The 144,179-nt window shown below is 38.6% G+C and overlaps 1 protein-coding gene, 2 long non-coding RNA genes and 1 pseudogene across 5 annotated transcripts; 1 reads left to right on the forward strand and 3 right to left on the reverse strand.

The window, feature by feature from the left end:
* Window positions 1–26,040: 26,040 nt before the first annotated feature.
* On the forward strand, window positions 26,041–28,328 carry LOC110007913 (uncharacterized). Its single transcript, XR_002282247.2, has 2 exons — window positions 26,041–28,031; window positions 28,107–28,328. It is a non-coding gene; the product is annotated as an uncharacterized LOC110007913 (long non-coding RNA).
* Window positions 27,040–31,531, reverse strand: LOC18422727 (alpha-L-fucosidase 1). 3 transcript variants are annotated; one of them, XM_006827339.4, is made up of 3 exons: window positions 30,922–31,531; window positions 30,033–30,269; window positions 27,040–28,001 (listed from the first exon to the last, which is right to left on the reverse strand). In XM_006827339.4, the coding sequence occupies exons 1-3, from the start codon at window positions 31,470–31,472 to the stop codon at window positions 27,239–27,241; spliced, it is 1,551 nt and encodes a 516-aa protein (XP_006827402.1). In that variant the 5' UTR covers window positions 31,473–31,531; the 3' UTR covers window positions 27,040–27,238. The 3 variants fall into 3 exon arrangements, with proteins under 3 accessions (XP_006827402.1, XP_088728951.1, XP_088728952.1); XM_088872825.1 differs by having other exon boundaries at window positions 30,033–30,333; XM_088872826.1 differs by lacking the exon at window positions 27,040–28,001 and adding an exon at window positions 28,278–28,586.
* A 2,408-nt stretch (window positions 31,532–33,939) lies between these two features.
* Window positions 33,940–35,122, reverse strand: LOC148781376 (uncharacterized). The gene is made up of 3 exons (XR_016059940.1): window positions 34,991–35,122; window positions 34,444–34,568; window positions 33,940–33,988 (listed from the first exon to the last, which is right to left on the reverse strand). It is a non-coding gene; the product is annotated as an uncharacterized LOC148781376 (long non-coding RNA).
* Window positions 35,123–50,653: 15,531 nt separating this feature from the next.
* LOC105421134 (bifunctional dihydroflavonol 4-reductase/flavanone 4-reductase-like) lies at window positions 50,654–87,143 on the reverse strand (annotated as a pseudogene).
* Window positions 87,144–144,179: the final 57,036 nt, after the last annotated feature.

Genomic DNA, 144,179 nt, shown 5'->3' on the forward strand with positions numbered 1-144,179 from the left:
GGGAAGGATGTGCATGCATAACAAACAAATGCCTCGGTCAAAGATGCATATTTTGAGGATTACAGATTTGGGCGGCATGGGTCGTGTCACTTGGGCAGCACGTCCCTTATCGAACACACCAATTTTCGTCCAAATTGAGATTTTTTACTTCTGGTGTTTTCCTTGACCTCTTGTGAAGCTCTCAAAGAAAATTTGGGTCAAAAATTTTTTTTTTTACTATTTTAAATGATTGTTTTGGTAAAACAAGGCAATTGCAGAATGACTTAGGTGACATGCCATGTGTCGCTTGGGTGGCACACCTTGAGTCGCACAAATTAAATTTATCCAAATTGTTGTTTTTTAATTTGAGTGTCTTCGTTAGCTCTTGTGAAGCTCTCAGAGAAAATTTGGGTCAAAACGGATTTGTTTACTATCTTTAATGATTGTTTTGGTAAAATAGGGCAATTGCAGAATGACTTTGGCGGCACGCCCTGTGTCGCTTGGGTGGCACGCCCCATGTTGTGCAAACCAAAACTTGTCCAAATTGATGTTTTTCAATTTGGGTGTCTTCCTCAACCTCTTGTGAAGCCCTCAGAGAAAATTTGGGTCAAAACAGATTTGTTTTACTATTTTTAATATTTTTTTGGTAAAACAAGTCGTTTACAGAAATCTGGATCAAAACAGGGTTTCTACAGGGTTTCGGGCAGGCAAACTTATTCTGAATCACAAGGTAGGTTGTGTGAACTATGGATTTGGGATTACTAGATTAAGTGTAATCCTAAAGGTTCAGAAAACCATAGAATGTACCAAATTTAAAATGGGGTGTTTGCAAGAATCAGTCAATCGGATCGGAGAATTGGCAATTTTTGTCTCAAAGTTTTTTTAAAAGAACACAATAAATCTCTCAAAATAGTGCCTTTTTAGTTTCTAAAAGAATTTAGGACTGGGGCATTATGTACTTTCATTGCTTTATAAAAATAGGTGAATACTGAAACATTATTTTATTGCCCGGATGTCTATATAATTAATCATAGTATAGTATTATAATATTGCATCAATATAATTTAAGATATTAGAAAACATTTTCTTATTATAAGATTAAAAAATAATTTCTTATATAAAATGAAATTAGTATCACATCAAAGTAAAAAATATTTATTAATTCGCTTTAATAATCTAAAATTATTACAACCCAACCAACTATAATATTATTTACTAAAATTGAAATTATTGATTTATATTTTATAATTATTTTATTATATAAATAATAATAAATCTAAAATATATTATAATATCATTTAATTTGAAAATATTATTGATAACTATAAAAAAAAATAGTGTGGGATTAATCCCACGCCATAGGTTCTGAGAAATGAAAATTGGTATAAAAATAGTGGAGCAATCATTTGTGACACGGGCCTCCGTGTGAAAGGCACAAAGCTCCTGATAGGCTTATTGTTCGTGGGGTGCAATTGGCATACGGATGCATCCGTAGCTGTAGAGGTAAGGTGCACCTTCAAATTTTATCATGGTATATAATGTTGATGTAAAATGTTTATATGATTATCTCAAATTCTATTTTTATATCTAATTATAAAATTTTAAATTTTCAAAATGGTTAAAATCAAGTAGCTTTATAAATATACGAAAATCTTGAAAATGGACAGTGTAGATAATATGTTGTAAAATGCACTATTTTTTAGATTTAAAATCTTTTTATTTTTCATGGTCATACATCTGAGATGATCAATCAAAGGGTTTTTCAACATTAAAACTATCTTTTTTGGTGGATTTTTTAGGCGCATCCGTAGTTCTACATTATAAGGTTTCATCCTTATATGAGCTTTTTCCTCGTTCGTGTGATGTCATGTGATGAGGGGTAAGAGAGTGCGCCAAGTCAAAAATTGTGGAATTGAGTGGGAAGAGGGGTAAGCCAAAAATTGTGGAAATGAGTGGGAGGAGGGGGCGCCACTTGGAGCGCCAAACCAGCATTTGTAGAAATGACAGATGATAACCATGGGCATCCTAAAAAATTTGCAGCCACGTGTACGCTATAGTTGACTGCAAAAAATGTTGAGAATCAGTAAAAATATCCAGTTTATTTATCGTATTGGTTTATATGTTTAAAATATCCGGTTTATTTATCATATTGGTTCCCATGTCGTTGAGAATCGGTTAAAATATGCGGTTTATTTAATATTGGTTCCTATGTTTAAAATATCCAGTTTATGTATCATATTGGTTCCTATGTGAAAATGGCCGAGTCCTGTTTATGATGTCTTATATAAAAACGGCCGGATCTTGTTTTTTATCGAAATCGAGATAAATTGGACAATACTCGATCCAGATCGCCTGTTTGTTTAAAAGGTATACAATGAGTATTAACTTTGTTTTAAGGTAGTCACAATTAATCTTGACTATTAAATGTGAATGGGTAGCTGCATTTAATCTATTGACCAAGCTTACATTTAAAATAATTTTTTCGAACTTTTTGACACACCCAAGCTATCAGATTTGACCTCCTTGTACTAGAGGTAAATATTACAATCCCATATCGATATTTGATAAGAAAAAAGGCTTATCCATTTCTTAAAAGTTCGGCCATTTCTTTTCTCCGAAGAGGAAGTTTTGTATCTTTAGGTATGTGACCTATGTTAGATCCATAAGATACCACAATTTTTGGTTTTGTTTTGTATAAGGTTGAGGCCCTAAACCATCAAATTAAGGCACACAAGAGATTGATGCCAAAAATCCTCAAATTGATCATTTCGACTTCAAGATGTATGGGCGTAAGAAAAAATAGATTTCAAGTCTCAAAAATAGTGCACGAGAAAAAATAGATTTCAAGTCATAAAAACAGTGCATCTGTAATGCACTTTTTGGACCATCAATTTTCAAGATTTTCAAGTGTTCATAGATCTATTCAATGTATACTTATTTTAAAGTTTTAAAATTTATAATTAGAAATAAAAATAAAATTTGAAGTCATCACAAAAAATTTCGGTACTCAAAACATATTTCGATGCTATTTAAATGTGCGCTTTACTTTGATTGTTTAGGGCTTGAGCCTTATACAAACCAACACTCATTTGATAATGCAAACATTTCTATTATATCTCTCTTTTCTTTTCTCTCTCTATCTATCTCATAAAGAAAAGAAAAAAATAATAATATAAAGAATAATCTTAGCAGACCTTTTGTCTTGCAACATTCATGTGCCTAACGGATTCCATGTACAATAACTCAAAAAAGGAAAGGGACAAATTTTTTTCTTCTAAATTCAAAACTAGAAAGAGGGTGATCGAGAGAGAGGGCAGCAGGGGAGAGAGGGGTAGGTCATGGGTTTGAGCAAATAATACTTAGGAAAAATATAAGATCTCCACCATCCATTCTTAATACTTGAATGGGCGGTGATCCGCTGATGAGCGCACTTAGGCCGCCGAACATTGTAGGTTACGGTAGCCTGTGTATATACTCTATAAGTGTGTGTGGGCTCACTCCACACGCACATTCGATAGAGGTAAGAGTTTTTACTTATGTTCCAAGTTTTTATACATAAATCTCCATTTTTTTTGTTTATTTTTTTCTCCTCTCTCTATAGGATTGTGATATGGTTAGTTTTTTAAGAAAATGAGATATTTATGACAATAATTCAATTCAATTTGTTCTTTTTATTATTCCAAATCTTACTTTGTACCCCCTCTAATTGTGAATTCAATTATTGATTTGATCAAGAAAAATTCATCTTCTTTTCTTTTGATGAGGTTGTAGCTTCTTTTGATCTTTCAATTGGTCTAGAAAGAAATGAAATGGCTATTTAGACTTCTCACGGAGCAAGTTTCCCTTTCGGTAATGGGCAAAATAATATTTCCATTGTACATTTGTTATAATGCATGTACAGCTGTTATAAGTGAGAAGGCATTGGAGCCATTTTACATTACGTAAAAGTTTATATAAGGGTGAGGCCGTAAATTTACTAGATGAGGTTGTTTCGATACCCAAAAATTCTCAGATCGATCATCTTGACCTAAAGATTTCAAGTCTTGAAAATAGTGCATTTGGTAATGTATTTTTTGGATCCTCAATTTTCACGATTTTTAATTATTAATAGATCTAATCGATCTACACTATTTTTGGGGCTTTAAATTTTATAATTACCGATGAAAATAAATTTTCAGGCTATCACAATTATTTCTAGTACTGAAATAATATCTTTCGAGACTATTTAAAGGTGTGCCTTACTTTGATTGTTTAGAACCTCGGCCTTATAAAAGTATTGAATAATATTAAATAAATGGAGCCATTGCAGACGTTACAAAAAGAAACATGAGCGAGGTTGCAGCATTAAAACAAAGTATGGGAAACCACTAGCGAATGAAATGCCCCCTTCTTTGCAAGGTCGTCTGCCAAACAATTAGCCTCTTTATATACATGCTTGAATAAATGTTGCTCCATGAAGATAACTTCGTAATGCGCAACCAAATATATCTCACACGCTATGGTGGAGGGGATACACAATTGTACCAGTCCATCACATTCTTTGAATCCCCTTCTACAAACAGAAAATCCCCTAAATTCATCTGCTTCCATAGCTTAATACCTGTATGATTGCTGCTATTTCGACAACTCTATACGGTACCACAAAACAGAAAGTTATATTCCCACAAGAATCTTTGCAAACTCCACCCACCATAGCTCTAGCTGGATTTCCCATAGAAGAGCCGTCAACATTTAGCTTAAAGAAGCCATTCAATGGAGGATGTCATACACTTCTAGGTCTCACATTAATAAATATTAAAATAATTAAGTGATCTAGATTGTCTTCTACATCTGCTTTGGAAATCCCCCCCCTTCTTTAGTAATTCTAAACTAGTTCCACGTATTAAATAAGATCTTATTCTTTAGAGCTGCCAAATCCAATGCCATACCATCAAAGATCCTCCTATTTCTCTCTCACCACAATGCCCATAACAAAGAACCACGCAAAATATTCCAAAGTATTCCACCAATCTTTGGGATTCCATCAATTTTCAAATGATTCACCATAGGCCATACCGAAGAAGGAAGATTCATAGATAACACCAAGTTTTGCATTGCCCAATACCAAAGCAAAGAGGTGAAATGACAATACAAAAATAAATGATCATGTGTCTCCTCATCATTTTTACAAAAAGGGCCGCATTAACAATGATCTTACATCGTTTTCTCATATTATCCACTCTAAGGTATTTACTTTGAGCCAAAATTGAAATAAAAACCTACAATTTATAAAGGATTTTCCATTTCCATATTTCCTTTAAAAAAGGTTGATTACAACTTATTCGATCATGGAAAGAGATATTATATGTTGACCTTACTGAGAAAACACCATCAGGTTCCAAATCCCAAATTACAACATCCTCTTTTGAGCATGAGATAAATAACTCCCCCAAGATATTTTGCAACTCCATATGTTGATCGATGGCCACTGCCTACTTCATGCACAATAGCCATTTGTTGTGAGCTTCTATGATATATGTCAGGAAATTGTGATTTAAATGGGAATTCAGGTGCCCACCTTGAGTGTAAAAACAAGGCCATATCACCTTTACCCACCAACCATCTCAAATGATGCCGAAAAAAAGAAGGCATTGACACAATGGCCCTCCAAGTGAGAGAACATCCACTAACAAATCCTACCGCAACCATATTATGGCAACAATCAAATATATATTTGGCTTTCAAAACTTCAATCCAAAGATGTCCTTCCCTACTTAACAAACGGCACCACCATTTCGCAAGTAAAGTTTGATTGACTAATTTTAACTTGTGAATTCTCAAACTACCTTCACACTTAGGTGTACAAATTCTATTCCAATTAACAGGATGATATCTCTTGGTTTCAGCATCAGAGCCCCACAAAAAATCCCTCATCAACTTCTCCAATTTCTTAATGATTTCTGCAGGCATTAAAAGAAGAGGCATTTGATATATAGGGGTATTAGAAATTGAAAATTTAATCAAAGCAACTCTCCTACCTAAAAATTGATGTTTTTCTTTTCAAATTTCAAGTTTAGAATTAGCCTGCTTAACCACTGGGTTCCAAATCTCCTTTTACAGCCTAGAAACTAAAAGATGTATTACCAAATATTTTATTGGAAAGGACTCTACTTTACAATTTAACACAACTACCAATGACTCCACCAGAACTTGATTACAACAAACTTCAATAATAGATGTTTTGGTGAAATTAACTTTAAGACACAATAGCAACTCACAACATCTCAAAAATCTCTAAATATTCAACATTTATTGGGAACTTACCTCACAGAAAAGCAGAGTGTCATATGTGTATTGAAGATGAGAAATCGACTGACCATTGGGGCTAACTTTAAAGCTGGAAACAATATCACTATCCACCACATTATTAATCATCAGATTGAAAGCTTCACCCACCAACGTAAAAAAGAAAAGGGATAAAGGATCCCCTTGGGAAATACCCCTAGAAGGTTAAAATAAACCTTTCGGGCATCCATTAACCAGAACTGAAAAGTGGGCCGTAGACCAGCATCCTGAAATTCACTTTCACAATTTCTCACCAAAACCCATACGAAAAAGGATTTCATCTGACACAGCCCACTCTATACGATCATATGCTTTCTCCATTTCTAGTTTAATAGTAACCCCTAGAGACTCATTTACTGCTCTCGCATGAATGCACTCTAGGGCAATCAAAACCCCATCCATAAGCATTCTACCTTTGATAAAAGTAGATTGTGTACCTGAAAGATTACTAGGAAGAACCCCTTTAATTTTTTCAACCAACACTTTGGATATGATCTTATATAGACAAGTCAAAAAACTAATAGGTTGAATATCACTGATACCAGCAATTGAAGACTTCTTAGGAATCAAAGTAATAAAAGTTAAATTTATACCTTTATTCAAAGACCCCTAAGTAAAAATTCATTAACCATCAACACTAGTTCGTCCTTAAGAAAATCCCAAAACTTATGAAAGAATAAAAGAGGAAAACCATCTGGCCCTGAGGCCTTATCCCCGGGCAAAGCAAAAACCGCATGTCGCAATTCATCCATTCCAACCCCTATTTCTAAGAAAGATACATCCTCAGTTGAAAGCATCTTAAAAGGAACTCCCTCATTATGCGCTTTTATTACTTTGTAGAAATAGGTCACAATTGAGACGTTGTTTTTCTGTCTGGATGTCTACATAATTATTAGTTATAATATAATATTATAATATTTCATCAAAAAATTAGTATCACATCAAAGTATCAAATATTTATTATTTCGCTTTACTAATCCAAAATTCTAACAACCTAACTAATTATAATATCAGGCATTGAAATTAAAACTGTTGGTTTATATTTTATAATTATTTAATACACAAATAAGAACAAATCTAAAATATATTCTGATATCATCTAATTGAAAAAATCTTATTTACAATTATAAAAAAATAATACATTACATAATTTGTAATACAAATAAGTTAATAAATAAAATATAAGATTTAGTTATCAATGTATAATTATTAGTTATAAACTTATAATACTATAATAAACATGGTTTAAAAATTGTTAGAATACTATTGAATGCATATAAAAAAGGTTTTAAAATACCATTGAATATACACCAATAATAAGGTTATAAAAATGGGGCGTATAAAAGCATGGTGCCTTAAATAGTAATCCTAAACCTTCCTTATAGTTGGAAACATGTGTATAATTGCATGGTCATATAAAGAAGGTTTTAAATAAAAACTTTTAATGAATGCATCGTTAAATGCATAGTCATATAAATGCATCATGCTCCAGACGTGGCGCTCCTAACAATGTAAAGTCATTTAAAAATGGTGTCCAAACATTATCCCACATCGAAAAATTGTGGGAGTGCAAAGCCCTATAAAAGTTATTCAATCTTTTATAGGGGTTCCAACTTGTGATAGAGTGGCAAAGTCATGTGGTTGGGTTGGGAACACGAGGTGAAATTGTGTGATGGGTCAATAATTTTTAAAGAATATATATTCCATTTTAACGGTGACGATGTCCGATTTTTACCATGGAAGTAGTGATGTGTCAGAGTCGCGATTGCACTTTGATCTTGTAAAGTAAAAACATTGAATCTCTGGCTAGATCCGAAACAGTCAGGACGATTTTTGGATTAGCCCGATTTCTGATTGGGTCATCGATTTTGTAAACAATGGATGAAAGTGATTATGCACTGTCTATTTAATAGATAATTAGATCCATTGTGTCGATGAGTCTTATTTTTATCTTTTCGAAATATTTTTATATATTATGATACCGTTTACCATTGTTACAAAGAAGTCACAATCACTTTTAGTTATTTAATATCAAATTGAATGGCTTGGGGTGCGCCACAAAATTTGAGAATTGTTTTTTAAATTTTGAGATCAATGACACACTTACAACCACCCAATTTAAAAATATGACAAACAAGAGTCATGATGATGTCTTTATACTAAAAGTAAATAGCCACTTCGTATTTTTTTTCTTTTTTTTTGAAAATTGATGACAAGGTGGATAAAAAAGTGCTTGAAAAATCAAATGCTATAAATCCTCGTAAGATAATTTCTCGGTGTTACTAACACAACACAATATTACCTGATTGGTACAATGGAGGGTTTTTCTTCTATTAAAATCATGATAGTGAGGGATAGAGGGTTGACAAATGTTTGAGAGCTTGGGTTTCAAGATGCAAGTGCTTGGCCCTTGGAGTTGATGGTGTGATGACCATAAAAGTTGAATCACACAAAATGACTGGCTGTTGAATATTAGAAAAAAATAAAAATTAAAGGGAAAGTTATAAAGACTTCCCAATTTGTACTTTCTAAGCATCCTCCTTGTCAACACTTTGATACACACTATTAACTTTATTAACATTTTTCTTTACAACTCCCTCTATAAGTTAAAAAATATATAAATTTTTTAGACTAAAATACCCTCAATTTTAACCCATGATTCCAAAACATGATACCCAACATATGTCCATCCTACAAAACAATGTATTGGACTTGCTTGTGCCGGCTGGGCATAAAAAATGTGTCAGATGAGCACGTATAAAATGTTTTGTGGGTTCGGAGAGTAAGTTATTTAGTATTGAGGGATGGCATGCCTATAAAATTGGGTAGTGGTGGGTTCTATAACTTCAGGAAAAAATAAAAAAAATAAAAAAATAATGACAGGTTGTTCGTAATTTAAAATTGAACTTTTTGAGCCTGCATACTCCTAACAATGACTTTTGATGATGTACCTACCAAGCACTACTCTTGAGAGCCACTCAAACTCGTATTTAAGGAAGTATAGAGAATCCCCCTGTAGTTTTCAATTGGTGGATCCATATCGTCCACATAGGTAATAAACGGTTGATGCCCCTCTTTTTTATTATATAGCGTAAACAAGATGCGTTGTACTTTCACTCAAATTACGACTATCATGCACCTAATGTTCATGGAAAATGACTAAGAAACTTACCCGGCCCATCCATTTGTACTTGCTCATAAAATGAGACAAGGTCTCCTATCCACATCATGTGTACATCCACATGTTTAAATTAAACTAACAAAATGTATCTGCGATGCACGTTACATTGAATAATAATCACAAAAATATATTTCTATTGAAAATATTTCAATAAAACATAGTCCTAGAGAGAGATCAATGAATTCATCTCCACATTAGAATATTCTACAAAATGGTTGTAATCTTTATTAAAAAAATTTAACGTAAAATTAAATAGCACATGTCCATTAAAATTTGTAAAATATAATTTAAAATACATAATTCTTTACGACATTTTGAAAACCGAAACAGGTATACTATTTAACATTAAATATCTAGTCATACTCTATAGTAAAAAGTTTTAAGTTTTCTTTTCTCTCTAGTATCGAGCATCCAAATTCTAATATTTTAAAATAGAAAATAATAAGAGAATCTAAGTGAGACAAAAAAAAAAAAAAGTTATAATTTTTTGTATGTTAAAATTCGAAATTGTCATACATGAATACATGTGTGGTTATACATGCAAAATTGTATGTGTGTGTGGGGGGGGGGGGGGGGGGGGGTGTCATACATGAATACATGTGTGGTTATATTTATGTATACTGCATTATTAAACCAGAGTTTAAGGGTTTGACATGTATAATGAGAACAAGAAAGGACCCAATGCTATAGAGACTGAGAATGCATTTCCTATCTTTAAGGGAATGAAAGAGAGAGAATACACAACAATTTTAAAAGGTGTGTAGAAAGAGAACAAATTAATAAATTTATTTTGAGACTTAGAGATTTAAGACATAAGATTTTAATGGAAGCTTTTGAAGGGTTGAGAGAGGTAGAGAGAGACACCCCTATAATGGATAAAGAGAGATTTTATGCAAGCTTATGCATAGAAGAAGAGAGAGATAGGGAGACAGCAAGAGAGTGAATGCATAGAGACAAAACAGTGGAGAGAGACAAAGATATAATAAAAGATAGAAATGGAAATAGAAAATTCATGTGATTTATAGAAGCTATAGAAGCTTTCGAAGGGTAGATATAGTTAAACTCCTAAAAAACTAATTTTTTTTTTTTGACATAGAGATATTTCCTAAAAAATAAGATAGGAGTTCTTGATAATGAGAGATTTCATGAGAGATGAGATAATTTTATGGAAATTGTAGGAGTTCTTGATAATGAGAGATTTGATGAGAGAATTTTATGGAAATTGTGTCCGTTGGGTGGGGGGGGTGGGGTCATGTATGCATACATGTATGGTTATACTTATGTATACTGCATTATTAAACCAGAGTTTAAAGGGTGGACACGTATCACTAGAATAAGAAACGACCTAATGCTATAGAGATTGTAGAACACATTTCCTATCTTTAGGGGGAAGAAAGAGAGAATACACAATAATTTTAAAGAGATGTGCAGAAAGAGATAAAAAATTAATTTCTTTTTGTTGAGATTGAGAGATTTTAGGACATAAGATTTTAATGGAAACTTTTGAAGGGTTGAGAGGGCTAGAAAGAGAAATCCCTATAATGGATAAAGAGAGATTTTATGCAAGCTTATGCATATGGGAAAAGAGAGATAGGGAGATGGAGAGAGTGAATGCTTAGAGAGACAAAAAAGTGGAGAGAGAGAGAGAGATCGAAATGGAAATAGAAAATTCATGAGATTAAGATATTTTAGTAGAGATGATATATTTTTATAGAACCTTTTGAAGGGTAGATAGAGATAAACTCCAAAAAATAATATTTTATTTTTTGGTGTGTTCGACACAAGACGTGCCACCCAGGTGACACGACCTGTGCCGCCCAAATCCGTAATCCACAAAATATGCATCTTTGACCGAGGGATTTGTTTGTTATGCATGCATATCCTTCCCAACAAGCTTTGACCCCTATAATGTGTCTTTTCGTAGTCATTGGAAAGGGACAAAGAATACGATTGGGGGGAGAGAGAGAAAACCGGGGATAGAGAGTGAACACAGTGGAGATAGAGATAGTAAGCCTCCTGGAACTTTAACCCTTAAACCTGATAGAGCCTAGACCTAGGACACCTAGAACCATCTATAGGGCACAACCACCCTATAGTGAAAAGACTTGCTGGCTAATATTTGGATCAGAGAGACAAAAAAGGACAAGGTTTGATACGGGCGAGTCCTAGAAGGCTCGGGAATCCCGAACCATCCGGCCCCGGTTCGGTATCATTTTCTTCCATTTTATCTCTTTTGATTTTATTGTTTTCATTTTATTTTGATCTGATTGTTTACTTAAAATTCATATTTTGTAATGTCTTGGATCATGATGGCCCTGCCACAGATCTAAGAGTTAATCTGCTTGTTTCCTGGGAGATCTGGCCTCATATCTGAATTCAATTTCTCCCACCTTCTCTACCACATTATTTTTATCAGTTTAAAGTGTCAAGATCTGAGAGATCTTTCGACAGAGATTTGTTTGATTTTGCACTATAAACAGTTTGGAACCCATGGTGGGGCATTTCGAGCTTGATCCAAGCACCAAATTATGTTTTTTGTTCACTAGTTTCACTGTTTTCAGTCAAAAAAGGGTCCAAAACCTCGTTGTGATAAGGACCCAGGTTCAGGGCGACACGCCCTCTGGTGCCCCCCGTTGCCCAAGTCAATGTTTTTTGAAATTTTGCAGGCTTGGTCTTGGGACTCTCTTGTGGCTGTCCACAAAATTTTATAGGAAAATAAAATTTTTAAAAATATTAAAAAAATAGTTTACTATTCTGTCTACACTGTTCTACTTTACTCTGTTTTAATTTATTTCATCATAAATATTTTTTTTTTCCATACTTCTTCCAAGTTTAAAGTAGTCTTATTTCATCAAGATTAACAAGATAAAAATATAAAAAAAAATAATTTTTTTAGGCGACACTCGCAGGGTCGTTCTGCAAGGACGGCTTTAGTAGTGTCGACACCACCCGTGTCGCCCAACTGCAAGTGTAATAGAAAAATTCTGGGACCCCATTCCAGGGACTTTTGGCTCCCTGTTGACAACTTTTTGACTTAAAATAAATTTTTTAAGATATAAAAAAAATATTTTGCTTCAGATAGGTTTGTACTGTTTCTCACTCTTTTATTTTATTTTAGTTTTTTAATTTTGACTGACACCATGTTTTCCTTGCTTTCACCATACTTAGTTTAACTGTATTTCATCAAGGTTAAAAAATATAAAAGCAATTTAAAAATAAAGAAATAAATATACATCGAGGACTTCTTGCACCCTCTTTAAACAGTTTCCCGTTTGAGTCATCCTCGACTCGGACAGCGCTCGACTTAGCATGGACCGTGCCTGGTCTCATAGTTCTGACTTTACCTTCTTAGGGGTTGCTTACGCCTCCATCTATACTGTGCTTCGAGCAAGTTTTGCCTCAAAGTGCGCATCGCTAACCATAATTAGTGTTAATCGCTTACTTATTTCTTTTATTGTTTTGTGTGCATTGTGTGCTTCTATACACACTCCAGCACACCCCGGAACAAGATTGCCCAATAAACCAGCAAACAAATATTTCAAAAACCCCCAAAATCCACGTTAACAGCATGAGGGGAACCTAGTTTTGAGAGTTAAGACAATTGGGATTTGTGTAACTTTAACTGTGACCACCCCTCCGTAATATTTTGCCTCAAAGCAACTCCGCGTTTTGTAGGACCTGGTGAACATCCTATAACAGGAGGCCAGGACCTATGTGGGGACCTATATCAGCCTAGTCGCATTTCAATAGTTAGGAACACACTCTCAAGTCAAGCCTACTTAAAATACTAGGTCAAAAGTTTTTGTGTGCTTGCTTGATTATTTCTGTTGGTTAATCTTAGATCACAGTCTGGACCCGCTTTTAGTTCGAGCTGAACTCTCTGGGTCCAAGTCCAAGCTTGTACCCAGCTTAACTCAGGTCCGAACCAGGTTTCACCTTGGTCCGAACGTAGGCCCCCTTTGGGTCTGAGCCAAAGGCTCGTTCTTGGCTCATCTTTGATCCAATTCCGGCCCATATCGGGTCTGATCGTCAAAATTCTCTGGGTCTGAGTCCAGGCTTGTACCCAGTCTAGCCCAGTTCTGAACCAGGTTCACAGCCACGTCCAAACCTAGGCCCCCTCTTGGTCCGAGCGGAAGGCTCGCTCCCAGTTCATCCTTGATCCAGTCCGGGTCCACACCTAAGCTGATCATCAAAACTCTCTGGGTCCAAGTTCAGGCTCAGCTTAGCCCAGGTCCGAACCAGGATCACACCCAGGTCTAAACCTAGGCCCCCCTTTTGGTCAGAGCCAAGGGCTCATACCTAAGCCAACTTTGATCCAGTTCGGGTCCACACCTGGTCTGATTATTGGTCCAAGGCTTGGCTTGCACCTAGGTTAGTCCAGGTCCAAACCAAGCTCACACCCAAGTCCAAACCCAGACCCACTATTGGTCCAAGTCGAGACTTATACCCATCTAGTCTAGGTCCAGGTTCTAACATAGGTCTAAGCTTAGAGTTGCCACTAGCGCTAGACTAGGCTTACCCTAGTTCAAAGTTCAAACAAAAACCCCATTGAGTCTAACAAGTTTCATCCAGTCTAGTCCTAACATAGATCTTAGTTAGGGTTTTGCCCTTAGAGACATAGTAGGTCTACCATGAAGCGTTGAGTCTAGATCTCACCAAGTCTAAGAATTATGACCCATGGCAGAGTAAAGTCCAACCTTATGGCCCCTACTCAGTTTAGATTCAGGGAACCTAGTCAGTTTGAGAGGTACCATCACAGTGCTCCCTCACAAATCATCCATAGCACTTGTGTCAGTGAGCCGACTCTCAACCCACATAGAACCAACCCTAGTGCCCAAGCCGCGTTCAAGGCCACCCTTTAGAAGTCACGAGCCAATAGGTTAATGAGGTTTGGAATACCCTGAATAGTCAAGGGGCCAGGCCGGGGGCAATCCTCCAAGACATAGGGGTTAACCTCAAATCCAGTCGGCACAAAAAGAATAAGGCCCTAGCTCAAATCTCTGAGTCCGACGATCTCAGTCGTATGAATCCCGATGGTCATATAACAGCCCAACATTCCAGTCTTGGCAATTAGCCAGTTAGTGGGTGAGTGAGTTCACATACAACTAGGGAAAGTCTACCCGAGCAACCCATCAACAGTAAAGATCAGGGTTTTGATCTAACTCGATATAAAGACAATACTAAAGTGCATGCTTACTTTCAAGACCTCGTCAATAGAGGATACACCATTCAGCGCACTCGGTCCTAGAAAGTCAGGATAGAAACTCAAGTCGTAGGCCAAATTCAAAATTTTGGCTTAAATCAGGGTAATCCTAGAGCTGTTAGTCTGCCAATCCAATCCACTACGGGCTAGGGGTCTAGTTTTAATCATCACTCGAGCCCAAGACTACCTAGAGGGTAGACTCCTTATGAAAGTAGTTATGACATCCCTTCACTCTTTCAAAGTGCTGGGGCAAGAGGATACCCTAACCTAAGGGATAGATCATCCAACCAAGGTCAGGGTCAGTTAGACCTAACTGCCCAAGGTCAGAGTTCTAGTCATCATAGCAGCTTGAGTGGTTCACCCAAGTTAAGCGGTGATCCTATCCTGCAGACCTCCTTATATGGGCAAGTTGTGAAACCTTCGAGTATTAGGTATGCTCTGACTCAATTCAACTCGGTTGAGCCTACAAGTCGACAACAGGCACATCAAGTTCAACACATTCTCCAGGCTCAGTCCTTGGGGTAACCTGCTACATGGGCCGAACAGCCGGTTCATACGAACTACATACCACAAAATTAGATTCAACAGACCATACAACCGAGCCAACTCACAGCTACAATGATGACTCAATTCGTTCGTATGAAATACCTCTAAGACTTTTTAGAGATAATGGGAATATGATATTTCTCAAATTTTAAGGCTTATGTTCAAGACATTCTAGGAAACCTAGAAAATCTATCAGTGGGGTTTGTGATACCACTGTTCAGAAACAGATTTTCAGGGAAAGAGGATCCTGAGGCAGACATCAACGCCTACTTGTTGATGGTCTACACACTTTGCGAGACCGACCCAACCAACTTAAGGTCATGTTCTCGCATAGCTTATCAGAAGAACCCTTGATGCGGTACCGAAGATTCATGAAGGATAACCCTCAAGCAACTCCTGACGAAATGTTCAGGCAATTTTCCTCGTGCTATAGCGGAGGAAGGCCAAGACCCGTCACCCTTGGTGAGTTAATTTCCACAAAAAAGAAGTCGGCCGAGTCTCCTTCCCTGTTTATAACTAGATTCAGCGAGGCCGCTATGGGAGTCATTGAAACTCCACTACCTGAAGCCGTGAAGATAAGCATAGTAATAGAGAACTTGACTCTAGAATATGCCACGTTCTTCAGTGTGGGGGCAGTCCCTTACTCATTTGATGATATGCTTGAAAGAGTATCACGATATAAGCAAGCTAAAGAAGATAAAGCTGCAGCCAAAAAACCCTATCAAGAAGGGAAGGTGAATATGATCAAGAAAAACCATTCATAGAAAAAGACCTAAAATTCATTCTATCACATGGAGAACGCAAACTTCCGCACCAAGGGAATTCACTCCCATTAATGACTCTATGACCGATGTCATGAAGAAGTTCCTTAAGGTAAGGCTCATAGAATTACCGACAGGAGCCAAGATTCTTCCTTTCCATGGAGGCGATACATTTCAATTGTGCAACTGGCATCAAAACTATGTCCATAGCACTAAGGAATGTCGAGCTTTTAGACATAGAGTTCAGGACCTCATTGATAATGGCACGATAAGTGTCAAAAAGAAAGAGGCTGATGACATAGAAAAACCAGAAGCTCTAGATGCTTCGACAAACAATTATGATGTCAACCTGATTAACTCAAAAGAATCACAAGCTGTTGCTCAAACTTGAAGAGCATCCACAAAGGACTTGGAGTACAAGAAGAAATCAACTGGAAAGTCTAGTAGATGAAGAACAAAACGAGCATAACCTTACCCAGGAGTTAATGACTAAGAATACTCAAGATCAAAGCAGTGAAGATGACCTTAACTCCAAGCCCATAACAAAGAAGGGGGAGAAGAAAGGGGTATTGCATATGGGATTCCACTCCAAGATACACTTCCAAACATGACACAAGAAATCCTCATCATCAAGAGTTACACTAGGGCATATGAACCCTTCAACCCTTACTTTCAAGTTAATACAATAAATGGTTTATACGTGTGTGGCAACGAATCAAACTCACAAGAGCAATATGAACTCGGGCTAAGCTCAACCAAGGTTTTGAAGCTATCGATTCCCAAGCCTATGATGACAAGAAAAACCTTAATCTAGGCACAATAACTCGTGAGGGGACAAATGAGCAAGTGCTAAAAGGAAGCCTTTCACCTCAAAACCTTGACACCTAAGTGGGATCAATATGATGAGGACGACATTTCAGAAATTGATGTGATCCAGATCAATGATAAGGGATCATTTTCCAAACAAAGGGTTAACACCCCAAAGTCTCCTATTACGCTTCCAAATAAGGGACCAACACCTCAAATATCAAAAGAGGTCGAACCTTTGGAAATTCTAATGGCCCACCTGGGCCACCTTCATCAGACTTCCTCGCCAACCCACCTACATGGGATGAGGAGCCAAGCTTAAAAGATTTAATCGAGTCACCTCACGAGGTGAACCCAATTATAGATGACGGTGAAGCAAAGCGCCCAAATTTGACTATTCCTAAATATTTGACATCTTCATTAGAGTTGATAGAGCTCGAATCTTTAGAAATTCTAAGCGACCCATCTGGGCCATCTTCACAGGAGTTCTTGGATGATCCATCAATCTGAGATCGAGAATTAGATATTGAAAATCTGACCATATTACCTACTCAAGAGGCAGGCTCTCTAAAAGTCATTAACGACATGAGCACAACTCCAATAACCGGAGCACCACCATATCAAGAGAATTCATCCTGTGAAGAACAAGTTCCCAATAGAGTAGAAAGTCCTATAGGGGTAACCCCATCAAAATATTCAATAGGGGCAAACTCCTCTCATGAAGAGGATACAATAGGGGCAACTAATGAGACTGAACATGTTGTAAGTCCATCTGCGGAGTCTCACCTAAGCTCGAGCACTGAGCAAGAGCCTACTACGGAGGTAACATCTGAAAAACAATTCAAAATTTGCAATGAAAAGGATTACCAAAAAGGAGTTGGGTGATCACTCACCCCATGCAAATAACCAAATGAGGCATTCACACCTCACATTTCAAAAGGCATTAACTACTAATGTGTAACATGAAGTACTCAATTAACGGGAAAACCTAGATGAGTCTATTCGTCCATACATAAGGCTAAGAGATTTGGAAACTAATAATGATTTCCCAAAATCAAGGTGCAAGTTGAGCAGTTTAAAGGAAAAGTTCAACATAAATTCAACAACCATTATCAAAGAGATTTTGGATGCCAACCTGGGTCAAGGGAAATCAGAGGAAGACCGATACTAGAACCTCCCTGCCACTTGGAGGAGGAAAAGATGATCGAATTCTTACATAATCTTAAGGCTAAATGCTAAAAAAAAAAGGGGCACCTTTAACTCTTCTTCCTTCTCCTCCTCTTCCTTTGTCAATGTTTTCTTCTTCAAAAATTAAAAAAATCCACTGGGCTAGAAATCCAAAAGGAACCCCATGTGTTAGAAAAAAGGCAACCAGGTTGAACACCGAAAAGGGACCCCAGAGCGGAAAAAAAAAAAAAACAATCCGATGGGCTAAATATCTAAAAGGAACCTCAAGCGTTGAAAAAAAGGCCACCAGGTTGAACACCCGAAAGGGACCCCGGGGCGCTGAAAGAGAAGAAGTTCTCTCCTTTCTTCTAATCTCCAGAGTCTTTTCTCTTTAACATCTACTTTTCCTCCCCTGAGTCAAAGTGGTGTTAAAAGAAAATCAATAAGCATTAGCCTGACGGAACGTTGTTAAGGACCTAGATCATCTGAAACTTCGAAAGGTGGGTGGTGGAGGAACAAAATCGGAAAGAGATTCTGAACGTCCAAGGGTAGTATCTTGTATTTTCAAGACTCTATTTTGCCGAAACTCCATAGAACTCTCTTTGAATTACAACATAAGAGCTTAGGTTGGAAGATAAAGAAATACTTGATGGTTCTTCGTCCCGAAGATTCAAGCAAAGACCCGATACACTCACATAGGGTCCACCAAAGGGGTCACAAGTGGTTAAACTTTATGACCTACATTAAAAGAAACCCCCCCCCCCCCCCCAACAGGGTCAACAAAGAAAAAAAAAACATATAGTAACAATAAAAACTCCACAGTCGTATGAGTATAACTGCCGACTACACTATCCATCGCTGCATGACATTAAATGGATTAGAGGGCTCTATAGTTGCAGGAGCTAAAACTGCTAACCAACCTTCTTCTTCGAAATTATCTTACTCTTTTCAAAATTTTCAGTATATGTTTGTGTTTTCATTCAAATACTTTAATTTGTTTGTTAAAATCATAGCCTGTCCCTGCTCTGGGTTCTATTTCAAATCTCCCCCTACTTTTAAAATTTCTAAAATGACATTTAAAAAAATGAAGGAGCTTGGACACCCATATATGATGATCACCGCGTTGCCACGATTACTATGTTGCTGTCTCGTCTCTCTCTTCGAATTCGGCTAGACAAGTCTCTTCCTATAGAAATCGTTTTCCTATACAAAGTCTTAGGAAATTATGAGAAAATTTAGGAAAATGCAGGTTTGTAGATTGGAAACTGAAGTTAAGTGGCATGACCAGAAAATCCAATTCGAGTTTTTAGCTTGTGTAACTCACCAACATCTCACGCCGAAAACCTCAGGAAGAAAAATGCCCAAGGTGGGTGAGCGCAATGACTTGGAAGGATAGTTGGTGTGCCCTCTGACCATGGGACATCAGGAACAAATTTTCGATGTCTGCATTATCCTCTCTTTTCTTAAACCTATAGACAACCTTAGGAAACTCCAAGGAGATCAAAGAAGATGCCAGGAGTAAAAATTTTCGAACTGCAAAACCCATGAAGTTAAGTGGCGTGGTCAGAAAATCCAACTCAAGTTTCAAGCTTGTGTAAGTCATTGACATTTCACGTCGAAAACCCTAGGAGGAAAAATGCCCTAGGTGGAAGAGCTCAATGAGCGCATTGACTTGGAGGGACAATTGGTGTGCCCTCTGAATACGTGACCTCAAGAAGAGATTATCTTTGACGTTCACCTGCCCTTCGAAGGACAAGGAACACCAAAGTATCTACTTCTTTGTCATTCACCTGTCCCTCGATAGGGAGTGCCAAACAGGGGCAACTGTAGACACCCCATTTTAAATCTGGTAAATTCTATGGTTTTTTGAACTTTAGGATCACACTTAATCAAGTAATCCCAAATCCATAGTTCACACTACCAACCTTGTGATTTAGAATTAGTTTGTCTGCTCAAAACCCTATAGAAACCCTGTTTTGACCCTGATTTCTGTAAACGTCTTGTTTTACCAAACAAATCATTATAAATAGTGAAAAAATCCATTTTGACCCAAATTTTCTCTGAGGGATTCACAAGAGGCTGAGGAAGAAACTCAAATTGAAAAACATCAATTCGGACAAGTTTTGGTTAAGGCGACATTAGGGCGTTCCTTCCAGGTGACAAAGGGCGTATCGTCTGAGTCATTCTGCAATTGCCTTGTTTTACCAAAACAATCATTAAAAATAGTAAAAAAATATGTTTTGACCAAACTTTTCTCTGAGAGCTTCACAAGAGGCTAAGGAAGAACCAAAATTGAAAAACGTCAATTTGGACAAGCTTTGGTTTGGGCGACACGGGGCATGCCGCCCTGGCGATACAGGGCGTGTACCCCAAGTCATCCGGCAATTGCTTTGTTTTACCAAAAAAATCATTAGAAATATTTAAAAAATCAGTTTTGACCCAAATTTACTCTAAGAGCTTCACAAGAGGCTGAAAAACACAACATAAGTAAAACAAATCTCAATTTGGACCAAAATTTGTGTGTGCGATACGTGGCGTGCCACCCAGGCTACATGACTCGTGCCGCCCAAATCTGTGACCCTCAAAATGTGCATCTTTGACCGAGGGATTTGTTTGTTATGCATGCATATCCTTCCCAACAAGCTTTGGCCTCTTTTTGTTATCATTTGGAGGGGGACGGAGAATATGATTAGGGAGAGAGAGGAAAAACCTGGGATAGAGAGAGAACAAACTGGAGATAGAGATAGAAACCTCAGAGAGATTATAAACCCTAACGATTGCTTCAGGAAACCCTTAGCCTTTAAGCCTGAGAGAGCCTAGACCTAGGACACCTGGAACCATATATAGGGCACAACCACCCTACACTGAAAAGACTTGCTGGCTAATATCTGGATAAGAGAGACAAAAGACGATCGATTCTGATACGGGCGAGCCCTAGAAGGCTCGGGAGTCCTTGATCATCTGGCCTGGTTCGGTATCATTTTATTTCGTTTTATTTCTTTTGATTTTTTTATTTTCATTTTATTTTAATTTGTTTGTTTACTTATAAATTGTATTTTATAATGCCCTGGATCATGCTGGCCCTGCCACAGATCTAAGAGTAGATTTGCTAGTTTCCGGGCAGATCTGGCTTCATATTTGAATTCGATTTGTCCTACCTTCTCTACCACATTATTTTTATCAGTTTAAGGTGTCAAGATCCGAGAGATCTTCCGACAAAGATCTATTTTATTTTGCGCTATAAACAATTCTCCTATCTGACCCGGATATAGGTGTGACCGAATCGAATCACCGATCTGTTTTTTTTTACTTTACCATTGACTAAGCCGTGTGCCACTCCCATGTGCTCTCAAAACCATGTGCTCTTTTATTTCTTTTGTGAACTGAACAAACGATTCGCTTTTTAGACCGGTTTGAACCTAATTGGACTCCTTGATGTTTTAACATAGTTATCAAGATTAAAATGGATTGGCTAGTTAAACTGTAAATCGGTGTCTTAGCTTATTTCGATCAAAAATCAAGTTTGGTTAAAACTGACCTAGACCAATGTTTAACTATTCAACTTTTTGTATAATGAGGGTGGGCTAGGGCTTAGCGGTAGTAGCATTGATGCTTTAATTAAGGTCTCGAACTCCACTCTCAACTTACCAAAAGATTATCCACCAAAAAGAAAACTTATTCTATAATACATTAGATATTTTTAAATTATTATTCCTGAAATTTTAGTAAATTTAATCAATTTTTTTTTACCAACAGACCTCTTTAGACCAAGTCAAACTCCACACAAGTTCAATCTTGGGTTCAACCTTAGGTCCGGTTCTTATAAGTGTGCATTTGTTTCCACAATGAACGCGCGATAAATAATTCGAATCACTCATGTTCTGGTGGGCATTTTCGTAATTATTGAAGACCCAAGAAGGGGGGAAAATAGTTTGATGGGGCTGCAGCCTGATCAAAATAAGTAAGACCTCATCTCATAACTCATCAAAAAATTGCAATCAAGTATTGGAAAACCTTTATTTCGAATCACTTGGGATTCAACATTATGGTTATGAAGAAACATTAGGATTTTAAGATTTTAAATAACATATATTATAACAAATTATTTAGACAGTCCATACATTTTATAACATTAGGACTTGTTTTCATAAAATGTAGGCTCTATAGAAACTTCATCCTTTAAAGATTATATGTTGACGTCATTTAGACTTGTCCCTCTTGGTATCCAATATTTATAGGGACTAATGTCATTTAGACTTGTCCCTCTTGGCATTGAATATTTAGGGAAAGGTTTCTATACTTCCCTTACAGCATAGAAGATCTATGTTTCTTCTACCATCCAGCCGACCAATTTGATCAAGAGAGCCACTAACCATTTGATCTTAGATTCGACATCTCAAAGTATTTTATTTTTAGTTTTTTTATATAAATTGTATAAATATGAAATTTGGCACATATCATCTTCTCATTGTGGGGCACCTATAAAAAAATATTAAGAATAATTTTTGATAAAATATAATGACCAAAATACCTTTTGAATCTTTTAAGGGTATTTTGGCCATTTTTTATCGGAAATATTGTAAAAAAAAAAAATTTCGCTAGTGTGAGTTTAATAGAGGATTGGAAGTCCAAATTTTGGTGTCAAAATAGTTTATAGAAAGAAAAATTAAAAATAAAATAGTGTAGAGACGTGATATTGTGATTGGGGCAATCTTACCCCTCCATTCAGAATGGGAAGTATATAAGTTTTATGTTGTAGGGAAAGTATAGAAAGCTTGCCCGTGCATGAAAGCAACATTTGTATAATAATATTATTCCACCATACTTCTAAAAAATCATGTTTGAAGCAGTGGCTTAAAAAACGAATCAGTGCCACAGATCGGGCACCCTAAAAACCCATCTGGATTAGTGAATCAACGTTTCGGATTGAGAATCGGTCGGATTCGACTAAAAAAATAATTCAAAAAAAAATAATTAAAATCTTTATAGATATTTTTTTTAGAAATCCAATAAGAAATGAAGGTACTACATTAATAACTTTTATTTTTTTGCATCAATAAGCGAATATTGAGATGTTCTTTCCCTGTATGAAGACTCTCATCAAACATTTATTAAAACCTAACTAAATACAATAGTATACATCGAAATTAGAATTATTGGTTTGTATTTGATTATCATCATTTTACTATACACATAAAGTGATCAAAGTATCAAACATTTATTAGTTCATTTTATTCATCCAAAATTATTACAACCTAACTAAGTATAATAGTATATATTGAAATTGAAGTTGTTGGTTTATAACTTTCTATTTTATAATTATTTTATTATACAAATAAAAAAATCTAAAATATCGCATAATATCATCTAATTTAAAAAATCTTATTTACAATTATAAAAAATATATATATATTACAAAATTTATAATATAAATAAATTAATAAATAAAATACAAGATTTGGTTATCAATGTATACTGTTAATTATAATATAATGATAAACATGATTAAAAATTATTAGACAATGCTTCCATATCATATGATTAAAAACAAAATAACATCCCCTATAAATTTTAATATAATTATATTCATATGATTATACGGACATAAGTTTAACAAGTTAGTAAGATAAATAAACAATACGACTTTCAATATAATTACACTAATGTTTGTAAATGAATAAAATAGAATTTATTTACATAATTATATGCAATTAAAACTTAACTACATGTACTTTTATTTTTTGTGCATTATAAAATTATTTTTTTTTATTATTTCATATAGACAAATCTAAGTAAGAAAGATAGCTTCATAAGGTGCCACCCTTCGAATGTTTTCACATCCAAGATTTGAGAGAGAGAACGAATGGTGCAACCATAAAAGGTAACCTCAACGTCATCATTAAGGCAAAGGTGACTCTAAGCCTTGAGGTGAGCCCGATGTGTGAGTACGTCTTTTGATCGATGGTGAGGTAAGTGTGATTGAGGTGGGTGGTAGGGTAGGGCCCACCACTATAATTTCATAAGAAAGCTACTTTAAAATCGTTATAGCGATTCGAAATCCCGTTTTTTCACTGAAACCGAAATGTGTTGGGCCATACCCCAATTGTCAATTTCCAAACCTTGGTTTAAAGTATTTGTAAGATCCAAAATTTGATACACATGTTTTCTTCACCTCATTAATCGATCTAAATAAAAAAATAACCAATATATATTTTATATATGGTCAAAATGAGTCCCTTCCAACAATGAATCTAAACCGTCTATTTGATGAATTTCAAGATTTATGCCTTTATGAATTCAAAATCATTTTTTTTCTTTTTCTTTTTTAAAATTGTTAATCTAATGATAATAAAATTATTTAAAAAATTTGAAAAGAAAATAACATTTCTATAGCTTAGATTTAAGCATTTCACCAAAATGGACGGCCAATATATTGGGCTAAAAAAATATAGGAAAAATTTTGTATAGAACCTTAATTCCTCATATTATTTCATGGTAGACCCTCCTTCCGATTTTCTTTCAAGTGGTATAAAAAAACTGCAAAAGATTTCATTGTAGCTCTGTATCTCTTATCTCACTCTTTTATTGATTTTTATCATAAAAATTAATCATAACAAATCTTTTTATACCATTTCAACCCAAAAACTTTTTTAATAAGTAGAAAGGAAAAAAAAAAGGTTAAAAAATTTTTTGGATTGAAATAGTATAAAAAGTTTTTTTGGAACTAATTTTTATGGTCAAAAGTCAATAAAAGAGAAAAAAAAGAGATGAAGGGGTATGGTGAAATATTTGGAATTTCTTTATGCGGCTTGAAAGAAGAACGAAAGGAGGGTCTACCATAAAATGATATGAGGAATTAGAGCCTCACCTCAAATCCTCATCTCGAAAGCACTTTTGGCATTGAAAATTTCATGATGGCTAGAGGTGGCAACAGGTAGGGTCCAGTTGGACACATACCTGGACCTGAAATAACTTATATGTACGTGGACCTGGACCCGGACCTGACAGGTCCAATTAAATTGTACCCGTACCCAGACCCAAACCCAAACCCGACGTGCCCAATTTAACCATACCCGTACTCGATGGGTAATGTTAGACCCGGGACCCGAATCCAACATTTTCACTCTCAAATAAAACAAAAAAAATCATACATTGTTTTTCTCTCCATATTTATTATATCTATGAGGGAACCAGTACCAGATCTATTTTCTGAATTTACAAAAAAACATGAATGGAGTTCAAGCACAATTTCAAAAAGAAACAGTTAAATTAATCAAGAGGAGGAAAGCACATTTTTCCAGGGTTTATATTCAATTGAATGGACCAGAAAAAAAAACATAAAATTCAATGCAAATGTTGATAAAGGAAAAGGGAAGAAATATTTATCCTTTGTTTTCTATTAGTATTGTTTTGCGTGGTTCTTGTTTTTGTTAGTTCAGTTTATTATCTGCTGCGGCAAAAAACTTATAAATTTCTCTTTATCCAACCGTCCATTTTAAATGAAAATTTTTTCAATCACAATGTCCCGTCTCTATATTATTTTATTTTTAATTTTTTTTTATAAATTATTTTAACACCAAAATTTGGACGTCCAATCTTCTATTAAACTTACACTAACGAAAAATACAAAAATAAATTTCTAATAAAATAAAATGATCAAAATACTTTTTAAAGTTTCTAAAGGTATTTTGATCATTATATTTTATCAAAAAATTATTTTTAATATTTTTTATAGATGCACCCCAATGAAAAGATGAACGTATTCATATTCATATAATTTGTATAAAAAAATTAAAAATAAAATACTTTGAGACGTCGAATCTAAGATCAAACAGTGACACTTTTAATCAAAATTGGATGGCGGGATGGTAGGGAAGGATATTTCTATGCTGTTGGCAAAGTATAGAAACCCTTCCCTAAATATTATACAAATTCTCATTAAAGTGACAACAGAAAATGACCCATAAGGGTAACAAAATAAAAAGAAATACTATTTCCAATTAACAGAGGCATTAAACATAATATTCAGGGAAAAAATCAGTAATATTCTCTCTTTTCTTTCTCTTTCTTTCTCTGCTGCTCAAGACAAGGAACTTCGTTCATCTCCCACAGAGTACCAGTGAGCTTCCTCGCCCAGATAATACCACTATAGCCATTTCCACTCTGTTTAGCCTTCGCCCCACTTTATGAGAGAGAATGATAAATGGGGGATTCGGCCATCGAAGAAGGTGAGCTCAGGGAGAGAGAGAGGAAGAGTTGCAGAGAGGGAGGCCGTTTGGGGAAGATCCGAAGATGGGGTTTGGGTACAGGGGTTGCAGAGCAGCAGAGACCAGAGAGAGAGAGATTTTAGGGTTACGGACTTAGGGTTCTAATTTATAAACTATTTAAGTTACAAGTTAAAACTTATATTATATATAATAAAAACAGGTCGGGTACCTGTACGTTCAGATATAGTTGGACACATACCCAGACTGTCCGGGTATCACTTAGACCTGGATTTTACCCGTGAATCCAAAACTTAGACTTATACTCGGACCCGTATCGGGTATACCCAACTGATCCCAAACGGGTCTGGTCCCTTGCCAGCCCATGGCTCTAAAATTAATTTTCAATACCAAAATGAAATTTGAAACTCATCAAATGGTATAGATCCATATGTAAACACCTATTTTTAGAACGAAATGGATAGTCTAAATGATTTGTTGTAATATATGCTACTTACGGAATTCGAAATCCTAATTTTTTTGCACAGCCGTAATGTTATGAGATGATGAATTTAAAGGTTTTTAAACACTTGAATTGCAATTTTTGATGAGTTATGGGTGAGCCTTTACTTATTTTGATTGGGTTGCAGCCCTATCAATTCATTTTCGTTTCTAAAGAGCGTATAATCTGTAAAGATATTGAGCACTTTGAGTTCTTTAGAGCTGCGTGACGCAGAAGATGTGTTCTTCCATGGATTTCTTCATTTTTAAGTATCAAAGAGCAAGCAGGTATGAAGGCCCCTTCTCTATCCCTCTGCAATTCAGAGCATTGAAAATGGAGTAAGAAAAATTGGCACTTGCTTTGTGTTTCTTTCAGATAAGGACGACTTTTATTGGTAAATAATCGTGGATATCATACGGAACAAATACTCCTCTCTCTCACACACACATTACAGTTATCATCATTCTAAAAGAAAATGTACCAAAACACAAGATGAGAAATTCACTGCATCTAACAATGGTGTACAACAAATAGAAAGCACATCTAGAAAGCACATCCGAACTGCTAAAAAGAGGCTTTACTAGCATTCCAAAACCAGTCACGTAATCTGACATGTCTGGCTTGATGATTACTATTAAAGTTCAACAATTCTAACCCAATAGCAGGAGGTGGTTCCAAGTAAATGCCAAGAAATGAAATCAATGGGTCTGCTCGGGACTTCTTTATGCTGAGTCTCAATACCTGAGACTCCACTGCTTGGAAACGTTGCAGCCTTTTATACCCCACAGTCGTTCCATTGACAATTGTTTCCCATTCTCCATCCTTCTGCACATCAAGATGGTATTTGATAACCCTTTGCCCCATATGTATTGCCTCTTGAAGTTGCAGCACATTGAATGATAATGGCCTTCCAAAATCAAAGTATAAGGCCCACCCATCCTTAGCCCCTTCCTCAGGTGCCCAATAACTGTAAATTCCCTCTTTGATTACCTGAGAAGGGCCAAATTTAGGGTCATTAAGTCCTCCACGTGTGCTACTAGCCGTTATAGTGGCAGTCTCGGCTAAATTTAGTGAGAATGTTTCATGCCTTAACTTCATGAAGTCGTGGAGAACTTGAACATCTTCATCAGATATGAGACCTGACGAATTTGGCGGAACATTGAGTAATAAAAGACAGTTCCGGCCCACGGATTTATAGTATATATCAAGTAGCTCTAGGGCTGATTTGGGGTGCTCAGAGCTGTGCCAGAACCAACCAGGCCTGATTGATACATCACACTCAGGGGGAACCCAGTCATGCCCATGTGGGTCACCTCCACTAGAATACCTGATTGCATGCTATGGATGAGTAAAGAAGGTATTTCCTAGTCACTATTCAGTGTTTAGCTCCAAGAAATACTAACAAATGAATTTTTTTGACAACAATGTGCAGGATAATGCCAGAGAATGCAAGCTTCTGTTATCAAGAGCACGTAAAAAGGAAGAGAGAGAATTGAGTTTGCTTTTTTTATGAAATCAGCAAGAGCGATACCAGGTTTAGTGTTATCTATAGTTATTAGATTTCTTATAGGAATGTATTTTTTTCCTTCATTGAATATTTGTATTTTGGATTGTTTCTCTCTTTGCATTTTGAAGCAACTGGCATGCCTTTAACTAGTATGTGCATACATGTATGTGTATTTGTTCATGTGGGTGGCTATTACATTCCAAATATCAATAAAAAAGGAAAAGTGATAAGAATAATCGCCAATGTATCCTTATCATATACTGGACATGACTTTGAAGGTCAGAAACTTTCCTTTTAGGGCTTAACCAAGTATCCGGCAGCCATTGCTTGTGACATTAGACAAGTGCATTCAATCTTTCTGAGCTTACTGCGAATATAAGCATGCATAAGGAGACCACTGATTTCCTGTACAAAATGTTCATGAGGAAAAGGTCTACACAGTGGCAAATTCCAATAGTCATAAGGAGAGCTTCTTAGATGACCTTCTAAACCATTATCTGTGTAATGACCTTCCACAATTTTATCAAGTTCCTAACAATGTTTTCGAAAACATTCCTTTATTTATCTTGCCTTCAGTTGTCATAATTTGCAATTAAGTCTTCACAAGAATTTTGAGTTCGTGAGTTTAAAACCATGCTATATGGTAGTTTTATAAGATCCTGATAACCCCTAAATTCACAGTCTTTTTGTGACATGTTCTATCTATATGTTATAATTTTTGCATACTGATGAATTAAGTATGAGAACCATTAAATCAGACTGAATTAGGACATTTGTATGATGTAAATTCGTATCATGTATATTATGCAAGAAACAATAGCAAAGAAATCAAAATAAAAAACTCAAAATATACTTGCTATCCCAAAGAGAAAGTCAACCACATTAGTTTAAAAAGGTCAACCAAATCTGAACGCAGAATTCGAATTCACAGAAGACAGAATAAAGAAATAACAGAATGGTGAAGTTCTGCACATGTGTGGGAGGTTTCATATTTTGTATGACTTCTTTATGAGATTAGGCACCTGATTTCTTTGAAATTTATCAAGTTAATTCACAAAGAGTTCGATTTACAGTACCAATTTATAACAAATAATAGCTCATGAAAGGAGGTAGTTTCAACAAATACTACCTTAATCTAGCAGAAAGTTCTTCTAAGCAAGATTAATGATGGAGCAAGGGCAGGCAGATGGTGCACCAAATATTTATCTAAGAAATGGCAACTATTGGTATCAGGAGGGGATCCCTGTTAAGAGAATTCAGTATCGACAGGAGATCTTCAGCATAGGGTGCCAAACATGAGCATTTTTTCTAAATACACGCTATGACTGAGACACAATCATCACCTATAGACTGTACAAAAATAATAACAATTCCTATGGAGTGAAAAGTGATTTCAATAAACTCAATTTTGTAAGAAAATTTGAAAATTAACTTAACTCTAAAAGATGCAAAAAAATGAAATTACAATGCAAGTGCAATTCATATGAACACCATATGAAATTATGTGGTGTAAACGCAGGCAGACATAAATTTTCGTGTGCAGGATGCCGTTTCTTATGGGTATATACATCGGCTTACACATACATATGCAAATAAGATGTTGGTCTATGTATTAATAAATGTATACATGCATCTGCAAATGGGTGGCTATTTCTTTTCCACATGAAACTGAATTTGAAAGCAACAATTTTCTTTCGGTAAATGACATGATCAAGAGCTAATCATAATTAATGTACATATAAAGATACAAAGCAAAGCATAGAGCGAAAAAGAATAAAGAAAGGCACATTGAAATGGAATAGAAGACCATAAGAATAAGAATGAGGAGACGTAAATGAGAGCCTGGCTTACTCGTAATCTGTATGACCAATAGTGTCAGAGGAGGCATTGAACAGGGACCAACAGGTAGAACCTGCAACTCCACCCTCATCACCAACCCACCTGCAATCTGGACCAGCATCAGAGAAGATGACAGCCCCAGGCTGAAGCTGGTGAATCACATGAAACCATTCTTCAAATTTATACTCCATATCCTTCTCTCCCTCACCCTTGGCACCATCCAACCATACCTCCTTAATCTCCCCATAACTTCAACAGCCACAAAGGCACAAACCAAACACCGTCAAAAAATAGAAACTGATCCAACAAAAGGCTGCACAAAAACAAAAGGCTTCAAAAGCCTCGTTTTTGGGTAAAAACATAAGAAAGCTTGAGCAACAAATCTTTACATCACCTACCATCAATAGACTAAAAGAATACAACAACCCACCAACTGAGCATCAGAAAACTAATCATCTTTTAGGTTTGAGGGCATTAAAGGCCATCGATGAATTCACAGTAAAGCTTTGGAAAGCCATTGGTTTATACAATCGCCATCAAGGGTTTGAGATAAAACTTTTTCTCTCCTACCAATGAAGGCGCTTTGCAGAGAAGAATTCAAAACAACTGTAAAAAACCCATCAAAACAGGTGTTGAAAACCAACTCCTTTCATTAAATGAAACCAATACAAACAGAGACCAAAGAGTTCTACAATCAAACAAGAACGGAAGAAAAAACAGAAGAAAAGAAGAAAATGGAAAAAAAATAGAAAAAAAGAGAGGAAAACAAGTAATTCCCTCACACCAAAAAAGATAAGAACCAAAACCAACAAAAGCTCATCACAAACTCCATGTTTTCTCTATCTCACTCTCTAGACTGAGGGAAAAAAAACCCGAAAATCCCATCCTTTCTGGAACTTACTTAGAAAGCAACTCAGTCATCTGCCCCAAAAAGAACTCATTATACTCCAACGTCCGGCCATAACTGGACTCATGGCGATCCCACGGAGAGAGATAAAGCCCGAGCCCAAGACCCATCTCTTTAGCAGCCTCTGCGACCTCACTGACTACATCCCCGGTACCATTACGCCACTTACTTGACCTCACCGAATAATCAGTGAGAGAAGAAGGCCAAAGGCAAAACCCGTCGTGATGTTTAGCGGTGATAATGAGCCTGGAGAAACCAGCGTCCTTAGCGACTCGAGCCCATTGCTTTGGATCCAAGGCAACAGGGTTGAAGATAGATGGGTCGCAGTGGCCAGTGCCCCATTCGGAATCGGTGAAAGTGTTGGGTCCGAAGTGAAGGAACATGGTGGATTCTCCGAGCTGCCATGAGAGCTGGGAAGCAGAGGGAATTGGCAGCAATGGGAGTGGGGGAGGGATTGCAGAGCAGGAAGCAAAGAGATGGAGAAGGAGATTAAGAGAGAGAAAGAGGAGAGAGAGGGAGGAATTGGGGGTGGAAATGCGCATCATGAGGTGGTCACGTTCGGGAGTGGTCGCTCCGAGAGGGCACGTATCACCGCACCACCAATGTCCACCCAGTTTAACGGGTTTGATCCCATCAAAACTGAGTCATGATTATTTATGATGTACTAGATTTACATGAGGACGAAGTTTTTTTTATTTTTCAAGACAAACCACACCCTTTACACTATTCACTAACAAAATCCACCTAACACATGGAAAATTCAAAATTGGTGACCAAGGAAATGGAAGAGTGAATTCAAACAAGGTTTAAGGCCAATGATGTTTGGAACTGATTTCGACGATGAATTGATATTCTGAAAGTAATCAGTAGCTCAAAGCAAGCGGAAGGCCGAAGATTGCATGAACCAGGAACAAACCCATGATACCTGTTCCCAGCACACCATGTACACTTCGTAGTCGAGGGTTCCCCTGCATACAAAAGGCTCAATTCCACTGCCATAGAGTCGATGGTAGGTTTCGTCACCAAAAGTTTGTAAATGAATCAAAGAAGACAATTTGGAAACAAAGAGTACCAAGGTTCCTACACACCTTTCCTTCCATACAATCAGCAAAAGCTCTCCCACGTACCATACTTTTCAACTTTTTATTTTCCAGTTAATAAGAATTTATATTCACAATCTCAGTCGAAGGTGGTGGTGGCTCCTTTTGAATTGGATGGGTTTGGTGGATATCATATTATTTGCTCGCGTTCTCACATTAGACTCATTTTAAATAAATTTATGAAATTATCATATCCAATTCTTAATGAAATTGGAATTAGCATATCCAATAAACTGGAATTAGCATATCCAATACAATTGGAATTGGAATTAGCATATCCAATAAAATTCAGTCACTTTTTTGGAATTAGCATATCCAATAAAATTGGAATTAGCATATTCAGTCACTTTATTGAAATTAGCATATTCAATAAAATTGGAATTAACATATTCAATTGGAATTAGCATATCCAATAAATATGCTAATTTAGCATATTTATTGGATATGCTAAATTGCATATCCAATAAATATTGAAATTAGCTTATTCAATTGGAATTAGCATATAAATATGCTAATTTAGCATATCCAATAAATATGCTAAATATTTATGCTAATTTATTTATGCTAAATATGCTAATTTAGCATATTTATTGGATATGCTAAATTGAAATTAGCATATCCAATAAATTGGAATTAGCGTATTCAATAAATTGGAATTAGCATATCAACAAATTGGAATTAGCATATTCAATAAACTAGAATTAGCATATTCAATAAAATTGGAATTAGCATATTCAATAAATTGGAATTAGCATATTCAATAAATTGGAATTAGCATATTCAATAAAATTGGAATTAGCTTATCCAATAAAATTGGAATTAGCATATCCAATAAATTGGAATTTATTAGCATATCCAATAAATAATTTATTAGCATATCCAATAAACTCTTTATGCTAATTCAGACATAAATTGGAATTAGCATATTCAGACATAAATTGGAATTAGCATATCCAATAAATTCTTTATTGGATATTCCAATTCTTTATTGGAATTAGCATATCCAATTCAGACATAAATTGGAATTAGCATATCCAATTCTTTATGAAAATTATCTAAAAGAAGAGCAAGATTGATGACTCTTAAGACATTAAATTCAGTCACTTTGTATGAGTTGAAATTCATCTTCATTAGACGTACGCATGGTGGTGTATGGTAGAGCTGATCTACCAGGGTATCCAATGGAGTTAGTACAAGGTGGTGTGTAGGAGAGCATAACCCGACATAGAAGATAAGTTCAAAGATCAATAGAAAGCACTCTGTAAAACTTGCAACTAGAAAACAAAACAAGCAAATAAATATAACAGGATTCGGAAGAGATGGGATATGAAATTTTCATGTAATGCCTTCAATTCTCAATGCAACGCATGATAAGCAAAACTTCTGAGAGGAATTTGAATAGTTAAAGCAGGTTCGCAATTACTACCTCGAATAATGTGGCCAAGATTGTCTGAACTGTGAGGAGGGCGAGGCCAAGTAAACCAGTAAAAGCATGAGGACTGCAACCGAAGTATCAAAAACTCAGTAATAAACACAAAAGAAAGGAGGTATGTGGGTAAAACAACCCTAAGAATACAAAAATTTTCATCTATTACAATAACAATATCATGATGGATGACCCCATAGAACTGCTGACTCTATAGTTTTCATTATACAAATAAACAACAAGAATGATATAATGTGACTTATGAACTTCCATCTAAACAAAACTCTTTATCTATTTTTAAAGCGTCAGGTCATTAATAGCATTCTTCAAAAGAGCTATGAATCTGGAATGAAGTCTGAATTCCCATTTGGAACACTGAGGGATGAACATGCTTCTTGTATCTCTCAAATTCGTTTTAAGCCCTAGATTTAGAATCCATAAATTTAGCAAATCTTAAAATTGAAGAATGGAACTTGAAATGCTTACACTTTCACTAGGAATGGGGAGATGGGGTAACTTCCTTATATTTTCAAATCTGAAATATCAGAGTTAAAGTGAGTTTGGAAGTAGTATATTTACATTGACTATGGCTCAAATAAATAAAGGACTTTATCAAAAGGTATCCCAAGAGATGAAATATTTAGCATCTCATCCATTTCTATTGATTTAATTTCAAACATTCCATCAAAGGACATGTAATGATGAGTAAGAATAGTTGATATTTTGAGTGCGGTTTGAAAAATGGGTGAAACATTAAACAGTTGATATTTTAGGTGTGATTTGATTAATTTCCCAAAAAAATGGTAACATCCAGCATCATCAAATTACCTCATAGAAAGAGCTAAAACTACAATATACATTTTAATCTCAAAAAGTGGGACCGGAGTGTAAAATATGAAATATATAAAACTATTTTTAAATTCTGAAAATAAAACATAATTTTGCTATAAATTTCTACACAATTAATTTGCTGAATGACATATTTATTACCTTTCAAAGATGGGCATATCCGAAGTGAGAAGGGACGTAATTCCCCCAGTTGTGCCCACCACGAAAAAGAAGAACATGCCTCCTAACAATTTAGGGTCCAAGTCCTTTGCATTGGCCTTCTCTTCCTAGCCAAAGAATAAATGTTATTTTTGTGAATTCCTTTCTTCACGAGGGACCGCACGGCAATAGGTCAATCGGCTGACTCATCAAAACCGTGTTCTTGAGATAATGAAAACAAATGAATGAAAATACTTAAGAAGTCATCAAAGCATTTAATTCTAAAACCGAAGTATGATCCCAAAGCAAAGAGGTGAAATGACAATACAAAAATAAATGATCTTGTGTCTCCACATCATTTTTACAAAAAGGGCACATATTAATAATGATCTTACATCGTTTTCTCATATTATCCACTCTAAGGTATTTACTTTGAGCCAAAATTGAAATAAAAACCTACAATTTATAAAGGATTTTCCATTTCCATATTTCCTTTAAAAAAGGCTGATTATACCTTATTCGATCATGGAACAAGATATTATATGCTGACCTTATTGAGAAAACACCATCAAGTTCCAAATCCCAAATTGCAATATCCTCTTCTGAGCATGAGATAAATAACTCCTCCAAAATATTTTGCAACTCCATAGATTGATCGATGGCTACTGCCTACTTCATGCACAATAGCCATTTGTTGTGAGCTTCTATGATATATGTCAAGAAATTATAATTTAAATGGGAATTCAGATGCCCACCTTGAGAGTCAGAACAAGGCCATATCACCTTTACCCACCAACCATCTCAAATGATGCTGAAAAAAGAAGGCATTGACACAATGGCCCTCCAAGTGAGAGAACGTCCACCAACAAATCCTACCGCAACCATATTATGACACCAGTCAAATATATATTTGGCTTTCAAAACTTCAATCCAAAGATGTCCTTCCCTACTTAACAAATGGCACCACCATTTTGCAAGTAAAGTTTGATTGACTAATTTTAACTTGTGAATGCTCAAACTACCTTCACACTTGGGTGTACAAATTCTATTCCAACTAACAAGATGATATCTCTTTGTTTTAGCATCAGAGCCCCACAAAAAATCCCTCATCAACTTCTCCAATTTCTTAATGATTTCTGCAGGCATTAAAAGAAGAGGCATTTGATATATAGGGAGATTAGAAAATGAAAATTTAATCAAAGTAACTCTCCTACCTAAAAATTGATATTTTTCTTTCCAAATATCAAGTTTAGAATTAGCATGCTTAACCACTGGGTCCCAAATCTCCTTTGACAACCTAGAGTCTAAAAGAGGTATTCCCAAATATTTTATTGGAAATGACTCTACTTTACAATTTAACACAACTACCAATGACTCCACCAGAACTTGATTACAACAAACTTCAATAATAGATGTTTCGTTGAAATTAACTTTAAGACACAATGGCAACACACAACATCTCAAAAATCTCTGAATATTCAACATTTATTGAGAACTTGCCTCGCAGAAAAGCAGAGTGTCATCTGTGTATTGAAGATGAGAAATAGTCTGACCATTGGGGCTAACCTTAAAGCTGGAAGAAATATCACTATCCACCACATTATTAATCATCAGATTGAAAGCTTCACCCACCAAAGTAAAAAAGAAAAGGGATAAAGGATCCCCTTGTGGAATACCCCTAGAAGCTTAAAAGAAACCTTTCAGACATCCATTAACTAGAACTAAAAAGTGGGCCATAGACCAGCATCCTGAAATTCACTTTCATAATTTCTCACCAAAACCCATACGAAGAAGGATTTCATCTAACACAGCCCACTCTATACGATCATATGCTTTCTCCACTTCAAGTTTAATAATAACCCCTAGTGACTCATTTACTGCTCTCGCATGAATGCACTTTAGGGCAATCAAAACCTCATCCATAAGCATTCTACCTTTTATAAAAGCATATTGTGTACCTAAAACAATAATAGGAAGAACCACTTTTAATTCTTTCAGCCAACACTTTGGATATGATCTTATATAGACTAGTCAAAAGACTAATAGGTCAAATATCATTGATACCCGCAATTGAAGACTTCTTAGGAATCAAAGCAATAAAAGTTAAATTTATAGCTTTATTCAAATACCCCTAAGTAAAAATTTATTAACCATCAACACTAGTTCATCCTTAAGAAAATCCCAAAACTTATGAAAGAATAAAAGAGGAAAACCATTTGGCCCTAGGGCCTTATCCCTGGGCAAACCAAAAACCGCATGTCACAATTCATCCATTCCAACCCCTATTTCTAAGAAAGATACATCCTCAGTTGAAAGCATTTTAAAAGGAACTCCATCATTATGCGCTTTTATTACTTTGTAGAAATCGGTGACTACTGAGACGTTGTTTTTCTGTTTGGATGTCTGTATAATTATTAGTTATAATATAATATTATAATATTGCATCAAAAAATTAGTATCACATCAAAGTATAAAACATTTATTATTTCGCTTTACTAATCCAAAATTCTAACAACCTAACTAATTATAATATCAGATATTGAAATTAAAATTGTTGGTTTATATTTTATAATTATTTAATACACAAATAAGAACAAATCTAAAATATATTATAATACCATCTAATTGAAAAAATCTTATTTACAATTATAAAAAAATAATACATTACATAATTTGTAATACAAATAAGTTAATAAAAAAAATACAAGATTTAGTTATCAATGCATAATTATTAGTTATAAACTTATAATACTATAATAAACATAGTTTAAAAATTGTTAGAATACTATTGAATGCATATAAAGAAGGTTTTAAAATACCATTGAATATACACCAATAATAAGGTTATAAAAATGGGTCGTATAAAAGCATGGTGTCTTAAATAGTATTCCTAAGCCTTCCTTATAGTTGGAAACAAGTGTATAATTGCATGGTCATACAAGGAAGGTTTTAAATAAAAACTTTTAATGAATGCATCGTTAAATACATAGTCATATAAGGCGCTCGATGCAAAGCCATAATTATCCCACATTGAAAAATCGTGGGAGTGCCAAGGCATATAAAAATTATTCAATATTACACGGGGGACCACAACTTGTGATAGAGTGGCAAAGTCATGTGGTTGCGTTGGGGACACGTGATAAAATTGTGTGATGGGTCAGTAATTTTTAAAGAAAAAATATTCTATTTTAACAGTGACGATGTCCGATTTTCACCTTGGAAGTAGTGATGTGTCAGACTCACGAGTGCACTCTGATCTTGTATAGTAACATCGCTGAATCCCTGGCTAGATCCGGAACAGTCAGGCCGATTTTTTATTGGGTCATCGATTTTTTAAATAAAGGATGAAAGTGATTATGCACTGTCTATTTAATAGATAATTAGATCTATTGTGTCAATGAATTTTATTTTTATTTTTTTGAAATAATTATATATATATATATATATGATATTATTTACCATTGTTACAAAAAGGTCAAAATCACGTCTAGTCATTTAATATCAAATTGAATGGGTTGGGTACGTCACAAAGTTTGAGATTTGTTTTTTAAATTTTGAGATTCCCCCAATTTAAAAATATGACAAACAAGAGTCGTGATGATATCCTTGTACCACTTCATATCTTTTTTTTTTTTTTTGACAATTAATGACAAGGTGGATAAAAAAGTATTTGAAAAATCAAATACTATAAATCCTCATAAGAAAATTTCTCAGTGTCACTAACACAACACAATATTATTTGATTGGTGCAATGGAAGGTTTTTCTTCTATTAAAATCATGATAGTAGGGATAGCGGGTTGACAAATGTGTAAGATTCAAGATGCAAGTGCTTGGCCCTTGGAGTTGACGGCGTGATGACTATAAAAGTTGAATCACACAAAATGACTGGCTGTTGAATATTAGAAAAAATAAAAATTAAAGGAAAAATTATAAAGACTTCTCAATTTGTAATTTTTAAGCATCCTCCTCCTCAACACTTTGATACACACTATTAACTTTATTAATACTTTTCTTTGCAACCCCCTCTATAAGTTAAAATATATATAAATTTTTTAAACTAAAATACCCCCAATTTTAACCCATGATTCCAAAACATGTTACCCAACATATGTCCATCCTACAAAAAAAATGCATTGGACTTGCTTGTGCCGGCCGGGCATAAAAAATGTGTCAGACAACACGTATAAAATGTTTTGTGGGTTAGGAGAGTAAGTCATTTAGTATTGAGGGATGGCATGCTTATAAAATTGGGTAGGGTGGGTTTTTATAACTTTAGGGAAAAATAAAAAATAAAATAAAATAATGATAGGTTGTTGGTAAATTTAAAAATTGAACTTTTCGAGCCAGCATACTCCTAGCAATGACTTTTGATGATGTACCTACCAAGCACTCCTCTTGACAGCCACTTAAACTCGTATTTAAGGAAGTATGGAGAATCCCCCTGTAGTTTTCAATTGGTGGATCCATATCGTCCCCATAGATAATCAACGGTTGATGCCCCTCTTTTTTGTTATATAGCGTAAACAAGATGCGTTGTACTTTCCCCCAAGGTACTACTATCATACTAAATTGTTCATGGAAAATGACTAAGAAACCTACCCAGCCCAGCCATTTGTACTTGCTCATAAAATGAGACAAGGTCTCCGATCCACATCAAGTGTACATCCACATTTTTAAATTAAACTAATAAAATGTATCTGCGATGCACGTTACATTAAATATTAATCACAAAAATATATTTCTATTGAAAATATTTTCAATAAAACATAGTCTTAGAGAGAGATAAATGAATTCATCTCCACATTAGAATATTCTACAAAATGTTTGTAATCTTAATTAAAAAAATTTAACGTAAAATTAATTAGCACATGTCCATTAAAATTTGTAAAATATAATTTAAACTACATAATTCTTTATGAAATTTTGAAAACCTAAATAGGTATACTATTTAACATTAAATATCTAGTCATACTCTAAAATAAAAAGTTTTAAGTTTTTCGTTCTCTCTAGTATCGAGAATTCAACTTCTAATATTTTAAAATAGAAAATAATAAGAGAATCTAGGTGAGACAAAAAAAAAAAAAATTTATTGTAATTTTTTGTATGTTAAAATTCAAAATTGTTATTTTTACGGCCACACATACATGCAGGGTAATGGATGTTACCAAAAAAGAGGAGAAAAGCTGCAAAATTGCGTGTGTGGGGGGCGAGGGCGGGGGTGCGGCGGGGGTGTTATACATGAATAGTATCATACATGAATAAATGTGTGGTTATACATGCAAAATTGCATGTGTGTATGGGGATGGGGGGGGGGAGGGGTGTCATACATGAATACATGTGTGGTTATACTTATGTATACTGCATTATTAAATCAGAGTTTGTGGGGGGAGGGCGAGGGGGAGGGGGGGTGTCATACATGCATACATGTGTGGTTATACATGTAAAATTGTGTGTGTGTGGGGGGAGGTGTCATATATGAATACATGTGTGGTTATACTTATGTATACTGCATTATTAAACCAGAGTTTAAAGGATGGACATGTATAATGAGAACAAGAAAGGACCCAATGCTATAGAGACTGAGAATGCATTTCCTATCTATAAGGGGATGAAAGAGAGAGAATACACTACAATTTTGAAAGATGTGTAGAAAGAGAAAAAATTAATAAATGTATTTTGAGATTGAGAGATTTAAGACAAGATTTTAATGGAAGCTTTTGAAGGGTTGAGAGAGGTAGAGAAAAACACCCCTATAATGGATAAAGAGAGATTTTATGCAAGCTTATGCATAGAAGAAGAGAGAGATAGGCAGACATAGAAAGAGTGAATGCATAGAGACAAAACAGTGGAGAGAGACAAAGATATAATAAAAGATAGAAATGGAAATAAAAAATTCATGCGATTTATAGAAGGTTTTGAAGGGTAGATCTAGGTAAACTCCTAAAAAATAATATTTTATTTTTTGACATATATTTCATAAAAAATAAGATAAGTGTTCTTGATAATGAGAGATTTCATGAGAGATGAGAGAATTTTATGGAAATTGTAGGAGTTCTTGAAAATGAGAGATTTGATGAGAGAATTTTATGGAAATTGTATCTTTAGGGGGGGGGGGAGGAGGGGGGTCATGTATGCATGCATTTGTGGTTATACTTATGTATACTGCATTATTAAATCAGAGTTTAAGGTGGACAGGTATCACGAGAATAAAAAAGGACCTAATGCTATAGAGATTGTAAAACACATTTCCTATCTTTAGGGGGAAGAAAGAGAGAATACACAACAATTTTAAAGAGATGTGTAGAATGAGATAAAATATTAAATTTTTTTTTTTGAGATTGAGAGATTTTAGGACATAAGATTTTAATGGAAACTTTTGAAGGGTTGAGAGGGGTTGAGAGAGGTAGAGAGAGAAATCCCTATAATGGATAAAGAGAGATTTTATGCAAGCTTATGCATAGGGGAAGAGAGAGATAGGGAGATGGAGAGAGTGAATGCTTAGAGAGAGACAAAAGAGTGGAGAGAGAGAGAGAGAGAGAGAGAGAGAGAGAGAGAGAGAGAGAGAGAGAGAGAGAGAGAAATGGAAATAGAAAATTCATGAGATTGAGAGATTTTAGTAGAGATGATATATTTTTATAGAAGCTTTTGAAGGGTAGATACAGCTAAACTCCAAAAAATAATATTTTATTTTTTGAGATAGAGAGATTTTCTAAAAAATAAGAGAGGAGTTCTTGATAATGAGAGATTTAATGAGAGATGAGAAACTTTTATAGAAACTATAGGAGAGAGATATAAGAAGAGAGAATGAGTGTGGATAGATAGATATGTATAGAGAGATGCCATTGAGAGATATTTTAAGATTTTGGTAGGATTTACTTTATATAGAATGATAAAGGAAAAATAGAGGATGTTGATATTCTTCCAAATAGTGAATAGCTCATACAAGGAGAAAATAGAAACATTTAGTTGCTAACATAATCTTTCTCATTAAACCCACAAAAACAGATTTCTATGAAAGATTAACATATTTCAACCTCCTCACTCTTTCCCAAGACACATAAAAATTCCAACAAGTTCTTAGTTCCTCTTATCTCGCTTTCATTTTTCAGGTACCATTCTCTCTTAGTTTACTTTCTCTGTTTGCTATTTTTCAAGTACATTTTCTTTTGATTGATTTTCATGGGCTTTTGTTTATTTTTATAGGTTTTGGTTTAGTTACAAGTTTCATGGTTTTTTGGGTTTTGAGTCTTGGTTTGGCTTATTTTCATGGTTGGTTTGATTTACTTTTATGGTATCATACATCTCATTTTGATTGATGATTTAGTTTCATGGTACTCTATGATCGTAGGATTCTCTCTTCCTCCCTCTAAGTTCATCTTTAAGTACAAGTAATAACAATTTGATATCTTTTCCGACATATTTTTCTTTCGTGACTCTCAATTGTTGGAAACCAAGGCTACCTCGATTACCTCTTATTGAGGCCTCCAACTACAACAAATGTAATACCTTGAAACCAACTTGCTAATCATCAACAAATTGATTCCAAGAAATCCAACACCCAAGAATTGAATATATGGCGTAGAAAATTTGGTAAATATATGAGAAATCAAGATAACATAAAATAGGAAATTTAATGGTACAACAACAAATTGCAAACTATAATCAAAGCACCATCAACACACAATATACATGGTTTACCCAAAATTGGGCTCTATCTACAGGCAACCGTCAAGGAAATGATTTACTATCAATAGAAGAAATTTATAGTTTGTGGGTTTTATAGATATTACCTTGTACAAAGGTAAAGAAAGCTCAAATTGATTTTCCTACCACAATAAAATCATCGATCAGCTCATTCCTTTGTGTATATCCACTAACCCTGTCGTAACAAGAAAATCCCGATGAAATCAAGCCCAAAGCAAGGTTACAATGGTGCTAAGATTTGTGCAAAACTCCAAATCCCTATGTCCCAAAACTTTTCTACACTTTTCTTATGTTTTCTCTCTAATTCACTTTTGTAGGCCTAATAAAAGGCTATTCTTCTATGATAAAAATATCCTTATAAAAGAGGGAATACCATATGAGAGTGATTTTGGCATCATATTCAACAATCTCATCCTTGATGCAAAATCACACCCTTGCCTTGCTAATTATATCCGGTTATTCCCTTTTGAAGAACCTAGATAACTAAGCCAATGTTATAATCTCTCTATCCTAATAACCGTTGTGAGCATGCCTTTCACATCTTCCTTTGTGTTTATTCTTCTTATGCGAAGTCCACCTTCTTCAATACTCTCCTCCTTGAGTTCTTGAGGCCATCTTGCCTTCAAACATGTACTAGGTTAATCATTTTCGACACACCTACAAGTGCAACAGGTGCTTGATCTCATATGACCAAGATCTTTTCCATAAGTCTCTCCCACGAAGCCTTGTTTATGTTCATAGCCTTAACAATGCTTGTTCATACGTCTCAAATTTTAAAATACCCATTTCACTCCATTCCAATTTTTTCTTCCTACGCTACACACAAGCCAATCAAGAAAACTACAAACAAGTGAAATAACAAATCTTATACAAAATATGATAATAATCAAAATCAACATTACAGTAATATACAATACTCTAGTCAATCGGCTCTTCCTTCATCAAACCTTGCACATTGGCCCAAATAAAATTTATGAGGTCCTTTCCAGTTCACATCCTCTTGTGAAAGTCTCAAATCTTTAATTTCTCCACCTTGTCGTGAATTTGTTTATGCTACTAAGATCTCCCATTGCCAAATCACATACCCCTTGATCTTCTTCTTCTTCTATAACCAAATTTACCTTTTCATTCACAATACTTCACCCCCAATAATTTATACAAGTATTTGTGCTAGACTCCCTTCATCGTAACCAAAACCTCATTTGAAAGTTTGAGCACTCCACCTTCCTTTGTAAATTTGTAACCTTCCTAGAGAAGAAAGTGAAATCAAACTTTTCTTTAAACCCGACACATGTCTCACATTTTAAAGTATTTGAATCATCTCATCATACATCCTTATGCAAACTGAGCCCATTTTGATTGTTTTACTCACTGAATTATTTCTTATTGATGTCGAACTGCTTTCACATTCGTATGCATCAATCCACGATTTATGCGGGCACATATGATGTGTGGCTCCACTATCAAGAGCCCAACTTTGCTATTACTTGATATTGTATCTCACCCATCACCATGTCTTCTTCAATATAACTGAATGCTGATTCTTCAACTTAATGTGCCTCATTTTTTGCCTTGCCTAGACGTTCCATTCTCGAATCGGAAATGTGTGAGGAATTTAACTAAGTTTACTATAAAACCAACAACCTTTGTCATAAGACCCCATCGACTTTGATCAACTACTTGAGGAATCTCTTGATGAACTAATCGGTTCATCCAATCGGCCTCTTTTCACAAGCATATCTATTCTGGATCCCATCGAATCATCCATGATACATTCCTTCGAAATTCATTGGCAATTAGAGCACCACAAACCAAATCCAATTTGAAGGATTCTTCATTGTTATAGCTCAAAGTGGTAATAAGATTATCATAAGACTTTGGTAACAAACATAGCAATGTTAGAGCCTTATAATCCTCATCCAAATTCACCTTGGTACCCTTGAGTTTGACAAATATTTTTGTTAAATTCATTCAAGTGTTTTGACACTTCCATGCCATCTATTATCCTCAAATAATATACTTTTTTTTAAGAAAATTCTATTTGAGAGAGACTTTGTTTGATACAAGATTTCTAACTTCAACCATAGATCCATAGCCTTTTTTGCTCTTAATATATTAAATAGTATCTCAATCGCTAAATACAAGCAACCAATGGCGAGTGCCTTCCTATCCATTTCTTCCCAATCATTGTCGTTCATTTTTTCGGCTCCTTAAATATTCCTTATAGTGCTTTATCAAGACTTTGTTGTACCAATATATTATGAACTATTATTTTCCAATGTTTCAAATCATTTTTTCCATCAAACTTCTTTACTTCAAATTTTAAAATTAGCCATTTCCCAAATTATTACACACTTTCCTTGAATCTGGCTTTGATACCACTTGTTGGGAACAAGTCTACCTTGATTACTTGTTGTTGTAGTGAACCACCTACTATAACAAATATAATACCTCAAAATCAACTTGGTAATCACCGACAAATTGATTCCAAGAAATCCAACACATAAGATTTAAATTTGTGATATAATAAATTTGGTAAATATTTGATGAAATCAAGAAAAAGTAAAATAGGAACTCTAATGACACAAAGTAAAATAAGGTCTCTAATGGCACAACTACATATTACAAACTATAATCAAAGCACCATCAATATACAATATACATGGCTCTCCTAAAATCAGGCTACATCTACAGGCAACCGGCAAGGACATGATTCACTATCAATAATAAGAAATTTACAAGTTTGTAGGTTTTATAGAGATTACCTCATACAATGGTAAATAAATATCAAATTGATTTTCCTACTACAATAACACCATTGATCGACTCTTTGATTTGACTCCATTGACTAACTTCGTCACTATAAGAATATCCGATTGAAATCTGACCCAATACAATGGCACAATATGCTAGGATTTGTTCAGAACTCCCAATCTCTACGTCCCAAATCTTCTCTACACTTTTCTTATGTTTTCTCTCTCTAAAATTCACTTTTATAGGCTCCTCCATAAAAGGCCATTCTTCTATGATGAAAACACCCATCATGAAAGAGGGAATTTAGCATCATGTCCCAACGTCAATAACTAAAGAATACTAACAAAAATCGCCACATAACAACCTCAAAATTTTCTAGAGCGAATAAGAACATGCAACAAATCCTCTGAATTTTCTAAAGTTAGAGAACAAGAAAACAACACAATAACGTCTAAATTTTCTGTAGAGAGAACAAGAAAACATTGCTCAACGTGTTTAGAGATTGATCAGAGTTTTTGTTAAGAGAGAGAGAGAGAGAAAGAGAGAGAGGGCAAGCCATATTGGTTTTCTAGGTAGGATATGTAGAGAGAGAATAAGAAAACTTAGCAACACCTATGAGTTAGAAAGAGAGTTCTCCATAGAGGAGTGAGATAAATAGAGAAGATTCCAATAGGTTTTTTATATTCATAAAAAAAATATAGAGAAGATAAACCAAACTGTTAGTACAGAACACCAAAGAAAACATGGTGGTTTAAAGAGTTTCATGGTACCTATAAATATGGTTTTTGGCTTTGATTCTTGGTTTGATTTATTTTCATGGTACTAAATAATTCATTTTAATTGGTGGTTTAGTTTCGTCTACTCCATTATTATAGGATTCTCTCTCTAAGTTCATCTCTTAGTAAAAACAATAAACATTTGATTTGATGACTTTTAATAGTTAACTAATAATACTACATAATTATCATCATTTCAATAAATAAGTTATAGTAAATAAATAAAATTATAATTTGGATAGAAATTGTTTAATTATATAATTAATTATAATATTTACATTATCAAATATTTTATTTTTAAATCTTTATAATATAAGAACATAACTTTCAAAGAGATGCAGTGGAGATGGATGGGAAAGATACATTGAGAGGAAAGAGAATGAGGAGGAGAACATTAGTTAATTGTAGAGAGAGATATAGAAAGTTGGGAGCTATACTAAGTACTTAAATAATAGTGAAGAATACGGATAAAATTTGTAGTAATTACCCAAAGAGAGAGATTAATAGCAATTAATAGAAGAGAGTTAGAAGCAATTGCAACAAATAGAAGGTCAAAATAGAGAAAATTTAAGAAAACCTAGGGAAATATTGAAAAAGAAATGACACACATCAATAAAATAAAGGGAGGAACTCTCGCTTAATGTATAATAATAGATACTTTCTCATCTATGAGCATCTTCTCGGAAAATGAATTTTTTGGGGAAAATGAGTTTCGTGGCCTTATACAAATTCTAAATGCTCCTTTTCACTCTTGAATTCCCCATTTGTATATGTAAATTTCTAAAGAAAATCTATCTTTTCTTTCAATTTGACATGCATGAAAACCCTTAGTCTTAAAAATCTTAACCTTCGAGAAAGGTAATCTTGGATAATAGAGGTCTGATCCGTAGTTACTGGGAGTGGGAGCAAGAACGGCTCTAGTTCCGGGAGTGGGAGCTCGGGATCGATGTCTGCCCAAAGTTTCGAAGCTCGAGGAGCAAGTTCCTGTGAGGGTAAAAGTAACGGATCAAGATCTCGTATGAACAAGGAGCGCGTTCCCAATACATCGAGATCAAGATCCCTATTTAACAGGAACATGTTCCATAATGGGATCGTATTCCCATATTAGTAAGGATTACTCTCCCATCAACCACAGGATCGTACCCCCATCTAAGAATGATCACGTTGCTATTTAGAAAGGATCGAGCTCCATTCAAGGAAGGATCATGTTTCGTGCATGATTAGTTTGCGCTCCCATCACATAACTCCAATTTTATGAAAATTTGGTTTTAAATATAATTATTTTATTTTAACAGTTAAATTTTATTTAAGAAATTTCTTTTAGGAAGTTTCGGGAACGTAGCGATGGAGTTCCAGAAATGTAGGGCTCGCGCTCCTAAAATTCTGGGAACGGGGATCTAATTTATTCAGGAACGAGATCTACAATTTTAAGGAACACATTTCATGCGATAGTGGGATCGAGATCCCTTGTGCATGCGATCGAAAATCCTATAAATAGGAGCAAGCTCTCGAAAAATTTGGAACGGGTTCCAGTCGAGATCCTGGCCACAAAACGTTGAAGCTGGGTTTTGGAGAGGGAGCGCCACCCTAGTTGGGCGCTCCTTGTATGGTCTGATCATGTCATTTCTCCTACATAAATTAAAACATGATTTTGGCCAGAACTCATCTAAAAGCTAAAATAATAATTTCAAGACATAAGACTAGTTTTTGAGGCTTAAATTTTAAGGTATTTTCTATATTGTAATATCCATCTCCATGGATCCAATGCTTCATGGAAAGATCAAATATATTCATACAAATCAACATCTTGTGAAGGAGAAAATGAAAGAGAAAGGAATACTTACAAACTTTGTGGGACAAATGAACATGTAATATACGTTTTTTACAAAAGGCTTGACTAAACATAATAATTGACTTTCAATGACTAGGTTGTAGATAGAAGAGGGAGGAAAAAAAATGTAGGAAACTAATATAGAAATAATAGATGGAAGAATATATTATATCGCACGGTTTGTAATGGAGTTTACCCCAAAAATAACCAAGCTCTCCGAAAAAAAACATTCTTCCCTTGAAATGCAAAGTAAGAGAATGAATAAAAATAAAGTTAAAAATACACAAAAACTCTTTCTCTCTCTTTCTCTCTCTCTCTCTCAACCCACAAGTCTCTTTAACTTCCCCATTTCCAGTCATGTTAATCCCTTAAATTTAGGAAGCCCCAACATAGTTCATCCACAAACCTTATCTTCCACCTTTAATACAATATAGAAATTTTTAAGAAATAAAATATATAGAAATTACGTGAAATATCAATACCAAGAGGCATATCATGCTTATATACATGGATATATGCACTGGTACAACTTGAACACTGCACCTTATAATCTAGTCTTCAAGTAGTGTAGATAGACTATTGTCTCTCTCTGTAGATGTATCAACATGTAGTTGAAGGCCTCTATTAGAAGCTTGTATTCCCTACTGAATGTGTAAAAAATGGAAGGGATAAACGGTTCTCCACTCTCTCCTCTATTCTTTCCCTTTCTATCATATGAAATCAATGGAATGATGGACTCGTGAATATCAAAATCATCAGTCGCCTTTCACTATATTAGTGGGTATGATTTAGGATGAGATAAGCATTGAAAATAGTAATGTTTATCTAAATCCATCAGTTGGAGCCAACTCTCTCTGAGAGAGTAGTTCGATGAGATAAGTATGACTTGCAAATTTAAGTTTAGAACACCTCCAAGACGTTATGAAGATAAGCTTGAATTTCATGAAGTCAAGGGACTCTGATATATGAATTTGAACTCACAACCGACAAGATTTGCTATGATATTGATGGAAAGAATCAAGGGAGAGTGGTTATTTGCAGCTGTTGTTAGTCAAGTCTGCATATTATTATTGCATGTCGAATCCAATTGATGTCGCTTTTTTTTATGATGAATCCTTTTGATATAAAATTTATCATGGTAATAAAGGACTCAAAGATGAATCCAATGGTCCCAATCTCACCTCTAATGATCAATAACAAGGGAGATATTGTTCATCGAAGTTGACACATTTTTTATTGCAAATTGTGATAGAAATTTGCCCATTGCGGATCAATCTGCTTTCTTCTTTGGAAATTATAGAACCTTGGAGTCTAATAATCTTGTAAAAAGGTTCATGATGCACTTCATCACAAAATTTGAAGCAAAAACACTAAATATCTTGCAGAATATTTAAGACCCGATAATTAAGGTTTGGTATAATTTTATACCATCATAGCGAAGCTAACCACTTTTACAAAAAAACGTCATCCTCTCATAGCTAATAGAGCTTTGAATCAAAATTCCATTGGTCCAAGTATCTTGAGAAAACTCCTTGTAGATCAGGAAAGATCTCAATTTTAGTGACCGAATGTCATCCTGTTTATAAAGAATGTGCCTGGTAGATGACAGATATAAATCTGGGCTACCGTCAAGTATAGATAAGTGGTCAAATCATCTCCAAATGACTTGAAAATTTAAGGCTAGGGTTAGTGTGCCTCTTGTATGATTTCCAAAGTTTTGGATGAATTCCCCAACTAATATGATGAGGTCGGCAATCAAGGCATATCCTAGCGATTGACGAATCTAGATGATGTCCAATTTGTATGATTCTCAAACTAGGCATCAAAAGTGTTATTTATCGTATCTTCAAAGTTACACCTCATTTTGATATACTTTGATGAGTTCTCATAAGATCTGGCCATCAAACACTATTTTGATAGATGATGGATTTGAAGAGACATCACACCAAGTCCAAAGTCATCCAATATCGTATGGAGAGGCATATAGTAGCCATTGAAATGTGAGTCCCAAAGTTTGGTCTCAAATTGAGAGGTTTGATAGTGATTATAATTGGTCAGTCATTAAGATGTATATGGTGACCGGCTATCAGGGTGTTAAAGGAATATTGGGGGCCTTTATATTAAGTCTTGGCTTGGTTACACCCAATTGTGACATTTGAAGTATTCTTGTATATATAACGGTTTATAATTATATCATAAAATCATTCTTGTTAGCTGTGTATCATGACCTATCGTCCGCTAAGCATATATGAGCTTGATGTCTGCTCAGCATCTAACTTTAGATAGCTCCTTATCTTTGATTGTGAATCTTCTAAGTGTGTTAGCCTTTGCATCATGACTCAAAACACATCAAATAATGGGCTGATTGCTAGGTTGAGAAGATTACATCCCTAGAATTTGAGGTCTTAAGAATACTCCTAGATAGGGTATTTACCCAAGGAAGCATATGAAGTTTTTAAAAGGGTGCATTAAGCATCAACAAACAAACGATCACCAATAACGAGCTCAATAGGAGCATATTATAAACTTGTGCCCTTTTAAAAGACCTACTTTGGAGTATTTTAGCCTTCTAAAATTTTGGAATCTAAACTTTAGAATCATTAGATGAGCATTTTTATGAAAGAAATTAGAATTGTATTTTTAGTTTCTAAAAAATAGTTCTAACCTTCCTAGGGTTCAATTGTGGGATTTTTTTTCTGGCCATACAAAATGTGTACAACCCATTTTTTTAGGTTGGTCACAATATTGAAAAAATTATACCTGGTATGGAAATACTTCTAGATAACTTTTTGCCCGAAAAGCATAAAATATTTAGACAAAACAAAAATATAATATTGTTTTGCTTGTCATAATCACCTAAAATGGCCAACTAGAGTATACCGTCAATTTTTTTATTTGTAGATCGCATATTAGAAGTGGATAAGAATCGTTTGCTTTTTGAATTATGAAATTTTATAATTAATGTTTAGGGATGCTTTTAAGTATTGTGAAGGATTCTGGGCTCCCACACTAGCATTTTTGCCATTCACTCCTAGGTGTAAAATACAATCAAGGAGTATTTTAGACCCACAAGTTTTGGGGATGTAATCTTACCACCAGACTCAAAACAAAAGGAAAAGAAAAAAAAACATTAAGAGAAAAGCAATGAGCTATGAACAAACAACACGAGTAAAACTTGCACTTGTTCATGAGTGTCTTAAAACTTGTGTGGGCTTTGTAGTCAGTGGTATAAACCCCTTCTCACGGCATAACATGATTGCCTAGTCAAACAGGTCCTCCACTTTGTACTTGAACTTGAATGAAAGACTTGTGAGTTTCTTGGAGGAATGGTGAAGTGGCTTCAATGTCTCATCACAATCTTTGAGCCTTGCAATTACCGCAACAACTCAGTAGCTTGCTTTATTGAGTGAAAAACATTTAAGAACTCTCTATAGATATTCTCCTTTAAAAATATTTCAAATAAATTGTGTATTTCATGGATTGTAATTTCATTTACATGTTTATTTATGAGGTTGATACTTAGGATCAAGACACCCATATGTTATTTACTAGGTGTCATGATTTTTATATGATTCTCTTGAATAAAACTTCCTTAGTGTCTATTCAGTGGACATGAAGGGCAAATTAAGGACAAATAATTTATTGAAATAATTATTTTCCATAACCATGGAACCAAGTTAAATACGGATAAAATGATGAAAACATACTAATCTTTAAAATATGCTATTGAAAATTCATAGTTATTCTTTCCATATGACTAATTCCTTTAAATATTTCATTTATTTTCCCCTCTCATTAATTTATTTGGTTAAAGTTCTACTCAAAGACCACTTCATTTAACATTGTTTTTGTATGTTCCTGAATAATTTATACTAATGAGCAAATTCGTTGATTCCAAATGTAATTTACTTCTCTAAATTGAGAACGTTTTTTGTCAAATTCAAGTTAAATTCTTTCATTCTGCTTGATTTATAAAGAAAACAAATAAAACACACTTTTCTCTCTCTCTTTTGTTTTTTTACAAACATTATTTACTTTAGATGGAGGAACATCATCCAAAATACATAGCTGTTTTTCAAACCTCAAAAAGAACGAGAGGAACAATCGACTTGGGCAAAATCTTTTAAGCATGAGAAAATGACAAAGATCACAATTTGCCCATCATCCATGCATACAACATATTAAGATTTGGGATAGTCTTTCACAATTATGAAAGAAAGACATTGTCACGATCTAAATTCTTTGCATATGTTTCCATTGTATATGTGGACTGTTTGAATTGCTAACTTGGCTTTTCATGAAGTAAAAATCTGAAATCAAGTAGGAAAACCCCTTGTCAGGCTATGTTTATAAGGGATGAATATGTTCATCAGTGTCTCACATGAAATTAAGTGTCACAAATGCCGACATGGAAATTGAACTATTGGACATGACATATCAGTACTTTGGGAGATGGTATGATATGTGATCCAATACTTTCATGCAAGTATTTCAATAATAAAGATTAATAAATATATGAAGGGCAAGAGTCTTATATTCTTAATGACCTCTCAAATTTAAAAAATGACCAAAATACCCTCAAGTTCCTTAAAATTGCTTTTTAATACCCCTCTCTCTCTCTCCCCCCCCCCCCCCCTCAAAAAAAAAAAAAATGAAAAAGAAAAAGAAAAGGAAATAAAGATACCTCCCTCCTCCTTCATCTTCTCTTCAGTAGGATTTATAATTTGAACATAGTAAAATTCGTAATTTTTGCTTCCATTTATTGACAATTCCTAATATAGCATTGATGCTTCATGCCAATCTTTGAAATCAACGATTATTATAAAAAGAAACAAAAATAGTGGAAGCAGTACTTACTCTATAAGGATGTCATACTCTGGGTATCTCTCCCTCATCATTTTGGCCAATTGAAGGATGGTTTTGGCATGTGAAGAGCAAATGTATCTTCCTTTTGCAACATGATGCTCATAGAGGAAGATGTGAGCATTGCATAAGTCATCCGTATGTACCAGACCATGTTGCATCAAAATGGAATAATGAGCCTCATTTCCTATGATGTAAATCAAACACAAAACCCTAGATATGACAATCATATTTATACGTCACAAACTATAAAGTCCAGAGATTTTGTAAGTCTCTCCCCTCCCCAGAAATTTTTTTTTCTAGACCTTGGATCAGTCCGTGTTCTCATACTTACTGACAATTAGGAGACATAAAAACAAAGTTAGAGGTTCATACTTGTGATTAGTGCTAAGGCAGTTGTGACACTTCCGGGAATATTTTGCATAATGAGGGGCCCAACTATGATGGAGGGTGCAATGGTAACAACCTCCAAATTATTTTGTTCAGCAAAGTCTAATGCTGCTCTCTCAGCTAGGGTCTTGGACACAAAATACATTTATTGACAAAATTACAATAATATATGAGTTCTGCTATCTATTTTTCCCAAAACAGAAAGACCAATCTTTGTAATCTACATCAAACATTGACACACATGTAAGTTGCAAGTGTTCGATGTGTTTGACATGAAAAGTGTTTGTTAGTCATGTTTAACAATAGGAAAATAAAAGCAATGTAATCTCATCTTGAGGGTGACATGATACTTGAGAAGAGGTATCTTTGAAAAACTGCCCATCTTTTTTGGTCAAAGGGGTTAAGGCCCTTTTGAATAACTGAAGCTTCTTTAGTTATGGACATTAAAAACGAAACTAATATCGTCAGTAGTAGCATTAGTTGTTATTATTGTTGTTGTTGTTATTGTTATTATTTTATTACTAGGTGGAAAATTTATTCTAATATAAATTAAGGATTTTTATATGTACAAATTTCTATTATTATTATTGTATTAGTAACAAAAAATTTACATATTTCCTCTATTTTATTTTGAGGAGGATTTTGGTAAACCGTGATCTAAGATTTGATTTGCGAAATTCTTACATTCAACAAGGACTCTCTGGATAATCTCATCTTTACAAGAGAAGAAAATTCATTTGACTTTTATATGTGGGAGTATTAGCTCTGGAAAAAAGAAATCAATTGTTTTATATGCTATAATCGCATGTTATTGCCAAATTCTGAGCAATCCTTTCATTCTTTCTAAAGCATGTGCTCGTGTTAAATTGGTTGTCATGCACAGAGAGAGAGAGAGAGAGAGAGAGAGAGAGAGAGAGAGAGAGAGAGAGAGAGAGAGAGAGAGAGAGAGAGAGAGAGAGAGAGAGAGAGAGAGAGAGAGAGAGAGAGAGAGAGAGAGAGAGAGAGAGAGAGAGAGAGAGAGGAGAGAGAGAGAGAGATACCCATCCCCACATCTTAGAACTTCTGCAAAACTCAACATCAGTCCAAGAACTCTTGTCATATTCTGAGAGCTGACGATCTTGAACATTAGCAGCTGCTATTGAAGATGTGAAAATAACTCACTTCATGGATTTGGCCTTGATGCATGCACTCAATATGTCCAATGTCCCATTAACTGCAAGTTTTATCACTTCATTCTGTGTTCAAACAACAAAAAAGAATTTTGTTTTTAAAAACAGAGGGTTTAGGAATACATGCGACAACAATGTCACTCAATTGATATTAAGAAATTGGAGGAGAGATTATCATAAGCATCAACAAAATTCCTACAGAGTCAAGCCCCTACATCGTAATATAAACTACAAAACTGGAGAGCTACACATTTCTTGCTTCAAGGAGCATTAGTGGATAACTTAAACTTAAAGAAGTGCTACAGAAAATGCATATTGTGAATACGTTGGTAAGGAAATGTATGTCATTGACAATGTATATAGAGAGGTAGGTGTAGTATCTTGTATTTATGATAAGATTGGATGTATTATAGGTGTCAACAATATATTCATATTTTTGTCGCGTCTTGGTCTGTATATATACAAGGTTTGTATATTTCATGAATACATTGATATACAGTGAGTTCCCTTTAGAGAAACTTGATAATCTATCATGGTATGACAACCATAGATCATCTTGGTCTATTGCATGACTATGCCATTGCTTGAGATCACCTTGCGGCAACAAATTCACTCTTGGATTTAGGCAATCCGTGTTCGATCCAATGAACATTATCAGTCATAGATAAGCCTGCTGCTACAATTCTGAAGACTATTGTGCTACAAATCCAATGCAGCATTTCCAGTACAACAATTACATAGTGTACAATGACTCTAATGAAACATTTATTTCTAATGTCGTGACTCTAGAGAAACATATGTGCAACAATTATTCTTTTGTTTATTCTCCACCTAGTCAAAAAACGGGGACTGATTTCTGGAGAGAGATGCAACTATTGAGGACTAGAACTCATGGCAGGTTTCTATTACATTATTAATTTTTAGTCATTTGTTGAAACTGTATCAGATGGCTTTCTCTGACTTTGCTAAAGCCATCATTATTAAAGTTGACGGGTTAAATTATAGTCATTGATCCTACCTTACAAGAAATTTTCTTAAGGGAAAAAACTACAGAAGTATATCACTGGTAACAAATTATGTCCAAAAGCATCTGATAAATTGAATGGAGATGAGTTTGAATCCAACTTGGAGGAATGGAAGATAAATAATCATAAGATTGTCTTATGGATTGCCAACTCTGTTATACCGTCAATCAATTTGCAGCTTCAAAAGTTTGAAACTACCTAAGAGGTCCAAGACTTCCTTGCCTCTTGGTTTCAATCCAACTTTACTTGCATATATAAATTCAAGATGGATCTTCGATTTGCAGGTAAAAAAAAGGACAAAAGTCTCGTATCTTCATTTCCAGATGTCAGTTATTTGGAATCAAGTGGCCATAATGGAACCAAAGGGTATTGCTGATTTGGAAATCTATTATATGCCTAGAGAAGAGATGTGATTGACACAGGTTTTAATGGAGCTACAAGATGATTTCAAGCTAGTTCAAGCATCTATTCTCTATCTCACTCCTCTTCCATTTTTTGATGTTGCTCTTTCTGAGCTAATGATCGAATAGACAAGGAAGGATACAATTGAATAGTCTGTTGAATAAAGAATCTATTCGTATGGCTAGAATGCAACATCTTGGGATCGCTACACACCTCCAACTTTTCAATTGTTTTTGAAAGCATGGCTCTGACATGTATGAAGTTCGATGTAGTTATGGCAAATAGCTTGGACAACTAGGTCATTGTTTTCTTTTTCAATCTGGCAACAGACTATGTCATATAAAAACCACAAATAGTGTTAATTATATTAATTGCAAGTTGACACAACATATTTCACTACCATTTTCTAATAGTGAAACTTGTTTCTTGTTCTCCTTTTGATCTCATATATTCTGATTTGTAGATTTTTGGGTGCTCATTATTATGTTGTGGTTTTATTGATGACTTTTCTTGTTACACCTCGATATACTTGTTATATTCTAAGTGAATTCTTTTTCAAATTTATGATGAGTCCTCTATCATGATCACGAGCCAAATTTCATTATGATTTTGGTGGAGAATATTTGTTAAGATCTTTTAAAAGTCTTCTTGTAAGGACCCGGACTATCCCGGCCGATTGAGTGAACGACAAGATAAGTAGAGGGTAGGTTGCGTGGCAGTGGTGTTTGCAGCAAGTAGGCGAAAGGAAGAAGCATGGGGCGAAGAGGGAGCGCACGCAGCGAAGTGAATGACGTACGGCGCGGCTAAAGGAAGAAGCATGAGGCGAAGAGGGAGCACGCGCGACGAAGTGAATGACGCGGGGTGTGGCAAAAGGAAGAAGCGCGCGACGAAGAAAGAGCGTGTGCGGCGAAGTGAATGACACGCGACGCTGCGAAAGGAAGAAGTGCCCGGCGGAGAGAGAGTGCACGCGGAGAAGTGAAGGGCACACGGCACGCGCAAGTGGTAACGCCCCTCGAAAAGTGGGATATCGCCGGCTGATGACTGTTGCCTATGTTTTTGGCATGCATGAGTTGTGAGTGCCACTTGGAGAGTGCATGCTGACTTGTAGCCACTTGTCCAGATTTTGAAGCGTTTTGACACCACTTGGACAGCCACCCCACTCTCAAGAGTACTTAAGCCTCTTCTCTAATCCACACTGATCATTTTTTCCCCTCATCTCTCTCTCTCTCTCTCTCTCTCTAAGGCAAGGTTTGAAGAAGTGACTGTTGGTAGGCAGCCATTGTTGGGCAGTGGGAGCTGTGAGAAGAGAAGTAGAAAGGACACCATTGTTATTTAGGTAAGTGGATCCATCACCATTGCAGGGTAGTCGTCAGGATGCATGTGAAATAAGCAAGGAAAGCGTATGTGATGTAAACAAATCCTTACGGCTTTTTCTCTAAAATTTGGGGTTTTGTTCTTTAATGAAAGTGGATGCTAAGACTAAATGTATGATCCTTAGATTATGTGAGAAATGCATGTTATGTGTGCGCGTTGTGAGTTAATGGTTGTTAACATGTTCCTCACCATGAAATGAAGGCCATGGAATGTGTTCTTGAGATATGTTATATGCCACAGTGAAAGTTCAAGAACATGTATGTTCTTGAAAGACACTTTTCAGCAGCCAAACGGGGTCCGATTGACCTTAAATCACCACCATTAGGAAGATATATGACTCTAGTAAATTTTTGTTTTTTCCCACTATTGAAATTCCCTTAGAAAATAAAGTTATGTTTCAAAATGGGAAAGTATATCATTGTTGACTGTTTTCCTAGATTTTTACAGTAATGCCACTGTAGTCACTGATTTTAACTAATCAAACGACGCTCATATTTGGCCAAACCATAGCCATTTGAAATATCTTTGAGTGGGATAAAACTTACATGAGAAACTATTTTGAAATTCCTTTTAGATTGAAAGTTATACTTTGTTTTATGAAGGTATGTCCCTGTGGGCAGTGTTGATGAATTTCAAAACTATCACCTTGTTTGACACAGTGTTGATGAATTTCAAAACTATCACCTTGTTTGACACGAATATTTGAACTACAAAATGGAATGCAAATGTTTTCAATTTTACCTTGTTAGAAAGATATACATCTTGGCTTAAAATTTTATTTTGAAACCATCACAAGTTGCCTTACTGTTTAAACGTTATAGTAATATGAAGCAGGGTACATCGCTGTCTATTGTACACAGCAGGGGGCAGCTAGTTAACCTTCACCTCCTTGAACCTTTAAGAGGTCAAACTACTTTCAATTGGCTACAAGACATTCCGATTCGTGAGGTAGGTGGGTTGGCTACAAAATTGGTTTTGGAACCATTTTCAAACTCTAAATATTCTATGAGTTACAACCCTAATAGTAAGCGCATGTCATTACCCTTAATGGTAGGAAATTGAGCTGTAAGGCTTAATTGAAATAATGATATGGTTACCTTGATACTGTCATTGTGATACTGTTAAAGTGTGATGTGCCACATACCTACTGTGTGAATGATGGCATCATGCTATTTATGTGATATGTGAATGGATACCTACTGTGTGAATGATGGTATCATGCTGTTTATGTGATATGTGAATGGATACCTATTGTGTGAATGATGGTATCATGCTATTTATGTGATATGTGAACGGATACCTACTGTGTGAATGATGGTAAAATCCTGTTTATGTGATATGTGAATGGATACCTACTGCGTGAATGATGGTATCATGCTGCTTATGGGAAGGGTACCTACTGTATGAATGATGGTGCAGGTAGTTGTGATCTTCCCCTGACTCCCCGTGATAGGACGAGACTCAGGATGTAAACAGTTGGGAGGGTCGCGCCCCCCAGATATATATTGACACTACGCATTGTGTCACCTAATGGTAGTGTAACGTTCTCTCGCCAAAAGGGAATAAGATGAGGGTCTGTCTTGCATGGCCACTGCCTATCGAAACCCCAAAGTACGTTGGGGATTGTATGCGCGAGTGAGGGTATTACGAAGTGCCTTGTCATTGCCCACTCTCCTGAGTGAGGGTAGAAGTCCCAAGTTCAGGATTGGCGTAGCCTGACTGATGTGGCTTCTACTTTAAGAGTAATTATATCTGTTTGTCTGTTTAATTTAAGCTTTCTGCATGAACTTTTAACTGTATCTGTGATCTGTTGTTCTTATTTATCTTCTTTAAGTAAGGTGATTGTGACTTATGCATTATATATTGAACTGCCTTTATCACAATACTATTAGAGTGTTGAACAACATGTTGAGGGACTTCATTTGATACATATGTATATATACGTATATATGTGCATTCAATATTGTTATCACTATCATGCTTGTTAGAAAGCAATGGTGTAGATCTACTTACTGGGCTTTTAGCTCATTCCATCTTATTTTCATGACTATAGAGTGAACGTGGGTGGCAGTTTGGGGGTTGGAAGCCCGAGATTTAGAAGTTTTGAGAAGGCGTCCTCTGATGACCTTCACAATATATTTTGGTGGCTTCAGCAACATGATGTATACTTCCTTTTTGTGTATTTTGGATCAGTTGTTCCTTGAAGAAATTGTAAAGACTTTTGATAATGAATGAATGAAAGGGTTATACCTTTTGGATTGATATTTGTTTGATGAATGGATTTATCCTAGTTTTCTTTTGTGGTTTGCTCTCGATCTGTGTTTTTATGCCTTGAACCACTCCCACCTAAGTGACGTTCGTGACCTCCAGCTGCGATCTCGTGCTTTGTCACACTCTAGCTGGGGTCAGGGAGCGGGGTCATGACAGTTATGGTATCAGAGCAGCCAGGATAGGATTCTTGACCTAGGAAGTCTTAGAAGTGTTTGTCGAAAACTTCTTTGATAGGCTAGTAACTGAGTGTTTATGTTTTAGGTTGGAGATGCCGAGGACTCGTACCAACAACGTGAGTTCAAGTAATGGTAACACCGAGGCCTTAGGTGAACTCGTCAGAGCTTTGAGGGTCGTGACCCACGAGAGACGTTGTAACGGCCCCTTCTACCCCTGCCTCTGATGTGAGTTACAGTAATCTGATAGAAAGCTTCAAGAGGATGGCACCTCCAAACTTTGTAGGGCATGGGGGAGTAGAGAAGGCTGAGCGATGGAGGAGGCAGATAGAAAAGATCTTTGAAGTTCTAAATTGCACAGATGAGCAGAAAGTTAAGCTGGGTACATTTATGCTCGAAGGAGAAGCTAAGCACTGGTGGAGCTCAGTAAAATAGTCGCAGGAAGGGTCAGGATTTGTGACTACTTGAGAGAATTTTCTAGAAGTCTTTTATGAGAAATACTTCCCCGACTCAGTAAGGGAAAGGAAAGAGGTGGAATTCATAGAGCTGCAACAAGGAAATATGTCAGTTGATCAATATGTACGAAGTTTGCTGAACTCTCTAGATATGCACCATATATTATTAGTTTTGAGGCACAAAAGGCTAGTAAATTTGAGAGGGGCTTGCGGTCTAATATAAGGAGAAGGATTATTGAAGCCAACCTTAAGGCTTTTGCCCCTTTGGTGGACCTAGCTCTAAAGATGGAGAGGGATGATGATGAATTTCGGGCAAGAAGAGATGGAGGGTTGGGTGTCGCTCAGCCTGGGAATTTTAAGAAGAAGGCACGAGTCCCTCCAAGGAGAGAGCTAAAGGGGAGAAACAATCAAGGTGGTGTTAGGATCCCGGGGATTGTTCCAAGTGATGTGAGGTGCAACCGACGTCCAGCCTGCCCTCACTGTGGTTTGGGGAATCATACGGCAATTCTTTAAGAAGGTTAAGACCTGCTTTCAATGTGGAAAACCAGCCCATTTAATAAAATACAGCCTCGTCAATGGATTAGATGACAGACCAAGGATTCAAGGGCGGGTGTTCGCCCTGACCGAGCGAGAAGCCATGGCGTCAACCTTTGTGATTCGAGGTATGTTTTATGTATGTGGAATTGAAGCAAAAGTTTTAATTGATCCGGGATCTTCCCATTCATTTGTTATACCACACTTTGCATGTCACATGAATGTTAAGCCTGTACAACTTGTTTGGACTCTAGTAGTATGTACCCTTATGGGAGAATCAATAGAAACTGATATAATGTATAAACAATGTGGGATTGTGATCAAAGGGAATTTGTTGCTCATTGATTTGATACTTTAAGATATTCAAGACTTCGACATTATTTTGGGTATGGATTGGTTGTCTACCCACTATGCTACAGTGAATTGTTTATATAAGATTGTAACTTTTAATGCCCCGGTCAACCTGAACTGCATTTTAAGGGCATTGAGAATGTTGTTCCTTTGCATATCATCTAAGCCCTTCGGGCCTCTTGCATGTTGGCCAAACTATGTGTTAGATACTTGGCTTATGTAGTAGAAAACCGGGGTGTTCAGTCTAAATTGGAAGAGATACCGGTGGTGAGAGAATATCCATAGGTCTTTCTTGAAGAGTTAACTTCTCTACCTCTAGTTAGAGAGATTGAATTTGAAACAGAGGTGGCCCCTGGTACTACTCTTATTTCTAAGGGCCCATATAGAATGGCTCTAGCTGAGTTAAAAGAGTTGAAGGGCCAATTATAGGAATTATTGGATAAGGGGTTCATCTGACTTAGTGTGTCACCGTGGGGCTCACCAGTTCTATTTGTGAGAAAAAAGACGGGTCTTTGAGGCTATGCATTGATTATAGATAGTTGAATCAGGCTACAGTAAAGAATAAATACCCATTGCCCAGAATTGATGATTTATTTGATCAACTGCAAGGGACCCAAGTATTTTAAAAAATTGACCTCCGGTTTGGGTACCACCAATTGCATGTTAAGAAAGAGGATATTTCCAGGACTGCGTTCAGGACTCGTTATGGCCACTACAAGTTCTTAGTTATGCCTTTTGGGTTAACAAATGTCTCGGCTGTCTTTATGGATCTAATGAACAGAGTTTTTAAACCCTATTTGGATGACTTTGTGGTGGTATTTATAGATGATATTTTGGTGTATTCCAAGAATTAGACAGATCATGAGCAACATTTAAGAGTGATCCTCCAGACTCTAAGGATGGAAAAATTGAATGCTAGGCTTAATAAAAGTGAGTTCTGGCTTCCAAGTGTGGATTTCCTCTGGCACATTGTTTCCAAAGAAGGGGTTGCAATTGATCCTTGTAAGATCAAAGCTATACTTAAGTGTGAGAGACCAACGAATGTATCTCAAGTTCATAGTTTCTTGGGACTGGCAGGGTATTACAGACCCTAGAAGATATGCTGAGGACTTGTGTTATAGATTTTAAGGGGGACTAGGATAATCATCTGCCTCTGATATAATTTTCTTATAACAATAGTTTCCAGGCCAGTACTCAGATGGCACCTTTTGATACATTGTATGAGAGGAAGTGCATATCACCTATATGTTGGGATGAGGTTAGCGAAAGGAGACTGTTAGGGTCAAAGATTGTTCAAAAGACCTCAGAGAAGATCACTCTAATTCGAGAAAGGCCTAAAATGGTTCAAAGTTGGCAGAATAGTTGTGCCGACAATTCGAAGCGGGTGACCGAGTCATTCTAAAAGTATCGTCAGCTAAGGGTATAATGAGGTTTGGCAAAAGGGGAACCTAACACCACGATTTATTGGACCCTTTGAGATTTTAGAGAAAGTCGGAGTCGTGGCATATCGATTGGTCCTGCAGCCGGAGCTAGCCAACATTCATGATGTAATTCACATGTCGTTGTTAAAGAGGTACCAGCTTGACCCGTCCCACATCCTCAAATATGAGCCAATCTCGATTAGGAAAGATTTGACTTATGCGGAGCAGCCAATTGAGATTCTGGATAGGAGAGTCTAAGTTTTGTACAACAAAGAGATTCCCCTAGTCCGGGTTTTATGGCAGTACCATTCGAAAGAAGAGTCAACATGGCAGTACCATTCGAAAGAAGAGTCAACATGAGAAGATGAAATCAGAGAAAAGTAACCCTATTTATTTGAGTAACTGATGATTTTGAGGACAAAATCTTTTTTTAGAGGGGTACGATGTAAGGACTCGGACTATACCGGCCGGTTGAGTGCACGACAGGATAAGTAGAGTGTAGGTCACGTGGTGATGGTGTTCGTGGCAGGTAAGCGAAAGGAAGAAGCGCGAACGAAGTGGGAGCGTGCACAGTGAAAGGAAGAAGCATGTGCCAAAGAGGGAGTGCGCGCGGTGAAGTGAATGATGCCGCGGCGAAAGGAAGTAGCATGCGGTGAAGAGGGAGCACGAGCGGTGCGGCAAAAGGAAGAAGCGCGCATAGAAGAGGGAGCGCGCGCGGCGAAGTGAATGACGCGTGGCACGACTAAAGGAAGAAGTGTGTGGGGAAGTGAATGACGCATGTCGCAGCGAAAGGAAGAAGCGTGCGGCGACAATTTATAGTTAGAACGGATCAACGTAGTTTGCAGTATTTATGGGCTAAAAAAATAACCCCTTCATCACAATAGAGGTGGGTTTACAAGTTGATGAGCTATGATTTTGTGTGAATATAAAAAAGTAAGGGAAAATGTTGGGGCTGATGCCTTGTTTAAAAGGGCGAATATGGAGAAAATAACGAAGATAAGGAAGGAAGGTCGGCTGCTATTTTTCAACCAGTACCCGATTGGGTAGCTCTGGTTAAGGAGGAGATCAACTCAAACGCGGCTTTGCAAGGGTTAGTTAAACGAATACGGGACGGTAAAACAGTAGGCCCATGGGAGTTTAAGGAGGGGCTTATCTTTTTTAAGGAAATAATTTATCTTGCTGAATATTCGTCCATAATTAAAGATATCATTATCCAGTTCCACAACAACATACATGAGGGTTGTCATAAAACCTTCCAAAGGATAAAAACCAGTTTTTATTGGCCGAGCATGTGGACTAAAATTAAGAACTTTATTGCCCAGTGTGACACATGTCAGCACCAAAACACGGAGTAAGTATCTCCTACTGGGCTACTCCAGCCATTACCAGCCCCACTCCAAATATGGGAGGGCATCTCAATGGATTTTGTAAAGGGTTTACCAGTTTCTAAAGGAAAATATGTTATACTGGTGGTTTTTGACAGGTTATCAAAATATGCACAGTTTATTCCCTTATTTCACCCACACATAGCCACTGGAGTTGCACAAGTCTTCTTCGATCAAGTGTTCAAATTGTATGTGTTTTGACTTGATGGTACCAATTTTAATTATAGCTCTGCTTACCACCCCCAAACACATGGCCAAAGCGAAGTTGTTAATCGTACATTGGAAATGTATTTGAGGTGTCTCTCTGGTTCAAATCCTATGGAATGAGGCAAGTGCTTATCCTGGGCAGAGTACTGTTACAACACTAAGTAGCACTCGGTGATCAAAACAACTCCATTTGAAGTGGTTTATGGCAGGCCACCACCATCCTTGCTAACATACGTTTCGGGCACCGCTCGAGTTGAAACTGTTGAGAGACAATTGCTAGATCGGGACCTCATGATTAAGGAATTATATGCCACTCTTAAGGAGGCTCAAAATCGCATGAAAAAGCTGTACGAAAGTCATCACCAGGAGAGAGAACTTGCAGAAGGAGATTGGGTTTATCTCATACTTCAACCTTACAGACAGTCCACTTTAGCCTTGAGAAAAAATCTCAAACTATCTCTAAGGTACTATGGGCCATATATGATTGTCAAGAAAATTGGGGTCGTTGCATATAAGTTAGATTTGCCCAAGAAATCACACATTCACCCAGTGTTCTATGTATTCTTACTGAAGTAAAGGGTGGGGAGTGAAGGAATTCTGGTCCAGAGTGAACTTCCAACAGTTCGAGAAGACGACGACATTCTCCATCCACAAGCCATCGTTGATCAGAGAGTTAACAAAAGGAGGAAACAGATTCTCATCCATTGGCAGGGAATGTTGCCTGCAGAAGCTACATGGGAAGATCTCGAGGCCAAGAAGAAGCATTTTCCAGAATTTAGTCTTGAGGACAAGACTGAATTTTAAGGAGGGAGGAGATGTTACGTGCCTAACATTTAGCTCCTCTTCTTTAATGATAAGCATGGTAAATAAGGCAGCCATGGGTATGTATATCTCATGCAGAGTCGTGTAGGAGTAATTAATAGAGTCATGTATATTGAGTTGACCGAGTCTTTGGGTAGATTTATATAAGTAGTTAATAAAAGCTGATATTTTGGCCATTTTCTTGGGTTTATCAGGTAGATTACATGAGTAGTAAATAGAAGCTGATCTTTAGCTCTTTTCTTGTAAACAACATGGCTTGAATATTTAATGAGAAGTAATCTTTCGGGAGGGGAAGCGTTTGAACCCCAACCAACACATGTGTTAACGACGCTAGTTTTCATCTATTAAACCTATTTTACTCACTACTCATTAGATGTTCTTGTTTTCTGCTGCATTAGCAAGATAGGTACGTCGAAGAACTCTCCTCAGTACATGTCATTAACTTCATTTAAAGTTTTGACCCTTTCACTACTCTAACCACTGAGTCACACAGTGTTAGGGTTGTGAGAGACTTTCATCTCTCTCTCTTTCACCTTCTCTTTCACTTTCTTCTTTCATTGATCACTTCTAGATGGCTCTTTGGTTTAGTGACATAGTTATAGGCTCAATCTTGTAACTTCACTTTCCAAATCCTCCAGGTACTAAGGCTTCAACCCTGGTGCTTATCCTCATCTCTGGTAATACCTCTTAAGAGAGGTTACGCAGAGAGACTGCCCAAATTTCTTTGGGTCATTCTTTAACTTCTTCTACTTCGTTCTCTTCTTCTTCTCTCTTCTAAACCAAGTTCTCATTCACCTATTCTTATTCTCTTCTTTCTTATTTCTTAACCACTGTACCCTCAATACTCGAACCATTCACCCATAAAGTATATTAAAGATGAGTATATTATATTTGGAATTCATTAGCAGTTTTCAAGTGAGAGTCTAGGTAAGGTGTTGAGTTTAGAGAGGGGACTGAATTTAAACCACGCTATTAGAAAGACATAGGATATTCGTTGGGCAATAGCCCAAGCTTATCCCATAAACTCAAAACCGTGGTGAGGTAGGTGCTCGAGTCCATTTCTTCATCGCTTTAAAATCGTCTCATAGTTGGATGTGATACATGAGCCGCACACATGCTTGTGAGGTCAGGCGGTTGTTCAAGAAGGGGTCAATCGAACTTGGGTCCCCTATGGAGCCCAAGAGAGGTAGATCCAGGCTCGACCACATGGCCTTGCATAAGAGAAGATAACAAACCCTTCATGATATTTTAATATACCTCCAATTTCAGCTAGACCAAGGTTCCCAAAGGAGCTCCAATCAAAATTGAGTTTAAGAGAGACCTCTGGAGGAGGCTTCCAAGTATAGTGAGGGCGACATCTGCAGAAAAATAAAAATAAATTCTTCAAATTAACAAAGACGTCTGTCTACTTGAGAGACTCCTCTGCCTTCACTGGTGATAGAGAACCAATCCTAGAGGGTTTGTAGAATTTTATCATTATTGCATTCCAAATCCAAAGAAACACCCTTCATATGTTGTCCTATTGCGCTCTAGTCATATCTACTAAAGAATTGCACTTCCCTTCATATGTTGTCCTATTCCGCTCTAGTCATATCTACTAAAGAATTGCACTTCTGCATATCTTCCAAATAAAAATTCCTTTAGAAGGCAAACAAGCAAAATTAAGATGGTTAGCAATGCTGATTAAATTTTAGGAAGCATCGGAGGAAACCTTGTTGGGTGTAATTTTAGTTTCATATAAGACTAAGTACATTTTAACTAACCCCCAATAGAAATCGAAGTGCTTATGAGACAAGGGCCTTAATGCATGCTTGATAAATGCCTTAATGATGGATAAGCTTGATGAACCCATAAAATATTTAAAAAATCACTATAAATATCTAAAAATAGTGTTCTTTTAGTTTCTAAAAGAATTTAGGAGTGGTGCATTATGTACTTTAATTAGTTTGTAAGAATAGGTGAATACTAAGATGTTGTTTTCCTGTCTGGATATCTGTATAATTATTAATTATAATATAGGATTATAATATTACAGCAAACTAATTAAAAATATTAGAAAACACTTCTATATTGTAAGATTAAAAAATAATAACTTTCTATATAAAGTGAAATTTAGTATCACATCAAATATTTATTAATTCTCTTTACTCGTTCAAAATTATCACAACCTAACTAACTATAATATTATGCATTGAAATTAAAATTCCTTTCACTCTTCCAAAATTGTCACAACTTAATTATCAAATAATATTATACATTGAAATTGTAATTATTAGTTTGTATTTTATAATCATTTTACTAAACAAATAAGAATAAATTTTGAAATTTGTCTTATAATATTTTCTAATTTTAAAAAATCTAATTTACAATTATAATAAAAAATAGTACATTATTTATAATATAAATAAATTAATGCATAAAATATAAGATTTGGTTATCAATGTAATGGTGCAGTTTGCATGCAGATGCATCCGTAGGTGTAGAGGTAAGGTGTGCCTTCAAATTTTATCATGGTATATAATTTTGATGTAAAATGTTATTAGGATTATCCCAAAATCTATTTTTATATCTAATTATAAAAGTTAAATTTCAAAAATAGTTAAAATCAAGTAGATCTATAAACATATGAAAATCTTGAAAATTGACGGTGCAGATAATATGTTGTAAAATGTACTATTTCTGAAACTTAAAATCTTTTTATTTTTCATAGTCATCCATCTCAAAGTCGAGATGATCAATCAAAGGGTTTTTCAACATTAAAACTACCTTTTCCGATGGATTTTTGAGGGGCATCCGTAGTTCTACATTATAAGGTAGCATCCTTATATAAACTTTTTCCTCAATGTAATTAATATAATTATTAATTATAATATTTCAATAAATGTGATTCAAAAAACAAGGGTATGCTTCTAAAAAATAAATAAATCTAATATGTAATTATTAATGTAGTAAAAATATATAATTTAAAAATATATGTAAGTATAAACAAAAATATATAATTATTAATGTGGAAAAAAATATATAATCTAATATGTAAGTATAATTCCATGAGCTAATAAAGTTATAAAATCTTCGAGTGAGTTTTTACAATAATGGACGGCGAAGCTTTATCCTACATTGAAGAGATGTGGGAAGAAATTGACCTACAAAAAAGATGCACGCACTTTGAAATTTCATCGCGTAGAGGAAGGTTGGGACACGTGATGGTGCAAAGAGTTCTAGCAAGTTGTAAGCAAATTTTGACAATGGCGTCATGGTTCTCAATGTAGACCACCATGTGTGCCTTTTAATGGAAAAGTGAAAATGTGACAATACGTGACAATGAGGGGCCACCACGTGTACTTTTAAATAGGAAAAGTCCAAGAATAATCCCGTTTTATAGACAATTCCAAGATGGTATGAATGGTACCTAAGTTGGATCGTCCGATTTCGGATCAAGTCATCGAAATTTCAAACATTGTTTTAAACCCTTTAGCTATTAATCTAGCCTTATTACTAAATCCACCAGCATTACATTTTATTTTAATTATCCATTTACAACCTATAGATTTAAAACAGGGTAGTTAGTTCACCATTTCCATATTTTATTAGCAAGTATAGAAATTTCAAATACGAAAAGATTTGCTTCCTTGTTTAAGGCAATAGGTATTAGACCCGTTTTTCTTGCTTTACTTCTTGGTTCTGTTACCTCTTCCTTATTACTTTATATGGATTCAATGTACGTTTTTGCACTTATTAGTAGGTTACTGAAGTTTTTAGGTCCACCTTTATGGGTTAAGTTATCGAAAATTCGGCATCTCTAGATTCTATGATTGTATTTGAACTTAGTTTCAAGAATATGCATGTTTAATTATATAAAGTGTACCTTGCAAATACACATTTAGAGGTTCTGAGTCCTAGTTTATTTCTTTTTAAATCAGGAAGTCTTAAATAAATTTTAAAAAAAATTAAAGATGGTTTCTTATCAATTACAACTCATATGGATTTTATTTACTTTTGTATATGAAATTATATTAATTATAAAATATTCTCAATGTACAACACCACCCCTTAGATTAAAAAAAAAGTAAGAATTTATTAATATTGAATTAACCATTTCCACCAAAGTTCCTTTTTCTTCCCCGCTAAGCAATTGCCTAGAGGCGTATAAAGAGAAGTTACTTAATGTGTAATACCATTGTTTCACATAAACTAGTAAATACATTTGATAAATAGTCCCCACCCTTATAACTTCTTATAATTTTAATTTTCTTACTAAGTCGATTATCAACTTTGGCTTTGAAAATAGTAAATTTTATGAATTTTTTAAAAGCTTTAACTTTAGAAAATACATTTATGTGTGTCGAGAGAAATCATCTATGTATGTGATAGCCTATATTTTCCCCCCTCTTGTCAGTACATTATTTAAATTACAAATATCACTATGTACAAGCCCTAATAATTAAATATTATTTTCCAACAAAAGGGAATATTTTCGTGTTATTTTGGCTTGTACGTGTGTGATATTTTTTATTTTTGATAAATTATTACATTAAGAGATTAGGCCTAATTTAACCATGAATTTAATTGAAAAATATCCTATCCTTGCGTATGCTGTAAATTACATGAACTCACATTATAAACAGAAGAATTCTTTATTTTATGACTCAAGTCAAGCTTAAATATAACATTATAACAATATCCTTTTCCACCAACATCATCTTTAGTTGGAATAATCTTATCAGACACTATGACCATCTTGAAACTTGTCTTATTCAATAAGAAACCTTAAACCAAATTCCTTCTAATTTCACGTAAATAAAATACATTTTTCAAAGTTAATACCTTAGCCAAACTGAATTTTATTCAAAAGTACATTGTCCAAGCACCTTTGTAATAGCATGAGTTCTCATTACCCACAAGTTCACATCACTAAAAGAGCTCTCAGGTATTTGAAATATGAATACTAGTCCCAATGTCTACCCACCAACCTTCCTCTTTATTAATCATATTCATTTCATTGGCCATAGGCACTAGATTTTCCTTAATAATCATACTTGCTTGGCTATGAGGCCTTTAAGGTCTTCTTTGGTATTGACATTCTTTTGAATTATGATCACATTTGCAACAAATGAAGCAAGCTTTTTTTTCTATTTTTTTTTTGTTGGCTTTAAACTTCTAATTCTCATATGCATATTTTTAAAGTGAAAGAAAAGCTTATTATTTTGAGGATGTTTAAAAAAAAAACAGATCGTTGTCCTGGATCAGCCTTCCCCAAAATCATGTCGAATCCATCGATCGATGTGTCGGATTGAAGAATTGACTGAATTGACAAGCTTCGTCTCAAATGATTTTAAAATAATTACTCTAAATATCCAAAAATAGTGTTCTTTTAGTTTCTAAAAAGAAATTAGAAGTGGTACATTATGTACTTTCATTACTTTGTAAAAATAAGCGAATACTGAGATGTTTTCATATCTAGATGTTTGTTAATCATTCATTCATATCATTAGAAAAAAGAGCCTAGAATAATCAAGGATATAAAAACAAAGTCCAAAATGGAGTATACAACAACCAAAATAGAACCTAATACCAAAAAATGTATTTTTATAGTGCGAGAAGCAATAACATATATTTGTCAAAATGCCTACTTTTAGTTAGCAAAATAATTTAATTACAAATTATGTACTAAGAACATACATACATTTTATATATTAAGAATAATTTAATAAAGTATTGAGAATATACATTTTATTTCATTAAAAAAATTGACGACAAAATTGAGAAATACAAGTTCTTTTCCCATGATAATTATAACATGATGTAATTGAATATAGTTACATGAAAATAAAAAAAATGTATTATTATACTATGTGTCTCAAAATTCATGACATATATTTGTTAAAATTCCTAATTTTAATCTACAAATTAATTTAAAGTAATTACTCAAAAAATCCGAAATTGCACCAATATATATCTTGTGAAATCAACATAGAAATCATATTCAATCATACAAATTAACTTCATGATCTTGTGGAGAAATCAATTGCTTCAAAACACCTCAAATTTTACAGAAAATGGAACAAACTTGAGGCCATAATCGAAAAAATGGTGGTGAACCCTAAGTTGTTATGAAAACTACAATGTATTTCAAAAACAAATTCATATAACAAAAAGCCAAATGATAAATCATAATACTGCAAAAATTTCCAATTGAAACAATCATGATCAAAGTACATATCTCAATTAGATTTGAATCAACTTATAATGATAAAAAATCAAGGATTTTGAAATCTAGTGAAGAGCACAATTTTTTGAAACATAGACCAACAAGCCTTACTTAATGACACAAATAAGCACCACAATCATCTGAAAAACACAATTATCTTCAAAACCCCTTTGGTATCATTCAAAATAATGCAGAAAATCACCTGAAATCAACAGTTTGGCAAAAAACAAAATGGAACCCGTGAACTGTTTTTCAAACAACGGTTGTGGAAATAGATTTCTTAAAAAATTGAGCAACAATAGTAGCTTAATCACGCAAAACCCCTCTAATTTATATCAAAATTGATCACAATATTGTCAGAAATTTCAAACAATGGTGGTAAAAAAGGTATGTCGTGGACTGTTTTTCAAAATCCGCAGCCAAAAAATCGTTTGCTTCAAAAATTGAGCCACAATACTTGTTTAATCACACAAACACGCTCTACAATCTTCTGAGTAACAAAATTTCCTTTAAAACCCCTTTAATTTGAATTAAAATCAAACACAATAATACTGGAAATCCAAAGAATGGCGAAAAAAGGTATGCCATGAACTGCTTTTCAAAATCTGTGGCTGGAAAATGCGTTTCGTGATTCAATCTTGTGATTTCGTTCTTTTGTAAAATCCAATTATTGTTGACAATAATGGACTGGAAAAGCCTGCAATGGGCTCAATGATTCAACAAAAAGGTAATTCCCATGAATAAGAACTGTTCATCTAATTTTCTTCACGGACTTGGCGGTTTTTTGGCGGACTCAGTGATCCATGATGCAATCGAGCGATTTACTGTTAAAAATCGTCTAGATCCCCAAATGGGTGCCACTGATACCCGATCTGGATCGCTCGATTCCTTATCGGGGCACCACTTTTTTGTACTCTGGTTTTGAGCATTGTCCTTAAATTTGAGCTCTACAGGATTTGCCTTGGTCAGAATTTCTGATATTCCTCTTTCTTATCTAAAAGTCTATAGTTTTCCTCAATTCGAAGTGAATATTGAAGTTTTACTAAGTCAGTATCAACAATTTTTATGCTTCATTTTCATCTGATAATTTTTCTATGATGGGGAAAACTTGTGTGTAGTAGTTCCCACTTTGAAGTATTCATCTAAATCAATTATGTAATTTTAAGTTCAATTACAATAAGTTGCAAATCATAGTTGGGTTGAGTCTCCACTTATTGCCAGTGAAATTACAATTCAAAATTAAAAATCTTTTGTTGCCCACTTACTCAGTATGATACTTTGTCTCCAATAGGCTGGTGAAAATGAGCAGATGTGTTATTTGCATATATATAATTGTCCTTCTTCTACGTTTGTCACAATTGGAACTATTACAGGGGCTCATCTTCACTAGGTGGTGGTAACTCTAAGAGTTGATCCTTGCTAGCATAAATCACCTTAAGTATAATCAATAAGAACATTAATATTGCCACCTTTTGAAGTTTGTTCTATTAAATCGATCAAGTTCGGTAAAATCTTGATTCATCACAATAAAGCATAGTGGAGGTTTCTAAAATACCAACAAAGAATGGGGCTTTCTATTTTTAGGCACACAAAGACATTGTCTCAATTTTCAAATAATCATTAACCCTCAAACATCCAACAATCAATTTTCAAAAAACTATTAACTGTCTCAACTAGCGCACAAAATCCAATGGCTGAAAAAGAAACATGGTGTCACTACTTGCACATCTCCAATACGACTGAGTAAAACGAGTACATATAATGACTCACATAAAGATAACAAGACACGAGCTTGATCAGCACCAATGCATGGGCTAAGAGTGCTCTTTGAGTATAGCAAAGTGTACCTCAACTGCCCTCATGTGCATGGGTCACATGCTATATGTAACTATGTGCAAGCCCTTGTACTTTTTCCTTTGTTTCATGAACATAAAACTCAAAAGTGCTTCTATAGAAATATATAAGTTTCCTCTTTCTATTATTCAAGAGGACTAAAAAACCCACAACGCCTCTTTATAAAAAAAATTATTTTACAAAAATTATAATATTAAATTATATTATGAAATACAACCCAGTATTTAACAAAACTAAAACACTTACAAATAGAGAACCCAATTGGAAAATCCAAATTTTGAGGGTGATAATGAGAGAAAGAATGGGCTCATCAACGACCGGTAAATGCGAGAGAAAAATAACGGGGGATGCCTAGGCATCCATGGATAGGAAAGCAGCTTATTTCACAATTTTTACCTTTTCCATAGATTTTTTTTTAGTTTGGATTGTAGTGAGTCCCATAATCCAATTTGGTCCCATAATCCATTTCAACTCAAGTGTAGTCCATAAATCCAAGCGTACTAATCAAGGGAAAAGCTCAAGATTTTTTATTTTTTATTTTTTTGTTTTTTATTATTTTAGTATAGTTTTTGAGTAAGGTTTCCACACTTCTATAATATATAAACAAGTAGGTGCTTGGGTGAATAAGAGATTTGAGAAGTGGGAGAGGATTGCATATGTTGTGAGCTGGAGGGATCATACTGTATGCGTACTTTATACCTCTGGACTGCATAATATAGGAATGCTGTCTAGCCCACATGAAACAATTTTCGATAACTTAACTTTGCAGAACCTATTAAACGTTCCCCAACCTGCACTGGAGCTACTACTAATGTAGAACACACGTATGCACCAATCCAAGTCATTTTTCATGTCAAGAAACAAGCCACTAACTTAAAACCTTGCCGAACTTATACCCAAGCTATTATTGAAAATAAGCATGCGCGAAGCAAAGTTTTGATGGAAGTATCTTACCATACATAAGTAATGTTTTACTCCCCATTAAACAACATCTTGTCCTTTTCAATTAATTTTCATTTCTTACCAATGTTCTAAGAATCAGACCAAACCGCTTGGTTTAGCTTATCAAAATTAATGAAACTAATTTTGACTAACTTTTTACCAAATGGATTAATCCCACCAAAGAAATTGACTAACTTTTTACCAAATGGATTAATCCCACCAAAGAACCCAGGAAGTGATATGACAGGTTGAACCTGCCAGTCCAATCTAGTCTTGATAGTAAGATAAATATATATGGGATTGTATATTATGAGATAATTTATACTTGGTACAAGGAAGTCACAAGTTTCTATAACCATCTAAGGTGAAATCTAGCAGCTTAGATGTGTTACCGAATTCAAGAAAATTTCTTTTGAACTTTGAGCCTGGTCTGTGGCATAAATGAAACCATAATTTCACATCTGATGTGCAAGATTAATTGTGAACTCTATGTACCAAAAATAAATGGTCTCATTATATATATTTCATATATATATTAGGTACGCCTTATTAAAATTCTTATGAGTTAACTATCAAAAAAGTATTGAAATAAATTTCATCTCAAATATGGATTCCCCAAAATCCCCTAGAAAGTGAAAGAAATGAAAAAAAAGATGACCTCAGGATCCTTTGGAGAAAAATCTACAGGAGTGGCGACATGAAAAACACCATGGCACCCGTTGATGGCTTCATCAAAGCTCCCCTCCTCACAAAGGTCTGCTTTCCAAAGTGTAAGTCTCTCATTCGCCTCCGGCAAATCAAGAAGAGGCTTTACCTTCTTTATATTTGCTAATAAACCTGTAATCGAGAAGAAAGCATATTATGAATGCAAATAGTAGCACAACCATAATCTCACAAAATGTATGCAACTATAGCTTGAATGTGTCACAAAGTTTGAGAAATTATTTCTTTGAACTTTGTACATGGTCAATAGAATAAATGCAACCACCTAATTTCACATCCAAAGGTCAAGATTAATTGTGACTACCTTGTACAAAAGATAAATGGTCTCATTGTATATTATATATATATATATATATATATATATATATATATATATATATAAAATTGTTTTATCAAAATATTTTGTTGGCACTAGTCCTTCATTGATATAATTTAGATCAGCCCCTGAATCTATTAAAGCTGATGTTTGAAATCTATAATCTTCTGCGAGTATGATAGTTACATGAACAAACCATTTTTGTATAATGATTTTATCCAAAAGGTTAACTGAAGGAGACTGTTCAGTTATCAAAAGTGGTTTATTTTCTGAGGTTTCTGGCGTATCTTCGGGTGGAGCAGGACTGTATGTAGTTACTAGATGATTAAATTCTGCTTCATTTGTGTCGAAATTGTGATTGGATAGATTTTGTAATTCTAGAATTTTAATTCTAGTTTTGAGTTGATGAACTTCTTTCTTGACTTCATTTATCTCTCTTTTTGTTTTGTGAGGTGTTGTTCACTGAATCTTTTCATAATCGAAGTAAAATTATATTGATCAGGTGTTTTATTAATAGGAGGTGTTTTTGCTTTAGTTTTAGCTTAGGTTATAAATTTGGTAATGACAGATCTTTTTTCTCTTGGATCTGTAATTTTTTCTATGAGATCTAAAATTAAATTATCTGCTTGTGTTAAACTATGAAGATTGTGTGAGGGGATAGGACAAGTACAAGTAGATTCGTCCATTAGATGAGGTGATTCTGACTGGGTAAAAGAGTCTGAAGAATCCGATGACTCTGTCCATATGAAATCATCATCATTGAGATTTCCTATGAGTGATTTATCCAAATCTGTGGTGGAGGAAGATGTATCATAATTGATAATATTATATAATTTTGATTTTACTGACTCATCTAATTGTAATGCATCTATTTTCTTTTTTAATTTACATTGATGTTTATAGTGGCCAAGTTTTCCACATTTATAACATACTGGTAATCTCTTTTGATTTTTTGTATTAGGAGAGAATTTCTTTATAAATTTTTGTTTAGACTTATTATATTTTTTATGTGTTTTATTAGTCTTATACTTTTCTTTTTTATATTTTTTCTTTTTCTTATGTAGCTTTTTAGGTTTATTTTTCCTATCTATATGATAACTGAATGGTTCACAAAAATCACCAAGTTCTTTACGCTTGGTAATTTACTGTTTATCCAGTTGTCTTTTAAGCTTAAGATCAGTACATAAAGCTAATCCTTCAGCACATATTTCTACTGATAATTCTCCAAGTGTATATGCAGAATATATAATAACTCCATTATGTTTCTTTCTAAGTCTTTCTTTGACATTTTCTGCAAATAAGTAAGGTAGACCAGTAATAAATTTTTCTTTCCAATGGTCTAGTTGACAATCTTCTCTTATGAGTAATCTCGAAAAGAATACATTCTTATACCACTTATAATGAGAGAGAGTAGGACATCTTAGGTTGGACAGCAGATCTTCTGATCGTGCTGCTAAGAGAGCTGTACTTCCTACAAAGTGAAGGGTAATGGTATATATGAGAGTGTTTACTGCATCGCTTTCGGTATATATTATTTCTTGATTTTGTTCATTCCTGGCTGTTCATTGTCTAGTATTGGTAAGGATTCTATTTTTTGTTTCATCATCAACATAGAAATCCTATCATCCTCTTAACCAGCCAGTAAATCCATTTACTATTGCTTTGGCAACCTCTTGATCAGGATTGCCAGCCATTTTATTAGCCGATGCAAACATAATCATATGTCTCATAACATCTAATATTTTTAGATCTGATAGACCATATATTATCCAATTGACAATTGATCTGCCTGAATAGGAAACAGCCTGTTGTATAGCATCTTCTTCCAGTTGTACATCAACAGGTGTAGGTCTCTTATAGTATGGTAAACGGTGATTGGTTTCCATGTTTTACCATAGGCTATTCTACTTAAATCATTAGTTAAGGTATCCATAAAAGCAGATTCTCTATTTTGTAATGTGTCATCGATCACTGGTTCCTCTTCTTGGAGCATTAAAGTCTCATGCTTAGGAATCTTCATTTTGCCTTTATCAGATGATTATGGATTATTGGGTAAAGGTATTGCACTACCGGGTATTGGTGTAGAAATACTGATTTTTGGGGAAGGAATTCCTTTGATATAAAATTGGGCTAATTTGGATATTAATTGATCCATAAGTGTTTTATTATCCTCGCCTAAATGGAATTTAGTTTTATTGAGTTCAGGAGGAGGTTTGAATAAAACAGCTTTAGGAATAGGAGGAGTTACTACCTTAGGTTGGGGAGTGACTAATCTTTATATTCGTTCTGCTTGTTTTCCTAATGACTGTATATATAGGTTCGTATAATTATTTTGTTCCACAATATGTGGAATTAGTTCATGTTTCTTTCCCATCTCCTTAGGTACAACCTTATAAGGTGTTGCAATAATGTCATATAGAGATTGTGGTGGTTCACCTTTTACAGGTGGACTTTTAATTCCTTTTAGGATAATACTTTTCTCAGGTGGGTGTGTACTAACAGTACTAGTTCCATCTATACTGATATGGGGTTTTTCTTCAATTGTTTGAATAACATTGAATTGGGGAATTTGAATATTTTACTGAGCACAGATTTCTTGTAACCAGATAAAGAATCCTTTTGTTTCTCTTTCTTTTTTCAGAAATTTATTGTATTTCTTATGAAATAATTCGACTAACCTGGGTTGAAATGTTTTTAGATACCATTCACTAATACCTTGACTTTCTGGGGCTAAATAATCTTGTTTTATATATTCCATATCTACTTTCTTCTTTTTTCTTTGTAATTTATATGTTAGATATTCCTCGATATCTATATCTTTTTCAACTTGTAATGTGAGTATCTGAATATTTGCGATGTCAGGTTCAGATGTATACGTGGGTATTACTACATGATCAGCTGTTCGTTTTACTCCTTGAAGTTGCAAATATGAAGATGTTGTTGGTTTTGATGGAGAAGGAAGGATTATAACTTCTGCCGTTGTATGACAAGATTTTCTTGTAGGAACTAATGGTTTCTTAATCCTTTTTCTATCTATATTTAAATCATTTTGTGTATGATTTTGAAATTTTATTTCAATATTTTCATCTTGATGTTCTATTATTTGACTGGGAATATTATTCATAGGTATTTCTCTTGGTTGGTTTTCATTTTGGATAGACCATGTTTGAGGTAGAATAATATCGGACCAAGTAATAGTTTTTGGAATAATAGTATTAGATTTTTCTATATTTGTTTGAAATAAAATAGTTTGATCTTTCTTATCTGATTGCATCATTATATTTGGACAAAGAGTATTCATCACTTTGTAGGATATATGATGTACTGTAGCTAAATTTTGAGATCCATGAGTCATATTAAATCCATGAGTTTTAAGAGTTATTGTTAATATATCTAGTATATTAGGGTCTGTTAATGAAACAGAAAAATTTGGAAAACAGTTAAAATAAATGGGTCCACTACAAAGACTGTATTCAACCATGCCTAGGAGTGAGTCCGAAAACTTATTGTGCCTCGTATCTCTTAGGCATACGAGCACTGAGTTGTTTAAACCTAAACGTGTTAAAGGTTTTATGGCTATTTGTATTAACTCAATGTGTAAATACTTATAATTATTTTCTTTATGTTTTTCAATTATTTTTTTAGACAACAGTTGGAAGTCTTCTTGATTTTGAGTTACTGATAGACTTTCCTCTATTGTTTTAATAGCATATCTAAGTTTGAATTTAAATGTTCATTTTTGATAAATATCTTTGATAGGTACTTTGGGAATATTCCAATTTTGTATGTGTTTTTCAACATCATTTATTATTATCTCTTCCTTATTTTTAACTCTTAAGGTTTGAGGTTGAGTTACTGTATTACCTTTAATATTCCTAATTAAATTTGCCATCTGTAGGTTGCGGATAATGACAATCTGGGCGATCAAGGGTTCAGCGTGTTCCCCTAAGCGGCTCTTCCTAGCCTTGGCGGGTACTTTGCTTAGACTTCTTTCGTCTCTTGCCTTAACTCTCGGACCAACTTTCTTAGATGTAAATTTAGTTAGGTTTCTATAGTAATACTGTAACTTAGACTCTTAATATTATAACTTAGACTCTTACACAGTTTCACTGTTTGGCACTGATACCAAAACGCGCCAAAATCTGCAGTGAATTCTTTTGCTGATATGTTAGAGGAGGTATGTGAATATTATGCTATTATACTTTACTATTTCTTGTAAAATACAATAATAGTTTAAACAGAAAAGGAGTATGCAGATAAATGGAATGATAGATATATCTATTACTAACCACTGTGTGTGGTTGTGATTTCCTATTGTTATGTTAAACACAAGTTTAAATTGCATAATAATCAAACCATCATCAAGACTGTATACATTAATAATTCTGACTGTATACAACGTTTATACAGATATTTATGAAAGGAAAAGCATACTTACATGAAAGAAAAAGCACACTTACAAAACACAAAAACACACTTACAATGTGCAAATACGGTAACTGGAAAAGAGTTTCCAGTGCTGAGGACAATATGAAGGAAGTGAAGGAAAATTGCAATCGCACATACTGGAAATATAAGAAGAAGGGAGAAGATAGAACCTGGGATTTAGAGTAAAATATGAGACCTGGAGAACATAAGCTATGAGGTCAGGATAGCTGTTGCAGTAGGTGCAAGAAGGCAGAGTGGCAGAGCAGAGTCTGGGAGAGAGAGAGAGACCAGAGCAGAGTTTGGGAGCGAGAGAGAGAGCAGAGCAGATGAGAGAAGTCTGCGCGAGAGAAAGAACATGAGAGAAGAGAAGCTCCTGAGCGACCTACTCCTTTGGAAGTAGGAGACTGCCTTTTATAGGTGAAGAGAGGTGCCTTCGTAGCGAAGGTAAGGCAAAGGAAAAGGGGGTAGGAAGAGACATAAAGCAAAAGGACAAGAAAAAACAAAAGGAAAAAGAAAAGGAATCTTCTTTTCGTCGGGAGTAAGGACAAAACAGCATCTGGGAATAGTAGCTCTTTTGTCGTCACGTGTCGATGGCTTTGTCGTTTCCTGTGGCTACAATAACTTGTTTGTTTTTATCTGTCGGTGGGAACATGAGATTGTCAGTGGCACAGTATCATTTTGTCTTCTTATGGAGTGGCTATAGTAAATCTTGTCGGCTGCAGTTCTGATATGGAGTAGCTATAGTAAATCTTGTCGGTGAGAATAGTGCAGCATAGTGTCAAGGTCTTGGCTGCATTCATTTGGATCTTCCTCTTCTTCTTCAGGATCAATTTCTTCAAGTGGGAAGTATCTATTGGTACAAGCTGGTGATGGTTGTACGGTCTCTTCTAATGAGACTTGCTTTCTTCCTGCTTCTGGAAAAATCTCCCTCATTTGTTGTTCAAGGGTTTTTTTTGAAGCATTAGGATTTGTTTGCAACATATTTCGTAAGTATATGGGAAAATCAAAGGAAGTGTTGGCACTATTATATCCTGTTGGATTGGGATTGTATATAGGTTTTTGTGGAGGGATGCGTTTTGGAACTATGGTTGTGGGGTCCATACTGAAGATGTCCCACCACTTGATGGAAATCGTTTTGCCAAGTCTAGAAATATAAGTATGGTTGGCTGTATTATTCACAGAGATCAAATATTCCCACTTCATGATCCATGGGATTTGATATAATGTAACAAAGTAAATGTGAGGGTTTGTATTAATATCAATATTGTTAAAGACAGCAAACTGCTCCTGTGCTTTTTGAAACGTAGGAGGTAAAATCTCAGTGGTTGATCCCCAGATTAAAAACCAATTTTTAAACCAACTTGGGAATCTTTAAAAAATTGGTAGCCTAAATTGAATATACCAGCTATGAGCATAATTTGGGTTTTGATAATAAAATATTTTAAGTCAAGCTTCTATGTATTCGGCATATTTATAATATTTGTAAGAAAAATCATTATTGTTTAACTTTTTTCCCTGATTGGGATTGCAACCCCACTCCTCATAGGAAAGCAACTTCTTAATTTGCATTTTAGAGTATGCAATTACTCTTGTATTCTGTTGGTAATAATGGACAACATAGATATACCCTGTTTTCATGAGAATGGCCTCATAGTATTCACGAGTTTTTACTCCATTGATAGGATTCAAATGGTTTATGAGGTATAAAGGAGCAAGTTTAGCGGGATCCCTATTGGTATGGTGGTCCTCTATGGTAATATCCATAAGAAATGCTCTTTCGATAAAGGAAGATCGAGGAATATTAGGCCTTTGGGTCGGCCGTGATTTAGCAGAAGAAAAGGCTGGAGTAGATGTATTAGTTTCTGGATAAGTGATTTGATGAATGGGTGAAATGGAACGTGAAAGGGTTGCCAAAGGCGGAGCTTCTCCTTCAATAGGTATTATTTCCAGTGGGCATTTCTCATTGCGGGAAGAGTTGCTACGAGTGCCCATAAGAGTAGGTGGATTGGACAAAGTATTATGTGTATTAGCTGTAAATTCTTCCTTTTGATTGAGTCCCATGGGTATGCATTTCTAAATAAAATTTTGTCTAACTGGCCTTATACTTTATATGTATTCTTGGTCAACTGAAAACAAAAGAACTAAAACATATGAAACATGAAATTTGCCGCTGTGCTTTTGAATCATCTTATGTATAGACAGTGGAAACAAGTAATTACAGAGCATGCCATAAAAGTTTGATTCAATTATTCAAAGCAAATGCACTAAAAAAATAAAACAAAAAACTAAGAAACAAAATCTATCCAAAGTGCTTAAATCATAGTTCAAAAATTAAATCAAAATAAACATTAAAATCAAGAAATAATACACTTATTGTTTTCTATTGCAATTGGATTATTTAATGCCTTGACAAAGATAAGATAATATGCTACAAATTTTAGAAATTTGTTAAAAAAGGAAACAAATATCTATGGGTATGAATAATGGCATAAATAGGGGAATTATACATTCTGTTACTAATAATACGTAATTTCTCATTGATTATTGAGATCGATCAATGTAATGTTTAGAAAATATTTTGGTCATAAATTATTTTATTAATGCTTAATTGCGATACATTTTTATTTACACATTTACTTTACAACAATTATACTGTATTTTTCATGGATACAAGGACTGAGTATGAATAAATGAATTGATACATTTTTATTTACACATTTACCCTATAATAATTATCTTGTATTTTTCATAGATACCAGGAATGAGTATGAATAATTGAATTTAGTATCACATAATAATTTTTTTTATTGATATCTATGTTGGTAATCCTATAAGGTGTATATTGTTGGGTTTATGTGGCCTTTAAAGGCCTTATGAGTGTGTAATAAAAAATATTTATTATAGTGGAACATAAACTCAGTGAGAGTGTGGTCCCTCGAGGACCATATTAAGCAAATGATGTTTGCTGATACCGGACTATGTTTGACGATCTAGGCCAGTTGTTTGGAAAAGCCAAGGTACCTGGGCATAAAAAATAAACCGAGAAAGGTTTTTGGGTTAGCTCTTGATGAGGTCGGAGCTTATACCTAGATGAGTGAGTCGAGGGACTGTGTGACCCTTGTGTATGATGGTAGGCCTATAGAGACGGGGGCCAAAATCTCATCCATGTTACATCACACAGCATGCATATAGATAGATCGATCGAGAAAGCCAGATATCCACCTTTGGGTAAACCGTATGCATATGCAAGAGATACCCTTATCGGCCATAGAGCTACGGTCACATTAGGTCGTGGTGACCTTGACTTATCTCTAGGGGAGGACCTATAATCCATGGACTGAGATTGCGACTTCTTGGCTCATCGTCTAGACTTTGGTGACCCGCTAATGAGCTCATGCTGGGACTGTGGGTCATGAGAAATACTTGGTCGGTTAGATAAAGCAAGTGTGGTTTGTAGTCCATAGTTGAAGGTGGAGTATCCCGTGATCGTTAATAGAATTCCTGAACCACATGAATCTACTTTCTATCATATTAATTTAATTATGTTCATTTTATTATAGAAATGATTTTAGATTTATTACTTGAATTTTTATGAATATTTTAATATTTTATTTATGATTTTTGGAATTATAAATATGAAGGTATTGATTTTATAAATTATATAAAATTCAAATAATGTTTAAATAAAATTTTAAAATATTTATAAAATTTTCATTGGGGCCCATAGTGCACGTGGGCCCACCATGTGGCAAATGGGTGGGGGCCCTCATATGCCACATATGGGTGGCATGGCCCACCCATTGCTCCCTTTGTTATTACTTTGATATCAAGTTTTGTAATTTTTGGAAAGTCCATCTTATAAGCATATGGTCAAATATTGTTTGGGAAATATTGACCATATCTTATCTTGATTATTGAAGGAATATCTTGACTTGATATTATTGAAATATTCTTATGGAAAATATGAGATGGATTATGCAATTTTATAGAATGCAAGATATTTTAATAGATTTAACTTATTTAAATATATTGATTGGAAAAATGGTTTAAGGAAATGGGAATAATGTTTCATGCACATTCCATAATGTTGATGGTCCATCTATGGAATGGATGGCTCAGATATCTTACCCCACACATCTCCTGGATCAACAGTCTATATTCAATCTCAAGAAAACGGCAAACTATAAGAAACCTTAAAGAAACCCTAGACTTAAATTTTACTATAAATAGGAGTGCTCTCCCCCCATCTCTACACAACTCTTTCTCTCCCATAAACTCTCTCTCTCTCTTCCTTAGGGGCCACGCCCCTCTCTCTCTACTCTTTGATTTTCTCTCTCTCTCTCTCTCCTAAAAAGACCTTAAGGGGCATGCCCCAACATAGGGACTCTCTCTCTCTCATGATCTAATCTAAGCGTTAGGAAAATTAGGGTTTGAGCTTAATTATTTTGGAGTTAGGGTTTTGTAGAGATTTAAGGGTGGTTACTTAGTTTGGCCGAAATTGGCTTTCCCGATTCGAGATTGAAGCTAGACCGCTGATCCCCGCGCCATTGGATGTGGTGACTCGGTGTAAAGTGCAAAAAACCTGGTTGAGGTAATCTTCGGCATCTTTTCTTTAATTTGTTTGTTATTTTATTTTATATTCTCAAGCACAATATTAGGTTGTATGAATGACATCAAGTACTTGAGATTTATTTTATTGATGCGTTATTTAGTTTTAGAATTTCTATTGTTTGTAATAAGACCATCTGTGAGTGATCTTGTTGCCAAAATTATAAAGAGTGATGTATTATTATAAAAAAAAAAATTGTATTTCCATGGCAAAAGATCACATAGGTCTTTCTTTCATATATTTGTTATGCTATTAATTTTAAATGATATTATTAACTAGGGATTGTATACTACGAGACCATTTATTTTTTGTTCAAGGAGGTCACAATCACTATTAGCTATTAGACATGAAATTCAATAGATGAAAGTATGTTACAATATTCCAAAATTTTTGTTTTGGATGTTTTTTCTAGAATTCAGTGGCGAAGGCATGCCCTACCCGTTTTTTCAAATAGATTAGGAGATAGCTTTTTGAATTTTATTAGTGGGTAGTGTTAGTGGTGGGAATGGAAAAGGTAGGCTTTAAAAAGAGAAACCAACAATCTTATTTACATTTTTAGAGAAGAAAAGAGAGATGATTATGAATGTGAAGGTAGGGTTAGTGAGAGAAAATAGGGAAAAGAGACAAAAAATTATGAATGTTTGTTTTTTTATTTTTTTGTAAGAGTCAATAATAAGGGAATTTTCATCATAAATACAATTGAAAAAGTACCCTGGGTCACTAATAAAAAAAGTATTTTTGCACAATAGATGTGAGAGACTTTTCAACAAGGTGTTTCGGTAAATTTCCCTATATATTATTGGATAAAATCAACAATTAATATACTCTAATATTGTCTTGAGGTAATTTTTTATTTTATTATTAGTTAATAAAAAAAACTTAATCATCATTATCATTATCACATAATTCATGCCTATCTCATTAATTATCTTTTAATAAGCTATATTTATGTAATGTTATAAATTTATCCACAATTATTTCCTTCTATCAATATGATATAAATTTTTTATTATGAAAGTATTCATCTATTGTTATCTTAGTTGAGATTTTATAAAGTTCGTAGGGCCTGCTTACTAGTTAGCTAAATGTGCGGGTTGAGTGCTCATCTGGGACATTATAAGTTGAGTGATTTACATATAGACCCTAAAGTTTTTTTGAAAAATACGAAATGCTATGTTTATAGGTAGAAATCACAAAGAAGGTTGGTCAGTTGTCTTTTATTTTTCAATTTTTTCAAAATTGCCCTGCAGTCTAAGGATAGAATACTCGGTTTGAATATTATTTTTTTTAGTTTTTTCATCAATCGGGTAATGCCCCAAAGCTTTAGAGTAGTTCCCTAGTAACAAAAAGACTAAAAAATATATTAAAATTAAAATTTGGTCCTCAGATGTCCTCGGACAGAGGGATAGTTTTTTATTTTTTTTTAAAAAAAAGGTTGACTGACATTCTTTGTAATTTCCACCTATAAATAGAGCATTACGTATTTTTTAAAAAAACTTTAAGGTCCGTACATAATTTAAAAGGTTAAAAGAATGATTGGTGTTATACGTCCAACCTTTTATATAGTAAAGGGGCAGAGTTGCTGCGTTGTTTTCATCGGGTGAGAGAGAGTTTTATTAAGTGAGAGGTAAACATCTTTACAAGCTTTTCCCCAACACTTTTTGGTTTTTGATTGGAGGCTTGCAGAGAAGTCATCCTTTATTTCAAATGCCCCAATTAGACCTTATGGATCGTAAGTTTGAAGTAAAATTTGAAAGAGGAAAAGAAATTTTAATGGATATCCGGCCTACAAATGTGTGGATATAGAAAGGAAAAGAAATTTTAAGTCCTAAAAATAGTATAAGAAGTCGTATGATCTTTATGTTTTCAAGATTCTCAAGTGCATATAAATCTACTCTACTCACATCGCATTTCGAAATTTGAAATTCATTAATTCAGGTTGAACATGTATTTTCAGGCTATTGTAAGGTATCCGAAATCAGAACTACATCTAGGTAGCAAAATTTAGAGTTGCGCCTTACTTGTATAGTATAAGGTAAGCACCAAGGTTTAAAAAAACCATTTGGTGTCTTAGATTGGCTACTCTACAAACCGTGTTGGATTGGTGGATTAGTTACTCGGATCGGAGAATCAGCCGGTCTCAGTCTAAAAATAATTCTAAAAATTTTCTATAATTTCTCAAAAATCTAGCTTTCTAGTTTTTTTTTTTAAAAAATATAAAATAAAAGTGACAATTGCATTATAACTTTTCATTACTGCATAAAAAATATGTAAATATTGAGAACCTGTCTGAGAGTTTGTTATCTATTAAATTCGTTCTATAGTCAAAATCAAGTTAAAACTGCAACTTAAGGCAATAAAATGGATCTCTCTAGTTCAATTTACTTTTTATTTTTTATTAATTTAGTACTTTTTTTGGGTAGGTATAACCGTAGGAGTTTTGGTTTTTAAAAAAAGCTATATGAAAACAATTTTAGTGGAATAGGTTGTTAATAAAGAGAAAGAAGGGTTGTTAATAGAGAGAGGGTGAGAGAGAAAAAAGATTTAATGGAATAGGTTGTTAGGGAGAGAGAGAGCGAGAGATTTAAGAAAAAGGTGGGTTAATTTTGCATTAAAAATTAATTTATTTATGGTAGTTGAACTTAAATGTGACCATTTATTTTCCATTTAACGTAAGCTACTATTATAAAGCATCCATATTAAAGATGGATGCAAATAGGTGGTCCTTCTAAAAACATTTGTAAATAACGACCCAAATATTTTTTTTATATAGTTATTATTTCTATTTTTTAATTTTGCAATTTTTATTTTTTCATATTCATGATCTCCATGTTAATGATTATATATTATCTGAAATCTAGGAACAAATTATATTTTAAAAAAATATTTATTGCCATGCCCGCATTTCTACATTATGCAGGCTGGCCGCATAGAAACCGTATCCTAAAAGAAAACATGTTTGAAAAATTAAAGAAAAGCATGAAAGGATTCCAAATAGCAATTTTTTAAAAAACATTTATTAAAAAATAACATAAACAAGTATTCTGACAAAACATGTCGGAGAACCTGTATGGACCAGCCCAGAACCAGTGCAAAACCATTTTGAACAGGCCGGTTCTAAAAGGGACAAGCCGGTTCCCGATATATTATGGGTACCAGATCGCCTCACACGATTTCTTCTTTGAATCGAGAGATTCCGATCCAAATCGCCGATTTTTAAAACATTGGTAAACAGCTTCTACAAACATGACCCACTAAGAGATTGCAAGGAACAAGTTTTAGGTGTATTCTCATTCTTGTATCTTCAACCCTCTCTCTATTCATTTAATTGAAGGCAATGGGCAGCGAACGGGATGAAAACCAACAAATGATACATAAATGAAATGAAATAAAAAACTTTACCATAAAGACATGCAAGGGAGATGAAAAATAAAACAGTAAGAAGAGAGAGAGGAATGGAGAATTACTTGCGGAAGGTGGCCCGGACGGAGTAGCCCTCCCCAAGAAGCGGCTTCACCAGCCATGATCCCACGAGCCCAGCCGCTCCCATTACACACGCACTGCCCTTCTCCTGAGCCATCTCTCTCTTTCTACCCCTCCCCCTCTCTCTCACTCTTTACGTCTTCTCTCTCTTTCCCCCTCTACGGGATATGAAATGCGAGATTAAAATTGGGATTTTCCTGGCGATTACAGTTTAGTCCGTGCTATTGGGCCTTAAAATGATGGAGATTTAGATAAGTGGAGTTGGGTAAAGGTTCTTACTTTATGCACCAACCACGAAAACTACTCAAACTTTTTTTTTTTCGAAAAAAATATCACAATAGTTTTAAAATCGATTTCATGGAGCGTTTTGAAACATGACCATTTCTGATCCGGATCACCAAATAGGTGAAAATCGGCCTGAACCTCCTACCCCACCGCCCTCTCCATTTTATATTTTCTTTTCTTTTTAAAACTTATTTAATATTTCTTTAAGTCCTCTCTAAGTCCTTGGTGTAAACCTCTATTTTAGTTTTTATTTTATTTATTTTTAATATTTTTCTAGTTCATTGATTCATATCAATCCAACCTAATCTAGGTCACTAACGCAGGGATCTGACACGAATATGTGGGTGAACAATCCACTTCTGTGATCCAAGTTTTAAAACATTGATTTCATGGTATCTACCGTCAAAATTGTTTCAAGTTGCATTAAGAAATTATAAAAAATATGTCATAATACCTCCTAACCCCATTCCAATTTCTTCCATTTACTTTATTCATAAGAATGCCATAAATGAATTCTCTTATTTTTCTCCAGGTCTTTTCCATTTCACCAATGCCATATACAAATTTCTTGGGGGAATGATTTCATGCAACGGTTGTATAGTAATATAATGTAACAACCTTCAAAAACCATGATAGTGCCATTTGTTTGATCCCATTTTTTAAAGGTACACTCTTTTTATTTTATTGAACACTCACAAAAAAACAAAATTTGAAAATGCATTCTAGAAAGTGTTTATTAGCCCAATCAATATAAGCCATCCATTTTGTTGCAATTCTTAGATCTAGACCTTAGAAGGATTCTTCTCTTTTTGAAATTTTTAGATAGCTTTATTATAATTAGACAAATAATGTTTAAAAATAAATAAAAAAAAAGTTTTGAATTCGTAAAGGCCTAGATCTTGAAATTCAAAAAATGGACGGTGTAGAATCAATATTGGAGGGGACTCATTTTAACCATATCTATGATGCATATTGAATTTTATTTTTAAAAATATCTATTGGGATGAAGAGAGAGTATGTACAATTTTTGGGGTCATACAAATGCTATAAACATAATTTTCTAGAAATGTGGTTGCATTATATTATTATACAGCTGTTGCATGTATTCTTTCCCCAATGCCTTGAGGTTGTAACGGGCCGGTGGTTTAGTTTTCTTTTTGGCCACATATCAAGAGGCCCCATAGCTTTCATGAACAAATAATAATTGAAGGGTGAGGTTTGTATAACATGTCAAACTTATACTATTGAAGTAAGGTGGACCTTAAAACTATGCTGAAAATACAGTTTTGGTGTCGCAAAGCCTTGCGATGATATGAAAACCAATTGTTGCCCTTAATTATTAAATTTAAAGTTCAAGAAATGTTGACGATCAAATAGTTCTATAAACACTTGAAAATCTTTAAATGGACGGTCCAGATAATATCTTAGAAGATTAACTATTTTTAGGACTAGAAATCCCTTTTGTTTGATGTTTATGAATCTAAAGGTCGAGATGATAGATTTGAGGGGTTTCCAATATAAAAACAGCCAGTGGGTTTTTTAAGTACACCTTACTCATACAATATAAGGTTAACACTTATATAAAATTCTTCCATAATTGAAATAGCTATTTCTTCTATCTAGCAAATAAAAGCGGATGACAGTTGTTTTATTCAACGAAGATGGGTCTCTTGTATATTGTTTCATAATACAAATATCGTTGTTTCGTACAACGAAGAAAGGTCTTTATATTTACTATTTATTTATTCAAATCATTAAAGTTTTCAACCCATTGATTGTGAAATATGGTATTTATGTCAAATCGCCGCTACAAATATGTATATGTTTAAAGTGTGGTTTGTATAACGTTATCACCTTAAACAATTAAAAAAAGGGGCATCTTTAAATTTTGTTATAAGATTCAATTATATTGTTGAAAATTTCTAGAATGGCATGAGAAGCTGTTTTTATCTTTAGTTATAAAATTTTCAATACGAAAAATGATATAGAACCCCACATTCGAGCAATAAGGGTTAAGACGTTAAAAGATCCTCGATGAAGTCTAATGAGAGTGAAGATGTTAAAAGCTTATTTGAATCCAATACATGTCATGACCCCCAAAAGCTACTCGGCTTGGTCCAATTTGAGTGATGACCCTAAAAGCCATCCCTCCTCTTTTATCCCCGATTCTTCAAACCTTCTTCTCTCGCAACACCTCTTTCATAGCTCACTCTTGAATGCCTAGATTTCGAGGCCCTCGATGAGGAGCTAAGACAACGCAATACCAACTGACGACATCGAAAACAGATGAGAAAGATGGTGGCTCAAAAGGTTGGCTTCTTAAACATTGGTGATGCCATGGCCTTTGCCAATAAGAAGAAGCCATTCCCTCATTTGATGAGCTGACAGAGTGCTTCCGAAACCCAAAGTCGAAAAAGTCTCATTGGCCTGTCAAGAAAGATTGGAAAGAAATTGTAAGAAAAGGCTCCTCTTCTCATGAAGCATGCCATATGGTACGAATTATTGTGGGGAGGAGAATGGCGGAAGTTGACCAAGTTGAGCTAAGATCGTGAATAAAACTCCAACCTCCTCAAAGGCCAAAGTAGCCAAGACTCTTGAAATACTCTGCTCCGCGACCTGTCCCTTACCAAATCCACCATCCATCCAATTTAAGTACTAAAATCCATCGTCCACCTTGCTTAAATACCTAGGTCCACCACCTCTATTTCAATAACCTGGACCACCCATTCCCGCAAAGTACCTTATTTTGCCAACACCACTCCCGACTGTGCAACCTAGCCAGCCTTCTCCTATTCTACCCATGGGCATAACCAAGTCTTCCGTAAGCGGAGTGGCACCACCACCTCCTGTACCCTCAAGCCCTATGGTAAACCCAAGAGAACTTGACCTAGATGAGGAGAAGGTCAAATACGATGTGGTTGGGCATATAAGAAGACTTCCAACCATATTGAGCGTCTATAATGCTCTCATGTTATCAAGATACTTCTGCATGGCCTTAATTCAAGATCTCTTGCAACCAGAGGTGGAATGAATTGAAGTAGACCCAACAATCCCTAACAATTGCATGGAAATTACATTCTCATATGATGATCTTCAGTTGGGGTAAAAGTTTCACAATCAATCCTTATTTGTGATTGGCAAGTTGCATGCTCACTCGGTCAATCGGATCATGCTTTTTGGAGATTCTATAGTGAATCTCATTCCTAAGAGGATCCTCACTTGCATAGGGTTGGGGGTCAAGCATTTGAAACCCTCGTACCTCTTGGTCTAGGGATTCAACAAGTCAGGGGAAAGACCAGCTGAAAGCGTTCACCTTTGCCTAAGAATTCGCCATCTGAACACTTATGCCCAATTCCACGTGATCAATAATGATACTACTTCCTATACTGCTTGGTCGTTCTTGGCTATATGATCATGGGATGGTTCCATCCACACTCCAACAATGTTTCAAATACAACCAACATGGAAGGCAGCACATGGTCTATGTTGTCAAGAGACCATTTCCCACCACTGAATCATATTATACAGATGCCAAGTACTACTTTACGAATGCAATGCGAGTCCAAGAGCAAGTGCCATTTGCAGTAGTTTCACCAAACCACACCATGAGGAAGATTGACAATTCCCCCCATGATGATGTTAAAGATGTGGCAAGATTGTTCATAAATATGTTTAAAAAAGAGGAGAGATGTGGCAAAACAATCCCCTTGACCCCGATTGATGTAAGCATACCTTACTCCCCTTTGGAGGTGTTGCGTCAGTATCACAAAGGGAAAATGTCCACTCGTCATCTCCAAGTGTTACCCCCTATGGTGGCCCAAACAGAGCAGGTCGAGGAGTATGATGAGATAGCCATCACATTGAGGAGGACAGGACTGCCTGACAAGGTGTCAATTGCCAGAAAACCAAAGACCTGAATTGATGTGGATACCATGATGGAAAGAAATGCCGCTTCTCATCTTTCTCATGACAACCAAAAGATCCTACACATTCCAATCCTCTTATTTCAAGAAGATGATGCTCATCGTGCCGTGGTTGACCTTACCTCCAAAAAAGTCTCACATGTCTAAATCCATTTGAGGGAGGGAGATATTGCTTGCCTTTCCCCTAGCGTTAGCTATTCTCATGACTGCTAAATGATCTTGGACATCCCAATCCCTTTGTTGGAAAAAGATGTTGCTCCCCATGCTATTGAGGTCAACCCTCCACCTCCCACCAAAGTCTTCACTGACATCTAGCTCCTCAACTTGTAAAGAAAGAGAAAATTAGTATCCCCGAGTTGGGGAAGGAAATTCTCCCTGATGTTCATTGCCTCTAATCCCTTTCTCGGATTTGTCCCTTAGTATCGAAAACTCGTTAAGACAGAGTCCTCTCAAAGCTCAACATTTGCAGACACAACAGCCCCTCAAAAGTGGGATCTTTACAGTCGCCAAGCCCATCAGATCATGAGAAAGATGGACTACGAGCCTTCCACTGATCAAGGGTTGAAAATTGGTGAAGGCATGGTGGCACCCTTTGCAGTCTTGAGTCCACCGCGAGGCAGCACTCTGGTAAGCCAGGCCTTGGTTACATGGGCCCCACTTACCTACCTCCCCGACCATCTATGGCTGATCAGACAACCCATGTGGTAGCATCTCAAGACCTGCCACCTCTTCCTTGTGAACCCTTGGTTGTTGAAGAGATCTTTTCCCAAGCCACTCGAGAGGCAAATGTTCCCCATGGTTCTCAAGAAACTTAGACCTTGGAGAAGAAACAGGATGAAGAAGAGCTGTCAATCATCGACCAAAAGATGGAGCTGCTTGAGATAACCCATGAACCATCTGACCCCCTACCCTCTGATGAGGAAGAGATAGAAGAAGCTCCTAGAGTGTTGAAAGATGGAGGTCAGGCTACTGCCGATGACTTGGAGGAGATAAACCTGGGTGATGAAACTGACCTGAGGTTGATCTTCATTTTAGTAGTCATAATGCCTAAAGAGAAATAAAAGCATGTCAGCTTCCTTCGAGCCAATCGAGATGTCTTTATATGGCATTATCATTAGATGCCCGGTCTTGATCCCCAAGTTACAGTACATAGGCTCGGGATAGACCCATGTTTTAAACCCGTAAAGCAAAAGTCGAGGAGATTCTGAACCTAGCTCAAGACACTGATCGATGATGAGATGAACAAACTCAAGGCAGCTGGCTTCATCAAGGAAGTCAAATATCCAAAATGGCTATCCATTGTTGTTCCAGTCAAGAAGATGAATGGACAAATTTGCGTATTCATAGACTTTCACATTCAAAAGATGACTTGCCACTTCCCTTCACCGAAACTCTAATTGACTAGATGGCCAATTGCCAAGTCTTCTCCTTCATGGATGGTTATTCAAGGTATAACCAGATAAGAATCAATCTTGAAGATGAGGAAGCTATAGCCTTCTTTCCCAAGGGGGCTATTATTATGAACTCAAGAATTTGGGAACCTATCAGCGAGCCATGAGCACTGTTCGAAGACATGCTACATGAAGAAGTGGAAAGCTACGTGGATGATTCTTTGATCAAATAGGGCAAAAATAGCACCCATATACAAGGTCTTTGAATAATTTCATCTCTATCTGCTTAAGATGAATCCATTCAAGTATGCCTCTAACATGCGATTTGGAAAGTTCCTGGGATTCATTGTCAAATATCATGGCTTGGAAATCAAGCCTATTAAAATCAAGGCTATACAAGAGATTCCATCTCCTTGAAATCTTATAGAGCTTAGGTCTCTCCATGGTAAGCTTGCATACATGAGAAGATTTATCTGTAATCTCTCAAGTCGATGCAAACCCTTTGCTCGCCTGCTAAAGAAAGACATGCCCTTCGAATGGGATGTAGTGTGTCAAGTAGCCTTCGAGAGCATTAAACCATATCTTCTAAACCCACTTCTTCTATCTGCCCCTATCCCTGGGAAATCTCTCATTTTGTATATGAAGGCTCTTGATGAGTCACTTGGTGCTTTGCTCACACAAAACAATCTAGAGGAAAAGAGAACCTTATACTACCTCAGCTAAAGGATACATTAAGCCAAAGGGAATTATTCTCCAATTGAAAAGATGTATCAGGTCATGAAATTGATGTGCAAAAGCTTTGACATTATTTGTCAGCACACTCAGTCCATCTTATTTTACTAGTTGATCCTATTAAGTTTCTCATGATGCATCATTGTCTATCGGGTCGTCTTGTGAAATTGTCACTACTCTATCATAACCTATGTGCCTCAAAAAGCTATCAAAGGCTAAACATTTGTAGACTTCTTAGATGCACACCCCTCTCCAAGCAGATTCTCCCCTATCAGATGGTCTCCCAAATGAAAAAGTGCTTTACGTCGAACTCCCATTTGATTGGAAGATGCACTTTGATGGAGCCTTCCAAGCAGAGCGTAGAGCTGCCGGAGTCGTGTTCTCGACTCCCTCCTTCAAAAGGTGGAATGTCACAACATGGCAGAGTATCATAAACTCATTATAAGCCTGGATATTGCCTCTTATATGGAGATAAAATGCCTAGCCATCTTTGGAGACTCTGAAATGGTGGTGCGACAACTCAAAGGGATATATGATGTGAAAAGAAAACTTCAAACCATATTACAACACTGCCAAATCCTAGATGGCGGAACTTGAGGAAGTCTCCCTCGAGCACATTCTACCAAGACTCAACTCCTAGGCAGATGTGCTCACTAAGCTACATCCAGATATCAATGAAAGCAACTGTATCAATATGGGTAGTCAAATGGAGACACATCAAGCTTGTGGATGGACTCGACTGTGACGATGAGCGATGGTTATTCCCGGAATGCCCACCATACCCATTTGTGGCGATGTGTGCAGCCAAAGACACCCTCAAAGCCTCAAACAATCCTCAAATACCTCGTTGTAGACACCCTATTTTTAAAATTGGTAAATTTTATGATATTCTTGAACCTTTAAGACCACACTATCCTAGTAAATCTCTAGACCATTGTAAGGACCACAAATTTCTGGACTTAGACACTCACAGCAGTAGAGAGAAGGAAGCACGCGCTCGACGCTAAGGAAGAAGGCTAACGCTGCATGCATAAGGCTATCGCCGCGTGTTAAATTGTCTTAGCGCCGTCTGTGTAAATTGGCTTAGTGCCGTCTGTGCATCGCCACACATGCAAGAGGCTAATGCCGCGTGCAAACTGGACTAATTCCGTGCATGAATGGATCAAGGCCATGCGTGACATGGGGCAACGCCGTGTGTGTATTAGAGGAACGCCGCATGTGTATAAGAGCTTAGCACCATTTGTAATGAAGAGCTAGAAATGAGAGGAAGTCAGTGCCACGCGTGAAGATAGGGATGACCATCACCGTTTTTTGAAGAGGTCTAACGCTGGTTGTGAAGAGGGAGAAAGAAAGGCATCACCATGAGTGTAGTGCAATTTAGAGCCTTGCCGCGAGTGTAGAACCGTGTGTGGTTGGTCAAAGTTGTACAACTGTCAGCCCCGCCCCATACCTGTCAGCGCCATGCACGGCTAACGTCAGACACAGTGAACCCCTCCTACCCATGGGTACTTAAGCCCCACTCTTCTTCACCCCTCTGCCATTTTCTCATTTCCCTTCTTCTTTTCCCAACTTTCTCTCTCTAGAGCCCGAGTGTGAACCCACCCCCCCCCCTTTTTTTTACTATTGCTGTTGGGAAGCCCTGCCAAGGAAGTTGAAGTGGCCTGTGTGTGTGGAGTTTAGAAGCACCGTGACCATCAGGTAAGTGAGTCTAGCTTTTATGCATCAATAAAATTGTATGAATTTATGCTAAGTGTTGAAAGTGGGGGAAAATGCTAGGATGAAATGTATGAGTATGAATGCATTGTGATGAGCTTGAAATTTCAGATGGTATGATCGATTGAGCCCTATATATTACTCTATTTGTAGTGGAAATTTGTGAAGTAGTTCACTTATGGGATTAGTTTAATATGAACTTTGTTTTGCATCTAGATTTTCTTTGGCTTATGCAGTATTGAATGTCCTTAAATGTATGCTAAGCATGAGGATGAGAATTTTCAGAACTGCGACTGTTCTTGCATCGCATTCTTTTGTAATCAAACAATATCCAAATGAGCTCAAAGATATAATTGTCTATTCTAATCGTGCTTATTTCACCATTTCAAAATTGTGTATGGATTAAGAGATACGCCCCAAAATATGGGGGTGCGTCACTACCACAGTTGCAGGAGTTCCAGCAATTGTCACTCACTTTGTACTGAGTTTTGAACCATGAAACATTGTCCAAATGTATTCAAACCACCACCATTTGAAATATTTGTGAGTGATCATGTTGACACCATGTGGAAATTCTCTATGGATTGTGAGCTACGTCCCAAAATGTGAGAGTAATTCACTTTTAACAGTGGTAGGAAATCCCAGCTACCATCATCCATTTTGTACGAAGCTTTTAACCTACCTAATGATTTCTAAATGCTCTCAAACTACAGACATTTTAAAGATATGTGTGTAAGCCTAGAGTTGCATGTTTTGATCTTTTTGAGATTCTCCCTAGATTGGGAGTTATGCCTTCGAGAAGGGGGGCTACATCACTGTTACATAACATGGAGATTTTCAGATTTGTGCATGTTTTAGAAATAAATGGTTTTTAACTCAAACTCTATTCAAATGCGTTCAATTCACTTTCAGATGAGCCTTAAGTGAGTTTATTTCAAAATCCACTTTTGAACTACATTAAAGCTTTCCACTGTGTGAAGATAATGCTCTTTTCCTATGAGGACGTCATAGTTGTGGATGAAATGAAATTACATTCACTTCGCTGTATGTTAGTGGGTAGTTTGGCCCTAGTTATTGTTATTGTGGAACACTTGTACTAGTGGGCCCTGATACCCCAAACCGAAGTGTAATAATTTTAGAAGAATTTTATAGAGTGGATCTTCAGAATATGAGATTTGGTTATTAACTTGATGTCTTCATGTATTTAGATTTATGGTTTTAGTTATTTTTCCATGGCTTGCTTTGTTTATCACATTATTGACGCAATGAGCGCACTTTGACTTGAGTGGCATTCGCTACCTCTGGATCACGAACCCACGCTCGATCATCCTCCATCGAGTACAAGCAAGGGGGTCGGGGGTGGGGTTGCGACAGATATGTTATCAGAGCAACCAAGATAGGTTTCTAGGCTTAGGGAGCTTTACGAGTGCCCTTAGAGTGGTTTAGGGTAGAGTGGTGACTGGGTGTTCCTGTGACTAGGTTGAAGATGCCGAGAGCTCATGACTACTATGCGAGTTCCAATGACTATAACACTGAGGCCATCAGTGGATTTTTTAGAACTCTGAGGTATGACCCAATTAATGAAAAAGTCGATGCCTGCCCTATCCACCCCTATCCCAGAACATAATGATAGTAACCTGATAGAGAGGTTTAAGAGGCTATCACCCCCAACTTTCTTAAGGCAGGGAAGTGTAGCGAAAGCAGAGAGATGGCTAATGCAAGTGGAAAAAATCTTTGCAGTTCTATAGTACTCTGATGAGCAGAAGTTGAGACTAGGTTCCTTCATGTTAGAAGGGGACGTCAAACATTGGTGGCGTTCGGTCCAGCAGGCCTAGGAAGAGGATGCAATAGTACGTACTTGGGAAGGATTTTTAGAAGTCTTCAATGACAAATATTTCCCTGAATCAATAAAGAAGAGGAAGGAGGTTTAATTCATAGAGTTACAACAAGAGAATCTAACCGTTGATCAGTATGTGGCCAAATTTTCAGAATTATCTAGATACGTGCCCCATATCGTCAACACGGGGGCTAGGAAGGCAAGCAAGTTTGAGAGAGGTTTGCTGACCGACATCAGAGGGAGATTTTTGTCGGCCAATCTTAAGGCCTTCTCTCAATTGGTGGACTTGGCTAGGAAGGTGGAAAAACACTGTGATGAATATCGACCTAGGAAATTGAAGAGAAGGACAAGACCTCCGCTCCCTGGGGGTCCATGAGAAAAGGAAAGCCAGAGGAATGACAAGACCCAAGAGACCTCCCAAGGTGACGTCAAGCAGAGACAGCTTATGCATTGTACCTCTTATGTGACCTCTTATGTGAAGTAGGGCCATGTGGCTTTCATGTGTTGGTTAAAGACAAAAGCATATTACAAGTGTGGCAAGTCGAGCCACCTAATTAGAGACTGTCCAACATTGAAGAACGAGCCCAAACCCATGGGGAAGGGGTTAAGGCCTCGACTTCGGAGAACTAGAATGTGTTTTGATTGTAGTGTGAAATCTAAAATGTTGTTGGACCATGTTTCCTCTCACTATGATTGTAACACCATATTTTGTCACATAGAATAGAATTTGAAATTTTATTGTTTGACTTTGCTTAAATTGTGTGTGACTGATTGGGGATCCTATAGAGATCCTTTAGTATGATAACTGTGTGGAACTTTACTTGAGGGGTATACCCTATCCCTTTTAGTTGAGGGCTAATATGTGCCATGTTATAGAAGTACTAAGTACTGTATGATATGATCTGTATGGCCAAATGGTGTAATGAATGGAATGTGAGTACGAAACAAGGTGTGAATGTAGCGAGTGCTACATGGTCTCTTGGGCATGCTTTGAGCATATTGCATGACCCTAGTTGATTGTACTGAGGTTCTTGCTTTGAGCGTATTACAGGGCCTGACTTTGTGATTCTGAGGTGCCTACTTTGGGCGTATTGTAGGGCCTAATTATGTGATTGATACTAATAGGGTGCCTGCTTTGAGTGTATTGCAGAACCTGATATTGTGATTGTAATGAGGTGCCTACTTTGAGCGTATTGTAGGGCTTAACTATGTATTGATATTGATAGGGTACCTGCTTTGAGCGTATTGCATGACTTGATATTGTGATTGTATTAAGGTGCCTACTTTGAGCGTATTGTAGGGCCTAACTTTGTGATTTATATTGATAGGGTGCCTGCGTTGAGCGTATTGCAGAACCTGATATTGTGATTGTACTGAGGTGCCTACTTTGAGCTTATTGTAGGGCCCAACTACGTGACTGACACTGATAGGATGCCTGCCTTGAGCATATTGCAGGACTTGATATTGTGATTGTATTGAGGTGCCTACTTTGAGCGTATTGTAAGTCCTAACAATGTGATTGATACTGATAGGGTGCCTGCTTTGAGTGTATTGTAGGACCTGATACTGTTATTGTATTGAGGTGCCTACTTTGAGCGTATTGTAGGGCCCAACTATGTGATTGACACTGATAAGGTGCATACCTTTAGCGTATTGTAAGACTTGATATTGTGATTGTACGGAGGTGCCTACCTTGAGCATATTGTAAGGCCTGACTTTGTGATTGATACTGACAGAAATCCTGCTCTTAGCTTGTAACAAGGCTTGACCTTATGATTGATAGTAGTGAGGTGCCTGCTTTGGGCGCATTGCAGGGCCCAGTTTTGTGACTGTGATTCTGTGGTGTGTGTTTTGAGTGTATTACATGAATGATGCTTGTAAGGTGCCACTTTGTGAGTATTGCCAAACCTTATTTAGAGACTGATACTGATAGTCAGTTGGTAGTGGCTGAATTGGTTGAGATTGACGAAAGTTGAATGGCTTGATTTGATTTATGTGTGTAATATTGACTGGTTGGGTTAATGAGGTGTTTGAATTACTAAGGTATCTAAATGGTTGGTGCATGACACTGTGTGTGAAATGTGAAAGACTATGAGATGCTGAAGATAAGACTTTAGACAGTTGGATGAGATAGTAGTCGATGTGGGGGTTCCCTCCCCTGATTGTTGGATTTCGTATGTATGATTTTGGGGACAAAATCCTTTTTAAGGGGGGAAATAACATAAGGACCAGTAATTTCTAGACTTAGATAGTCACGGTAGTAGAGACAAGGAAGCAAGTGCCCTATGCTAAGGAAGAAGACTAACGTTGCGTGCATAAGGCTATTGCCGAATGTGAAATTGTCGTAGTACCGTCTGTGTAAATTGGCCTAGCGCCGTATGTGCATCACCACAGATGCAAGAGGCTAACGCCGCATGCGAACTGGACTAACTCCGCTCATGAATGGATCAACATCGTGCATGACAGGGGGCAACACCGTGTGTGTATTGAAGGAACGCGTCACATGTATAAGAGCTTAGCACCATATATGATGAAGAGGCAGAAATGAGATGAAGTTAGCGTCGCGCGTGAAGATATGGATGAGCATCACCGTCTGTGGAAGAGGCCTAATGCCAACGGTGAAGAGAGAGAAGGAAAGGCATCGCCGTGAGTGTCGCGCCGTGTGTACTAGGTCAAACTTGTACAACTATCAGCGCCGTGCCATAACTGTCAGCGCCGTGCACGACCATAGTCAACCACAGTGAACCCGACCTACCCACGGGTACTTAAGCCCCACTCTTCTTTACCCCTCTGCCATTTGCTCATCTCCCTTCTTCTTCTCCCAATTTTCTCTCTCTGGAGCTCGAGTATGAACCCTCACTTTTTTTGCTACTGCCGTTGGGGAGCTTAGTTAGGTGCCTGGATCTCGCCCTCTGGATCCTTTGGGGATCGGGCGGCACACGTCTCGGGTTTTGAGGGAAGACCTGGGACATTTTTGAGATCGCTCTCTCGGGAACCTCATTCGAGAACAAGGGCAGGTTTTACCAACTGGTGAGAGAGAAATTTAAGGTGTGTTTGGGACTTAGTCGGGCTGGCTCACGTGCGCGTCCTCTTAGATCATGAAGAAAGCCCCTTAGGTATAAAACTAGTTTGAAATCGCCTCCTTTGACTTGTATTCTTCTTGTTTTCTGTAATCACACACATACGGCAATGGTTATAAGACAGGTGGGTCATACCTCACCTTTTTCCTCTCTGATGAACGTACACAAAGATGTGTATTCAAAAAGAAGGAGAGAGAAAAAAGAGAAGAAGGACGGGGGAGAGAAGAATTCAATTGAGCGAGAGGATCAGAGTGGTGACTAAGCTAGTGAATAATTGGCCTGACGTGGTAGTAAAACGAGCTCGGTAACGAAGACCAGCTCACGAGATTACTACTAGACGTCATTACCAATACCGACTAGCTAGACACGATGGTTAGTTTGTCGTGGCAATAAAGTGAGCCAAGTAATCCTGGCACAACAACATTACGGCTAAACAATAGGACTACCATAAGATGCTAACCTCTATCCCTCTTAGCGAATAAAAGAATAACATAATAGTGGTTATGAGGAAAGAATAAGGAACTCAATAAGAGAGGAAGAGAACAGAAGGAAGGAGGGAGAAGAAAGGAAGAGAAGAGTATGAAAGGGAGAGAGGGAAGGGAGATGCAGTCGGTGCTAGGCATTGCTGGCTATGTTAAAAGGAAGTGAGAGAAAATGCAGTCGGCACTAGGCTTCATCGATCGTGTTAGAAGAAGAGAGAGAAAATGCAGTCGGTGTTAAGCTTCACCGACTATGTTAGAAGAAGAGAGAGAAAATATAGTCAACACTAAGCTTCACCGACTGTGTCAAAAGAAGAGAGAGAAAATACAGTTGACACTAGGCTTCATCAACTGTGTCAAAAGAAGAGAGAGAAAATAAAGTCGGTGCTAGGCTTCATCGACTGTGTCAAAAGAAGAGAGAGAAAATACAGTCGACTTTAGGCTTCACCAACTATGTCAGAAGAGGAGAAAAGGAGAAGCTCAGCTGGTGCTAGGCTTGCACCGGTTGTGGTGGAGGAGAAGCAAGAGAGAGAGAGAGATCGAGCCGGTGCTAGCCTTCGTTGACTGTGATAGAAGAGAAGAAAGAGAGAAACCCAACCAGCATTAGCCTTGCGCCAGTTGTGATGGAAGAAAAAGGAAGGGAGGAAAATCGAACTGATGCTAGGCTTCGCCGGCTGTTACAGAAGAGAGAGAGAGAGAAAAATGGAGCCAACGTTAAATTTCACCAACTGTGACAGAAAAAGAGAGAGAAATCCAATCGGTGCTAGGCTTCACCAACTGCAATAGAAGAGAAGGAGAGAGAGAAATCCAGCAGGCGTTAGGCTTCGCTGATTGTAACAGAAGAGGAGAGAGAGAAATCTAATCGGCGCTAGGCTTCACCGACTGCAACAGAAGAGAAGGAGAGAGAGAAATCCAATCGGTGCTAGGCCTCACCGACTGCAACAAAAGAGAAGGAGAGAGAGAAATCCAATCGACGCTACGCTTCGCCGACTGCAACAAAAGAGAAGGGGAGAGAGAATCCAAACGACGCTAGGCTTCACGAACTGCAACAGAAGAGAAGGAGAGAAAGAAAGAGATGAGAAAAAGAGAGGGAGAGATAGAGATAGAGATGAGAGGAAGAGAGATAAAGATAGAGATGGAAGAAGAGAGAGAAAGAGATAGAGACCAGATAAAGAGAGAGAAAGAGATGAGAAGAAGAGAGAGAAAGAGAGGTGGAGAGAGAAAGATGGGAGAGAGAAAGAGGGAAGGAAAGAGAAAGTTACCTGCTCGAAGGGTACCAGCCCTTTTCTTCTCTCTCCTCTCTCTCTCTCCAAGACGTACTCACAAGCTCAAGCAAAATTCTGAATTTTATTGATTGAGCCAAGAAGAATGAATCCGCCCTTTATACAATGAGGCCATGCTTGTTTATATAGAATTGAGCTAAAACGTGGGTGTACGTCCAAAAATTACATTAAATTGAAGATAATTACAATTTAATTGAATTTAAAGAAATTCTAAAAATAGATGCAAAATGATTGTTTTGCCTCTGCCTAACAATGTGTGGAATTTCTGAACAGTCTCTGCTGCTACCCGAGAACTTGCGTGATCTTCCATGGCTGACCCGAGGTCGTTGTGATGCCCGTTTGATCGAAATATTATTGTTTTCTTATAGGGTTTGCAAGCGATAATTTTAATACCAACTTTGAGCCATGAATCATGGTTTTGAGCCATGATCATGAGACTTGAATTTTGGATGAATCTTAAAAACTTCAGATCGATTGTGTCCTCGTATGCTGATATTTGTTCATGACTTCTTCATTGAGTCACACTGAGCATGCCGTCATGATCATGTTGCAACAAACGTAGCTTGATTTCGTGTCCGGTTGAAGATTTTGTCGTCTTAAGTTTTTTATTGGAATCTTGAAATCCGACGGCTGGAATTTACAGAAGATTTGACGCCTTCATCTATGAAATCCAACCGTTCATCGTATGCGAGGTTTGGACAAGAGATAGCCTCGGACCTCACGCACATAATGCAATTGGTTTCGTACCAATCGGGTATGCGAGTGTCGTGATTTGACTGCTCGAGCAAGGCATGTTGCTGCTGAATTTTCTGAAACTTCCTTCATGGATCAATGATTTTCATTTAGTTTTTCTCTCTGCTCGGGCGTTCTCACGGGGCGTACCACATATCGAATTGCTCGTCTTGATGAGACGAACACGCTCACCAATTTTGGGAGCGATCCGACTTGGAACGAGTGAGTCATAGGCCCTGAAAGTGATTACTCGTGACTATAAAAACAACCACCTTTAATGGTGTTTTGATGTAGTGAGGCCACAAAGGAATAGTGTGCGGCCTATCCCTTTTTAGTCTTTTACCCATGAGTTTATCTTGGAGTGCTCGATTTAGCTGAAACTTGACCCATAGGGGTGTTCAACCATGTCGATTCTAATGGCAGTGGTCCCACAATTGTTTGTCACACCAAAAGTATTGCTCTAGTTACAGGGTCCATTTCAGGGTGCTAGGTATCGATTTCACTGAAATTGTTTCTTTGTGTTCATTGCCTTAAACATGTATGATTGTGATGAAACTTGATCGGTGGTCTTTTGAATTGTTGATGAAGATTTTGACCAATTCAGGGGTCATTTTGAGACTGTCAAGAATTTCCACTGTTTCGTAGGCCTTATTGACTTGCTTCCTATCAAGGACCAAGGTGCTGAAAAATACGTTCAAATAGATTGCCCTGCCGAATGTTGTGCTTCAAGAGAAGCGAGAAACAATCATTTGGAAAATTTCCTTCGGCTTTTAATTTTTTTTCTTCCTAGCCACAGGACCATGTGAATGCCGAGGAGATTCATGTAATGGTGTAACTAGGATGCTCAGACGTAGGGATGCATTTTTCGTAGGTCCGTCCATGGAGACTTGAGGGGGAGAAGACACTTTTTTGAGGGATCTTGTTGAAGTCCTCACCCTCGTGGGGACTGTTTGTGATTTGAACCCGAGGATTTTGTACGAATCTCGTCAGTCAGAATCAGGCCCGTCTGGAAATTGAGTGCCATGATGACGGGCATTGTGGTCTAGGTTTGTTTGTTTGCTTTTGGTTGGCGCTGTTTGCTGCTACACCAAGTTTGCTTTTGACGATCAGAGTACCACTGTAGGTCTCGTCTACTGGGTCCAATCGGGGGTAGTTTTATTACCCGAGCTCGAACGTCTGGGCCTGTTGGCTAGACAAGCTAAAGTCTCTGGTAGGTTTCACCCTGGCTTTGTTAGTTTCTTACCTTTTAGTGTTTGTTTTTAAAGTGTGTTTGTGACCTTGTGGGAATAATGTTCTTCCTCTTCTTGCCATCTTGGAGAGTGTTGTGTCTTTCGAGTCCTTTTGCAACTGGACACAGGCTATCGAAATATTTTCCTTGAAGCTCGTATTTTTTGATTCCTGACATTGTGTTACTAGGGTTTTTGTTTTTTGAGTGAAGGCTGAAGCCGCCTGTTGAGGCAAGTGTTGTATCAACCTGTTTATTGGTCCAAGTGTTGTATCACTTGAACTTGGGAAGCAGCGCCGTAGAGACGGTTTTCACTAACTTCTTTTTATTTTGGGGCTCTTTTGACCTTTTGGCCATGTCCACCCTTTTCATCCATTTTTACTCACGATGCCCTTTCGAGTTTTCATCGTGCTTGGTTTTTTTTTATTCACGGAGCTCTTTTACTCATGGTTTCTTGACCATGCCTGTCCGTCATTTTTACTCATAGCATTCCCTTGTTAAGGTATAAACCATACTTATTTCATCATTCATTTTTTGTGAAATCATGTTTAGGATCATGCCTCCGGGACCTATACGAAATAGTTTAACGTCATACTATCAGGACGTGCACTATGGTTTGAGGTCATACAGCTAGACCATGGTGGTGATGAATGGCAGTCTGTGGAGGCCATGGAGTGAGTATGGTGGTGGTTTGACTCATGTGGGGAAATGGCATTAGGCTACCTATGAAAGATGAATAATGTATGACATGTAAGTGGATGATGGTGACCCACTAACTTACAACGATTATGGATGGTAGAATGGTTCACCATTTTGTGAGCACGGGTGAGACTTACTGGGGAATGAGGAATAGTTATGAAGTGAATGGACACACTAAGGAGGTAATGAAGGTGGCACGTGCACACTAACAGGTAGGTTAGGAAAGGTGTGCGTGAAAGTGCATGTAAAGGCATGTTCGCATATGTGGGGGAAAATTTAAAGGTCATGCCTCCTGGACCTGTGCTAAGCAATTTATTGTCGTGCGACTGGGACGTGCACTATGGTTTTAGGTCATACAGCTGGACCATGGTTATGTAGTTTAAAGTCATACAACTAGGACCGTGCAGTTTAAGGTCGTGCAACTAGACCTCCGCAATAGTTTAAGGTCATATAGGTTGGACCTTGGTGTTGAGCCCTTGTAACGTCATGCGGCTCGGACATGCATTATGGTTTAAGGTCATACAATGGACCGTGGTTATGCAGTTTAAAGTCATACAACTAGGACCGTGCAGTTTAAGGTCGTGCAACTAGACCTTTGCTACAGTTTATGATCATATAGTTTGGACCATGCAGTTTTAGGGTCGTGCAACTACACTTGAGCAGTGCAGTTTAGAGTTGTGCAGCACGGACCTAGGCTGTGCAGTTTATAGTCATGCAGCTCGAACCGGGGCTGTGCAGTTTAGGGTCGTGCAGCACGGGCCAGGGCTGTCCAGTTGAGGGTCGTATAGCACAGACCAAGGCTGTGCTTTTTAAGGTCGTGCAGCTTGGACCGAGGCTGTGCAGTTTAGGGTCATGCAGCTTGGATCGAGGTTGGGTCGCCATGTAAGTGGAGCTCCATGGAGAATAGGTCTATGGATGGCAATTTGACTCCCTCGGGATACAATATTTATGACTATTCACAAACTGAGGGCTTAGATGGAAATGGTGACCTGATGAAGGATGGCCAATAGAAGCAGATTTCACTATGGCTTAGGGGGGCAAACGTGTCTCCCTAGGGTGAAAGATGAGACTCTATGGAGAATTGGCTTATGACAGGTAACCCAACTCCCTGAGGATAAGATAGCTTGATGTAAAACAAACCAACTAGAGGTTGAAGAGGTAAGAATAACCCTAACTCCACTGGGATAATGAGCTGCCGTATAGCTGTGACTTCTATGGGGGATGAGGGACAGTGGTCTGCCCCCGACTCCATTGGGGATGATAGGTCACGGCTTGGGGGCAACTTCGCTTGGGATGACAGGACACACAAGGCTTCACCTAAAAATAAGAGACAATAGATGACTTGAAATACAGCCGGTGCCAGGTGTAGTAATGATTGTTTCTTGCGAGTGCTCAATCGGTGCTGAGTTCTTAAAAACACAACTGACGTTGGGTTGTTAAAAGCTCAGCTAGCACTGTGAACGACCCGTGATATCGTTTGAACACAACTGAAGCTAATTCAACCAGCGCTAGCGTTGTTTGGAATTCACTCAGCGCCATGTCGACCGGTGCTAGGGTTTTTGAACGTATTTTTCATCACCTTGGTCCCTGGTAAGAAACAGGTTAATAAAGCCTACGAAAAAATGAAAAATTCTTGACAGTCTCAGAATTGCCCTACAATTGCTCAAGGTCGTCATTAGCACTTCAAAATACCATCTACCAAGTTTTGTTATGATCAGACATATCTAAGGTAGTGAACACAAAGACATAGGTTTTGGAAAATTGGCCTTTAGCGCCCTGAAATGGACCCTACAATTGAAGCTACATTTTTGGTGTCTTAAATTACTATCGGATCACTGTCATTGGATCCGACATAGTTGAAAACCCCTATGGACCAAGTTTCAGCTTGATCAGATACTCCAGAACAAAGATATGAGAAAAACATTGAAACAAGAGAGGTCGCACTCTCCTCGCTAGAACAAAACACCATTAAAGTTGGATGTTTTTATAGTCACGGGCAGTCACTTTCGAGGTTCGTAACTCACTCGTTCCAAATCGGATCGATCCCAAATTTGGTGAGCGTATTCGTCTCATCAAGATGAACAACTTGATATATGGCACGCCCCGGGACGATAACCGAGCAGGGAGAAAAGCTCGAGAGAAGTTTTCGGTCCGTAAAGAAATTGCAGAAAATTCAGCAGCGACATGCCTCGCCTGATGAACTAAATCACGATGCCCGCACAACGGATTGACGCAAAACAAATTCTATTGTGCGTGTAAGGTTCAAGGCTACCATTGGATAGAACCACATAGGTAATAGACAGTCAGATTTCATGTACGAAGCCGATGAAGTTACTGAAATTCCAGTGGCCTGATTCTATATTCTGGCCAAAACTCAAAAGTTGCGAAATCTTCGTTCGGGCTCCAAATTGCATTTCAATTGTTGCCATGCGATCTTGATGACATGCTTAATGCTATACAACAAATAAATCACATAAAAATATTAAGGAAAAACCACACTATCAATGTAAAGTTTCCAAGATTCAAACAAATTTCAAGTCTCGTGATCATGACTCAAAAACATGAATCATGGCTCGAAGTTGGTATCAAAACAACTGCCATGTTGAGCCCTACAAGAAAACAATAATCTTTCGATTAAACGGGCATTAGAGTAACCTCGGGTCAGCCACAGAAGATTACGCAAGTTCTCGGGCAGCCACAGGGACTGTTCTAGAATTCCACACATTGTTAGGCAGGGGAAAATTGTCTTTTCGCACCCATATTTTGAATTTCTTTTAATTCAATTAAATATTAATTTTCAGTAATTAGGTTTAATTTTGATCAATCCACTCATGTTTGGGCACAACTGTATATAAATAGGCACTGCCTCATTGTAAAAGGATAGCAGGCAAACCCCCCACCACCTCTCGATCTTGAGTGGATTCTTTGAAGATTCAATAAAAATTTCGATTCCTTTCTTGAGCTTGTGCATATGTCTTGGCGAGAGAGAGAGGAGAGAGAAGAAATGGGTTGGTACCCTTTGGGCAGGCAACTCTCTCTCTCCTCCCCTCTCTCTCTTTCTCTCTCTATTTGTCTATCTTCTGTTGTCAACTAACGAGACCTAGCAACGATTGGTCTCCTCTGTCTTCGTCTATCAGTCATCAAGACCTAACGTCGATTGGCTTTTTATCTGTTCTTCTGTCAATTGGTGAGACCTAACGCCTATTGGTCTCCTCTCTCTTTGTTTATCAGTAGGTGAGACCTAACGCTGGTTGGCTTTCTCTCTCTTCGTCTACCAGTCAGCAAGACCTAGCGCCAGTTGGTGCCCTCTGTCTTCGTCTATCAGTAGGTGAGACCTAGTGCTGATTGGTCCCCTTTCTCTTCGTTTATCAGTCGGCGAGACCTAGCACCAGTTGGTCCCCTCTCTCTTTGTCAATCAATTGGTGAGACCTAGGTCGGTTGGTCTCCTCTCTCTTCTTCTACCAGTCAACGAGACCTAGTGCCGGTTGGGCTCCTCTCTCTCCTTTTACCAGTCAGCGAGACTTAATGTCAGTTTATCTCCTCTCTCTTCTTCTATCCATCGCTAAGGCCTAGAGCCAATTAGTTTTTCCTCTCTTCTTCTGTCAATTGGCAAGACTAAGCGCCAGTCGGCTCCCTTCCTCTCTTCTCATCTGACATAGTCGGTGAAGCTTAGTGTCGACTGCTTCCTCTCTCTCCTATCTCCTAAAATAGTCGGTGATATCTAGCGCCGACTGCATCTCCTCTTCCTTCTTCTCTCTCCTTCCATCTATCCCCTTCCTCTCTTTAACCATTCCTCTGCTACTCTCTTGTTTGACCAAGGGAGATTGAGGTTAGCATCTCATGGCAGTCCTATCATCTAGACGTAATGTTTTTGCGCCAGGTTCACTTGGCTCGCTTTATTGCCACGACAGACCGACTATCGTGCCTAATTAGTCGATATCTGCAATAATGTCTAGTAGCGATCTAGTGAGCCGGTCTCAGTTATCGAGCCCCATTTCACCACCACGCTATATCAATTATCCACCAGTCTAGTCCTTGCCCTAACCTTCTTGTTTGGATGAATTCTTCTCCCCCCGTCTTTCTTTCTTCTTCTTGAATGCGCATGCTTGTGTATGCTCATCAGAGAAGAAAAGGGTGAGGTCTGACCCACCTTTCCCATAACCTTTGCCATATATGTGTGTGATTGTGAAAGCAGAAAATAAGAAGAATACGAGCAAAGGGAGGCGATTCCGAATAAGTTTCATTACTGAGAGCTTTTTTTGTGATCTAAGAGGGCGCCTAAGTGAGTCAGCCCGAGTAAGTCCCGAACCCACCTTTTAAAATTCCTCTCTCGATCTCACGAACGCATCGGGTCTTCTCTAAAACTCAAGATGCGAGCCACCCAATCCCCCAGGGATCCGGAGGGCATGATCGAGGCACCTAACCAGCTTGGCGACTCCACAAGAGACTTACTACCCCTTAGTCGGATTGTTCTTGTTTGGCTAATTTCTTCTTTATCTGCTTTCATCATCTTTTCACATTCACTTATGGCTGCTGGGTTTTATAACCCATTCATCCGGATTGGGGATTTTCTTATCCCCTTATTCGAGAGTGTCCCTAGGGAACAAGGCCCTTTGACTTCATTCTCGACTATCCTCTTGAGCAAAGACCCCTTGTCTATCTTCTAGGTCTTAACCTGGACCGGTGTGAGGAGGAACTCAAAGGTCCCTCACTTCCCATCTCTTCGTTCTGGTGGAAATTCTACCAAGGCGCCTTGCATGGGCAACACTTATGTTGCCCCACACAGCATGCGCCTAGCCACCAGCGAGTCACTTACCCGTCATGTTTCTGAGGTACGCCGAAAGGCTACTCAGTCCCTTTCTGCAAAAGGCAAGCGAGTTGCCATTGCTTCTGTGGGTCGCCATAAGGCTAGCCCCCTACTACATTAGAGGTCTTTATCCCTAGAGGCTCAACATAGAAAGGCGGAAACCCCACGGTCTTCCATCCCTTACACACACGACAAGACTCGTGGGTCACCCACTCGAGTCGCACTTAGGGCCAAACCTTATGTTACCTCAAGTCCGTGTCCAGGATTGAACCTTCCAAGGCCAGATCCTCCACACACCACTAATGTGCATCTCACTACATAGGGCAACACCATTATTGTGCCAACCCGAGTACACAGGAGACGACCTCCTCGTCCTCCTCCTATGCACACACAAGCGCACCCTGTAAGGGGCAAGTCTACACCTGTTCTCTTACAGACACCTGCTTGTAGTTCTCGGCCTCTTAAGGCTAGCTCACCTGCACGAGCCCGGGCAGACCCCCAGGTCCCTCAAGATCCTTCCTTGGTTTTCGACTTGAGCCTCCTCATGAGTCAACCCTTCTCCCTCTCGCTTCTTCTTCATCGAGCAAGCACCTTCAACCGTGGTACTTGAAGGTTTTCCCCAAGAGTACCATCCTGAACCAACCCCAACACTCTGGTCATGTCTCTGGGGCTTATAAGAGAGCTCGGGGCATGAACCTCACAGAAGATCGAGTCCTTCATCCTCCCGGGCCCAAGATGACCCCAGTTCCTGACCCTCATCCTTTGTCACACTTGATGGAAACAGCTCTCTCTTGTGGAAGAAGAGTTGACCAACCACGACCTAAATTGCAGTTTTAGCAAGAGGTCCATCAAAACCTCAAGGCTAAACGCAATAGCGACCTGCAAATTTTGACTAGGGAGGTGACCAAGGCAGTCAAAGCAGCTGATTTCGACGACCCTCTTCACCTAAATCCCTTCTACCCCTTTTAGACGATGAAGCCTGACGAAGAGCTCTATGAGCCCTGTGCTGTGGTTACTGTCGCAGAAGAAGACCTAGCCAATCAACAACCATGATCCCAAGATCGTCGTGAACTGGCTTCCCAACCACGGTCCCAAGACCGTCTAGAACTGGTCCAAACGTGATCTGCGTACAAAAGTCGAGTTCAGTCAGGGCATGTTGACCCCTTATTGACTGACCTACCACGTATGACCCATCAAACTCGTAAGCCTTCAGCTGCCACTAACATTGACCTCTCTAGAGAAACAGTCAGCGTAATGGTTGTAATCGAGCCTCGGTGATGTGCAGGAAGAACGCATGAACAAGTTTGAGGATATGGTGCACGCAATGATGAAGAAGATAGCCAGTATTGAAGCTGCTCCCCAGTCGGCTAGCCATGAGGTCAATTCCCATCACTCTGATGGTATACCTCCATGACAGCCTCCTCCATCTACCTCACATGACAATTCGGTCCCTCATCCGATCTCTCAGTCTGATGTTGATGTTATGGTCACCCATAGCCTAAAGAACAGGCAAATTCTAAGCATACAGGGGGTGACTCCTTATCAAAGACCATACCCCTCTTATATTGATCAAGTCCTGTTCCCCTCAGACTATAAGAAAGAGAAGTTTCCTCTATTCAATGGAACCACCTCCTCAAACCAGCATATCGCCCACTTCCAGGCAGCATGTCGGGAAATGGCAGCTGACGGGAGACTTCTTCTCTACTAGTTCGTCGAGACCCTTGATGGCCTGACATTTCAATGATACGCTCGATTTCCTCCAAACTCGGTGCATACATGGGAGGAGATGGAGAAACTATTTTATCAACGCTTTTATATGTTCAAACCATTGAGCTTCTCACCCTGACTGAAGACCCCGATGAGCCTGTAGATTACTTCATATTAAGATGGAGAAACTTGGCTTCCCGCCATCCTAATCCTATGCCTGAGAAGGAAGCAGTCAAAACATGAGTGCAGAGTACGCGACTTGAGATTGCTCTACATGTCGAGGCCTCCAATCCGCCCTCCATGTCAGAGTTGATCTCCAAATCAGTCCGCAAAGAAAGTTTGTCACGCCTTCATGGTGTAACATGATAGCCATATACAAGTTTAGCAAATAATCGGGGCAATGGTAGCTCTCGAAATAACACACGGGTCAGCCAACGGAAAGGGGTGATCAGTGCAGCCGTCATGGTCATTGATTCAAAGAAGGCTTCCCCCCAAACCTTGGACCTCTCTAAAGGGGTAACCGCAGTAATAGTAACACCCCAGGCTGACAAGCAGCAAACGTCATACAATAGGGTACCTCCATCAGCCAACTTTGATAAGAAGGATTTTCTCTCCAGGCATAGGAATAAGGTCTGTCCCTTCAAGAAGGAATGGGTCCCTGTGTGTTTTCAGTTAATATTGGAGTAGAATATGATTCAGCTTCCAGAAATCAAGTTCACGTGCAATCTGGCCTCGACAATCAGGCGAATTATTGTGCTTACCATTAGAGGATTAATCATCCTACGGATGACTTCTACATGCTAAAGGACATCATTGAGGCCCTAACCCAGAAGGGTCAGATAAAGCTCGAATTCCTAAAGAAGGCTTTCGGGGCAGCTGAGTCCTCCCATGTTGTAACCATCCAAGAGGAGGATGAAGTGCTTAGAATTCTCTTCACCTTCTTCACTATAACGCTTTAGGAAGGCATAATCACACCAAAGCAGGCAAGGCAACCCCTTCTTCTTGTTAAGGAGACTGAAGATAGTTGGTGTTTATACCATCAGATAAGAGGTCATTACATGTCAGAGTGCACAACTTTCCTTGACATATTCGCAAAGAAGATGCGGAAGTATCAAGAATTATACAATCTTCCCATAAGTGATCCTCAAATCATTCCCTCATCGGGGCAAGAAGATCTCATAAGACAGGACCTACGCATCAATGACTCAGACCTTGCGGAACCCTCAACTTGCCTGCCATGGATTATCTACCATGGTCGAAGCAGATTCAAGTCTTTGAAGCGAGAAGCAGTTCGTCAAGCTAAGGCTGCTCGCCAGCCCAGTGAGATGAATCACACATTATGTCAAAAAACCAAAAAAAGACGGGCACCAAGGGCTGCTCGCCAAAGAAATAAGACCGCTCAACCCACAGTCGAGCAGGACACCCTTCCTCCATTACCAACTTTGCTGGACTTCATCTCTAGCACGATCCTTTTTCCTTCTTCGTCCTGTCAAGAAGATGCCCCCGTCTCATCTTCCACTCAACAAATGTTCGATGAGGGTGACGACGTTAGCATCATTCCCCAACGGTCTCAGCAAGGAAAAGACCTAAAAGATCCCCTGCACCCGTCCAATCCTGGTGATGATGTAAAAAGCTGCCCAGATCGGTCTGATGAGGGAAACGACCATAAAAGTCCTCTACTTTCCAACCCTTCTCCAACTTCTTTTCCTACTTCTCATTCCCTTATGTCTTCTGCAGATACAACCTTGGTGTGCCCAGACTTCAAGGCTCTCAACTGGGAATTTGAAGAAATCAATATAATCAGGACGCAGCTGAAACAATTGAGAAAGACCCAGACACAAGTAGCAGGATTCTTAACAGTTGCTAATGCCCTGGCAGCTAAAGCCAAGGTAGAGCCACCTTCATCAAAAAACCACAAGAAGTAAAAGCCAAAGAAGCCCCAGTGGCTCCTTGAGTCTGACTTCAAGAAGAGATTGAGAGAATCAAGGGGGCAAACCTTCTATTCTCAAGGGGCTTGCCACATGGTGCAAATTTTAGGAGCAATACCCCCCACGGGGTAGATAAATCTCAGATCAAGGAGGACGCTGCAACCTTCTCCCCAAAAGTCGGGCACCTTGAACTTCCTCAGTCCACCACTGCCCCCTAATCCAAAGACTAGGCTTCCTATCTTATAGCTCCCTGAGCTCCTTCCTAATCCCAATACATCTATTATCCAATTTCCTAAGACTCCTTTGACCCCATGCACCCAGTCTCTCCCAAAGCCTCAAACTTCCATCACTCAAACCAAGCCCACTGTGCAAGTAAGTCAGCCAGCCAACCAAAATAAACCTTCTTTACCCAAACTTGCTCCTCAACCCAATATACCCACCAAACCAGTGGTAGGATGGAGTGCACAAGGCCTTGATCAAGAGAAAGTGAAATATGATGTGATAAGGCATCTACGGAAGCTTCTAGCCCTTCTCAGTGTCTATGATGCCCTCATGCTTTCAAAGGATTACCGGATGGATTTGGTTCAGGCTCTATCTAACCCAGAAGTGTACGAGATTGAAGTAGAACCTATCGAGGTAGACCCAGCAATTCTACAAGGATGTATGCCAAGCACCTTTTCAAAGGACGATCAGCAGCTAAGGGAAAAGGTTCACAATCGCCTTCTCTTTGTTGCTGGCAAATTACATGCATGCCCCATAAACCGAATCATATTAGATGGAGGTTCGACAGTCAACCTCATTCCAAGAAGGATCCTTACTCCATTAGGGTCGGGGTTCGAAGACCTTACCCCGACTCATATCACGGATTAGGGGTTTAACCAATCAGGACAGAAACAGGCTGACACGATATGCCATCGTCTTAAGATCGGTGAGCTGCACGATTACGCCCAGTTTCATGTAATTGACACTAACACTTCTTATAATATTTTCCTAGGTTGGCCATGGCTTCATGATCAGGGGGTGGTTTCATCGATATTGCACTAATGTTTCAAGTATGGTCGTTATGGGAGACAACATACGGTCTATGCTAACAAAAGACCATTCCCTATGGCCGAAACTCACTATGCAGATGCAAAATATTACTTCACAGATCTGGCGTCCCCTCAAAAGATGAGAGTATAAGGTCACGAGTCTACAAGCAAGACTTTCTCCTTGTCTCATGAAGTTGTTGAGGATGTTGGGTCACTTTTAAGGTGATCAGAATTGCCGCGCATAGGCTCCTTCTGTGCCTCTCCGTGTCTATCGTCGTGTGCAAGCTTCCCTTGTTTTTGGTCCCTTAATGTCCCAACCCACGGCCAATGCCTTTGCAAAGGTCATGACCCAATTGGAGGCCCGTGTTAGCTGAGAAAATTGAAAGGGCTTAATGAAAAAAACCCAAAAATTCCTTAGCAACATCCCGTATAGAAAAGATTCATCGAAATCTCAAGAAATATGTAATAGATTTCAAGAAATTTGGGCAAAAACTCCTCATGACTATTGAATATTCAAAAATCCCATATGTCAAATTGAAAAAAAGTTGAAGTCGGGGCAATAGCCCAGAGCATTAACCCAGACCAAAAAGGTGGGATAGACTAAAAAAGGTCATTTAACCATTCTCCTTGTCATGAGTAGACGCTCAGGAATCAAGTTACGACAATGCAAAGAAGTAAAAGGGGGAAAATGCAAAACAAAATAGAAAAAAATGATGAAAACAAAAAGTCAAGCACTCACCATTTCTGAACTTTTATAAGGATGTAGGGTTACGAAAGCTCAAAACATTCAAATTTGCTGGTTTGACTTGCAACAAATGGGGGCAATATTAGGAGGAAAGAGGGTTTCCTAGAGATAGTGATGAGCGAAAGGGGTCGGAGAAGATGGGTCTGGCGAAAATACGATGCTTGGGAACCTTATACCTCGATTTGCGCTGAAAAAGACAATAGGATAATGATGAACACTCACAATTTTACTAAATTGTCTCTACTGACACAATAAAAGAAGTTGTTCCTTAAAGATTTTTACTTAGCTACCCTCGATATTTGTCAAAAGAATGGGATATCAGGAGCGTGTTTGAAATGTAAAATAGGAACCGATGGTATGTATTCGATGAATGCAAGATAATGCAAAATATGAAAGAGAAATTGAGATGAAAAATGCGAAAACAATAAAATGCTTCATTGATAGAAGGTTACAGGCTGAGCCCTTACACTTTTGATGATAAAAAAAAAAGGAAAAACAGGGCCAATTCTGTGAAGTGAATTAGTTTCATGACCTTGGTGAGCTTTCTCTTCACTGAGCTCAAGGCCTCCTTTGCTTGATTGGCTTTTCCTTGATAGAAGTCTGACGTGCTCCAATAATGTTCCACCTCCCAGTGTATCCGTGACACCACCTCCTGAAGATGAGCAATTCCTTAAGATTTGGGGTCCGTCATCAAACTTGCCTGAAATGTTGCCTCAGGGACATCTTCCTCATCTTCAGAGGAGATGCTCAATGGACTTCAGGGTTGCAAGATGTTTGTAGCTACTTTCCCCTTGAGTAGTAACCAGGGGAGGGATGTTAACGGAATTCTCTTCACTGCCCAAAATTGGGGCAGTGAGGTGAGGATTGAAACGGGTCTCCAAGTGACAAGGTAAATTAGGAGTTGCCATGGATAAAGATATGAGGTGAGAGATACCCTCCTTCTATCCCAAATTTATAGGCCTTTCGTGAAGGATCCGAAGGGCTTTTTCTTAGGAACATGAAGGAATGATGGTGGGAGTATCGAGAATTGAATATTAAAACTATTATCCACATTTTGATAAATGCGAAGATTTTCGAGACAAATAATGTTCGAGAAACATTTAAAACATGCATAAGGAGGAGTAGTGTCAGCAAGGTCACCCCAATCACCAGTTGTTACATGCTCCAGGGATTTTCCCCATGCATGCGAACGCTCGGGGTGGTTTTGTTGGGTGTGTATTTAGTCGCATATAAGGACCAGATGCAAGTTCTCGAGCAGTAGCAGAGACTGTTCTAGAATTTCGCACATTGTTAGGTAGGGGAAAATCAGTCATTTTCCACCCATATTTCGAATTTCTTTAAATTCAATTAATTTGTAATTGTCCTCAATTTTTTGACGTACACCCGCATTTTAGCCCAATTCTTTATAAACAGGCACTGCCTCATTGTACAAAGGACAAATTCATTCTTCTTGGATCAATCAATAAAATTCTAATTTTTTGTTTGAGCTTGTGAGTACGTCTTGGAGAGAGAGAGGAGAGAGAAGAAGAGGGCCGATACCATTTGGGTAGGTAAATTTCTCTCTCCTTCCCTTTTCCCATCTCTATCTCTCACCTTCTCGTCTCTATCTCTTTCCTCTCCTATTGCTTATGTCTCTATATCTTTCTCTCTCCTCTTTCTCATGTCTCTATCTCTATCTCTCTTCTCATCTCTATCCATCTCCTCTCTTCTGTCACAGTCGGAAAAGCCTAGTGCCTACTAGAATTCTTTCTCTTCTCTTCTGTCACAGTCGGTGAAGCTTAGCGTCGACTGGATTTTTGTGTCTCTCCTTTGTTGTAGTTGGTGAAGCCTAGTACCAGCTCAATCTCTGTCCCTTGCTTCTCTCCTATCACAACCGGCGTAAGCCTGGAGCCGATTGGTTTTCTTCTTCTCTTCTCTTTTGTCACAGTCGTCGAAGCTTACCACCGGTTGGATTTCTGTCTCCTCTTTTGTAATAGTCGACGAAGCTTAATGCCAACTGGATTTCTCTCTCCTCTTCTGTCACAATCGATGAAGCCTAGTATTGATTGGATTTCTCTCTCCTCTTTTGTCACAGGCGCTGAAGCATAGCACCGACTGGATTTCTCTCTCCTCTTCTATCACAATCGATGGAGCCTAGCATTGGTTGGATTTCTCTCTCCTCTTGTGCCACAGTCGACGAAGCTCAGTGTCGATTACATTTTTTTCTCGTTGTTCTCTTTTGACATAGACGACGAAGCCTAATGTCGGTTGTATTTTCTCTCTTTTCCTTTTGAACAGTCGATGAGGCCTAGTTCTGACTGCATTTTTTATCCCTTTTTCTGACAATCAGTGAATCCTAGCACCGACTGCTTTTCTATCTCTTCTCTTCTGACACAATCAGTGAAGCCTAGCACAAACTATATTTTCTCTCTCTTCTTTTGACAGTCGGTGAAACCTAACGTTGACTGCATTTTCTCTCTCTTCTCCTCTGTATAACACAGTTATCAAAGCTTAGTGCCGACTGCGTTTACTCTCTCTTCCGTTTAACGCAGTCGGAAATGTTTAGCACTGAGTGCGTCTTCCTTCCATCTCTCTCTTTTATCCTCTCGCCTTTCATACTCTTCTCTTCCTTTCTTCTCTCTCCTCACTTCTGTTCCCTTCTTCTCTTCTTATTCTTTCCTCATGGCCTTAATTTTGTTATGCCTTCATTGGCTCGCTTTACTACCACGATAAATTGACCATCGTGCGTAGCTAGTTGGTATTGGTAATAACGTCTAGTAGTAATCATGTGAGTCGGTCTTAGTTACAGAGCCTGTTTTACTATCATGTCAAGTAAATTATTCACCAGCTTAGTCCTCGCTCTGATTTTCTCGCTTAGTCGAATTCTTCTCTCCCCCGTCTTTCTTCTCTTGTTCTTTTTGAATGTGCATGCTTGTGTACGTTCATCAAAGAGGAAAAGGGTGAGGTCTGACCCACCTGTCTTATAACCTATGTCACATATGTGTGTGATTACAAAAAACAAAATAATACAAGCTAAGGGAGGTGATTTCGAACCAGTTTCATTACTGGGGGGCTTTCTTCATGATCTAAGAGAGCGCCCACATGAGCCAGCCCAAGTAAGTCCCAAACCCACCGTAAATATCTCTCTCACCGATTGGTAACACCCGCCCCTGTTCTCGAATAAGATTCTCAAGAGAGCGATCTCAAAAACGTCCTGGGTCTTCCCTTGAAACCTGAGATGCGTGCCACCAGATCCCCAAAGGATCCGAAGGGTGAGATCGAGGCACTTAACCGGCTTGGCGATTCCACTGGGGACTTACTACCCCTTAGTCGGATCATTCTTGTTTGACAAGTTTCTTCTTTTATTATCTGATTTCATTATCTTTTCACATTCTATTATGGCTTGTGGATTATGTAGCCCATTTATCCAGATTGGGGATTTTCTTATCCCTGAATTCGAGAGTGTCCCTAGGGAACAAGTTCCTTCAACTTCATTCACAACTATCCTTTTGAGCTAAGACCCCTTGTCTAGCTCCCAGGTCTTAACCTGGACCGGCGTGAGACTAGACCTAAAAATCCCTCACTCCCCATCTCCTCGCTTTGGTGGAAACTCCATCAAAGAGCCCTGCATCAGCTGCACTTCTGTTGCTCAACACAGCATGCACCCAGCCACCAGTAACTCACTTGCTAGTCGAGTTCCTAAGGTACGTCGTAAGGCTGCCCACTCCCTTTCTGTAAGAGACAAACAATTTGCCATTGCTTATGTGGGTTGCCATAAGGCTACCCCAGACATTTCTGCACCATTAGTCTCTATCCTTAGAGGCTCAACACATCAAGGTGAAAACCCCACGGTCTCCATCCCTCACACACACCATAAGGCTCGTGGGTTACCCACTCGAGTCAAACTTCGGGGCAACCCTTATGTTACCTCGAGTCTGTGTCCAAGATCAAACCTTCCAAGGTCAGGTCTTGTACACGCTATCCATATGCATCCCACCGCTCAGGGCAACACCATTGTTATGCCAACCCGAGTACACAAGAGAAGACCTCCCTGTCCTCCTACTTTGCACACACAAGCGCACCTTGTAAGGGGAAAGCCTACACCTGTTCTCTTACAGATACCTGCTCGTAGTTCTCGGCCTCCTAAGGCCAGATCACTTGCACGAGCTAGGGCTGACCCCCAGGTCTCCCGTAATCCTTCTACAAGGGGCGCACACACGTCGCCATCACAAACGCCCTTTCGCTCTACTCAGGCCTCCTTATGAGTCAATCCTGCTATGGCCCACTTTTCCTTCATAGATCAAGCACTTTCAGCCTTGGCACTCGAAGATTTGCCCCAAGAGTACCATCTTGAACCAGCGTCGTTACTTGGGCCGTGTCTCTGGAGCCCACAAGAGAGCTTGGGGAATTGACCTGATGGAAGATTGAGTCCTTCAACCTCCCCGACTGACCCTCATCCATTATCGCACCTGATGAAGGCATCTCTCTCCTGTGAAAGAAGAGCCGACTAGCAGCAACTTAGATATCAATTTTAACGCGAGGTCCATCAAAACCTCAAGGCTAAATGCAATAGAGGCCTGTAAATTTTGACAAGGAAGGTGACCAAGGCAGTCAAAATAACCAATTCTGATGACCCTCTTCACCTGAATTCTTTCTACACCCTTCAGATGATGAAGCCTGAAGAAGAGCTCCATGAGCCCTATGCTGTGGTTACTATCATAGAAGAAGAGCTAGCCACTCAGCAGTCATGGTCCCAAGACTGTCGAGAACTGGTCCAAACGCGATCAGCATACAAGAGTCGATTTTAGTTAGGGCATGCTGGCCACCTATTCACTAACCTACCACGTATGACGCGTCAAGCTCGCAAGCCTTCAATTGCCACTAACGTTGACCACCATAGAGAAATGGTCAGCAAATGGTTGAAAGCGAGCCTAGTGATGTGCAGGAAGAGCGCATGAACAAGTTTGAGGATATGGTGCGCTCGATGATGAAAAAGATCGATCATATCAGCATCGCATGCCAGTCGGCTAACCATGAGGTTAATTCCCATCACTCTGATGGTGCACCTCCATGGAAGTCCCCTCTTTCTACCTCATAGGACAATTATGTCCCTCATCTTGTCTCTCAAATAGACATTGATGCTATGGTCACCTATAGCCTAAAGAACAGACAAATCCCAGGGATACAAGGTGCGATGCCTTATCAAAGGCCATACCCCTCGTATATTGATTAGGTCACATTTCCCTTAGATTATAAGAAAGGGAAGTTTCCTTTATTTAATGGAACCACGTCCCCAAACGAGCATATTGCCCACTTCCAGGCAGCATGTTGAGAAATAGCAGTTGACGGGAGACTTATTCTCCGACAGTTCATTGAGACCCTCGATGGCCCAGCATTTCAATGGTATGCCTGACTTCCTTCAAACGCAGTGCATACGTGGGAGGAGATGAAGAAGCTGCTCTATCGACGATTCTATGAGGTTCGAGAGAGAGGTTCAAGCTGTCAAATTTCTCACCCTGTCTCAAGACCCTGATGAGCCTGTGGATCAGTTCATATCAAGAAGGAGAAGCTTGGCTTCCCACCATCTTAATCCTATGTCTGAGAAGGAAGTAGTCCCAACTTGCATTCGGAACATGCTACCTGAGATCGCTCTACATGTCGAGGCTTCTAATCTGACCTCCATGTCAGAGTTGATCTTGAAATTAGTTCGCATAGAAAGTTTATCATGCCATCATGGTGGGATACGACAACCATCTACAAGTTCAACTAACAATTGGGGCAATGGTAGCTCTCGAAATAACACACCAGGCAACCAACAGAAAGGCGTAATCAGTGCAGCCATCATGGTCAGTGATTCAAAGTAGGCTCCATCCCAAACTTTGGACCTTTCTAAAGGGGTAAGCACGACAAAGGTAACACCCCATCGGAGGATCAATCATCCCACAGATGACCGCTACACACTGAAGGATATTATCGAGGCCCTGATTCAGAAGGGTTAGATAAAGCCTTAAGATTTAAAGAAGGCCTTTAGGGCAGAAGATGCCTCCCATGCCATAACCATCCAAGTGGAAGACAAAATGCCCAATATCCTTTATGCCTTCTTCATTATAATGCATCAAGAAGGCATAATCACATTGAAGCAAGTAAGGCAACCACATCGCCTTGCTATGGGGACTGAAGATCATTGGTGCCCGTATCATCAAATTAGAGGCCATTACCTGTCAAAATGCACAGGTTTCCTTGATATATTCCCAAAGAAAATGCGGGAGTGTCAGGAGTGTTCCAATCTCCCTGTAACTGATCCCTAAGTCATTCCTCTATCGGGTCAAGAAGGTCTCACAGAGCAGGATCTTCCTAACAATGACTCGAACTCCACCGAATTCTTGACTTCCCAGCCATGGATAGCCTATAATAGCCGAAGCAGACTCAAGTCCTTAAGGCGAGAAGTAGTTCGCCAAGTTAGAGTTGTTCGCCAGCCCAGCGAGACGAATCAAACATAACCTCAGAAAACTAGAAAGAGACAGGCACCATGGGCTACTTGCCAAAGAAGTAAGACCACTCAACCCACAGTCGAGCAGGAATTTCTCAGGCCCCTTCCCCCACTGCCAACTTTACTGGACTTCATCCCTGACACGATCCTTCTTCCTTCTTCATCCTGCCAAGAAGACGTCCCCGTGCCATCTTCCTCTCAGCATATCTCCGATGAGGGTGATGACATTAAAAGCACTCCCCAAAGGTCTAAGCAAGGGAAAGACCTAAAAGACCCCCTGTGCCCGTCCAGCCCTAGTGATGATGTAGAAAGCTGCCCAGATCGGTCTGATGAGGAGAACAACCTTAAAAGTCCCCCACCTTCTAACCCTTCTTATGCTCTCATTCTTTCTCGTCTATGTGTCTTACAGGTACAACCTTGATATGTCTGGACTTCGAGGCTCTCGACAGAGAACTTGAGAGATAAAACATAACTAAGACACAATGGAAGCGATTGAAAAAGACCTTGGCACAGGCAACAGGATTCTTAACAGTCACCGATGCCTTGACAGCTCAAGCCAAGGCAGAGCCACCTTCGTCAAATAAGCACAAGAAGTCGAAGCCAAAGAAACCCCAGTGGCCCCCTGAGCCTGACTTAGAGCAGAGATTGAGAGAGTCAAATTGACAAAGCTCCTATTCTCAGGGAGCTTTCCACATGGTGAAAATTTCAAGAGCAATACCCACCACGAGACAGATAAATCTCAGATCGACAGATAAATCTCAGATAAGGGAAGACGCTGCAGCCTCTAGAGCAGAAGTTGAGAACCTTGAAGTTCCCCAATCCGCCACTACCCCCTAATTCAAAGACTAGTCTTCCGATCTTATAGCTCCCTGGGCTCCTTCCTACTCCCAATACTTCAAACAATACATCTATTCTCCAATTCCCTAGGACTCCTTTGATCCCATGTACTCAGTCTCTTCCAAAACCTCAATCTTTCATCACTCAAACCAAGCCCGCTGTGCAATCAAGTCAGCCAGCAGGCCAAAAAAAACATTTTATATCCAAACCTACTCCTCAACCCAATATACCACCCAAATCAGTGGCAAGACCAGGAGCACAAGGCCTTGATCATGAAAAGGTGAAATATGATGTGATAGAGCATTTACGGAAGCTTCTGGCTCTTCACAGTGTCAACAACGCCCTCATGCTCTCAAAGGATTATCAGGTGGCTTTGGTTTAAGCTCTCTCTAACCCAGAAGTGTACGAAACTGAAGTAGAATCCATTGAGGTAGACTTACAATTCTACAAGGATGTATGCCAATCACCGTTTCAGAGGACGATTTGCAACTAGGGGAAAAGTTTCATAATCGCCCTCTCTTTGTTACTGGTGAATTACATGCATGCCGCATCAACCGAATTATATTAGACGGAGGGTCGACAGTCAACCTTATTCCAAGGAGGATCCTTACTCGATTAAGGTTGGGGTCTGAAGATCTTACCCCGACCACATCACAGTTCAAGGGTTCAACCAATCAGGGAGAAGCCAGCTGGCACGAAAAGCCTTCATTTTAAGATCGATGAGTTGAACAATTACGCCCTGTTTCATGTAATCAACACCGACACTTCCTACAATATTTTCCTCGGTTAGTCATGGCTGCATGACCAGGGGTGGTTCCATCAACATTGCATCAGTGCTTCAAATATAGTCGAGATGGGAGACAACATACGGTCTATGCTGATAAGAGGCCATTCTCTATAGTCGAAACTAACTATGCTGTTGCTAAATATTACTTCACGGATCTAACATTGTCTCAGAAGCCGCATGATGGAGGTCACAAGTCTACAATCAAGACAGGGTCTTTGTCTCATGAAGATGTCGAAGATGTTGGGAGAACATTGGTGAACATGTTTAAAGAGGTTGAAAGGCAGGGCAGAATCTTACTCCTAACCACCCTTCATTCTTACATCACAACCATCAACCCTGAAGAAACTACTTCTTTGTTTGAAAAGGAGTTTTCGCCCTCTGCTCCTAGTTCTGAACCAGAGGTTATTTCTGAGATCGAGAAAGCCATGGGGGTAGAATTTTCAGCTCTAAGGATCACCTATACGCCAGACCAGTAGAAAGTCTTACATATCCCCATTGCGCTCTTGAAATCAGAAGCGACGTGACAACCACCGCAAAATGTGTTTCAAAATTCAGTTCCTGTAAGTATAGAGGATGCTCCTCAAACCGTTGACCAACTAAAAGTTTTACTTTTGCCTGACCTCTCAGGAGGAGAGAAGTTCGATGAAGAGCAACTTTCTTCCCCTCAGGGGCAGGATCCCCTAGCAAACTTAAAAACAAAAATTCGCAATCTCCAGAGTTAGTTGAAGGTTATGCATATCGTTTCAAAACATCTCAAGGAGTTCGTGTCGGAGACTAACAGCTATGATGAGCTTGAGGTAAATGTGTCACTAATGGAGGTCTAGGGCCCTCCTAACTGAACTATTTATAGCAACCAGGCTCACCAAATCATGAGGAAAATGATCTATGTTGGATAATCAGACATTAAGGGGGGAAAAAGCAATGACTCCTCATTTCGAAGCTATCCAAGCCGCAACAGCCCACCATGGGGCTAAACAAGGCCTCGGGTATTAGCATCTTGCAGAGATAAAAGTGTCGAGAGGCCTTGAAAATAAAAATCACATGAGGTGCAGTAAAAGTTAGAAGAGAATGAAATCATGCAGCAAAGTCAATCAAAAGAGAGAAGTGCTTTATTCATCAGTTAAAACTTTTACAAGTACTGGCAAGAGGAAATGTCAAGTTCAGAAACGATTAATCATCTTATTGATCTCTGCGCATAAGAGATTTCTCGATGCCCTAAACATGTTCCTTCTGCTCCGTCACCGTTGGAGTCTCCTCTGTCATCGCCACAGTTTCCGACACAATTGTTCCATTGAGTTCGAACAAATCTTCAACCAAAGAGGCCTTCATGGCCGTCCTTTGAACCATCTCTGTTTCAAGGCTTGTGAATTCCTACCTCAATATTCTCATCTCCTCTCGAATTTCAATCATTCTCTTGAAGCTTCCTTGCGCCTCCCTCTTGAGATCCTGCTAACGGCCAGTTATTGTGGCCTTCTTATCAATGCCAGCATCTATCTTCTCCCGATGGTGCAAGATCGACTCCTCTAAAGAGGCTAGCCTCCGAGTTTCTTCCTCATGATGTAGTGCTCCCAACCGCTAGCTCTCCAACTCGTTTAGAGTTGCATCAAAATGGGAAAGCACTTTTGGTGCACTCTCAACTATAGTAGTCGGAGCTAACTCCCTCAGCTTTGCTAAAGCTTTGTCCAACGCATTGAAAGGTAGCTCCCTCAAGCCTTGAAACTCTAACCATGCCTGCAATCATGCTAGAAACACCACTGAAATAAGGGGAGCTGCTGAGACCACTATTGCTGAGGAAACCTCGACCTCAAGGACATGGCTTGTTGAAGTGATAGCCATCTGAGCCGCTGACTCCTCCGAAACAAGGGCAAAACATAGAGCTTCTTACCCCTCAGACTCAAAAGCAACCCCAGCCTCAACCTGCCTGGGTTCCTCAATGCCAGTCTCGCTGTCTTGACCCTCTCTTATGGGGACCTCTACTTGCTCTTCATCATGTTGAATTGTCGCCTCGACATTATCAAGTTCAGGAACCACCTCTTCTCTTTGGCCTTCGCCAGCCAATTCATCTCTAGCCACAGTTTCGTCCATTTAGCTTTCGCTTTCAATAGCCAGAACCTTGGTCACGAAGAGTTCAACTCCCTTATCTTCACGACCTATATCCACGAGGATAGCAACCTCTTGGTGCTTAGACACGTCAACACCTTCAGGCTCTTCTCCTTGAGTCATAGCCTCTGCCTCGGGTGGGGCACTAAGCTCCTAAGGCATGGAGGCCACATCAACATCAAAGGCCCTTTTTCATCCTCGTCAATCTCCATCCGAGCAGCATCTAACTTAGGAACTACCCCTGGACTCAAGGGCGCTTGCCCAAGATCTAGAGTAACCTCCCGATCAGAAGCAATGACAATGGGATAAAGGTGGCCGAAGTCCTTTGCCTCAGTTTCTGAGGAAAAAGAAAACAATTCAAGAGAAGCAGAAGGCGGTCTAGAGAGCGCAGAAGGTGATACTGGAGTAGTTCCTAAAAGATCAAAAGAGGAAGAGCTACCTCTTGATTCTGACATCATAAGAAGCTTGGCACTTTTGTGCCTCCGAGTATGCCCACTAACTGAACGCAGTGCACGTGTATTGGCAGCGGTCGAGCGCTTTCTTTTCTTCCCCCCTACTGGAGTAGGAGCAGCCTTTTCAGATCCACCTCCCAGAGAAGGCCCTCCAGCCAATTTACTGTTGGGACCACTCCAGATTGGGGAGTTCAAGTCCTATGGGGGATATTTCTCATAACCAGGGACTTGTCACCCCTCATCCCACTCAAAGATTGTCGAAAACACTCTCAGTCCTCGTCTTCATTGCAAGAAATTCTGGCGAGGCCTCATCAATTGCTATCTCACGCGGAAGCTCTAAAGCTCGCTAGTTAGAGGGATAATCTAAGACGAATACCGCACCAGGAGTAGGAACATCCACCTGTCTCCTTTGCCTGGTATCTTGACTTTAGTTACTATTCACCCTTTTCCAAGGGTGACCTTTATTCTAATATCCCTTGCTCATGATTCTCCACCAGTTCACATAGGCCTTGGTTATGCGGACCGTCCTGTCGAAGTGAGGTAACACATATTTGCTGGTTTCTATCATCTCTAGACAAATAGTCTAAGCAGTCCGCTCTGGCTGCTAGCACTCATGAAAAGTTCCAAACTCTTTTGTCTTCCCTTTATTCACCTCACTCCGATGGTTTTCAAAAAACATCAAGAATGGGCAGCCCTGATCAAGCCCGTGTTGACGGGCGAAGCGATGAGGGAAATACCCCTCTAACCTGGCACTGTGCTGAGTCCGATAAGGTAAGACTCCCCCTCTGATGCTCAGAATGAACATGAGGTCCTTAATCTTTGTTGGAGCACCGTTCAGCTCCTTCCTCAACTCATCAATGAAAGCACAGTCGATGAAGCTCCCGATCGGAAAGAGCTCCCACCTCATGTTCAAAGAATCATTCCCAAATAGACCCCGAGCCTCTCTTGGGGTATGAAAGATAGCCCTCTAGTTGGCAATCCTCATCAATAAGGGCCACCGTTTATCTCTTGAGCACTAGTGCTTGATGTAGGTGTCAGGGAAATAGGCCCCTAGCCACCAGTACACGTAATGCACAGGGAATGGAGTTTTAGAATCCCTGAGAAATGCCTCTTTTTTTATAATACCATTCCCTCCCTCTTTTCCCCTGTAGGCCTTTCCACGGGAGATGGCCCCCAAACCATGGTATATGTTGCGCAAGACCGGCTGAGCAAGGGCATACTCAAGTCTCTGGCCATGTCACAGGCCACATATATTATGCCTGGATGAGTGTCGTCCCCCAACCAAGAAGCACGAATTTGCAAAAAAATAAGGCCAAATACATGGCCAAGAAGGCACTGTCATCACTGGTCTTGAGTTGATTTATGGGAGGCGTCTCCTTTGCAACTGCCTTCCCTTTCCCTTCGGGGTGCCCTGACTACCTTCAAGATAATCCCCATAAAAGAATTTCACCCACTCTGTGAAAGTGACCCTGCCATTACTAGACCGGTTGGCAATCGATTGGTAGGTCTTGAAGATCTTTTGAAGACAGGCAGGCGACTCTTCATTTCTTAAGTTAGCACAACCGAAGATGACCGAGTTCGAAAGCACGGACTCGTCATACATAACCCCAATCAACGGGAGACCTCCAATAAAATGAAGACCTAGTAGAGAGATTTCTGCTTCCCCATGCCCAACGGTCAAGTATTACTAACATGGCTCCATGTCTCCAGCAACACCTTTACTGTATTGGAGCAACGGTCATAGTAGCCGCCCCAACACTGAATCGCTGCTAATAAGGAAGCACGTTCAAGAGTGCTTCTATACTATGTCAATACCTTGGCAGTCCAGGAAGTGTATCCCTTCAGGTTTTGGTGCTCCCCCAAAATCCGGAGGCCTTTTGTTGACCACTTTAGTAGTCCCTTTGCCTATACCATTCACTTTCCTAAGGTAAGCAAGTTCTCCCCGGAAGCTATATTAAATTGCATGCAATGAAGAAGCGCCATCCCTTCTTCAGTATTGATGTTGCCATCATTGTCCTCCGGTGCTTCGAAACAAACGGGGTCAGTAATGAAAGTGACACTAAGGGGCCACTCTGGTTCCCATACTGGCTGGGACAACCAAATGGGCTCACCCCTTGATAAAACCTCACTTGTAAAATCACAGGTACCGATCTCTCCCTCCCTTGGAAGCCTCTTCACATCAGGAATTCGGCAAGAAGAACCAGCCATTATAAAGGGCTCGATGGTTTACTCCCAAATGTTGCTAAGACATTGGATCAATGTCGGTTATTTTTCCCAATACTCAGGATCGATTGCGTGCCAACAACTAGCGTCGATTGAGTCTGTTAACACTCAGCGTCGGTTGAGCTTGTCAATGCCCAGCGCTGGTTGTGTGTTAATGACTAACGCCGGTCAACGTCGGTTTAGCTTGTCAATGCCCAGTGCCGGTTGCATGTCAAGCGACTAGCGTTGGTTGAGTTCAGATTGCCAATAACCAGCATTCTTTGAGCTTTTCAAAGGCCAGTGCGGCCTGTGATCGGATCTCTCGCATGTGCCACATATCCTAATCATGACACCTCGAACTCAGCTGGGCCGATTGACACCTCGAACTCCTCAGGCGCCGCCTGACACATGAGCAAATGTCAACCGTCACCACTTCTCACTGATCTGCTTGACACACAAAAGAGGTAATCGTACACCTTCTCTGTGACGGTTCACCTCCCACGATGGTTCACCTCCTACAACCGTACATCTTCCACGACGGTCCGCCTCTTGTGACTGTTTGTCTCTCGCCAGAACTTCTTCTACATGGCTGGAAACCCACCAAAAAACTTTCTCGCATGCATTTTTCACCTGGATGTCACCAAAACCTCAACGAAAACTTTTGCAAACTTCCCCTAAGTCCTTGGGAACCTCTACAACACCACTAACAGTGTCGAAAAGTTACCACAACCCCCGAGAAACCCCTTAAAACTCCCTGGAAAACTCTCAAGACGTGCGGAAGGGCTCACTGCTTCACTTCTCGCCTCTTCTACAAAAAGAAAAAATGCAGTCAGAACCTCTTATGTTTCTTGAAATTTCTTGGAGAACTCTCCTTTCCCGCTCATTTCCCTGCAACTTCACTAAATTCTTGGCAAAGTATGCTCGCCGAAGGCCTTCCCTGTAAAACCACTGGGAGTCCCACTGTCTGCCGAAAACCTTCCCTACAAAACCACCGGGAGTCCCACTATTTGCTGAAAACCTTCCCTGCAAAACCATTGCTAGATTCCCACTGCTCTCCGGAACTTCAACCGAACACCCTCTCCTCACTGTTAAGAAAATTTTTGCTTTAGTTTTTTTTGACCCGTGGTGAAAAGTGAGGGAAAATGGGATTTTACTGCCTTATATAAGCCAAACAACCTAGCACTGATTGACTTCGCACCGGGTGAATTATAAACAACTCTAGCATCGGTTGGCTTGGCGCTTGGTGAATTCCAAACAATCCTAGCGCCAGTTGACTTGGCACCTCGTGAATTCCAAACAACTCTAGCACCAGTCGACTTGGTGTCGGGTGAATTTCAGAATGACCCTAACGACGGTTAACTTAGAGCCGATTGTGCTCAAACAATGTCATGGGTCATTCACAGCACTAGCTAAGTTTTTAGTAATCCAGAGCCGATTGCGCCTGTTGAATACTCGCAAGAAACCATTAACGCTACACTTGACGTCTGTTGTATTTCAAGTACCCTATTATCACCTACTCCAGGCTGAAGCCTTGTGTGCCCTATCACTATCCCTAGTGGAGTTGCACCAAGTCGTGACCTATCATCCCTAGTGGAATTGCACCCAGACCGTTGCACCTAAGCCGTGACCTATCATCCTTAATGGAGTCAAGAGCTATCCATTATTCCCATAGGAGTCACACCCATACTGCAGCCCATTATCCCCAGTGAAGTTAGGGTCATTCTTACCTCTTCAATTCCCAGTGGGTTTGTTTCACACCGAGCTATTTTAGCCTCAAGAAGTACTCTTACTCTCCTTAAGCCCTGGTGAAGTCCACTTCTGTTGACCATCCTTCATCAGGTCACCATTTCCATCTGAGCCCTCAGTTTGTGAATGGTCTTAATCATTTTATTCCCAGGGAGTCGGATTATCATCCATAGACCTAGTCTCCATGGAGCTCCACCTACATGGCGACCCAAGCACGGTCCGCGCTGCATGACCTAAAGGGCATGACTTTGGTCCAAACTATATGAACTTAAACTGTAGCGGAGGTCTAATTGCACAACCTTAAATTGCATGGTTTGTATTGCATGACCCTAAATTGCACAACCTTGGTTCGTGTTGCACTACCCTAAACTGCCATGCTTTGGTCCAAGCTATATGACCTTAAACTGTAGCAGAGGTCTAGTTGCACGACCTTAAACTAGGTCCTAGTTGTATGACTTTAAACTGCATAACAACAGTCCACCTATACGACCTTAAACCATAGTGCACGCCTTAGTTGCATGACGATAAACTGCTTAATACAGGTCCAGGAGGCATGACCTTTAAAAGTTGCCCCCACATACGTGTACATGCCTTTATGTGCACTTTCACGCATTCCTTCCTTAACCTACTTGTTAGTGTGCGCGTGCCGCCTTCATTACCTCCCTAGTGTGTCTATACACTTCATCATTATACCTCATTCCCCAGTGAGTCTCAACCACGCTCACAAAATGGTGAACCATCCCACCATCCATATTCGTTGTAAGTTAGTGAGTCACCATCATCCACTCACATTTCATACATCATCCATCTTTCATAGGTAGCCTAATTTCATTTCCCCAAGTGAGTCAAACCCACCACCATACTCACTCCATAGCCTCCACAGACTATCATTCATCACCACCACGGTCTAGCTATATGACCTTAAACCATAGTGCACGCCCTGATCGCATGACGTTAAACTATTTTCCACAGGTCCCGAAGGCATGACCTTAAACATGCCTTCACAAAAAAATGATGAAATAATGGGCATAGTATATACCTTAACAAGGGAACGCTATGAGTAAAAATGACAGACGGGCATGGTCATGAAAGCATGAGCAAAAGAGTTTTGTGAATAAAAAAACTGAGCATGGTGAAAACCTGAAAGGGCATCGTGAGTAAAAATGGATGAAAAGGGTGGACATGGCCGAAAGGACACGGGTAAAAGAGCCCCAAAATAAAAAGAAGTTGGTGAAAACCATCTCTACGATGTCGCTTCCCAAATTCAAGTGAAAATCCACAAAGGATGCTTAGACCAATAAATAGTTTGATGTAGCGTTCGCCTCAATAGGCAACTTCAGCCCTCACTTAAAAATAAAAAATCCATGATATCACTTTGTCAGGAATCCAAAAATACGAGCTTCAAGGAAAAGATTCCGACAACTTGAGTTCAGTTGCAAAAAGGACTCGAAAGACAGAAGACTCGTCAAGTCGGCAAGACAAGTCTCATGAGGAAGAACATTATTCCCACGAGGTCACAAATACACTCTAGAAACAACCATTACAAAGGCAAGAAATTGACAAAGCCAGGGGAAACCTGCCAAAGACTTCATCTCGCTTAGCCGGCATGCCCGTACCTTCGAGATCGGCTAATAAACCTGCCCTCGACTGGACTCGATAGATGAGATCTAGAGTGGTACTCTGATCGCCAAAAGCAAACCTGGTGTAGCAGCAAACTGTGCCAACCCAAAGCAAACAAACAAACCCAGACCAAATGGGAACAATGCCCTTCAGCTTGGCACTTAATTGCAAGACGGGTCTGATTTTGACTGACGAGGTTTGTACAAAATCTTTAGCTTTAGAATCACCAACAGCCCGCACGAGGGTGAGGACTTTGACAAGATCCCTGAAATCTCCCCCTAAAGTCTCCACAAACAGACCCTTAAACAATGCATCCTTACGTTTGAGTAGCCTAGTTACACCATTACGTGAATCTCCTCGATGTTAACGTGGTTCTGTGGCTAGGAAGGAAAAAAGTAAAAGCCGAAGGAAATTTTTTAAATAATTATCCTTCTTGCTTCTCTTGAAGCACAACATTCGACGGGGCAAGCTGTTTGAATGCATTTTTCAGCACCTTGGTCTCTGATAGGAAGCAAGTCAATAAAGCCTATAAAACAGTGGAAATTCTTGACAATCTCAGAATGGCTTCAAAATTGGTCAAAATCTTCATGAGCATTTCAAAAGACCACCTTTCAAGTTTCATCATGATCAGACATGTCTAAGGCAGTAAACATAAAGAAATAATTTTAGCGAAATCAGTCTCTAGCACCCTGAAATGGACCTTGTAACTAGATCCATACTTTTGGTGTATCAAACAATTGTGGGACCACCATCATATTCCAAGACAATGTTATGGGTAAAATACTGAAAAGAGGTAGGTAGCATACTATTCCTGTGTGGCCTCACTCCACCAAAACACCATTAAAGGTGGTTGTTTCACGGTCACGGGAAGTAATTTTTGAAGCTCATATCTCACTCGTTTTGGGTCAGATCACACTCAAAATTTTTGAGCGTGTTCGTCTCGTTGAGACGAGCGTTTCGATAAGCGGTACACCCGTTGATGAAACCTGAGCAAAGAGAAAAACTAAATGAAAGTCTCTGATCCGTGAAGGAAGTTGTAAAAAATTCAGCAGCTGCATGCCTCATTCGAGCAACCAGATCATGACGCTCGCATACCCGATCGGCATGAAACCAATTGCATTATGTGCATTATAATCGAGGCTATCTTTGGTCCAACCCTCTTGTAGGATGAACAGTTAGATATCACACACGAAGGCATCAAAGCTGCTATAAATTTTGACAGCCACATTTCAAGATTCCGATAAAAAATGCAAGACGACAAAATCTTCATCCGGACAAGAAATCAAGCTACGTTTGTTGCAACATGATCGTGATGGCATGCTCAGAGTGATTCAGTGAATAAGTCACGAAGAAACATCAAGGAACGAGCACACAATCTATTTGAAGATTTCTAGATTCATCCAAAATTCATGTCTCAAGATCATGGCTCAAAAACATGATTCATGGCTCGAAGTTAGTATCAAAATGATCGCCATGCTGAGCCCTACAAGAACACAATAATCTTTCGATCAAATGGGCTTCAGAATGACCTTGGGTCAGGCACGAAAGACCATGCAAGTTCTTGAGCAGCAGTAGGAACTGTTCTTGAATTCCACACATTGTTAGGCAAGGGAAAAATAGTCCTTTTGCACCCATTTTTAGAAATTCCTTAAATTCAATTAAATTGTAATTATCTTCATTTTTTGAGCGTACACCCAAGCTTTAGCCCAATTCTATATAAACAAGTACTACCTCATTGTATAAAGGACAGATTTATTCTTCTTGGATCAATCTATAAAATTCTGATTTTTGCTTGAGCTTGTGAGTACGTCTTGGAGAGAGAGAGAGAGAGAAGAGAGAACAAAAGGGCTGGTACCTTTCGAGCAGGTAAATTTCTCTCTCCTCCCCTATTTCTATCTTCTCCCCTCTTTCTCTCTCTACCCCTTTTCTCATCTCTATCTCTCATCTTCTCGTTTCTCTTTCTCTCTCCTCTTTCTCATGCCTCTATATCTTTCTCTCTCCTCTTTCTCATACCTTTATATCTTTCTCTCTCCTCTTTCTCATGCCTCTATATCTTTCTCTCTCCTCTTTCTCATGCCTCTATATCTTTCTCTCTCCTCTTTCTCATGTCGTTATCCTTATCTCTCTTCTTCTCATCTTTATTCATCTCGTCTCTTCTGTCACAGTCGGTGAAGCCTAACGCCGACTGGATTTTTCTCTCTCTCTCCTTTATTACAGTTGGTGAAGCCTAGTGCCGGCTCGATCTCTCTCCCTTGCTTTTCTCCATTCCAACCGGCACAAGCCTGGTGCCGGTTGGTTCGCTTCTTCTCTTCTCTTTTGTAACAATCGATGAAGCCTAGCGTCGGTTGGATTTCTCTCTCCTCTTCTATCACTGTGGGTGAAGCCTAACGCCGACTAGATTTCTTTCTCCTCTTCGATCACAATCGGTAAAGCCTAACACCAGTTGGATTACTCTCTCCTCTTCTATCACAATCGATGTAGCTTAACACCGATTGGATTTCTCTCTCCTCTTCTGTCACAATTGACAAAGCCTAGCACCAGTTGGATTTCCCTCTCCTCTTTTGTCATAGTCGGCGAAGCCTAGCGCCGAGTTCCTTTGTCTCTCTTCTCTTGTTTCACAGTCGGCATAACTTAACGTCGACTGCTTTTTTCTCTCCCTTCTCTTCTGACACAGATGGCAAAGCCTAGCATCGGGTATATTCTCTTTCTTTTCTTCTAGAATAGTCAGTAAGTCCTAATGTCGACTGTATTTCTCTCTCTTCTTCTGACAGTCGGTGATGCCTAGCACCGATTGCTTTTTCTCTCTCTTCTCTTTGACACAATCAACGAAGGCTTGCATTGACTATATTTTCTCTCTCTTCTTCTAACAGTCGATGAAACCTAGCACTGACTATTTTTTCTCTCTCTTCTCCTCTGTATAACACTGTCGGTAAAGCTTAACATTGTCTGTGTTTTCTCTCTCTTCCGTCTAACATAATCAGCAATGCTTAGCACTGACTGCGTCTTCCTTCCCTCTCTATCTTTTATCGTCTTGCCTTTTGTACTCTTCTCTTCGTTTCTTTTCCCTCCTCACATTTGTTCCCTTCTTCTCTTATTATTCTTTCCTCATAGCCTTAATTTTGTTATTCCTTCATTCGACTAAGAGGGATTGAGGTTAGCCTCTCATGTTAGTCCTGTCGTCTAGCTGTAATGTTGTTGTGCCAGGATTACTTGGCCCGCTTTACTACCACAACAGACTGACCATCGTGCCTAGCTAGTCGGTATTGTTAATGACATCTAGTAGTAATCCTATGAGTCGTTCTTAGTTATCGAGCTCCTTTTACTACCACGTCACGCCAATTATTCACCACTTAGTCACTGCTTTGATCTTCTCGCTCAGTCGTATTCTTCTCTCCCCCGTCTTTCTTCTCTTCTTCTTTTTGAATGTGCATGCTTGTAATGTATGTTCATCAAAGATGATTGCAGAAAACAGACGAATACAAGCTAAGGGAGGCGATTCCGAACCTGTTCATTACTGGGGGATTTATTCGTGATCTAAGAGGGTGCCCATGCAAGCCAGCCCGAGTAAGTCCCAAACCCACCTCAAATTCCCCTCTCACCGGTTGGTAACACCTGCCCCCATTCTAGAATGAGGTTCTCGAGAGAGTGATCTCAAAAATGTCTCGGGTGTTCCCTCAAAACCCAAGATGCGTGTCGCCTGATCCCCAAAGGGTTTGGAGGGCGAGATCGAGGCACCTAACCACACACATGATAAGCACAAATTCAAATTTATGCGTGATTGAGATTCAGCTTAAGAGATTTACCTACGGATTTAAATTCACATGAAGCCTTGAGTTCGAATTCAAATCTATGAAATTTGCTCGTTTAAACAGGAAGAATAGCTCACATATTCAAATTTCTATAAAGGATAAAGAGAGAAGTAAGGATTCAACGGAAGGTCAGGCAGAGGATAAGCATCAGCAAGAGATCAACGTTGGGGACATCAAGATGATATTTAGTGGTTATCAAAGAGATATTGAAGTTCATCACTAAGAAAAGATTATAAAAGCCAAGAGATTAAATGAGAAAGGGGTTCACATATTTTTCTTTGAGATAGGCACTCCATGCGAGCACATATCTCATTGTCATAGGTTGCTCAAATATTGATTGTAGTGCTCAGATAGAGTGATAAAAAGAGAAAGAGAAAGAGATTGATTTCATGCTCTGAATATATACCAATAATAAGGTTTTAAAATTGCGTCGTATAAAAGCATGGTGCCTTAAATAGAATTCTTAAACCTTCCTTATAGTTGGAAACGGGTGTATAACTGCATGATCATATAAGGAAGGTTTAAATAAAATTTTTTAAGGAATGCGTCATTAAATGCATGGTCATATAAATGCATCACGCTCCTGACATGGCTGTTGGAAGATATTTTTCATCATCATGGGGCCCCCGCTCAATAAAAGCCTAGGAAACAATCGAAATTTTGAAAGTTTTGTAATAGCCCCAAAACTGGTCAAGATCTTCATAAGGACTCTCAAAAGTCTCCTGCCATGTTTTGTTCCATACCGACATGTCTAAGGCAGTGCAGACTGAGAAACAGTTCCGGCAGAATCACCTCTCGCACCTAGAAACGGATCCTATAACTAGAGTTATATTTTTGGTGTCTTAATTTTCTATCGGATTATCGCCATTGGATCCGGCACAGTTGAAAATCCCTAGGGGTCAAATTTCAGCTTGAACGGACATGCTAGGAGGAAGTTTTAAGAAAAAGAGCGAACCAAGAGGAGTCGCACGCTATTCACGTGCGACCACCTTACAACTCAACTCCATTGAAGGGGCAGTCACGACTACTGACTTTCAACGCTCATATCTCACACATCTCAAATGGAATCAAATCAAAAAAATTTAAGCGTGTTCATCTCATCAAGACGAGCGTTTCGATATGTGGCAAGCTCTGTGATGACGCCCGAGCGCGAAGAAAAGCTAAAGAGAAGTTGCTGATCTATGAAAATAGTGCAAGAAAATTAGAAGCATCATGCCTTGCTCGAGTGGCCAAATCACGCCGCTCGTGTACTTGATCGATGTGAAACTAGTTCCTTCGTATGCGTAAGGACTGTGGCTATCCCTGGTTCAAACCTAACGGATGATGAACAATTGGATTTCGCACATGAAGATGATGAAGTGCCTGCAAATTCCGGTGCAGAAATTCTAGATTCCAGCCAAAACTTCAAACTCGCAAAACCTTCGTCTGGGCATGGAATCGAGCTACGTTTGTTGCCCCACGATCGTTATGGCATGCTCAGTGCATTTCACTGAAGAAATCATAGAAAAACATCAAGGATTGAGCACACAATCGATCCAAAGTTTTAAGATTCATTCAAATTTCAAGTCACATGATCGTGCCCTAAAAACATGATCCATGGCTCAAATTTGGTATCAAATCGATCGCCATGTCGAGCAATCGGGCATCGGAATGACCTCGGATCATCCACGGAAAATCATGCACAATCTAGGGCAACACAAGGACTGTTCTGGAATTCCAATTTTTTTTAAGAAGGGCACATCTGTAATTTTGCATCCTATTTTCTAATTTATTTTAATTCAATTAAATCTTAATTTCAAGCAATTGGGTTTAATTTTGATCATCCACCCATGTTTGGGAACACTTTTATATATACCTTGTACCATCATTGTACGCAACGATGAAACTCGTCCCAAAAGAGAGAGTTTTTACTTAATTGAGTTTCTCTTTCTTCTCATTGTTGGGTCTCGTTGGGAGAAAGAGAGTAAGGAGAGAGAAACTATTGGACTGCTACCTCTAGGCACAGGGTAAATCTTCTCTCTCTTCTTTTTCTTTTATTCTTCTCTCTTTTCCTCTTCTCCTTCTTTCTCTTTTTTGTATGAAATCCCCTCAGAGGCCATACACGACAGTGGCAGTGTCATGCATGCCTCTCCCATGGTCTCAAAGGTCGTGCATGGCAATGGCAGGGCCATGCGCGAGGCTCCTTCTCCTTCTATTCGTCTATCTTTGTTCCCTAGCGAGGTTTGCAGACGGTGTTCGTCATCGCCGTCCACAAACGTATCCTCGATGCCTCAATGAAGAGCACAGATGGCGAAACTCATTACCGCTCGTAGGGGTCTCCCCCTGTTGTGCGCTTATCGCAGATGGCGATGCCTATCACCGCTCACTAGAGGCCTTGACAATACCTATCACCATCCGTGAGCTTTATTTAAGTGCACGGTGCCTATTGCCATCTATGAGCCTCCTTCGCGTGCTCCATACCTATCATCGTTCGCGAGCCTCCTTCGCGTGCTAGATACCTATCGCTGTCCATGAGCCTCCTTCGCGTGCTAGATACTAATCGCCATCCTCGAGCTTCCTTTGCTTGCACGATGCCTATCACCGTCTGCGAGCCTCCTTTGTGTGCTCGATACCTATCACCGTCCACGAGCCTCCTTCGCTTGCTCGATACTTATTGCCGACCATGAGCCTCCTTCGCGTGCTCGATACCTATCGCCGTCTATGAGCCTCCCTCACGTGCACAATGCCTATCGTCGTTCCATTGTTTCCTTTGCGTGTGCGATGCCTGTCGCCATCCGCGAGCCTCCTTCATGTGATTGGTTTCCATCACCATCCGTGAGCCTCCTTTGTGCACTCGATGCTCATCCTAGTTCCTTTCGCGTCCTACGCCTATGGCTGTGAGCCACACAAGAACTATCGCAAGGTGCTTCGAGAATGGCTATGACCCTCCAGAAGCAGGTTGCTTCCTCTCGCGTCCTACGCCGAAAGGCCGAATGGCAATCCACTGCTCCACCTAGCTCTGACCCTCCAGAAGAGACGATTAGTGTCATGGTGATCAATGATCCGGATGACGCCCAAGAAGAGCAGATGAACCTGTTCAAGGTAATGGTATAGTCCATCCTCGAAAAGATGGAACCCCTAGAAGCCTCCAGATCCTCTTCTTCTCACCATGAGACCGATTCCTCGACCGGTGAGGACGCAGCCCCCAAGCAAACTCCCCCACCAGTCTCCCATGACAGCTCTGCCTCTCGAGGGGTTTCCCAGACCGATATAGATACCATGTTGGCCCATAGCCTCAAGAACAAGGTCTCAGGCATGCAAGAGGCATCGCTCTACCAGAAGCTATACCCTTTGTACATTGACCAAGTGTCGTTTCCGCCAAACTATAAAAAAGGGAAACTCCCCCTGTTTAATGGTACTAAGTCTCCTCACCAACATACTGCCCATTTTCAAGTTGCCTGTCGAGAGGCGGTGACTAACGGATGACTCCTCCTCTGTCAGTTCGTCGAGACTCTTAAAGGGCTAGCCTTCCAATGGTATGCTCGACTACCTCCAAAATCGGTGCACACTTGACAGGAAATGGAGTAGTTGTTTTACCAACGCTTCTACGAAGTCCAAAGGAACGTACAGACTATTGAGCTTCTTACTCTGACTCAAGACCCTGGTTAGCCAGTTGAGAAGTTCATCACTTGATGGAGAGAACTGGCAACGTTTCATGCCACCACCATGACCGAAAAGGAAGCTATCTAGACCTATATATGGAACATGCTTCTCGAGATCTCCCTACATGTCGAAGCTTCCAATCCACCCTCCATGTCACATCTCATCTCTAAAGTAGTTCGTATAGAGGGTCTGTCCAAGCACCATGGCGGATCTCGTCAGCAACCCTCTGGTTCGAATTCTTGCTCCAACAGTCAGGGCAACCAACAAAAGGTGGTGATCAGTGCGGTCGTCACCATGACTGACACCAAGAATGTCGTCCCTCAAACTCTAGACCTCACCAAGGCACGAACGCCTCAAGACGGGGACAAATAGTAGTCATATAATATGGTTCCGCCTCTTAAAAATGCTAGTCAAAGCGACTTCTAGATCCAGCACCAGAATAAGGTTTACCCCTTCGATAAGGAGTGGACTCCTACACTGCTTTGGCTGTTGCTAAAACAGAACATGATCCAGCTGTCGGAGGTCAACACCCAGAGCCGGCTGGGAAGGAAATGAATGAGAGATACTCTCCTATCACATGAAAGTAGGCCATCCACACATGACTGCTATAAGCTCAACGACACTATCGTAGCCCTTACTAACAAGGGTCGGAAGAAGCTTGAAGAGTTAAAGAAAGCATTCGAGGCAACTAAGGCCTCCCACATAGTGACGATCAATGACGATGAGGGGTCACCAGCTATCCTATGTGCACTATTCTCCATAATGCTCGAGGAGGGACACATCATGTCAAAGCCGATAAGGTAGCCTAAGTTTCTGCCTTTACTGAGAACCTCTGGTGCTCGTATCACCTGATACGAGCCATGACACGAGCGAATGCACTGGCTTCCATGTACTCTTGGTAAAGAAGATGCAGCAATGCTAGGAAGCTCATGGTAACTCAGAAGGGCACCCTCAAGTCATTCTTCCTTCAGTGCAAGAAGAACCCCCAAAGCAAGCCTCGGGAAGCACTAAGCTAGACCCTCTGCAGGCCCTCTTCGAGACAATGCTCCAACAGGGTCTCATCACTTTCAAGCCCGCAAGGTAGCGTAAAGCCTTGCTTAAGGTACGAAAAACCTTTGTTGCCCATATCACTAAGTATGGGGCCACGAGCTGAAAGAATGTTCTTGGTTATAAGCTATAGTCACTTCAAAGGTACAAGAAGGCCAAATCATTTACGCAGTTCTTCCCGAGAACTTCCAAGCCATCGCCCTCGTCCAACAGGCGACCCTGTTATAGGTCCCTTCTGAGCATACACTGGACCCTTCAGAGCCCTCGACTTCTCAGCCTGGGGACGTCTACCATGGGCAAAGTAGGTTCAAATCCCTGAAGCGTAGGTAGTCCACCAGGCTAGGATTACTCACCAACCCGATGAGGCAGACCAAATGCTTCCTTAGGGGTCTAGAAGGAGACGACGAGCACCTAAGTCAGTCCGCTGAAGGAATCTCATCCACCCAAGCAAAGACGGATCCATCTTCAAGCTTCTGTTCCCACGAGGCCTGTCACATGATCCAGGTTCATGAAGTGTCACCCAGCTCGGGGCAAGTACCGAGCGACCCCAGTAGCAAGGTCATGGATTCCCCGTTCAAAGCCGACCCCTTCATTCATTGCTCTTGCCAGAGACCAGAAATCGTCTCTCATGCTGGGCCTCTTCTAGAAGTAGAAATGACAGGATCTTGTGTCTCTGCACTCGAGATTGATGAGAAGCATCCTGAATCCTTAGACAAGGAGTTACAAGATGCTCCAGAAGAGTGGGAAGAAGGTGGTCATTCCACAGTTGATGAGCTTGAAGAGATAAACTTAGGGGATGAAGTAGATTTTAGGCCAACTTTTCATCTCGACAAAGATGACTTCAGCAGAGAAAGAAAATTACATCTCCCTCCTCCGAGCAAACAACGACGTATTCGCCTGACATTATCATGAGATGCCCGGTCCAGACCCTCAAATCTTTATCCATCACCTAGGTTTTGACCCAACCATCAGACCCATGAAGTAGAAATCGAGGAGGTTAAGACCCGACCTCGAGATGCAAATCGATGCTGAGGTGAACAAGCTCAGGCAAGCTGGATTCATACGAGAAGTCAAATATCGAAGATTGATGGCGAATGTAGTTCTAGTCAAGAAGAAGAATGGCCAAATTAGGGTCTGTATTGACATTCGTGACTTGAATACCGCTTAACCCAAAGATGACTTCCCCCTGCAATTCATCGAGATGCTTGTTGATTGCACGGCTCATTACCAAATCTTGTCCTTCATAGATGGATATTCTGATTATAATCAAATCAGGATGGCACTAGAAGATGTGTTTTGCTACACCGTGATGCCTTTCGGGTTAAAGAATGAGGAGGCCACTATGTTTCTAATCCTAAAAGGTGTCTTTTGCTACACTATGATGCCTTTCGGGTTAAAGAATGTCGGTGCCACGTACCAACGAGCCATGATGACCATCTTCAAGGATATGATTCACAAGGAGGCTGAGTGCTATGTGGATGACCTGGTGGTGAAGTCTGAAATAAATGACAATCATGTACAGGACCTCAAAAAGGTATTTGAACGGTTGTGGTATCACCATATCAAGATGAATCCCTTAAAATGCGCCTTTGGTGTACGCACGAGAAAATTCTTAGGATTCATCGTGAGGTACCATGGGCTGGAGACCCGAGCCAGTTAAAAGCAAGGCCATTCAGGACATGCCATTGCCTACGATCCTCCATGAATTGCGGTATCTTCAAGGATAGCTCTCCTACATTCGGAGGTTCATCTCAAACCTCCCAAGACGATGCAGGCCCTTTTCACATCTCCTAAAGAAGGACACTCCCTTCATATGGGATGAGGCGAGCCAAGCTGCACTCGATGATATCAAGCAGTACCTGTTGAATCCTCCTATACTCTCTATGCCAGTGTTGGGAAGGCCTCTCATCCTATACGTGACCGCTCTTGATGAGTCATTCGGAGTGCTCCTAGCACATAACAATGATGGGGGGAAAGAGACAGCACTCTATTATGCAGGGAGTCGAAAAGAGTTACCCTCTCATCGAAAAGATGTGCCTAGCCTTGATTTTCGCAATACAGAAGATCCGCCATTATTTGCTCAGTCATGAGGTCATGTTAATCTCAAAGGCTGACCTAGTCAAGTTCCTTATGATACGGCCATGCCTGTCAGGACTTTTTGCCAAGTGGGCATTAGGACCCCCTTTGTGATATATATAGAATGCTCTAGGATTGCGTAGGATTCTTTAGCTACCACAACGGCGGTCAAAGTTAACCAACCCTAGCTCCTTAAGAGAGGCCGAGAACTCTCTCCATTATCTCTAGTGTGGCTTGAAAGAAAGCAAGACTCTTTTTGGGCAAGACAATAAAGGAACTTGCCCTTTGACATCAAGGGATAAGAGCAGATTGCTGGCGATTACTCGGAGAGGGTTCTCGAACCAGGGTTCCAATCAAATAGAGCGCAGAGCTATTTATTGTTGATGATGTTTGACATCACGTATGTTCCACAGAAGGTAGTAAGATTCAAGCCTTAACAAACTTTCTCGCAGCTCACCCAGTCCCTTCGGAACCTCCCCTATCAAGTGATCTACCAAATGAAGAAGTTTTATGTATGACATTAACTCAGCCAAGGGAGATGTACTTCTACAGAGCATTCTAGTCTGATAGAGGAGGAGCAGGAGTCGTATTCCTTACCCTTGATAGTGGAATGATTCCTCTATCCTTCTCACTAGGAGAGGCATCCTCCTATAACGAAGCCGAATATCAGGCCCTCATAATCAGGTTGGAGATCGCTCAGGAGCTAGACTTAGAATAGCTAAACATCTTCGACGATTCTAGGCTCGTCATTCGACAGCTTAAAGGGATTTATGACGTAAGGAATGAAACTCTCAAGCTTTATCATGACATGAGTTTGATGATTTCTCCCTGAGTCATATGCTTGGAAGGCTAAACTCGCTAGCAGATGCCCTCCGAAAACTCGGGGCCACCATTCAACTATCTTCATTAGGGCCCACGCCAGTTTGGGTAATAGAATGGAGGAATGTCGACTTAAGAACTGACGTTGATGCAGATGATGAGAGGGATGTCTTACCTGAATGCCCGCATTACCCATTCGGAGCACTCCTTGCAGTCAAGGATGTTATGAAGGCATAGCACGCAGTATCTCGAAGCAAAGAATTCAAAGCGGATAAGCAAGAACCTGAATTCTTTGACCTGATGTGTGAAGAGGTAGAATAAGTGGAAGACTAGAGGGAGCCTATCATGAATTTCGTGAAGTGTGGAAGGCAGCTTGAGGATTGAGCGGAACTCAATGGCATATGACAGATGTCTACCAACTACACCCTTCTCGATGGGGATGTTCTCTTTCGTTGATCATTTGATGGAAGTCTCCATAGATGTGTCGACACGCAAGAAGCAAGAAAATACTCAAAGAAGTGCATTCAGGTATTTTTGAGCTGCATCAGTTCGGCCCCAAGCTCTACGAATGCATACGCAGACTCGGCTATTACTGATCTTCAATGGTCGCTGAAGCCCAAAACTATGCTAAAAGATGTCAGGTGTACACTCAACCCTCATTCATCAACCCCCGGAGCCTCTCCATCTTACAGTAACATCATGACCCTTTTCTCAGTGGAGTATGGATATTGTAGGACCCATCGACCCTCCTTCTGCCTTGGGTCATGCCTTCATTCTAACCGCGACATATTACTTTTCCAAGTGGACCAAGGCGGTCCCTCTCAAGTAGGTTCCAGGGACCGTTGTGGCCAACTTTATGCGTCACCACATTATATACCGGTTTGGGGTTCTAGATCAAATAATCTCTGGTAATGGCTCTCAGCTCAGAATCCATCAAGTTGATCACCTAGTCAACCAGTTCGGCTTCGAGTGGAAATACTCGACTATGTATTACAATTGAGCTAACGGGTTAGCTGAGGCATTCAACAAAACCCTATCTGGGGTGCTCTGGAAATCAGTTTCAAAGTCAAGGAAGATTTGGCATGGAAAGCTGCCTGATGCTCTGTGGGCCTATCACATCACCACCCGCAATGCTACAAACTCTAACCCTTATTCCTTAGTCCACGGAGGTGAAGCGGTTTTACCTCTTGAAGTTCAGATACCTTCACTCTGTGTCGCTATACATCAGAGACTAACAAAGATGAAAGGGTCAAGCTCCGATATCAGGAGTTGCATGCCCTTGACGAAAAGAGACTAGAAGCTCAGCAGAACCTCGAGCTCAACCAGGGGAGAATGAAGAGAGCCTTTGACAAATCTGTTAAGGTTCACTCCTTTGTTCATGGAGACTTAGTCTTATCAGTCAAGAGACCGATTGTCATGCATGGGTGCCGCAAAGGAAAGCTCAAACCCAAGTGGGAAGGGCCGTTCTTAGTAAAAAAGGTCACACCAAATGGGGCCTATATACTGGCAAACTCAGACAGAGGAGAGGCAATGCCCCCTATCAATGGACGATACCTAAAGAAGTATTATCCCTGATGTATCCCTAAAATGCGTTACGTGCAGTAAAAAGAAGAAAATGGAACAAAAGAATATTAAGTGGAATCAAACCCACTTATTCCAAGACCCCCACATGAATCACGAGCAAGAATGGGGCTACACAAAGGTCCATTTCTCTCTTTATATGAAATTCTCTTTCCTCCCTTTCATATCAGCGACAAAGAGGCTGACTCTATATCTTTCTAGCTCAAAATAAATTCATTTCTTTCATTGCATTAAAAAGAGTAACAAGCCACAATACAAACCCCCATTACTAGGGAAGTTACAAAGCTCTTGTGTCTGAGGACAAGAGGACAGTTACAGGCCAAAAGGAAACGCCCGTCTCATGAAGAAGAAGCAAAACCACTAGAGAAATGCTCTCCTCATAAAGAAAAAACAAAACCACCAAAGAGGATAGTTACAACCCAAAAAGAAGTAGCCAATCATTCCCAAGTCAGCTTCAATTCACTTGACGGGGCATGGCTAGCTT

Source organism: Amborella trichopoda, chromosome 7 (genome assembly GCF_054954075.1).
Source record: "Amborella trichopoda isolate Santa Cruz 75 chromosome 7, AtrichopodaSantaCruz75HAP2 v2.0, whole genome shotgun sequence".
NCBI classification, from domain to species: domain Eukaryota; kingdom Viridiplantae; phylum Streptophyta; class Magnoliopsida; order Amborellales; family Amborellaceae; genus Amborella; species Amborella trichopoda.

Coding starts and splice junctions, on each gene's coding strand:
- LOC18422727 (XM_006827339.4), bottom strand. CDS start 31,472: ATGATGCGCATTTCCACCCCCAATTCCTCCCTCTCTCTCCTCTTTCTC. Junction 30,270..30,921: donor ATGACTGAGTTGCTTTCTAA/GTAAGTTCCAGA, acceptor TGGCTGTTGAAG/TTATGGGGAGATTAAGGAGG. Junction 28,002..30,032: donor ATTGGTCATACAGATTACGA/GTAAGCCAGGCT, acceptor GCATGCAATCAG/GTATTCTAGTGGAGGTGACC.